The sequence below is a fragment of the Erythrolamprus reginae genome, chromosome 2, assembly GCF_031021105.1.
Source record: "Erythrolamprus reginae isolate rEryReg1 chromosome 2, rEryReg1.hap1, whole genome shotgun sequence".
Classification (NCBI taxonomy): Eukaryota; Metazoa; Chordata; class Lepidosauria; order Squamata; family Dipsadidae; genus Erythrolamprus; species Erythrolamprus reginae.
This window is the reverse complement of record NC_091951.1, coordinates 203,666,882-203,794,966: the sequence shown is the minus strand read 5'-3', so window position 1 is coordinate 203,794,966 and position 128,085 is coordinate 203,666,882. Positions and strand designations below refer to the sequence as shown.

General features: G+C 41.3%; 1 protein-coding gene across 1 annotated transcript; it reads left to right on the top strand.

Moving 5' to 3' along the window:
• The first annotated feature begins 43,016 nt into the window (after positions 1-43,016).
• Positions 43,017-119,428, top strand: BGN (biglycan). The gene is made up of 8 exons (XM_070741377.1): positions 43,017-43,338; positions 88,549-88,802; positions 98,496-98,608; positions 99,700-99,913; positions 105,334-105,444; positions 107,126-107,219; positions 114,937-115,075; positions 118,465-119,428. The coding sequence occupies exons 2-8, from the start codon at positions 88,565-88,567 to the stop codon at positions 118,660-118,662; spliced, it is 1,107 nt and encodes a 368-aa protein (XP_070597478.1). The 5' UTR covers positions 43,017-43,338; positions 88,549-88,564; the 3' UTR covers positions 118,663-119,428.
• Positions 119,429-128,085: the final 8,657 nt, after the last annotated feature.

The following is a 128,085-nucleotide window of genomic DNA, read 5'->3' as shown; positions in this document are numbered from 1 at the left end:
TTACTAAAGTCATATTTTTTACAGTCAAGTTTGGAGTGGTTAATATTAAGCTTGTATCTGTTGTGTGCTCTTGTGTTGTTGTGGTTGAAGCTGAAGTAGTCGTTGACAGGCAGGACGTTGCAGCATATGATCTTGTGGGCAATACTTAGATCATTTATAAGGCATCGTAGATGTATTTTAATTCAGCTTCATTCCATTAGCTTTCTGTGCAAGGGAATGGCAGTGCCAAACAGCCCTTTTAACTCCCTTTTGGAGAAGAATGGGAACTGATACCAGACCATTAAGTGAAGCTGCTTTTCCATCCCTGTAATGGTCTTATCACGTGCATCCAATTAACTCAATCCCACAGAATCCTTTGGGAAGAAGCCTGACCTTATCTACACAACCTGCAGCTCTCCTCGGTGCACTTCCACCCTAGGTTCACTTGTTGGGCATGAAGCTAGACTGCAATGGGGCCATGGAAACTGATACTTCTTGTTACTTGATTTATATTTCACTGTTTTTCTTTCTTTCTTTCTTTCTTTCTTTCTTTTTCTCTTTCTCTTTTTTCTTGATTCTGTCTCTCTGCATGTGCCACCCTGGGATATCCGCTTGCCATCCCAAAGTAGAGGCGTTTTTAGGTAGAGGTACCACTGTATGCTGACTTCTCCCCCAAATGTTGCTCTCCCATAGTGTACAACAAATGAAAGAACGTATATGTGGCAGAATGTGTATGGTAGAATGATGGGAAGTGTGGCCCATCCCTGTCCTTCAGCTCCACTGCACATGCACAAGCCTCCCGAAATGGCCAACCTGACCCTGGGTGAACCGGTTGTTAAATCCCTCATCAAAATGGATCCTTGGCACAGCACTGCAATGGAGAAATAGGCAACGGAGCAGCATGAATGAGGGAAGGAGGAAGAGCAGGGGGAAGAAAAAAGGAAAGTGGTCTTCCTCCCTCGTACTGGCTGCTCTGTTGCCCATTTGTTTCTCCACTGCAGCACAGTGCAGTGTCCGAGATCCATTTTGATGGAGGGTGGGGTGGGATGGAATAATATAACAACCGGTTCATATGAACCGGTGCGAACCGGCTGAATCCCACCACTGGCGTTCACTGGAAATTCAGGGAGTTATAATCCTATGGATCTGAAGGTCAGCGACCGATAAGAGCCCACAGAGTCAGCCTTCTCCGGGTCCTGTCAACTAAGCATTGTTGGTTGGTGGGGCTGTGGGGGAGGGCCTTCTCTGTGGCGGCACCAGCTCACTGGAACCATCTACCTCCTGAGATCCATACTGCTCCCACCCGACTGGTCTTCCAGAAAGCCTTAAAGACCTGGCTTTGCCGTTGATCAGTTGGTTTATATCCTGGATCTGGCCACCAAAGAGATGTATGGTTCTATTAAATTGGGGTTTAAATTGATTTTAAACTGTTTTTGATGTTGATTTCTGCTGTAAGCCACCCAGAGCCCCTCAGGAGTTGGATGGCATATAAATTTAATTTTAAAAGATAGAAAAATAGATAGATAGATAGATAGATAGATAGATAGATAGATAGATAGATAGATAGATAAAGTCTTAGCTGGGAATTTAGGTTACTGAAATGAATGCATGAAATTGCAGCTCAGTGCAAAAGTGCCTTGTTTGCTGGCATATGTCCCTCCTTCCACTGCTTTCTGCTTTCCAGTTAAGGCAAGAACTCCAATGACATGTCCCACTTATTTAAAAGGGAACATATTTGAAAGCCAAAGGAGGGGAAATCTCAACTCATTGCAGCTGTAAGCAAAGGAGCATATTACCCAACATTGCCCAAGGAATGCTTCTGTTCCTTATCAGGAAAGAGGGAATGTTATGCAACCATATGCGTTCAAAATATTTTAATATTTGAGAAGAATAACATTTGATCTGAGTTTCCAAAATATTTCCTTGGGACAAGTCAGGGTAAAACAGATGTTGTGTCTTAAGGTGGAGCTTTCACGCACGTACGAAAAAGTCCATAATCTTCTCCAACCTCCAAACGTGCTAGATTTTATCGCCCATACAGCCAGCTAAGTGGAGATCATGGAAGCTGAAATTTAAGACATTTGAAAAAGTGAGGAAGGTTAAGTGGCAATATTGGTGCAAGGCTTTTACAAAACCAAACCTCCCTTCTAGACTGGAGAAATGATTAAAATTCTGATTCCCATCCCAGTTTTATAGAATGCTGGCAACTATCAATGATAAAATTATTGTTATGTTATAAAGCGTTTAATAAGGGCCCACAGGACTGGCCTTCTCCAGGTACCATCCGCCAAACAATGTCGGCTGACGGGGCTGCGGAGAAGGGCCTTCTCTGTGGTGGCTCCAACCCTTTGGAATCAACTGCCTCTGGAGATCCATACTATCCCCACTCTACCAGTCTTCCAGAAAGCCGTTAAGACCTGGCTTTTCTGGCACGCCTGGGATTAAGAATGATTGACAGCATGTATGATTTTTAATGGGGTTATTAATGTATTTTATATGGTCATTTGCTGTTTTATTGTTATTGTATTTTATATTATTTTTAATTTATTGTGATTATTGTGAACAACCCAGAGTCCTATTGGAGTTGGGCGGCATATAAATGTCACAAACAAACAAACAAACAAACAAACAAACAAACAAACAAACAAACAAACAAACAAACAAATATTGGATTATTTCCTATCTCTTTCAATCCTCTTTCCCTCCATTTTGCCTATGAGATTCCCAGGAGGTCAGCATGGAAAACTGAAGTAGTGATGGGGTTTTAGCCTGATTTAGTCAAGTTTACTTTTAATTTTCTATCCATAGGATATCATGATTTACTCCATACAGAAGTCAAAATACCGTAAAGCCCTGTAGCAAAGAGGACCCAGAGACTAGAACTGTATAATGCCATCTGTAGATTTTGCTGTGTCTTCTTTCTTCCTGGCCATTGAGCATTATTTTAGGAGTGAATTTAAGCTACTTATGAACCTTTTCCCTCAAAAAGTGAGTGTATGAAACTCTACTTCCTGTTCTGGTTCCAAGCTAAGGAATGACAATCTTGTCTTTCAGAGATTGTTGACCTACAGCTCTCCTTCCCTTCCTCCTAGGACAAGAAGACTCCGATTCCTCCCCTTCAGCATCCTTTGGGTAACATAAATCATACAGTCATGCCTCAGCTGTTTTCTGCCTCAACACAGGCAACAACAACCCGCATACAGTATGTGTGTTCAGGTTCACAGAGCACACTAAGCCTTCTTTGCTTTAACCAGGACCAACTGGGTAGTTCCCTGCATCATGGTAAGCCATAAATCAGTCTTTCAAAATTGGATGCTCAAATGGATGGGTTTCAATCCCTCAAAATCCTCCACTAGAATAGCCATTGCGGAAAGACAGGAATTGACATTCATATTTATTTATTTATTTATTTATTATTTATTAATTTGACTTCTATGCCGCCCAATCCCAAAGGACTCAAGGCGGCTTACAACAATATAAAAAAGAAGACAGTAAAAAGAAGTCAAATATAAAAGTAAGTTATAAAACCATTAATCAAAACCCTAACAAACATAATAAACTAACCCAACATGCATACTAAACATTCATGCAATTTGGCCATTGTTGTTGTTGGTTCATGGCTCCCAGGCCTGTTGGCAAAGCCAGGTCTTCCTGGCCTTATGGAAGGCCAATAGGGCGGGAGCTGTATGGACATCAGGGTGGAGTTGATTCTATAGAGCCGGGGCGGCAACAAAGAAGGCCCTTCCCCGCAGTCCCGCCAGCCTGCATTGCTTGGCTGATGGGACCTAAAGGAGGAAAACTCTGTGTGCTCTTATTGGTCTCTGGGAGGTATGTGGCAAGAGACGGTCCCGTAGATAGTCTGGCCCTGAGCCATATAGGGCTTTATAGGTAATAACTAACCCCTTGAATTGTTCCCGAAGACTAACAGGAAGCCAGTGCAGCTCGTAGATTGCAGGTGTTTTATGGGTGTATCGAGGTACACCCATGATAGCTCGCACGGCTGCATTCTGGACAATTTGGAGTCTCCGAACACTCTTTAAGGGTAGCCCCATGTAGAGCGCATTGCAATAATCAAGGCGGGAAGTGATAAGGGCCTGAGCGACTGTGCGTAGAGCCTCCTGGTCCAAGTAGGGCTGCAACTGGTGAACCAGACAAACCTGGGCAAAGGTCCCCCTGGCCACAGCTGAGAGGTGGTGATCAAGGTTCAGCTGTGGATCCAGGAGGACACCCAAGTTGTGGACCTCATCTGAAGATGTCAATGTTTCTCCCCCCAGGACAGGTCGAATAGTCCTTAGGAGGAAATGCCCACAGCCACTTGGTCTTGTCTGAGTTGAGCCTGAGCCTGTTGGACCCTGTTTAGTTTTCCTGCCAGAGGGGCAGAACCAGAAATTGCAAGAAAGACACAGCTGCTGATCTGTGTCCTTTTCCCTCTCGGGAGGAGGGATATTTTGAATGGAAAATCTCAGGCGGGGGCAAAAGACGAATTGTTTTTCTGCATCTGCAATTTCTCCACTCTTCCTTGCTGCTGTGACAGCTGATGGAGGGGGGAGTTAAATTGAATTTAGTTTTTGAAAAGGTTAAGGGATTGTTGCATGCATGTAATTTGTAACATGTAATTTGTCTTGGAATCTCATAATTCAATTATATTTTATTGGTCTTTCAGTTTTTTACGTTTGAGTTTTGGACTGGGGAAGGGATAATAAAGTATACAAACTCCTAAAACTTTCTTTCTGAACAGCTGGAGGTACTGGCCACATGTCTATTTGTGTAAGAATTCTGAAAACAGCCACTTTAGGGCTGGGGGAAGCGAGTGTTTACAGTTTTTACAGTGTGTTTCTTATCAGAATGTACACACAAGTGCAGGCACACATACACACAGACACAAACCCCTATTCAGTTATCAAATAAACTTCCAACCATGAAAAATGAGAGAAAATAGGATCTGTTGAGGTAGACACATTGGAAGGACCCAAAATATTGGGGGTTTACCCAGTGATTAAAAAATCACAGCAGTCCACCTGTGTACCCTAATTGTGACATTTGATGAAGCTGAAAGGAGATCTTTATCTTTTGAATTTCAGAAAGTTTCATTATTCTAAAAAGCAGCTTCTGACCTGTTTAGTTTACACATTTGCTGGGTTTGCACAAATACACTAGGTTAGACTAAAACAATGTTAGAGAACTTGTGGTTCATCACTTTGTGGGAATCAAGCTATGGAGTTATGGAGCTATGATCTGTTTTAGGGCTGCAAAAAACATAGAGGCCACCCCATTCAGCTTACTGCTGTCAGAGATATCCACAGAAAGATAGTTTTTAAAAAAAGTCAAGAAAGGTGCTGTGACAGTATGATCAATGTTCCCCATTTTTCCATGCATAATGTGCTTTAATCATGGAATCATGGGTACCAGCGTGATATTTCTGACCCTAAATTTGTGGACATCCTTGAAGATAGTGTGAATTGCAGCTCAAATTTGTTGGACCATACTTTATAATGTAAACAAAGGGTTTTCAAAGTTTTGTATGCTTCTTGAACTCATTCATTAAATATGTGGCTATTTAAACCACTGCTATGTATCACCATTTCTTACTGAGATTTTTTTTAAAAAAAAGATGTTTCTCCAGGTGAGTACATAGATACTGTATTTTTTCTAAATATGAGAAATCTTGCTTCCGAACAAATAATCCCACAGTCAACCTCTCATAGACATGTGAAATGACCAGGGCAATTTAATCTGGATGATATCTATCAGCAATATTTTAACTGTTCCTTTTCTTTCACTTAAATTTGGCAGACCGTGTTTCTCCGAAAATAAGACCCCGTCTTATATTTTCTTGAATCCTGAAGTAAGCACTTGGCCTTATTGCCATGCACTCAAAAGCCCAATTGGGGTTATTACAGGGGTGGGTTTCTCCTGGTTTGGACCGGTTCACCCAAATTGGTAGCAACCTGCTGGTGACATAATGATGACATCACCTAACCGGATTGCTCTGTATTGGTCTGGGGCGCCACCATCTTAAAAAAAATAATTAAAAAAAAAGTTTCATTTTTTTTTCTTCCTTGCCTCACTCACTCCTCAATGCCTAATCTGCCTTCCTAGTTTTTATTTATTTTATTTTATCAAGAACGTATTGGTACTCTACATAGATATAACGCTGCTTTATTATCAGGAGATGTCTTATTAGGGAGAAAACAGGGAGAACTTTTGTTCTGTGGGCAGCAGATACTATTATTATTTATTATTTTTTTATTATTATTATTTATTAGATTTGTATGCCGCCCCTCTCCGGAGACTCGGAGCGGCTCACAACAACAAAACAGTACAAATCCAGTTGTTAAAACAATTTAAAACCCTTGATATAAAAAACAATCATACATCTCATACAAACCATACATAAAGCGGAAATGGCCCAGGGGAATCAATTTCCCCATGCCTGGCGACAGAGGTGGGTTTTAAGGAGTTTGCGAAAGGCAAGGAGGGTGGGGGCAATCTTAATCTCTGGGGTGAGTTGATTCCAGAGGGTCGGGGCTGCCACAGAGAAGGCTCTTCCCCTGGGTCCCGCCAAATGACATTGTTTAGTCGACGGGACCCGGAGAAGGCCGACTCTGTGGGACCTAACCGGTCGCTGGGATTTGTGCGGCAGAAGGCGGTCCCGGAGATATTCTGGTCCGATGCCATGAAGGGCTTTATAAGTCATAACCAACACTTTGAATTGTGACTGGAAACTGATTGGCAACCAATGCAGACTGCGGAGTGTTGGAGTAACATGGGCATACTTAGGGAAGCCCATGATTGCTCTCGCAGCCGCGTTCTGCACAATCTGAAGTTTCCGAACACTCTTCAAAGGTATACCCATGTAGAGAGCATTACATTAGTTGAACCTCGAGGTGATGAGGGCATGAGTGACTGTGAGCAGTGACTCCTGGTCCAGATAGGGTCGCAACTGGTGCACCAGGCGAACCTGGGCAAACGCCCTCCCTTGCCACAGCTGAAAGACGGTTCTCTAATGTAAGCTGTGGATCGAGGAGGACGCCCAAGTTGCAGACCCTATCTGAGGGGGTCAATGATCCCCCCCCAGGGTTATGGACAGATGGAATTGTCCTTGGGAGGCAGAACCCACAGCCACTCCATCTTATCAGGGTTGAGTTGGAGTCTGTTGACACCCATCCAGACCCTAACAGCCTCCAGGCACTGGCACATCACTTCCACTGCAAGAGCAACAAGGAATACATACAGAGTATTCAGTATCGGTGAGATACTTTAAACAATCTTCTATTTGGAAAGGAAAAGAAGAATGAGGCAAACTTGAGTGCCATCACTTAGAGTTTGTTTGTTTGTTTATGGTTTAAAGTAGATGAAATTAACTCAGTACTTCTGATGTTAAAGGGTTGTTATTTGTCCCAGATACAAAAAACAGTTATGTCATAGAAGTAAGGACGTTTGAGTAGGAAAGAAAACTGATCCTAAGACAAAATTGCAAACACTGTTGTTGTTGTTTTTCTTGTTCAATGTGAGTAGGCCACAAGGCTCCCACCCACCTTGTGTGCAAAATTGGAACCCTCGCCTTGCGTCTGCTGCTCTGGGTAATTTGAGAGATGGAGAAAAGCGGGGAAGGGGGAGGATTGGAAAGATAAATATTCTAATTAATTCAGACTTCCACCCAAAAGCACAGTGCCGTGAGAGCAAGATGCCAAAGATCATTCAATCATTCATTCGCTATGCCACCAGCCACCTCCAAATGAAACACGAAAGACATTCTTATGCATCCTCTAGAGCAGTGTTTCCCAATCTTGGCAACTTGAAGGTATCTGGACTCCAACTCCCAGAATTCCCCAGCCAGCAGCGGACAGCATGAAGCCAAATAAATTAAGGCGTCACTTAAACACATGACACCTCAATCACGCTGATAAGCCCCTTGAGTTTTTTCAATGAAAACATGTTATATATTGCAAACTTTCATCCCGGCAGAGAGTTGGGAGGGGGGGCATGAAATGATTACTTCTTACTGGGGGGGGGCATAACAGAAAATAATTGAGAAACACTGATATAACCCAATGTACCATAAACTGGAGTTTATAACCCACGATGTCTTCATCAAGTTCCACCAAAACCAAGCAAATTGCAAGATGTTTTAGAATAAAGGTTCTGAAACTGAGGAGCCCTGAGGAGGCCATGATAACTTCTGAAACAGCTCACTTAAAACAACAACAACAACAACAACAACAGGCAAAGGGAAAGGCCTGTGAAAATCTGCATTAGTGTTGCTCCTCATTTTACCCAGCCAGGCCTCACTGGGCAGTTGTAGTAGTGCCCCAAGTTAGAGACACCTTGCAATACAGAAATTAAATTTTACACTTATTTCCTGCTTAGCCCTCCCACAGCTATTAAATCCTTCATTGATTCCTGACGGGGGTGTTGGTGGTTGCCTTATAAATTCCTGTATCATTATAGGAGGTCATCTGTTACTTTGCAAAGTTGGAAAATCATTGGCTCGGGATATTATGTTGACCCCATTTTTAGGAAAGGGCTGTGCTATTATTTCTTACAGAATAAATCAGCCCTCCTTGGTCCACTGCCTTCAGATGGATCAGTTCTGGCTGGGAAACTGCAGTCTAGAGATATATGATTGACAGCAGGTTGGGGAAAACAGGAATAAGTTGTTCATGGCAGACAGCTAAGGAGTAACAGGTGGTTTCCTAGAGCAGTGTTTCCCAACCTTGGCAACTTGAAGATATCTGGACTTCAACTCCCAGAATTCCCCAGCCAGCATTCGCTGGCTGGGGAATTCTGGGAGTTGAAGTCCAGATATCTTCAAGTTGCCAAGGTTGGGAAACACTGTCCTAGAGAAGCAAATATGAAGTCTACCTGGAGAGCAACAATCTCTCAATTGACCCAGGTGGCTTGTAGGAACCAAGCTTGTCTGGATTTTTTTGGATCCCAGGTTGCCTCTCAAAACAGCCTTAGCTTTGCTGCTTGCTTGTTAGCACTAGGGGGGTGGGTGGGTGGGTGGGGAGGAAATGAAGTAATGCCATTTTAAAAGCATGTGTGAACTGCAGCTGTGAAAACAGTGATGCTGCATGCAAAGTGGCCTGGGAGAAGAGGTGCTGGAAGGCAGGACTTAGCCCAAATGACCTTTTCAAAGAGTCTGGGCCTCTGCCTAGCCATATTCCAATGATGGGATCTTACAGGTACGGTCAGGTATGCAGAACTGGTAGAAAAAAATTGAGGTTTTTTTCTTTATTTCCCTTCTGGGCTCTGGGTATGTTTTTCCTATTGCAGTAAATGAGATTGAATTTATATAATTTTAGAAGAACTGTGCATGCATGTGTGTGTGTGTGTACATACACACACAGTTTATATAGTAGATAATGTATATTTTTGTGTGCCTGTGTGTAATATATATGTACACATATGGCATATATACATAGAATTAAATACACTGCTCAAAAAAAATAAAGGGAACCCTTAAACAACACAATATAACTCCAAGTAAATGAAACTTCTGTGAAATCAAACTGTCCACTTGGGAAGCAACACTGATTGACAATCAATTTCACATGCTGTGGTGCACATTCAACTTTGTCGGGAACAAAGTATTCAATGAGAATATTTCATTCATTCAGATCTAGGATGTGCTATTGGAGTGTTCCCTCAAAACATCGCTACAGAGCACTGCACACCAAGACAACTAGACACAAGAACAGTTTTGTCCTGAACGCCATCACTCTACTAAACAAATAATTCCCTCAACTCTGTCAGACTTTTTGTAACTAAATCTGCACTTCTATTTCTACTAGTTTTTCTCATCATTCCTATTATCCTTTTCCTCCCACTTAGGACTGTATGACTGTAACTTGTTGCTTGTACCCTAAGATTTTTATTAATACTGATTGTTTCTTCATTGCTTATTTGACCCCTATGACAATCATTGTGTTGTACTATGGGATTCTTGACAAATGTATCTTTTTCTTTTATGTACGCTGACAGCATATGCACCAAGACAAATTCCTTGTGTGTCCAATCACACTTGGCCAATAAAATTCTATTCTATTCTATTTTTTGAGCACTATAGTATATTTTGGATGTTCAGTAATAGTAAATAGATAGGGAAATTGTATCTCTTTGAGGTGAAGGGAGGCCAGACAGCCTAACCCAAACCCTTGATATGAGTGACATCAAGTTGGCCACCTTTAAGCCAATGACATGACCTTTAAGCCACCAACCCCGGTCACATGACTGTCAAGCCATTCCCACTGTTCACATGGTTGGCAAGCTATGCCCACAAAATAAGCCACGGCCACAGTGTGGTAGTAAAAAATAATTGCAGCCCTTCACTGACATATTCCCTCAGAGAGCCAAAACTAAAGAGTGTCTCCATTATCTGTCTTGCACCCTCCTGGTCTCTTATAGGAGTGGCAATGCCTCCTTCCAGTTGTTCTACAGAAGGCTGAGGGTGTGGCATGCCATTACTGCTGATTCTCCATACCCTGGATGGAGAGTGTCACACATGTTGTGACCCAACACCATCAGCCTTGGCTGCTAGAAAAGGAAAATGGTGGTTAAGGCCAGGGAGTGCCAGATTCTAGTCCCAGCTCACGACACAAATGCCGCTTGGTGGTTTTGGTCAGTGACTGTCTCTCGTGGCCTAGCTACACTCAAAGGGTTGTTGTCAGGACAAACGGGAAGAAGCGGGGCCTTGAGCTCCTTTACTTATGGGATGTAAATCAATAGACAAGGTTGGGGAGGGAAAAGGACTGTGATGCATTCACCCCATAGGTGGATTGCTGCCGATTTGGACCAGGTTTTTTTAGAACCGGTAGCTCAGACTCCAAGCCCAGAGTGAACCGGTTCTCTGTATCTATGACTACTTCATAATAATGAATACTTCAGCTTCAACCACAACAATACACGAGCACATAATAGATAACGAGCTTAATGAAAACTGCTCCAAATGTGACTGCAGAAAATACAACTTCAGCAACACAGTGATCAATGCCTGGAATTCACTACGCGACTCTGTTGTTTCTTCCCCAAATCCCAAAAACTTTCATCTTAAACTGCTTACAGTCGACTTCACCCCATTCCTAAGAGGTCTGTAAGAGGCATGCATAAGCGCACCATCATGCCTATCTTCTCTGTCCTACTGTCCTATTGTCCTCATTTTTCTGTATTTATTTTGTTTATGTTTATACCCATACCTGCTATCTTGTACATGTTTGACAAACAAAACAAAACAAAATAAATAAATAAATCTGTGAAAGTGGGCCCGCCCGCCCACTGGGCTATACTGACCTTTATCTTTGCTTCTGAAGCCCAGTTGATCGGGTGGCAGATTGAATTATTTTATTTTATTTTATTTTATTTTATTTTATTTTATTTTATTTTATTTATTTTATTTTATTTTATTTTATTTTATTTTATTTTATTTTATTTTATTTTATTTTATTTTATTTTATTTTATTTTATTTTATTTTATTTTATTTTATTTTATTTTATTTTATTTTATTTTATTTTATTTTATTTTATTATTTTATTTTATTTTATTTGTTTTATTTGTTTTATTTTATATTTTATTTTATATCTTATTTTATATTTTATTTTATTATTTTATTTTATTTTATTTTATTTTATTTTATTTTATTACTTTACTTTACTTTACTTTACTTTACTTTACTTTACTTTACTTTACTTTACTTTATTTTATTTTATTTTATTTTATTTTATTTTATTTATAGGCCGTCCAACTCCTGATGGGCTCTGGGCAACGTACATAAGTAAAGCAACATACAACAATTAAAACCCCAACACAGAATTGCCTCTCAGCAGTTGTTTTCCATGCTCCTTGGCTAGTTTGCAACATGGAAGGGTTTTTTTTGGAAGCTCTGAGCATGCCCAGATGATAACTTCCTTGGAAGGGATGCGCATGAATGCATGAGCGAGGCGAGGGCATGCACGCAAAACATCGCAATGTGTACTGGTGGGGGAGGTAAGTGGAACCCATTCCCTAATTCACTCTGCCCAGGTTGACCTTAAAAGCAGCCCATGCAAGGGGAGCTGCCATTGTCTGGACTGGAGCAAATTAGGTGGGACTCATGAAACATGTTGCCTTTCATAATTTCAAACATAATTTGAAATAACCCAAAGGTAGGCAAAGTTGGGTCTTCTATGACTTGTGGACTTCAACTCCCAGAATTCCTGAGCCAATCATGCTAGCTCAGGAATTCTGGGAGTTGAAGTCCACATAGCTTAGAAGAGCCAACTTTGCCTATTTCTGACCTAACCCATTAATAAACACATTTGAAGGGAGATGGGTGGTTTAGAAATATGAAATAGAAATAAAAATGCATGCGGACACTGTATACTATAAATATATGGAATAGAAGGCCAAGACAAAATTTCCAAGTAAAGGCAATATAAGGCAACCTTTTGGCATGGAGAAGTCCTTGCCTACAATCCAAAGAGCCCTAATCTAGGATCTTGCTTACATCATCTCATCTGCCATTTGGCTGACATTTTATTCCGTTTCATGTTACTTTTTTAAAATCCCACCATCCTTTACAAAATGAGCTTGAAACAACTTAGAAAGCAGATTTTACATAATAGCAAACCACTTGGGGACATCCAAGCTGAGCATGAGCAAACTGGGCATGTAGCCTGTTTCACAATTAAGGACAGAGCTTTTTTCTACAGCTGAGATGATCCCTCGGAGATCCCTGGCAGTAAACTTGCTCTCCCTGATGCCAATCCTTACCCTATGTAGGTCGTCTCTGTTTCATGTTGCTAAAATCACCAGATTTCCCTCCAATGTACAGCTTTCTTATCTGACCTGCGAAGAACCACATGACCATTTGATGGCACAAAGAGGCAGACACTTTCTATCTCTTGGTTGCCACCTAGTTTAGATATGATAGCCTTGCCCTTCAAGACGAAGAGATTTAATATACCTTGAGGGCTGTCGTTGGGCGGTAACAGAATATTCAGGGGTGGGGGAGTGTGAGAGAGAAAAACACAAGTAAAACACAAGTTTAGTCAAGGATCTGTGTCACTCATGGCCTTAAGAAGTGAGATTAAATCAATGTCACCTGGTGCCAGTGTGGATTTAGTCTGGAATTCTATTTTGTCATGTCTCTTATAAATCAGGATCATTAATCAAGTCAAGTGTCATCTTCAAAAACCCAGTTTCTGTAGCAACAACAAAGAGCCTTAATTTGAACATTACAGCATGTTTTGTATCTCTGTTTAATTTAGTTATTCCTAATGACAAGAAAAACCAAGGGAGTTGTTGAGCCAAAATTTCCCTAGAATCCGGGTTCTGTCTGGCTATGGCTACTACTTCATCTGGCGAGGTTATAAAATCAGAAACAAGGACAGGGCCCCAAATAGTGTAGGTGCAGAAAGTAAGTGCAAGCCTACATTCCCAAGCTTCAGATATCTACCTCAAAGGGACTAAGTTCAGCAACATCACAAGCACCTATGAAGAATTCCAACACTGCTTTTCTTGACTGTTTTGTTTTGATTATTTCAATTTGTATGTCACCCAATTCCCTAGGGCAGTGATGGCAAACCTATGGCACGGGTGCCACAGGTGGCACGTGGAGCCATATCTGCTGGCACGCAAGCTGTTGCCCTAGCTCAGCTCCAATGTGCATGTGTGTGCCGGCCAGCTGATTTTTGGCTTGCACAGAGGCTCTGGGAGGGCGTTTTTGGCTTCCAGAGAGCCTCCAGGGGATTGGGGGAGGGCATTTTTACCCTGCCCCAGCTCCAGAAAAGCCTTTAGAGCCTGCTGAGGGTGAAACACAAGCCTACTGGACCCACTAGAAGTTGGTAAACAGGCTGTTTCCAGCCTCCAGAGAGCCTCTGGGGGGTGGGGGAAACTGTTTCCACCTTCCCCAGGCATTGAATTATGGGTGTGGGCACTCGCGCATGCTCTTTCAGCACCTGAGGGAAAAAAGGTTCGCCATCACTGCCCTAGGGACACTAAGCGGCTCAAGACCAAAAGTTTAAAACATACAGTATAATATTAGGACATCTAAAAAGGCAATTTAAAAAATAATAAGGTATATACTTGGTGGGTAAAAAGAAAAAGATATAAGTTTACCGTTATACAGTATTTCTTTAATAAATTTTGAATTTAATAGAAAAACTTTATTAGATTGTGATTAGTTGTAACATAAGTGTAATTTCCTTTTCTCTTATCTTCTTTATTTCTACTTGATTTAATTTACAAATTAAGAATTTTTATATATATATTTATAAACTTTTAGATGTGCTTTTATATAGTGTGTTATAATAGATATTTCTATATATTTCCTAGATGGTGTAAAATAGTAATAAGATCTTTCTTCCTTGTATGAAGACTTCTATTTTAAGAGGAGCAATTGTAGCTCCACTTTTTGTTATATGTCGTGTTTGTCATGTTTGTTTGTTAAAATTAATAAAAATATTTTTTTTAAAAATAAAAAATAATTTAAATCCGACAATAATGAAAAGCCATACATATCATCTATGGTCGGATCTTGATGGTACACAAGCAAGGAAGGCTCTAATCCTATTCCACACTGAGACTCTGGCAGCTCAATGAAGCAATGGGATCCAGAGACAGTGGAAAATAATTCTTGAGGGATGGGAAAGTGTATAATAGCACACTTATAGTTCCCTGTAAGGAGCAGCCAACGGCAAATAGGGAAATGATTCCAAATGAAGTCACAGCACACCTTTTGTTTCCCATTTTCTTTTCCCCAGTCTGCAGTTCCCACATTTTCCCCGGCGCCCAGTGGTTTTGGTTAAGTCGGTACTTCATGCTAAGAGACTTGTCTGGATTCGCTTAGCCCAGTGTTTTTCAACCAGTGTGCCGTGGCACACTAGTGTGCCGTGAGACATGGTCAGGTGTGCCACGAAGCTCAGAGAAAGAAAACAAGAGAGAGAGAAAGAAAGAAAGAGAAAGAAAATGAGAGAAAGCAAGCAAGAGAGAGAGAGAAAGAAAAAGAGAACAAGAGAGAAAGAAAGCAAGAGAGAGAACAAGAGAGAAAGAAAGCAAGAGAGAGAGCAAGAGAGAGAAAGAAAGCAAGAGAGAGAGAGAAAGAGAGGGAGGGAGGGAGGGAGAGAGAAAGAGAGCAAAAAAGAGGAAAGAAGGAAGAGAGAAAAAAGAGGAAGGGAGAGAAAGAGGGAGAGAGAAATAGAACAAAAGGGAGGAAGAGAGAGATAAATCCACACTAACTGAATTTAAACATGCCTGGGATAAACATATATCCATCCTAAGATAAAATACAGAAAATAGTATAAGGGCAGACTAGATGGACCATGAGGTCTTTTTCTGCCGTCAGACTTCTATGTTTCTATGTTTCTATGTTTCTATATTTTTTTAGCCACCCCCCCCCCCCCACTCAATGTGCCCCATGGTTTTGTAAATGTAAAAAATGTGCCACGGCTCAAAAAAGGTTGAAAATCACTGGCTTAGCCTACTTGATTGTTTATTTATTTACTCATTTATTTTGCTGCAATCACAAGACTGAGCAGTACAGTATACCACATAATTCAACACAAAACAATACAGAACAACCAGAGTGAAATGATAAAGGATCCATGGAGCAGCAATAAATAAGAAGAGCAGTGATAATTCATTTTCATAGTAAAACAACTGGAGCAATACACAAAAAACGATTATGTAATGACACCATCAGATTAATTGGAAGACCTCTATCTTTAATTTCCTTCCTTCTGGAAGGCAGGAATTTTGGGGGCAACACATACCTCTAAGGGAAAGAAGTTCCAAAACATGGGGGCCATGTTGGAGAAATGCTTGTTCCTGTTTTCCAGGAAGTGGTGCAGAGGTGGGTTTCCGGTAGAGGAAATTTTGAGTAGTTCAGAGAACCGGTAGTGGAAATTTTGAGTAATTTGGAGAACCGGTAAATACCACATCTATTCTCTGCCTCCCAAGTCCCAGCTGATCAGGAGGAAATGGGGATTTTGCAGTAACCTTCTCCTGGAGTGGGGAGGGAATGGAGATTTTATAGTATCCTTCCCCTGCCACGCCCACCAAGCCACACCCACTAAGCCATGCCACGCCCACAGAAACAATAATAAACAATTTTGAATCCCACCACTAAAGTTGTGGACTGCCAATCATTCTTCCCAGGATGTGCATGGCAGACAGGTTTGCTTGGACTGGAATAGATGATCTAACAGGATCTTTGATGCCAAGCCAGATAGAGATTTGACAAGGGATCCATTCCTATGTTAGATGAATTTCTTGGTCTGATTCAAAAGAACACAGGACAATTTTTTGAAGCAGAAGGCAAAACAATCCCTGAAATCGAAGGTGGCTGTGAGTTTCAATTTAAAAGCAGTTATTTTTATAGAGGAGTCTTTCTCTTATTTTTACAAAGCACAAAGAACTTGGTTGCGATTACTAGAAAGCAAACTGGTAGAGAGGAAGCGCTGCTTGGCTCATTGTGTGGTTTTGCAGTCTGTTACCTTTTGTGAATTGAGTTGGCGACTTTGGGGCGAAGGGTTTGCACAATGTGATCTCTTATTTCTCATCTCATCATGAGGAATTTGCAACACCTAGAGGGGATTTTCTTAATATTAATTTTGCCAATTCCGTCCAGGTGAAACCATGCTTTGCCAGTTTCATCCTAGGTGTACAAAATCCTTTGTTTTATTGTCCTAGAGTTCATTGGAAGGTCAGGTAAGAAACAGTCTTCAGAGGACAGAGGGAAATGTGGCTTTCTATACCCATGACCTATAGGGATATATGGTGTTTTAACCCAACATTTGTGCTTTAGTGCAATGTGAAAATCACAGCCAATATTGGCTACTTGAACAAGACATGGTTAAACAAAACACGGTTTAGCAAAGTTGGCCAATGTTGTGGTTAGCTCTTGCCCAGCTCCTGCCCCAAAGACTGTGGATGTGGGGGAGACATCCACATGCTGCAGGCCTGTTTTGCCCCTGGTGGAATCTGCTGATGAAGGCTCCTCTGACCAAGAAGACATGAGTGACAGGGAGGAGGAGAGTGTGGCAGACAGCTCAGAAGGAGATCAATTATCTAGCTCTTCCTTGGATTCAGAACAAGAGTTAATGATACAGCCACACATTTGGAGAGCGATGCATAGGCAACAACAACTGAGAGATTATTATCAAAGAAAATGAGGCCACCTGTGGTTGGGTGGGGCTGTGGTAATTAGTGAGGCTGCTATAAATAGCAGCCTGTGGGTTTGGCCATTGTGGAGGATTATGTGATCCTTGTGTTTCGTGACTGCTTTACTGACTTTGACCTTTGTGTGCTGATTTTTCCCGCTTTGAAACTAAACCAGAGCAAAGTGTGTTTCACTTTGTGAAAGAAGAAGGACTGTGAATTGCCTCACAGCTGCAAGATAAGTATCACAGAACTGATAAAGGACTTGTACAAATTACCAGTTTGTTTGGCGACAGTGCTCTTTGCTATATCAAAAGAGGGCTTAGTTTAAGTGAATTTTCATTATAAAGAACATTGTTTTAAATTTTCAAACGTGTGTGTGTCTGAAATTTGTACCTGTGAATTTTTGGGAGGAGTCTACCAGAGAGCCCGACAGAACAGCCAATATATGTACACATGGAAGGAGAGAGCCTATCCTACGTTCACTCAACTATATTGTCTCAATTGCTATATAGAAAGAGCCAGTTAAAGAAATCCACATTTTCTTCTTTCCTGAAATGTAAATTCCAATAGCAGCACTTTTTAAAAAAAAGATATGCGGGATGCACATTCACTGACCTCACAGGCAAATGAAGACACGTGTATGATGATGTCTTAAGGTAAATGCTATTGCTTGCATCGTCTTTATCCAAGCAAGCAATTTGCATGAAAACCAATACAGGTAGTCCTCAATTTACAACCAGAAGCCCATAATTTATGTTGCTAAATTAGAAATTTGTTAAGCGAGTTTTGCCCCATTTTACAAGTTTTACGACTATTTTTAACACTACTTGTCAAGCGAATCACTGCAGTTGTTAAATTAGTTGTTAAGTGAATTGGTTGTTAAGTGAATCTGGTGTCTTCCTGGACTTCATTTTGTCAGGTCGCAAAAGCGAATCACATGACTCTAGGATGCTGCAACCATCATAAATGTTGAGTCAGTGGTCCAAATGAAAATCCCTATGACCACGGGGATGCTGCAAGTGGTATAAGTGTGAAAAAAGGTCATGTCACTTTTTTCAGTGCCGTTGTAACTTCAAATGGTCACTAAGCGAACTGTTGTGAGTTCGGAACTACCTGCAATCATTTTGGCATTGTTCCAGCTTGGTCTAGGTCTGGGGTGGGCAATTGATTTTGCCATGGGGTCACATGAGAAATTGGGATGGTTTTAGAGGGCCGGACTAATATAATTAACTCAGTTCTACCAGTGTATATTATTGGGTAGAACTGAGTTAATTATATTATAATTATAAATTATAATTATATATTATATAATATTATTTAATATTTAACCACATCTTGTTCAATATAATATAATATGTATATTATATATATATAATATTATTATTATATTATAATTATAAATTAATTGCCTACCCCTTCCTTCCTTCTTCCCTCCATTTCTCCTTCCTTCCTTCTCCAGATGGAGAGAAGCTTCTGTCTCTCTGATTTTCTCTGCCTTTTATTTCTGCTTTTGGGCAGTTCTTTACTTCTCTTTCAAAATATTCCTTTCAGCTGCCTCTCTTCAACTGACCTACATTGTCAGTTGAAAAAACATAGTGGAAGCTTTGCCTGAAAGTAGCTTTGGATTCCTCTTCTTCTTCCTCCTCCTCCTCCCTTTTCCCCCCTGAGAGGTGGGGTGGGGTGGGGGGTTGCTTAAATTCCTTGGAAAGGTCAATGAAACCAACAAACAACTAAAAAATTAGCATTTATTGGACTTTTGCAAAAGGGCATGGAAAGAGAATTTCCCCTCCCTCCCTCCCTCCCTACATTTCTCCTTCCTTCCTTCCTTCCCTCCCTCCCTCCTTCCTTCCTTCCTTCCAACCTCCGTGGGCTGGTCACAGACAGCTGCGGGCCGCATTCGGCCCTTGGGCCGCCCTTGGGCCGCCCTTGGGCCGCCCTTTTCCTGGGTCTTGTCTAGGTGCTATTGGCCGGTTCAGCGAAGACAAAGAGGTTAATCCCTATCAGATGTACTTTGGCAAATTCTTCTTTGAGTCAAGTCCTACTCCTGATGGTTAAATAGACACCTTCATATTATTTCCCAGAAAACAGCACGGAAGTGATTTGCTGTTGCCATCTTTGGGGCTATTTCTTTCAGTTTTTTTCAATGTATGTGTTGTGGTTCCGTCTGAGGCCCCTCCGGGAACGCTGACCTTCTGTCGGTTTCCAGCTCAGAGGGAGAGGCTGAGGAACAGGAGGTGCAGACAGACGAGGAGGAGGAATCCCAGGCTGAAGAAGAGGGAGGACAGCCAGAGTCCCACCAGGGGGAGCTCTCCCCAGCAAGCAGCCTGGATTCCTTAGAGGAAAGTGCACAAGCTATAATTGATCTGCGACAACGAAGAGCTACTCAGAGACGGAATCAATTGGCTAAATACTTTCAGCATTAAAGTGGCAACAGCTGGGTTTGGGTGTGGTGCTCTTGGGAAAGGCTAAAAGGCAGACCCACCCTTCCTGGCTTGTGGAGTTTTATCTTTGAGAGTCGTGGGACCTGACTGTGAACTTTGGCGTCTTGGAATCCTGGTTTGTGCCTTTGACTATTGAAACCTTGGGGGGGGGGGGGGTGCCAGCAAGAAGCTTGCTGTATTGTCTGGACATCAGGACCCTGCTGTACCGTATTATATCCTGTCTGTTGGGAAGAACAGGTTTTCCTCTGTGTTTATTTTTTCCAGTTATAAAATACTTTTGGCTTTTACCAGAGTGTCTGGCTGTTTTTTCCAGTTGGTGTTGAGGTCTGGGGGAACCCAGACAGAACAGTATGCTATTTAGTCCATAGCTGTATTTGGCTCCTTGAGATCAGTCGGTGTTAACTAGGTATTGTTACTTGCAGTGACAAAATCTCTTTTTATCTTCGTGTGTGTGTGTGTGTGTATTTGGATATGTATAATTAAATTTATAATATATGGAAGATTTATAAATGAAGTTTACCAGCATGGCATGCTGTAAATGTAATCCAGCAGTCAGAGTGGAGGGGAAATTTTGTTTAAATCCTGATCATCTTGCACATCAAACAGTGGAATCTATTCCCAAAGTAATATTAAAGCATGCATTTGGCAACTCACATATTCAAAAAAACATATTTTGCAATCCAAATTAACTGCCATCTTACATAACTGTACTAGCTAAGAATATTTAATATTTAATGTTTTAGAATTATAATGATTTGTTTTCAGAGTTAACAAGAGGGAAAGGGGAAGGAGAGGCAGAAATGAAAATCTTGGGACAGAAACTTAAAAAAAAAGATTTCCAGTATATTATATTCCAGTATTAATGTTCCAATATATTAATGATTCAGACTAGGTGTTTTTCCTTAATAATGGGTAAAATATTATAGACAGAATACAAATCAGAAGAGTTGCTTATGGGAAATTCTGGGAACTGCTGTCCCGAGACATCTGGTGGTTACAAGATTGGGGATGAATGTTGGGGCATCTATTTGGTATCTAAGTTCAGCCCAATATGTAAAGTTAGCAGTGAGGACTGTTGATTGGCTCTTGAGATTCTGCTCATAGTCAGGATAGCAGACAGTAATGGGCTGGATGGGCAGTTAATCTGACATTGGTACAAGTTAATTGCATTTCCCTTCTTTATTTGTTGCAATCATGATCTTTATAAGAGGTTCCTCTATGTTGAGAATAATGGTTGACTTAATACAGAATTGAAAAATTCAAGAAACCATTCCTATCAAAAGTAAAGTGGAAAGAAATAAGACCAGAGCTGTATATCATTCAGAGATGCTGCAAGTAGACTCCTCTGAGAGGTCTACATTCTTGGGCTCACCAGAGACTTTAATCTCTGGAGCAATTATTACTGTTCTGTTGTTTTTATTTATTTATTTTTATTTATTTATTTTGTCCAATACACAATACGTATTGAAGAGAATAGACATGTTTTAATATATATAAAGAAAAGGATAGAAAAGAGATATAAATATAGAGGAGAAGATATATGAAAGGAAGAAAAGATATATGAGATATGAGATAAAGCAGTGTTTCCCAACCTTGGCAAATTGAAGATATTTGGACTTCAACTCCCAGAATTCCCTAGCCAGCGAATGCTGGCTGGGGAATTCTGTGAGTTGAAGTCCAGGTATCTTCAAGTTGCCAAGGTTGGGAAACACTGAGATAAAGGAGAGACAATTGGACAGGGGACGTTAGTTATGGAAATAATGACCTCATGATTTCATATCCATATGGCATTATTTTGGGGGAGAGCTCCAGGTCTCTATGAGCAGAATGGACAAGTGGGCCCCCAACCCTGTTGGGCAGGCTTACCACATCGCCATCTGAAGAGCATTTCCGGCAGACCTATTAAAGCTGAAGTCTAAAATTACCTAATTGCGCTTCTGCCCGAGGGGCTGAAATTCAGTGGGAGCTTTCAGAATCCCTTCAAAGCTTTGAAATCTAACTTTGATTGCTAAAATTATCATATCGAATTTAAAGAGGCTGATTTCCTAATGCTTGGAGTAAATAATCCCTTCCTATTTCAGTTTAGCTCTCCTCTAACTTATTCCCCCACCCCTCCAAGGTCCTTCGAGCCTCCTGTGTTGCTGTTCCTTGCAGTGAAAACAAAGGCCACCCATCATCACTATATCCAGGAAACACACCGCCTCTCACCAGATCAGCCATCATTTTAAGTCAATGGTATAGAGGTTCAGAGTCTACAGTGGAAATATCCCAGCCCGGTGATGAAATAAATGCACATCTGGATTTGATTACTAAAAATGCTGGATGGGGGGCAGCGCGAATGCTAGTGTCCCTTTTAATTCCTTCTACAGCTATTGTCCTCTTCCAAGATGAAGATCTTGATGATAAAATCTCCATCTTCTGGGCCAGCTACTTTTTTCTTCTGCAAACTATTCTTAAGATTTGTGGGATCTCTGTATCTTAATCCCAGGACTCTCTCAAGGAACTGCATTTTGGAGATAGAAGAAAGATTCCTCAGTTCCTTGTTCTTCCAAGCCCAAAGACTTTATGCTCCTCATTTCCTGAACTGGTGAGCCTGCTCATAAAAGGGATCCAGTCTGCTTCTGGCTCTCCCTTTTCTGGTATTGCTAAAAATGGAAGGACCAGGCTAGTATGTGGACTAGTCCTGTGGCTTGTATGACCTGCATTACCTGGTCATTTTATTTATTTATTACATTTATGTTTCCAATCTTATGTTGATGCAAGTATGGGTGGCTTAAGAATGATAAAAACATAATAAAGTGGTACCTCAACGTATGAATTGAGTTAGTTCTGTGACCAGGTTCTTAAGTAGAAAAGGTTGTCAGAAGAAGCAATTTTCCCCATAGGTATCAATGTAAAAGCAAATAATGCGGGCGATTGGGGAAACCACAGGGAGGGTGGAGGCCCTGTTTCCTCCCAGGAGATTCCTAGAGAGGCCCCACAGAGGCTTCTCCACGCCTTTTCCAGCCCTGTTTCCTCCCAGGAGATTCCTAGAGAGGCCCCACAGAGGCTTCTCCCTGCATTTTTTCGGCCCTGTTTCCTCCCAGGAGATTCCTAGAGAGGCCCCACAGAGGTTTCTCCACGCTTTTTCTGGCCCTGTTTCCTCCCAGGAGATTCCTAGAGAGGCCCCACAGAGGCTTCTCCCCACCTTTTCCAGCCCTGTTTCCTCCCAGGAGATTCCTAGAGAGGCCCCAATGAGGCTTCTCCCTGCCTTTTCCGATTACAGTTCCAAGGCTCGGGTTTGTAAGTGAAAAATGGTTCTTGAGAAGAGGCAAAAATATTTTGAACATCCGGTTCTTATCTAGAAAAGTTTGTAAGTAGAGGGGTTCATAGGTAGAGGTACCACTGTATATATATATATATAAATTAAATAGAAAGTAAAAACCAAGAGGATGGGTGGCATTATTTTTCCAGAATAGGGAAGAGACATCACCTGAAGTCTGGTTCAGGGCTAAAAGTAAGGCCTGGAAAATGAGGAAAAGATGTCTTAATTCATCTGCATGAGATTTTCCTACTAATCAAGAATAATTTCCAGTCTCCATCAATATTGTTTTCCAGACACAGCTATAAATGGAATAGTATATGTCTAAATTTAGCAAAGAAGAAAAAAGCCACGTACAATAATAGGGAATGGAGTTCAATTCCAAGGAGGTGGTTTTTAATCTCAAATTAAAAGGGAGATACAATTAAAAAGAGTGTGTGGGGCTCAGGTGGCAGAGGGACAGTAATATAGGTAAATAGGTTTATTTATTTATTAGATTTGTATGCTGCCCCTTTCCATAGACTCGGGGTGGCATACAAAGGTTGGCGGGACCATGGGGGAGGGCCTTCTCTGTGGCCGCCACAGCTCTATGGAGCCAACTACCACCCAATGTCTATAATGCTCCCACCCTACTGGCTTTCCGTAAGGTCACAAAGACCTGGCTTTGCCCGGAGGCCTGGAGGGCCATGAACTAACTTGATAGGGCCACACCGTATGAATGGTATGTATGTATGGGATTATGACTTTTTTATATTAATAGGTTTCTTTTAATACGAAGTTTTACATAGTTTAGATTATATTTGACTTTTTTTATTGCTCTGTATTTATTTGTATTGCTATTTATATTATTGCTGTAAATAAATAGACAGACAGACAGACTAACTAACTAAATAAATAAATAAATAAATAAATAAATAAATAGCAGTACAAGGAGTGGATGGTATGCTAATTAACACATGAGGATGCTAATTGACATAGGATGAGTATAAGGAAGCCATTCATAATCACTACATTCTGTAGCACAATCCTCTAGCTGAAGGGTTGGGATGCCACGGCTGGTTTATAGTTCAACTACTATATGGAGTGTAGTCAGAAATCCTGAAACAGTCCATCAGTGGTTTTGGTCCTCAGCCAGGAGTAATTTATATATCAAGGATCATCACAGCCTTTCCACTATGACGAAATAATCTGTAGTTGTTATTTCTACCTTTGCATCTTTGCAAATAAACATAACTATATTTCTTTTAGTGTCTTCCTTTTCTTTTATGTATGTGTAAGGGGATATTTAAGAAGTTGCCCGGTTTAGGAAATGAGGCTGTAGGAAAATAAGAATCAGAAACAAGCAATTACTCATTCCTAGCTTTTTTCTTCTTTAATTATAGATTCCTATGGCAAATCTCGTTAAATCTTCAGAATAAATTAAAATATGGCATCGAGGGAGTGAAAGAAGGGGTATTCTGATGCCCATTCATTCCAGAATAATAATAATAATAATAATAATAATAATAATAATAATAATAATAATAATAATAATAATAATTCATTAGATTTGTATGCCGCCCCTCGGGGCGGGGATATGCATGTCTTTAGCATATCCAAGCCAAAATAACTCCTTGGATAGCAATGAGGTTATAGACATAATGGAATGACAATTTAAGATGTAATGTTTTTGGCGTATTATTAAACAACACATCTGACAGTATCATTTTTGTTGTTTTTCAAGTCTCCTTCAAAAGTTTATATTAAAAGAATCCATCTAGCCCAAGGAAATTGCAATAAGTAGTCCAATCAAAATGCATGACCTTTTCTCTCCTGTCTCTTGAAATTTAATAGAAAATCCTCATCTTTGATGCTGCATACCAAAAGCACATTTTCATCATATTACTTTTCTGCTGTATAAAACTTCCTGCACTATAAAATCACAAAAAAAGAAGTCTACTGCAGTAAATTGATCGACCATTTTGTGGTTGTTAAAATTAGGGTATATTTCCACCTGCATTTTTGTAGCAAACTAAAGATTTGTAATAATCAGGTGATCACCAGTAGATAGCCAAGGTTTTAGCTTTGTTATTAGTGCTTCTAGTTCTGAACGAATTTTTCTTTTTTTAGTATTTTTAACAACTTTCTTCAGCATCCAATTCAGCATCCAATTTCTTTGGTCAGTTTTTCTTCACAACTGTATATTTGAACTGTATACAAACATGGGTTGACTTTGTTTTAGGTGAGATATCTTCACACACAATATTTTATCTGGTTTTTCCCCCCACAGTTTTTCCTCTAAAGAACCATATGTCTTTTATTTCAAGTTTACAGTCATTACCCGTGTGAACTTTTGAACCAAGGTAGATAAATCCTATTACTAGCTTCTTTTCTGCCTATTTGCATTTATAATTGCCTATTGACATTATCTATCTTAGAAGAAAAGTGGTTTTGTGCTCTCTTCTTCAACCTTCAGCAAGCGATCCTGACATGGAATTAACTTGACTTGACTCCACAATCTATTTATAGACTGTAATTCACACAAGAACTTCATGAAATTTGGGCTTTTTTCAATGTAGGATTTAAAATATTAGATTTTGTCTGATTTGTTATAATAAATATAGACTTTGTTAAACAGAAACTCCTATAGTTTATTCTGATTTACCATGTTGATTGCCTTTGCTAATTGTATTGATTTGATTTTAATAATAGTTAAATGTGATATGAAATCATCTTTAGTATTTAGCTGATTTTATTTTGGACATTCTTAAATTTTGTGCGTCTTATAAAACTCTTTTATTTTACTTTATTTTTATCTCTTCATCTCTTGTCATGTTTTTAAATATCTGTTCTGTTATTTTTTTTTAAAAAAAAATCACAGTAATTTATATTGTGAGAAAAAACAGCCTCCCAATTACTTCCAGCTATTTAAACAGGGTCATTGGCATATCTGACGCTGTTGTTATTTCTTCTAGGAATTTTAATTTTAATTCCAATTTCTATTTCACAGAATGTGTGAGATGAGTAAAGCAACAATAAACAATCTTGGTTCATTACGTTCCCATTTAGTTATCTCATGTTATAATTGTTTCTTGATGATCATACAATTTCTTCAGGAAATTATGTGGCTGAATATCTGTGTTTTAAGGACTTTCCACAATTTGATTTATTCTGCACAGTTGAAAGTCTTAGTACAAAAAAGAAAACAGAAATAGATATTGCCTTTACGGTTACTCGTTAAATAGTGCAATTTCATCTCAAGGTGGATCATTATAATTGATTGGCTTGTCTTTAATTCAAGCTGAAATAATCATGATTTCTGGTCCTCAGCAGTCAGGATTCAGGCCCGGCTACAGCACTGAAACTGCTTTGGTCACACTGATGGATGATCTCTGGCAGGCCCGGGATAGGGGTTTATCCTCTATCCTGGTGCTTCTTGACCTCTCAGCAGCTTTTGATACCATAGACCAGGGGTGGGCAATTAATTTTGCCATGGGGCCGCATGAGAAATTGGGATGGTTTTAGAGGGCTGAACTAATATAATTAATTCAGTTCTACCCGATACTAAGCAAACAGCTTTACCTTTGGCTTCAGTAAATAAATATTTAGAAGTCCATTCCTTGTTAAAAACTCTGCATTCTGCACTAATCTTACTTTTTTTAACATTAGCCTACATATTTAAGGGCTAAAAGCTAACCTTGGCTAATTCTTTCGACGGGAGTCCTGATTCTCTGCCCGAGTGTCAGAAGAACACAGCACTAGTAGCTGTTCTGTCGAGCTCTCTGGTAGAATCCTCCCGAAAATTCACAGGTACAAATTTCAGACACACACAAGTTTGAACATTCAAAACAATGTTCTTTATAATGAAAATTCACTTAAACCAAGCCCTCTTTTGGTATAGCAAAGAGCACTTGTCTCCAAACAAACTGGTAATTTGTACAAGTCCCTTATCAGTTCTGTGATACTTAGCTTGCAGCTGTGAGGCAATTCACAGTCCTTCTTTTTTCACAAAGTGAAACACACTTTGCTCTGGTTTAGTTTCAAAGCGGGGAAAAATCAGCACACAAATGTCAAAGTCAGCAAGGCAGGCACGAAACACAACGATCAGATAATCCTCCACAATGGCCAAACCCACAGGCTGCTATTTATAGCAGCCTCACTAATTACCACAGCCCCACCCAACCACAGGTGGCCTCATTTTCTTTGATAATAACCTCTCAGTTGTTGCTGCCTACGCATCACTCTCCGCATGCGTGGCTGTATCATTAACTCTTGTTCCGAATCCAAGGAGGAGCTAGATAATTGATCTCCTTCTGAGCTTTCTGCCACACTCTCCTCCTCCCTGTCACTCATGTCTTCTTGGTCAGAGGAGCCTTCATCATCAGATTTCTCCCCCACATCCACAGTCCTTGGGGCAGGAGCTGGGCCAGAGCTAACCACAACAATAGCTGCTACAGGGGACAGGGGAGGAAGCATGTGGTATCTGTGCACCACTCCTGTACTGCTCACAGTTAGGGGATTTTTCAGCGCTGACCAATCTAAAGATCCAGACTCTGGCCTGACCTAAGTATGCAGACCTACTCTACAGACCCCTAATTGTTTGCTTTACGGCAACACGGTGCACCACAGTCACTGCGCTGGAGTGTTTGCGGTGTTTCTGTGCATGGCCGCTCTCGGTAGGAGGTCGGGGTCCGCTCCAGTGCGAGGATGAAAGAGCTCAGTGGTCTTGAAATCAGGAACCGGAGGAATCCCAGCAGACGCAGTGAGCTCTTTCATCCTCGCACTGGAGCGGACCCTGACCTCCACAGACCCGTCACATATAGCGGGCTGGCCGATCACAGACAGCGGGCAGGCCAGATGCGGCCCATGGGCCGCCCCTTGCCCAAGTCTGCAATAGATCATGGTATTTCATAACATCTGGAAGATAATAGTTTCTTCACCTTTTTTTTCTGAGCTCTAACTCTTGCACTTGAAAATGACACACAGATATTTTAAAAGTTAATCCTCACTTTAGTTTCATCAACATATTTAAAATCATTTGTGATTCAAGCACTGTGGTTTGATGAGTCATATATAAAAGCTGTCTCAATATTCCAATCACTATATACATGTAGCTGCTTACTGGGAAAAATAATGAAGGGGACTTTGTAACCATTTGCATTTCCCAATGAATTATTCATAGGAAGTCTGAGTTGAGTTGAATGAGTTTCTTAATAGAATCATGGAGATGGGAAAGGAGTATGTTGAAGTTGGCTACAATTTCCAACCCCATTTTTATTTGTGCAAAAATTCTGAATGGCATTTAATCCACAAATTGAAAATGGGACTTTAAATGAAAATTAATCTTTTCTTTGAAAGGGAGAGCAACATAACATATCTCATGGAACAGTCCTGTTGTGGTTAGCTCTGGCCCAGCTCCTGCCCTAAGGACTGTGGATGTGGGGGAGACATCCACATGCTACAGGCCTGTTTTGTTCCTGGTGGAATCTGCTGATGAAGGCTCCCCTGACCAAGAAGACATGAGTGACAGGAAGGAGGAGAGTGTGGCAGACAGCTCAGAAGGAGATCAATTATCTAGCTCCTCCTTGGATTTGGAACAAGAGTTAATGATACAGCCACGCATGCGGAGAGCGATGCATAGGCAGCAACAACTGAGAGATTATTATCAAAGAAAATGAGGCCACCTGTGGTTGGGTGGGGCTGTGGTAATTAGTGAGGCTGCTATAAATAGCAGCCTGTGGGTTTGGCCATTGTGGAGGATCATCTGATCCTGGTGTTTCGTGCCTGCTTTGCTGACTTTGACCTTTGTGTGCTGATTTTTCCCGCTTTGAAACTAAACCAGAGCAAAGTGTGTTTCACTTTGTGACAGAAGAAGGACTGTGAATTGCCTCACAGCTGCAAGCTAAGTATCACAGAACTGATAAGGGACTTGTACAAATTACCAGTTTGTTTGGAGACGAGTGCTCTTTTCTATACAAAAAGAGTGCTTCATTTATTTGCTTTTTCAGTATAAAGAACATTGTTTTGAATTTTCAAACGTGTGTGTGTGTGAAATTGTATCTGTGCATTTTCGGGAGGATTCTACCAGAGAGCTCGACAGTACAAGTCCACGATTAATTGTAATATAGTACTATGTTCAGTTTACATTCCAGCATTTCTGGGGATGTATGACCACATCAGATCAGATCAGGTTCAGTTTCACTTAAAGATTTTCCCCAATGTTCTCCATAAACCCTATTTTTACTTGGCCTTTCAAATATACTGACAGAACTACCAGGAAATATGATGAATAATGTTTTTATTCTATATTGGAGAAAAATAAAATTTCTATTTGGAAAAAAAAGTAAGTTGAGGACTTCCTATATTGGGGGAAGTACAGTACCTGGTTGCAAGATTATTAATATGCTATACAGTAGTCCCTCACCTATCGCTGGTGTTACGTTCCAGACCTGGCCGCGATAGGTGAAATCCGCGATGGGGAATTTATCGACTGATAGTACTTATTTAAGTACTTATATTGTAATTGTTTGGTAAGTTTTCATTGTTTTAAGTGTTTATAAACCCTTCCCACACAGTATTTATTTTAGATACAGTATTTAAATACAGTATTTACAATTTTAGATTTTTTTTTTTTGTGTGAAAAACCTGCCGATCGAGTTCGGTGGGCTGTTTAAATCTGCTGATCGACTTCCTCAGAAACTCGCGATGAAGTGAAGCCGCAGTAGGTGAAGCGCGGTACAGCGAGGGACTACTGTACTTTCATTTTTACCATGCACAGGGGATTTTAATGCAACAGTGAATGAGTGGTGAAAACCTTGCTCCCCTAGCAATAATTCAGATGTTGTTGTAGTTTTTCTTTTGCAGTTCATCATATGAAGCCATATGTACTGAGGGAAGGACTCCTAGCCATTGATGTTATTCCCCTTTATACAAAGTGGGGCTGAGAGATTTTTCTTATTCTGGGACTGGGAGAAGTTCAGGAGGGAGGCAAGGCATTGATTGGTTAACAAGTTTTGCATTCTCTTGTTGGTCAGTTGGAGAGTTAGCAGTGATTGACTCATTGATTTCTTTGCCTAGTCTCTGTATTTCAAGACCAGCAGAAATGAAGAACATAAGAAGAGCCTTGCTAAATCAGGCCAAAGCCCATTGAGTCCAGCATTCTGTGTCACCCAGTGGCCCACCAATTGTCCATGGGGATCTTGAGCATAAAGAGAAGGCAAGACCCTCCTTTTCCCTTGACCCCCAACAAATGGTACCCAAGGGAATCCTGCCTGCCTCAACCAACATAGAGGCGGCACGTGGACATCCATTTCAATAACCACCAACACACTTGGCATCCATGAATCTGTCTAACCCTGACAGCTGTCACGACCTCTTCTGGAAGTGAATTCCATAAACCAATGGGTGAAGAAATATTTCCCTTTATTTGTCCTCACTTTCTTATCTATGATCTTTAGGGAGTGCCCCCTCGCCCTAGTGTTGTGTGATAGAGAAAAGAATTTTTCTCTATCCACCTTTTCTATCCCATGCATGATTTTATACACTTAGATCAAGTCACCCCTTAAACGGTGTCTTTCAAAGCTGAAGAGACCAAGGCGTTGCAACCTGGTTTCATAAGGGAGGTGCTCCATTTCCTTTATAATTCTTGTTGCCCTTTTTTGCACCTTTTCCAATTCCATTATATCCTTCTTGAAGTGCGGTGACTAGAACTGTACATAGTACTCCAGTCATAGACAGTCATAGGTCATTCTTAAACTGTTTTGTGAGAGATTGCAAAGCAGGAATGTGGTTGATGTCAGTTGGTCCTAAATTTTCCATAGAATAGTGCTTTACAGGTATGTTAGGACTACACAACATTGCCCACATATCTGCAGGTACAATATTGGAGAAAACTGCAGTGGTCTGAGCCTGGTGGTGCAGTGGTTAGAATGCAATATTGCAGGCTAATTCTGCACCTTACCAGCAGTTCGATCCTGAACAGCTCAAGGATGACTTAGCCTTCCAACCTTCTGAGATGGGTAAAATAAAGACCCAGATTGTTGGGGACAATATGCTGACTCTGTAAACTGCTTAGAGTGGGCTGTAAAGCACCGTGAAGTGGTGTATAAGTCCAAGTGCTATTTCTATTAATAAAAATATACAATGCAACAGGAATTCATAGATGCCATTTGTTTATTTTAATGCAATAAAATGGTATTGATTTTCATTCACATCACATTATTTATTTATTTATTTATTTATTTATTTATTTATTTATTTATTTATTACTTAGATTTGTATGCCGCCCCTCTCCGAAGACTCGGGGCGGCTCACAACATGTAGAAACAAATCATAAGTAAACAGACAAATTTAAAAATATTTAAATATTTAAAAAACCCCATATGCTAACAGACGCACACACAGACATACCATGCATAAATTAAACATGCCCAGGGGGAGATGTTTCAGTTCCCCCATGCCTGACGGCAGAGGTGGGTTTTAAGGAGTTTACGGAAGGCAGGAAGAGTAGGGGCAATCCTAATCTCCGGGGGGAGTTGGTTCCAGAGGGCCGGTGCCGCCACAGAGAAGGCTCTTGCCCTGGGGCCCGCCAACCGACATTGTTTAGTTGACTACTCTGTGGGACCTAATCGGTCGCTGGGATTCGTGCGGCAGGAGGCGGTCTCGGAGATATTCTGGTCCAATGCCATGAAGGGCTTTAAAGGTCATAACCAACACTTTGAATTGTGACCGGAAACTGATCGGCAGCCAATGCAGACTGCGGAGTGATGACGAAACATGGGCATACCTAGGTAAGCCCATGACTGCTCTCGCAGCTGCATTTTGCACGATCTGAAGTTTCCGAACACTTTTCAAAGGTAGCCCCATGTAGAGAGCATTACAGTAGTCGAACCTCGAGGTGATGAGGGCATGAGTGACTGTGAGCAATGAGTCCCGGTCCAGATAGGGCCGCAACTGGTGCACCAGGCGAACCTGGGCAAACGCCCCCCTCGCCACAGCTGAGAGATGTTGTTCTAATGTGAGCTGTGGATCGAGGAGGACGCCCAAATTGCGGACCCTCTCTGAGGGGGTCAATAATTCCCCCCCCAGGGTAATGGATGGACAGATGGAATTGTCCTTGGGAGGCAAAACCCACAGCCACTCCGTCTTATCCGGGTTGAGCTTGCCCCTGAACAGAGGATAATATAATGGTTTGACGTAATATCTGTGTGATTCCAAGTAATTTCTGAATAATTTACAGATGAAAAATTTATCAATGGGCAAATTTACAATGTGCTGTCCAAGGCTTTCTGACGTCCAGGATGTCTATAACCACTTGGACCACCACTACCAATTTATTTATTATGGCTGGTTGCCAGATGTTTAAACTGGATTTGGCTTTTTATCTACCTATGGAGCCTTTCCCAAGAATATGTATAAACAGATGTTGTTTGTTAGTGTTAAAAGGTATTATTATGCGATGTAAGCTTGCTATTGACTGATGGCAATTTTTTCAATACTGATGTGTTCAAGCGGTGCTCCAGTTGTTTTGGGATTGCATCCAAGGTGCCTAATTAATTTCATTTCATTTCATTTATTTGACTTCTATGTTGCCCATCCTGTAGGACTCGGGGTGGCTTACAACAATTAAAACAATACAAAAGTAAAATAATAAAAAAGAAGTCGAACAATAACAGTAAATAACATACCAAATTATGTTTGTGTGGTATGTATGTTTGTTAGATTGCTTTTGGGGGTTTATAATTGGTTGTTAGGGTCATGGGGTTTTCCATGACCCTAACAACCAATTATAATCCCCAAAAAGCAATCTAACAAACATACGTACCAAACAAATATAATTCGGGTATGTCTGATGTTAAACGTCACGGCCCCCAGGCCTGTCGACAAAGCCAGGTTTTAACAGCCTTTTGAAAGGTCAGTAGTGGGAGCAGTGCGAACATTGGGGGGGGAGTTGGTTCCATAGAACCGGGGCAGCTACAGAAAAGGCCCTCCCTGGTGGTCCCGCCAACCTACATTGTTTAGTCGACGGGACCTGGAGGAGGCCAATTCTGTGCAATCTAATAGGTCTCTGGGAGGTATACAGCAGGAGACCGTCCCGTAAATAGTCAGGTCTAAGCCATGTAGGGCTTTATAGGTGATAGCCAATTTATTTATTTATTTGTTTGTTTGTTTGTTTGTTTGTTTGTTTGTTTATTTATTTATTCATTCATTCATTCATTCATTTATTTTGTATGCTGCCCCTCTCCGCAGACTCGGGGCAGCTCACAGCAATAGTAAAAACAATGTAAAATATAAATCTAATATTTAAAAAAGCTAAAAACCCATAATTTAAAAAACATACACACAACATACCATACATAAACTATATAGGCCTGGGGAAGATGTCTCAGTTCCCCCATGCCTGATGGCAGAGGTGGATCTTAAGGAGTTTACGAAAGGCAAGGAGGGTGGAGGCAATCCTAATCTCTGGGGGGAGGTGCTTCCAGAGGGTCGGGGCCACCACAGAGAAGGCTCTTCCCCGGGGCCACCACAGAGAAGGCTCTTCCCCTGGGTCCCGCCAGTCGACATTGTTTAGTCGACGGGACACTATATGGACGTACTGAGGTACATCCCATAACAGCTCGTGTGGCTGCATTCTGGAATATCTGCAGTCTCCGAACACTCTTCAAGGGTAGCCCCACGTAGAGCGCTTTGCAATAATTGATATGGGAGGTAATGAGGGCCTGAGTGACTGTATGCAAGGCCTCCTGGTCCAAATTGGGCCGTACCTGGTACACCAGGCGAACCTGAGCAAAGGCCTATTATTTTTGATACTATTATTATTACTAGTACTGATACTAGATCTTCTAGCGGTGATGTGTTGAAATATCTAAACAGCTGCCACAAAGAAGAAAGGCTCAACCTCTTCTCTAAAGCACCTGAAAGCAGAAGCAATGGGTGGAAACTAATCAAGGAGAGAAGCAACCTAAAACTAAGGAGAAATTTTCTGACAGCCAGAACAATTAATGAGTGGAACACCTTGCCTCCAGAAGTTGTGGGTGCTCCAACACTGGAGGTTTTTAAGAAGAGATTAAACAACCATTTGTTGAGATGGCACAGTACAGGCTTTGCAGCCTGAGAAGGAAGACCTCACGAGCCCCCTTATAATTTTATGTACTAGATGAGATTTTTCAGGCTTGGTTTCATAAAATTAGCTCCTTCTCCTGCATCTGGGCTCCTCTTTCCAGTAGAAAGCCTGTGCTAGCCTGCTAGAATGCAACACATATCTCTGGATTAAATAAAACAGATAAATAAATCCAAAGGAATCTACTGAAGCTAATTACCAAGAAGGAAAAGGGGAAGGAGGGGAGGAGGAAATGGTTATGCACTCTTGGAATGCAAGGAATGTGGTGCTATGGCTGAGATCAGCTTGGAGCAAAACCACATGTGAAGGCTACTTAGCAGTGGTGGGTTCCTCCCGGTTCGGACAGGTTCACTGGAATCGGTAACAAACCGCTGGTGATGTCAAAATTATGTCACAGAACTGGATCAGTTGGTGCTGGTCGGTGGAGGCTGCCGTATTTTTTAAAAAATTTATTTTGGAATTTTCCCCATTTTTTTTCTTTCGCGCAAGTTTCCAGCACTACGGAGGCATCGCCATCTAGTTTTTGGCTTTTTTTGGGGGTGGGGGGATTTTTTCCTGATTTTTTCCTACTGTGTATGCACATGTGCATGAACCATGCACGCCCACGCGGCGTGGCCACGTGGTCCGGGAGGAAGTGAACCAGCAGCGAGGTAAGTTAGAACCCACCACTGCTACTTAGGGTTGCTACCCAACAAGAAATCTCAAATTGATTTCCTAGTCGCCAGCCTCCACGCTCATCTCTTGAATTGAGTCACAGCATCCTTACAAGTGAACAGCAGACATATGAGCCAAGGTGGCGCAGCAGGTAGAGTGCAGTACTGCAGGCCACCAAAGCTGACTGCTAGATCTGCAGGTCAGCGGTTCAAATCTCATCACCGGCTCAAGGTTGACTCAGTCTTCCCTCCTTCCGAGGTAGGTAAAATGAGGACCTGGATTGTGGGGGCAATAGCCTAGCTCTGTTAAAAATTGCTATTGCTAACATGTTGTAAGCCACCCTGAGTCTAAGGAGAAAGGCGGCATTAAAAAAATTGAATTAATAAAATAAATAAATATCTTCTTTCCAACCCAACTCAAAGGCTTCTTTAGTGCTACTAAGACTTTCAGAGACAATGACAATTTGAATGAGCTGAGAGATCCTCGCCAAACACAACATCTGAGAAAAAGGGAGATTTTATAATATAGCCATAAAAGGATTGTCATTGCCACATCTGGCTCCCTTACAGAACCCAAATGCTATTAGTGATCTACTGAAAATTTGCCATGGATTTATCGGCAAAGTTTAATGGCAAAGAGAGAATGAATGAGGGAAAATTCTAAGTTACTCCATAAAGGATTTAATATTCTCAAGGGACTCCAGCAAAAGCCCTTCCAGAGATTAAAAATGCACCAAAAGTTTGTCTTCCCAGATCGATGTTCCATCCAGGGGACATTCCTGCAGTTGCTGTCATGACCCAGCTAAGACCGGCTACTAAATGAACAAAAGAAACATGTATGAGCAAGAACCAGGAAATGTGCATTGACTAGAGACGTAGCTTTAATTTAAAAAGAGGGACGTTTTAACAGCGAACGGGTTTAGGCAGCTTGTGGTTGAAAATACCCTAGCCCTTTTTTTGCTCTGGTGCCAAAAGGACGCACATGTGTGTGATAATAATAATAATAATAATAATAATAATAATAATAATAATAATAACAACTCGACATCGCAATCCCAGAGGACAGCAGAATTGAGGAGAAGCAGCTAGAGAAATTAGTGAAATACGAAGATCTAAAAATCGAGCTGCAACGACTCTGGCATAAGCCAGTGAAAGTGGTCCCAGTGGTACTTGGCATGCTGGGCGCAGTGCCAAAGGATCTCAGCGGACATTTGAAAACCACTGGAATTGACAAAATCTCCATCTGTCAATTGCAAAAGGCCGCTTTACTGGGATCGGCGAACATAATTCGCCGCTACATCACGCAGCCCTAGGTGCTTGGGAAGCGCCTGGCTGGTGATGAAATACGAAATCCAGCATAGTGATCTCGTTTGCTGTGTTGTACTGACATAATAATAATACCCCTAAATACTTCTCTTCCATAACTACTGGTATGTATAGTGTTATGGATGGTCCTTTCACTGCAGTTAGCATTTTACCCTGTTAGCTTATACTCCAAAAAGGCAACATCTGGAAAGTGGAATTTGTAACATAAGAACAAATCTTGTGTAAAAAGTCCAGGTTTGGGGGGAGAGCGGGGTTTCCAGACAACTTCACTAACTCCAGACAACTTTATTATCTGCAATCATCAGTCAGCTAAGAAACTGATGTCCAACATACCTGAAAGACATGTTAAAGAAGGATGGTCTTGTGGACTTGTGGATTTCAACTGCCAGAATTCCTCAGCCAAGGAACTCTAGGAGTTAAAGTCCACAAGCCTCAAAGTTGCCAAGATTGGGGACCCCTGTTATAAACAGAAATTAGGTTTTGAGACGTATACTATACAATGCAAACATTTTGTATTCCAAATGTTCAAGCACTGTGAACAGATTTCTTTCCTGGGATCTGCTGTGTCCTAACTCACAATTCTGATGGATGTTTTTTAACAGCTGTGCATACCCATTTTGGATCCGGATCATCTACAAACCCAGCTTATTGGGAAAAGTGGTCCAATTTACTTTCAAAGCAGGTCATATGCACTAGATAAATTTTGCTGCAGTATTTGGGGACACATTTATCATATTATCAGATTATGGTTGTTGTATCCTTGTAAATAGTTTGGTTCTGTGTGGAAACGCTGTTTGAGCGAGAATCAGGAAGTCGCTCCTGATTGGCTCAGACGCGGCTGCTCTCTCCCTGGCGGGAACCGCAAATGTATAAAAGGAGCGGTTTCTCCCAGGTAGAGCCGACGGTATCCGCTGAAGTCACTTACCTTACTGAGCTGAAATAAAGGAACCGTTCTCACCTAACCCTGTCTCTGGGTCTACTTCAATGGTTACCAGATGTGTGCTACAAGAATGAGGACAGCCATTAGATGGCAGCATGGAATTAAGAGTTTTGTGTATTTTTCTGGTGCCCACTTTTGGTCATTGGATTTTTGTAGCCCAGTTTTGCAGCCCTGAGAAACCTCATTAAGTCACTCAGAGTTTATGATCTGTATGCATGGATGTGCAAATGTGGGCTTGTATATTCCGAGTCAGTGCCAGCTGTTTTGATGCTGAGGTGGCTTGCTCACGAGAAAAAGAATGATAATAAATTAAGTGACTGTGTTTGGCAGGCAAGATTTTGGCATCGGCAGCCCTTTGTTATGCAATGTTATCAATTTATCTTTCCAAAAATCTAGCCAGCCAGCCGTTACGATTCATCTTGAAGGGACAAAATCTTTATAATATTCTCTCAGGGATAATGTTGCCTATAGTCAAAATGATGTATATGCCAATCAATATTGGTTTGCTTAGCTCTGATCTAATATTTTGGGTGAACTCAGACATTGGGGTACACAAAAGATGGTTTATAGCTTAAGATGTTCCATGAAGCCAGCCAATTATGGTTTATCTAAGAAAGCACTGATAAACAATCCATTGGTCAATGTAATATGGAAACCCAGTCATACTTCCCCCCTCCCTTATGTTGCCTAGAGCAGGGGTAGGCAAAGTTGGCTCTTCTATGACATGTGGACTTCATGTCCCAGAATTCCTAAGTTAGCATGATTGACTCAGGAATTCTGGGAGTTGAAGTCCACAAGTCATAGAAGAGCCAACTTTGCCTACCCCTGGCCTATAGTGAAATGCAGCATCCATTGCACAAATAGAATCACTGACTGCTTGCTCTCCTTTAACAGAATTCAAATTAAGTCAGCATAGGGGATCTGTAGTAGTGAGAAGTGAAGTTGCTTATCCTCTTTATTGTGTTGGGTGGAAATGAGCTGCAATTAGTATTTCTGGAAGATACTAGGCTAGTAAAGGCTAGTAAAGAATAAAATGAGCCTGAATTGTATTTTTATTTATTTATTATTTATTCATTTATTTATTTGTCAAATATGTATAGGATAGTAGTTTGTATAAACATAACATAAATAAAAAGTAATGATAAAAACAAGGACAATAGGCCAGTAGGAATGGGACAGTAAGCACAATGGTGCACTTATGCATGCTTCTTACAAACCTCTTAGAAACAGGGAGAGGTCAACTGTAGACAATCTAAGGTTAATGTTTTTGGGGTTTGGGGAAGAAACCACAGAATCAGGTAGTGCATTTCGGGCATTGATCATTCTATTGCTGAAGTTGTATTTTCTGCAGTCAAGTTTGGAGTGGTTTACATTTAGTTTGAATCTATTATGTGTTTGTGTATTGCTGCGGTTGAAGGTGAAGTAGTCATTAACAGGAAGGACATTTTGATATATGAGTTTATGAACTACAGTTAGATCAGATCGGAGGCGATGTAACTTGTCTAATTGCAGTATTTCAAGTCTGGTGGAATAAGATATTCTGTTGAAAGTGGAGGAGTGAAGGACTCTACTTTTATCTATCTATCTATCTATCTATCTATCTATCTATCTATCTATCTATCTATCTATCTATCTATCTATCTATCTATCTATCTATCTATCTATCTAGTCCAATACATAATACACATTGAAGAGAATAGATATGTAATAATATAAATAAAGAAAAGAATAGAAGAAAAGATATAAAAGTATAGGTGAACAAATCTGAAAGGAAGAAAAGATAAATGAGATAAGGAGAGACAATTGGACAGGGAACGGAAGGCACACTGGTGCACTTACGCACGCCCTTACTGACCTCTAAGGAACCTGGAGAGGTCAATTGTGGATAGTCTAAGGGAAAAATGTTGGGGTTAGGGGTTGACACTACTGAGTCAGTTAATGAGTTCCACGCTCCGACAACTCGGTTGCTGAAGTCCTATTTTTTACAGTCAAGTTTGGAGCAGTTAATATTAAGTTTGAATCTGTTGCGTGCTCTTGTGTTGTTGCGATTGAAGCTGAAGTAGTCATTGACAGGTAGAACATTGCAGCATATGATCTTGTGGGCAATACTTAGATCGTGTTTTAGGTGACGTAGTTCTAAGCTTTCTAGACCTAGGATTGATAGTCTGCTTTCGTAGGGTATTCTGTTTCGAGTGGAGGAGTGAAGGGCTCTTCTGGTGAAGTATCTTTGGACATTTTCTAGGGTGTTGATGTCCGAGATGTGGTATGGGTTCCAGACAGATGAACTGTAATCAAGGATGGGTCTGGCAAAAGTTTTGTAGGCTCTGATGAGTAGTGTGAGATTGCCAGAGCAGAAGCTGCATAGGATCAGGTCAACAACTCTAGAAGCCTTTTTGGCGATATTGTTGCAGTGGGCTTTGGCACTTAGATCATTTGATATTAGTATTCCAAGGTCTTTTACTGAGTGAGGGTTGGCTGTGAGATTTTGTTTATTCAGTTTATATATGAGGTTTGGATTCTTTTTGCCGATGTGGAGGGTAGAACATTTGCTGGTTGATATTTGAAGTTGCCATGTGTTAGACCAGTGTGAGACAAAGTCGAGGTCTTTTTGGAGAGTAGATGTGTTGTCCGTGGTGTTGAAAAGTTTTACATCGTCAGCGAAAAGAACACAGTTGCTTGTGATATGATCGCAGAGGTCATTGATGTAGTGAATGAATAGAGTAGGTCCTAGTACGCTGCCTTGGGGAACGCCACTTTTAACTGGGACAGGGGTGGAAATGGCACTTCCAATTTTGACAACTTGTTGCCTATTTGACAGGAATGCAGTAATCCAGCTGTGGAGGAATCCTGAGATGCCATAGGATTTGAGTTTTAGAAGTAGTTTGTCATGGGCCACTGAATCGAAGGCTTTGCAAAAGTCAATATAAATTGCATCAATGGATTTTCCTTGATCTAGGTGAGTAGTCCATATGTTTTTGCAGTGAAGTAGTTGAAGGTTGCAGGATAATTTCTTTCTGAATCCAAATTGTTTGTTAGAGAGTAGGTTATTAGATTCTAAGTAAAGGGTGATTGATTGATTGATTTATAATCGATTCCATGACTTTACATGAGATGCAGCATAGCGAAATTGGTCTGTAGTTGTCAACGAGGGAAGGGTCTCCTTTTTTGAAGATGGGGATGACTACTGCTTTTGACCATAGCTTGGGAAGTGTGCTGGTCCTGAAGGAATTTTGAAAGAAGATGCTTAGTGGTTCAGCTAAAGCTGAAGAAAGTTTTTTTTAGGAAGTATGTGCAAAGACCATCTGGTCTGATTGATAGAGAAGGTTTAAGGTCTTGGATTGCTTTTTCAACACGGTCTATAGTGAAGTCTACTTGGGTTAGGTCGTTGAGAGAGTTTGAGGTGTGATTTGTGAAGATGGGGGATGAACCATTATTGTTAACGAAGACAGAGCCAAAGAAAGAGTTGGTCTAACAAATGTTTTACTTATTTACTTATTTGCCCAATGTCAGATCTCTATTGTCAGTCACCCAAATGAATTATTGCAGTATTCCTTTGAAGATTATCCAGAAGCAGTACAACATGCAGTGGCATAGGCAGTTATTGTGTGCTCCAAGATCTGCACACAATACACCTCTGCTGTGCAAGCTGCCTTGGTGGTCAGTTTGCTTCTGGGTTCAATTCAAAATGCCTTTAAAGCCTTACATGGCATGTGACTGGGACATTTGAGCGACTGCCTCTCCCCAGTCACATACATCAGATTTGGCAGGAAAGGTGTGTTGTGGGTCCCATTGGCTAGGGAATGTTGTTCCCTAGGAAGAAAGCCTTTTCTGCTTAGCCCTCGCCCTGTGGAACATCATTCCACTCATAACTCTCACTCAGGTTCACTGGGAACTGTTGTACGTACTCCTGATCAGTTGGAGGATGATGAAGATATTGAGGCCTCGGATTCAGATAGTGTTTATGAATTAGTGGGGGCCCCGGGGTTACAGGTAGTAGAACAGGTGGGAGGCCAGCCACAGGATGGGGCTATGAGTTCAGGATCTAGAGAGGGAGAATCAGACGCTCGCTGGGTTAACCCTAAATTCATAAGGGCCCAAAAACGTAGAGAGCAGAGGTCTGGAAGAAGATATTAAGGAGAGGAATGGGTTAAATATTGTAGTGATGTATTTGGCACGTCAGGGGGTCAGTGGAGAAGAAGGGTGGAGTTTCAACGCTGCCGAAAGGAAAAATGGATGTGTTTTTGCCACGCTAAAGTGAGCCAAAGTATTTTATATTGTTATCAGTCAGTGCTACTGCTTTTTCAAAGTTATGCTGTTAGGAAAATAAATCTTGTTTAAGTGAAGCAGAAGGAGGAATGTGAGAAATGCAGCTAAGAGAGAGATAACGGACCGAGTCTGTATGGAATGTGTTTGAATTACAGGAGAGCAGAGAAATAAATGGAGTTTATTTATTCATGAAATGATGCATTTAATAAGAGTTATTTGTAATTGCTAAATTTCTACCAGAAACCAGAGCAGGAACCATGAGATGGGCAGCAAATAAATTTAATAGCAAGAAATAATAATCATTCTCCCCCAAATAAGGTTGAACCTATGCCTATTGGCCATCAGGGAGACCCTTAAAACATGGCTTTTTCAGCTATACTTGGGTATCCCATAGTAAAGTGGAGCCTGTTTGATGGTTATATGGATTAACTGAATACACGCTCTCTCTATAATTTTCCTCCCACATTGTTTTTATCGTGTTTTAATTTTGTTTTAATTTCAATTTGTTGCTTTAAGAACTTTCTATGTGTGTTTTTATTGGTGAATTTGGCCATTTCATTCACCTATAAGATATAACCCACCAAAAATGGCTGCAAGTAAATCTCACTGACACCACACTAGAATATACAAGAGCACAAGTGGTACAAGATATCTTTAGACTAAGGAGGGAGCACGAAAATGGAAAAAGCATCTGATTCATGATCTAACCACTTGCAGTGATCCTTTCACACAACCACTTCCTACCATCTTGGAAGGGAAACTGTAAAAATGTCTGATCTCAGTAACAACTTTGTGCATTCAGGTGTGGCTTGTTTATGACAAAAAAAGGATGCCTATTGGTGGGATCAGAAACAACAACAATAAATCATTTTTTTTCCAAGCTGGCACCCTCCCAACTCCCATCATTCTCAGAGGACTCAGCTATAGATTTTGGGATTTGTAGTCCATTATAAATAAAAGTATAGAAAGCTAGATAAACGGATGCATAATTCAGCAGAGTTCTTATGTTTCTGACCGACTCCCAGGGAGATGGAGAAAAAGGGCCTTCTGGATATTGTTAATTACTATTCCTCTCATCCATGTCCAACAGCCATTAGTTACTCTGGGATGCTAGAAGCTTCACTCCAATGAATTACTATACCTCACCCTAAGCCAGTGTTTCCCAAACTTGGCAACTTGAAGATATTTGGACTGCAACTCCCAGAATTCCCCAGCCAGTGTTTGCTGGCTAGGGGATTCTGGGAGTTGAAGTCCAAATATCTTCAAGTTGCCAAGGTTGGGAAACACTGCCCTAAGTCTCTCCATCTTTATTTCATATAAATCATGCTATACAACCAACAATTCATCTCTTCCCCATCCCCACCCCTCCTCATACTATGTTTCTTATTTCTCTCATTTCCCAGGACTTCCCCTCCCCCCTCCCTCTATCGTTTATCTCCTTCCACTTATTGTTTCTTCAAAGCACAACAAGATGGCTTCCTTTCTTCTATGTTTATCACAAGCCGGGCTCTCCCAGTCAGGGAAGACAAATATTTTGCATGGCCTTAAACCAACACAAAAGCCATCCTTTCTGGCGCCACTAAGTCAGAGAGGGTGGGGGTGGGGGTGTTTGTGTGTGTTGTCTCCCTGCCCCCTCCCCCCAACAGTTTTGGGGGGACCGGTTTTGTCTCCTTGCTGTCCTCCCAACCCACTAACTCTTGTGACTACTTTGAAAAGAACAAGCAAAAAAAAAAGTCTTGTCATTTTGGAGTGGAGGAAAAGAAGTGCCTGAAAACTTCCATCCTTGAGGTGGAGCGGTTTTTTACTCTCTTTTAATTTCTTCCCCCCGTTTTTGGCAGGTGGTTGATGGAAACCACATGATGGTTCAGCCCCTTAAGTCATTTGTGTGTGTGTTTGTGCGAGCGTGTGTGAGCTCTGTACCTCATTGAAACCAGCTTGCTTACAAGGAAGTCAACCCCTCTCAATCCCCTCTAGTACAGTGCAGCCTCCCTCCAGTCCTGCGCAGGGCTTGACACACTCAGCTCCAGTCTGCTGGCAAAAAAAAAAGGGGGGAGAAAAAACATACCAAAAACAAGCGGAGGAACAGAAGAAAGACGGACTTTTAACAAGGCAGCCGAGGAGAAGGCGCTTGGGTGGAGAAGAAAGATCTGCTCCAGGTGTGATTCTGAAGACCAACTTTGATCATCTGAAGGTACTTTTTCTTTTTCTCCCTTTTTCTTCTCTCAACTAATTTTCCAAAGTTTGGTGAGGGGTTTTTTTTTTGTTCTCTCTCTTGGAAAACTTTTGGAGCAAATGGATTACATGCAATGGACCACACAGGAATTTCAGCCGCAGGATCAGCAGAAACTGGGGTTTTGGAATTTTAGGTCCTTTACTCTTGCCCTCAACTTTAAGAGACGGTGTTCTTGTACTTTAACCCCATTAGAATGTCCCCCTTCCTAATTTTTGTTTTAAATCCACTTATTGTCCCATCACTCTGCCTCTCCCACTCACCCACCCCCCTCTAACTATTAGAGATTGCTCCTTTTACACTCTTATCTACTTCTCGCCCATCCTTTCTCCAGCCACATACATTTCATGTGTACATAAGGGGTGGAATTGTTTTCTCCAGTTGTCTTTCCCTACATTTTGCTCCCTCTCCCTGTAAACTGATGAGAATCCCACTGTTAACAGCTTGCTCTTAGCCTCCCTTATTCTCAGGTTTCCTTTCATCTTCTTGGCAGCTGCCTAACCTTGTCAGACTTATTTGATGGTTTCATTCTCGCTCCCTGGAAGAGCTTTTAGGGAACCCCTGCGTTGTAGCTGGAAAAGAACTACCGGTAGGTGTTCAACACAAGGAACCCAGGCTGGTCTCAGCAGCTAGCCACACTTTATTCGGGCTCCCTTGTGGGGCATCCCCAACTTTTCTGTAGGATGCCTCTCAAACCCCACTAAGAAGGGAATTTGGGACTGACATCTCAAACACTGTGTTTGGTCTACACTTATGTGGGGATGAGTAGGAAATAGGACGGCTCTGAATGCACAAGGTCTAATTCACTGGGGAGTTCAGCCTTGAGGAAGTGAGGAGAAATTCTGGGATGGAAGTTGTACACGTCCGTCTATGTTTTTGTCTTACATCCCAATATTTGCAGGAACAGAGATCCCTGAATATGGATCTTTCTGATTTCTAGGTACAGATTTTCGGCAACTGAGTAAATGTATAAACTGGCTGGGATGATCCTCAACAATTCCCATAATTAACCGAGCTGGAAGTATGGAATTGTTAGCTGGAGCTGTATTTGTGCTTATCTAGCTAATATACTGCTCAAAAATAAAAATAAAAAACAGATAAAGGGGACATTCAACACATCCTACATCTGAATGAATGAAATATTCTCATTGAACACTTGGAGTTATATTCTGGGACTTTCTCTAAAGCAGAGCTTTCCAAGGAATTTGGTTTTGAAAACACCGCTCTTTTATCCCTTTCTCTTGTGGTGTTTTTCCATCTCAGCAACCTCTGCAAACTCGTAAGTTAAAATTAAAACAAAGGGTGAATTTTTGGGGAAAGGCAGCTCCAATGGTTTTCCCCCCCTGAGTTCCCGTGAAAAGGGAGCCTAAGTCGCTATGATCTGCTCATTGACTCTAGCGCCCTCTAGCTCCACTTGCAACTATGCAAGATTGCCCATCCAAGGAGCGCCTTTTGGTCCAGGTTGGATTGTATCCCAGGAGCAGTTAGAGAACTCTGAAAAACTTACCAGAAGGGCACAAACTGCCTTTCCCTGGTGGTTTCCCCCCCCCCCCCCTTCAGTCTCTCATATTCAGAACTGTACTGCCTCTGGTCATGGTGATTTTAACTAGCTTCGGAGTCACTGCCTTCCCCATCTAAGCCCTTTATGGAGTCATCCAGCCTCCCATTCCATCTTGCGGGAGCAACTTCCCCAAGTGAAGCCCGGGACTTGCAAACTATAAAAGAGCACTTTTATTTCCCCCTCTCTGTTTTATTCCTGTTCTTTGATTTGGCACCCACCTGGATTTTGTCTTTCTTAACCAATCAGCACAAGATCTTTCTAATAGTTGGAGAAGATATCTGTTGTTAAATTTATTTGCCCCCTCTCTTGCCAAGGGGCTAACACTGAGGCCCCTATCTTTTTGCTAAGGGTATACAGAGAAGCCCTGTGTTCTCCCCCATAGTTTCTCAATTTAGCATAGCATTTTTAAAAAAATCCTTTCTTAAATCCAAGCTGTCTTGGATTTGTCCAATGTGAGTCGAAACATGAGCAGAGCAGGCTGGAAGAGGTTTTTCATACATAGCCAGCATAAATGTTTGCAAACCGGGGCTGCAAAGCCAGCCGTGTCTCCAGGAGCTTCCTATTCCCACCCTTGGAAGCAATTATACAAGGAGGCCCCCAGGGGGGATAGGAAACTCACAATGTCTGCCAATTTAAGCAAAGCCTCCTTTATCCTTTTTAGCGGATCAGGCACTGGGGACGCTGGGAAGATGGTTATAGATTTAGAAAGGGAGGACGAGAGGGAGAAAATTAAGGGAGGCTGAGCTGGATCCAAGGTTAACACAGGAGGGGCATCCAGCTAAAATGGGAGACGGGGAAGAGTTGGTGGCTTTTGCTAAGGAGGCAAGAAGGGAGTGGCAGATGTGCTCAGGCCAACAGATGTGGGAAGCACACACACAGCTCCTCGCTGCTGCCTCCATCTTTGGGAGAGCAGATCCAGCCAGCTTCTGGGGGAAAGGCTGCCTGGGAGAGGGGAAAAAAAGCCATCTACGTCTGCTTGCCAAGTCTGCATCCTTGCGCCAACTCTGCCTTCCTTGGCCGTGCAATTTCCTTGGCAGCATTCTGCTTGCTGAGCTGGCAGGCCTGACCCACTGCCTTCCATGAGAATCCTCAAGCAGGCTCCATACAGCCACAGATGTCGAAGCCACACGGGCTCCTCTAACCCACAGCACGTGGCATTCCCCCACCATCTCCCACCCCCGCAGGCTTCTTATTTTTAATTCCATTGTTCCAGAGCTGTGATGGTCAGTCAATCCTGTACAGTGGTACCTCTACTTAGGAACTTAATTTGTTCCATGACCAGGTTCTTAAGTAGAAAGTAAGAAGAAACATTTTTTTCCCATAGGAATCAATGCAAAAGTAAATAATGCGTGTGATTGGGAAAACCAGAGGGAGGGCGGAGGCCCTGTTTCCTCCCAGGAGATTCCTAGAGAGGCCCCATGGAGGCTTCTCCCTGCTTTTTCCGGCCCTGTTTCCTCCCAGGAGATTCCTAGAGAGGCCCCATGGAGGCTTCTCCCTGCCTTTTCCAGCCCTGTTTCCTCCCAGGAGATTCCTAGAGAGACCCCACGGAGGCTTCTCCCTGCCTTTTCCGGTTACAGTTTCAGAGGCTCGGGTTTGTAAATAGAAAATGGTTCTTGAGAAGAGGCAAAAAAACCTTGAATACCCGGTTCTTATGTAGAAAAGTTCGTAAGTAGAGGCGTTCTTAGGTAGAGGTACCACTGTACTTGGTTTTTCTAGTCCCCATCTTTTCCCCTTCTCCCATGATTGTACCAGAGGCCACATTGTCTTCGTTGGAATCAGGACACCTGGATGGATTCCAGCATTCCATGGTTCAATGAGGAGCTTCGGGAGTTCAAATGCCAGAAGAGACGTCTAGAGAAGCGATGGAGGAAGAGTAAATCCGAATCCAATCGAACACTTGTAAGAGCTCATATTAGGACTTACAAAGTGGCGCTCAAGGCGGCAAGATGCGCGTATCATGCCGGCTTGATTGCATCGGCGGAATCCCACCTGGCCGCTCTCTTTAGGGTGACCCGCTCCCTTCTTAACCAGAGGAGAGTTGGGGAGCCCTTACAGAGTAGTGCCGAGGATTTTAACACATTTTTCACAGGTAAAATTGCTCGGATCCGGGCGGACCTCGATTCCAATTGGATAACAGAGTCGACTGACAATGAGTCAGTCGAGGTGTCTGGGGCCCATACTTGTCATCTGCCTGGGAAGAGTTTGATCTGGTGACACCTGATGAAGTGGACAAGGAGCTGGGTCCAGGAGATTGTCAACACTTCTTTGGGGAGGGGGTCCTTTCTGGATCCCTACAAGGAGGCACTTGTGCGTCCCCTTCTCTAGAAGCCTTCACTGGACCCAGCCATTCTTAACAACTACCGGCCAGTCTCCAACCTTCCCTTTATGGAGAAGGTTGTTGAGAATGTGGTGGCACTCCAGCTCCAGTGGTCCTTGGAAGAAGCCGATTATCTAGGTCCTCAGCAGTCAGGATTCAGGCCCGGCTACAGCACAGAAACTGCTTTGGTCACGTTGATGGATAATCTCTGGCGGGCCCGGGACAGGGGTTTATCCTCTGTCCTGGTGCTTCTCGACTTTTCAGCAGCTTTCGATACCATTGACCATGGTATCCTTCTGCGCCAGCTGGAGGGGTTGGGAGTAGGAGGCACTGTCCTTCAGTGGTTCTCCTCCTACCTCTCCGGTCGTTCGCAGTCGGTGTTAGTGGGGGGGTCAGAGGTCGACCTCTAGGCTTCTCCCTTGTGGAGTGCCTCAGGGGTCGGTCCTCTCCCCCCTGCTATTTAATATCTACATGAAACCACTGGGCGAGATCATCCAAGGGCATGGGGTGAGGTATCATCAGTACGCGGATGATACCCAGTTGTACATATCCATCCCATGTCCAGTCAACGAAGCAGTGGATGTGATGTGCCGGTGCCTGGAGGCTGTTGGGGTCTGGATGGGTGTCAACAGACTCAAACTCAACCCTGATAAGATGGAGTTGCTGTGGGTTTTGCCTCCCAGGGACAATTCCATCTGTCCGTCCATCACCCTGGGGGGGGGAATCATTGACCCCCTCAGAGTGGGTCCGCATCTTGGGCGTCCTCCTTGATCCATAGCTTACATTAGAGAAATATCTTTCAGCTGTGGTGAGGGGGGCGTTTGCCCAGGTTCGCCTGGTGCACCAGTTGCGGCCCTATCTGGACCAGGAGTCACTGCTCACAGTCACTCATGCCCTCATCACCTCGAGGCTCGACTACTGTAATGCTCTCTACATGGGGCTACATTTGAAAAGTGTTTGGAAACTTCAGATCGTGCAGAATGCAGCTGCGAGAGCAATCATGGGCTTCCCTAAATATGCCCATGTTACACCAACACTCCGCAGTCTGCATTGGTTGCCAATCAGTTTCCAGTCACAATTCAAAGTGTTGGTTATGACCTATAAAGCCCTTCATGGCATCGGACCAGAATATCTCTGGGACCGCCTTCTGCCGCACGAATCCCAGTGACCAGTTAGGTCCCACAGAGTTGCCTTCTCCGGGTCCCGTCAACTAAACAATATTGTTTGGCGGGACCCAGGGGAAGAGCCTTCTCTGTGGCAGCCCCGGCCCTCTGGAACCAGCTCCCCCCAGAGGTCAGAATTGCCCCCACCCTCCTCGCCGTTCTTAAGCTCCTTAAAACCCACCTCTGTCATCAGGCATGGGGGAATTGAGATATACAATTTATGCATGGTATGTTTGTGTGTATGTTTGGTTTTTAATAAGGGTTTTTAGTTATTTTAAATATTAGATTTGCCATATGCTGTTTTATTATTGTTGTTAGCCGCCCCGAGTCTACGGAGAAGGGCGGCATACAAATCTAATAAATAAATAAATAAATAAATAAATAAATTCACCTCTCTAAGCTGACCATGACACTTGAATTCTGCCTCCATCTTTCCAGTCTTCTTACGTCATAGGGGAGAAACCAATTTGTCAGGCCTTGTATACATAATATCTCCGTCCTTTGTTCTTCCCTACTCTTCTAGGATTTTTTTTTTTAAGGCAAACAATGTCTCTAAGGCGCTGTGTTTTGTTTGGAGCCATTTAAAACATCCCTGCAACCCGGCAAAACATCCTTACAGGTTCAGAGGATTGGTTTGGTGGGAATAAATTTGAGAGGCAGGAGTGCTTTGAGGGCCGCCTTGATCGACTGACCTCGTAGGAAAGTGGGTTATAAAGCTAACTGGAGGAATGAGTAAGTAATATGTTGCTTTGACGCAATGACTAACAATGAGGGAAGTGACATTGGAACCCAAGTGTCCCAGATTTTATGGCTCTAAGTTGCAATTAATTTGAAATTAAAATTCTCCTTTCTCCTCAAGTGGCTTCCAGCCTCATTCAAGCATGATGACTTGTAAATACAACAGTGACAAAGGCAGGCTTTGTAAACAGCACAGGGATGATGGCTCTGTTAAAAAGTGCTATGGCTAACATGTTGTAAGCCGCCCTGAGTCTAAGGAGAAGGGCGGCATAAAATAAATCAATCAATCAAACAAACAAATAAAGGCTACCACTATAGGGCATTGCAAATCATTAGGGAGGAAAAAGCCAGGGACACTGAATCTACAAATTGAATGCTCTAATTGTATACTTTCCTTTGCAGTAGGCTGACAGAGTTGATCTAGATTTGTCAACTCAAACAAAGCCCAGTTAACAGGGGTGGGTTCCTCCTGTTTTGGACCAGTTTGCCTGAACTGGTAGTGACCTGCTGGTGACGTCACAATGACATCACCGAACTGGATTGGTCGATGCTGGTCCATGGGCACCACCATCTTTTAAAAAAAATATATTTTATTTTATTTTATTTTATTTTATTTTATTTTATTTCATTTCATTTCATTTATTTCATTTCATTTCATTTCATTTCATTTCATTTCATTTCATTTCATTATTTCATTTCATTCATTCATTCATTCATTCCCCTTCTGACCATGAGCAAAAGCCAATTTCTGGCATCTGTGTGTTGGCTTTGGGTTTTTTGCCCTGTGGCACAGGAGGACATGAACCTGCAGCGAGGTAAGTTCGAACCCACCCCTGCCTGTTAAATATAAACATAGGCCAGTATGCCTAGAATTTTGGACTGAACATCCTACAGATGAAGGAAATGTATCGAGTATTACGGTTGTAGTATTTGTTCAGAATGGAGGGAGTCATTAAACAGCAAGAAATGTAGCAAGGGTGACTAATTTTTTTTATCCAGTATGAGCATAGTGTAATTATGCACATCGTTCTTATGATATGTCAAATTTCAAGCTGATTTATTTATCACACGTATATATTCCACCTTTCCTCCAAGAGCTTGTGGGGAGGCGTTATTCCTTCTGTCTTCATAACAATCTCTGAGTTGCTTAGGCTTAGGGAGTGATACAAACATGCACACAATTCACACGAAACATTGGATAAGCATCATGCCTTGATGAGCAATATAACTAAACAACACATCCTAACAAGGAATAATCCAAGTAACAAGTAAACAACTCAAGGAATGTTGCCAGTTGTAGGGGTTTTTTTCCACTCAAAAAGCAAAAGGAGTATAGTTTGAAAACAAGGATTTTTTTCTGATTATTAGTCCATTCCTATAGTTGCTACAAGGCCACCTAGTTGAACATTTTAAATTAGAGATACTAGAAATTGGAAAGCAAATGCACCACCACCTGCTCCTGCACACCCACCCACACCAAAATTGTCTCTTGAAACTCAAAGATATGCTTCCATATTCTCCTTCTGTGGTTCCTCCACAGGTTCCTCCACAAGGGAGTCATGAAATTCTTTGTCCCAGTTGTACTTAACCATGATGCAAACGTAATTAGAATTGCAAATACTGGTAATATCTAATCAAGATGAAAAGTATCTTGTTTTTGTTGCCTCTCCATGAAATCCTCCTCATTTTGTTCCCAATCTTTAATATCAAGTTGTGTTGAGACATCCTAAGCCAGTGATGGTGAACCTTTTTTCCCTTGTGTGCCGAAAGAGGCATGCACAAGTGCCCACACCCATAATTCAGTGCCTGGGGAGGGCGAAAACAGTTTTTCCTGTCCCTTGAGGGCCCTCTAGAGGCCAGAAACTGCCTGTTTCCCAAATTCTGATGGGCCCAATAGGCTCGTATTTCGCCCTCCTCAAGCTCCAAGGGATTCCATGGAGCTGGGAGAGGGTAAAAAATGTCTCCCTCATCCCCCCCAGAGGCTCTCTGGAAGCTAAAAACGCCCTCCCAGAGCCTCTGTGCAAGCCAAAATTCAGCTGGCCGGCACACACATGTACGTTGGAGTTGAGCTAGGGCAACGGCTCACGTGCCAGCAGATATGGCTCTGCATGCCACTCATGGCACCCGTACCATAGGTTCACTGTCCTAAGCTGCACCTGGGTTAGTGGATCTGCCCTCCCCTTTACATACAGGTAGCCTTTGACTTACAATGGTTTGTTTAATGACAGTTCAAAGGTGACTTTTGACCATTTGACAAGAGCCAGGGTGGTGCAGTGGTTACAGTGCAGCAGTGCAGGCTATTTCAGCTAACTGCTGGCTGTAGTTCAGCAGTTCAAATCTCACCACCGGCTCAAGGTTGGCTCAGCCTCCCATCCTTCCGAGGTGGGTAAAATGAGGACCCAGGTTGTTGGGGGCGATAGGCTGATTCTGTAAACCGCTTAGAGAGGGCTGTAAAAGCACTGTGAAGAGGTATATAAGTCTACATGCTGTTTTTCATACTGATGATTGTTGTGGCATCCTCATGGGCACATGATCAAAATCCAGATGCTTGGCAACTGACTCATACATCCTGGGCTCATGTGATTCCCTTTGGTGATGTTCTGTCAAGCAAAATCAAGGGGGAAGCCAGACATTGGGCTCAATTGTGACCGCTTAAGTTGAGGATTACCTGTATATCCTGTCACTACCTTAAGGGCAGCTTCAATATGTGGGAGGCTTTCTTATTCTTGCCTTGGTAGCAGGGAAATCAGGGGACTGCAGTGATTCTGAAATAGCCCCAGCAGAGAGAGGCAGGATGAGAATCAGTGGGGATACTCCATGTCAGAGTTTCCAACCTTGGCTACTTGAAGATATTTGGACTGCAACTCCCAGAATTCCCCAGGCAGCGTTCGCTGGCTGGGGAATTCTGGGAGTTGAAGTCCAGATATCTTCAAGTGGCCAAGGTTGGGAAACACTGCTCCATGTTATGCTGGTGTGTAATTTCTTGCCTTCAATATGGATGCAGAATGTTGCATCATAGCAGAAAAGGAAGGTCCAAAGGAAGCTTCATGTAAAACAACAAAATAGTTCTGCATTTATTTTTTTAATAATGATCTTGCTTAGGGCCAGATTACTTACAGGAGCATCTTCTGCCTCACACTTCTCAGAGACTGGTTAGAGCCCACAGAGTTGGCCTCCTCCAGGTCCTGTTGTCCAAACAATGTCACCTGTTGGGACCACGTGGGAGGGCCTTCTCTGTGGTGGCTCTGGTTCTCTGGAACCAGCTACCTCTGGAGATCTGCACTGCTCTCACCCTCCTGGCTTTCTGGAAAGCCTTAAAAACCTGACTCTGCTGGCAAGCCTGGGGCCCTTGAGCAATAACACCTAGCTCTGGCCCAGAAATATGAATGTTTTTATTAATGGAGTTTTAACTGTTGTATATTGGAGTTTTTTTACCTATTGTACACTACCCAGAGTCCAAAAGGAATATGGGCAGCTCACAAATCTAATAAATTAAACTAAACTAAACTAAACTAAACTAAACTAAGCTAAGCTAAGCTAAGCTAAGCTAAGCTAAGCTAAAGTAAACTAAAGTAAACTAAACTAAACTAAACTAAACTAAACTAAACTAAATTAAATTAAATTAATAAATTAATATCCTTTCAACCAACCCAAGCAACTTAGCCTCCCTTTTCAACATCTCCCCACTCTCCACCACCATTATTGCAATCTAGAATATTCCGTCATCTTGGCCAGCTGCACGCCTATGTTGCCATTGTCTTCCAACTGGCACTGTTGTTAAAAATAAAGTCCAGACCCTAAATGAGCATTTTGTAGGGACAAGGAGCCAAATTATTTGAAAGGCAAGCTCCAATTTTGACACTTGACGTTGGAAATGGGGAGGTTTGCTGAGCTGCAGTGCGGATGAGAGCAGGGACCAAAACTCTTCGCCTCTGTTCATGAAAAGCAGAATCTGGCTCTGGCACAGTGGCAGCCGCAGTGGGAAACGCCTGTAATTGACAGCTTCATGTAGAGCACTGCATGATGTTTGGGGAAAGCTTGCAAGGTTCAGGGCCAAGATGTGAACATGTTCAAGGCTGGTCCAAGATCATTGGTTGCAGGAAATCCACCCCTACACGCTCTAATTAACAATCATGGAGAGCACATTCCACTCCGAAAGGCTGCTGAGACAGTGTCATTGAAATAAATAACCATTGCAAAATAGCTCTGCAATGGGGCACCAAGAGTGCAGGGGAGAACTCCCAATTAGCCCGGGAGTCTGTGCTTTGGCTAAGGTTGAATTAAAAGTCACTCTGGGGTTCTCCACTTTGCACAATCTTCCTTTCCTACTCAGAACAGACCAATAAACAGACGCCTAAAACACGATTTAAGTATTGCCCACAAGATCATATGCTGCAACATCCTACCTGTCAATGACTACTTCAGCTTCAACCGCAACAACACAAGAGCACGCAACAGATTCAAACTTAATATTAACCGCTACAAACTTGACTGTAAAAAATATGACTTTAACAATCAAGTTGTCGAAGCGTGGAACTCATTACCAGACTCAGTAGTGTCAACCCCTAACCCCCAACATTTCTCCCCTAGACTATCCACAATTGACCTCTCCAGGTTCCTAAGAGGTCAGTAAGGGGCGTACATAAGTGCACCAGTGTGCCTTTCATCCCTTGTCCAATTGTCTTTCCTTTATCTCATATATCATATATATTTTCTTCCTTCATATATCTTCTCCTCTATTTTATATTTTTCTTTATATATATTACCTCATGCCTATTCTCTTCTATGTATTGTGTATTGGACAAAATAAATAAATAAAAATAAATAAATAAATAAAAAATAACTAATAAAATAAATAAAATAAAATAAATAAAATAAATAAAATAAATAAAATAAATAAAATAAATAAAATAAATAAAATAAATAAAATAAATAAAATAAATAAAATAAATAAAATAAATAAAATAAATAAAATAAATAAAATAAAATAAATAAAATAAAATAAATTAAATAAAATAAATAAAATAAATAAAATAAATAATTAAAAAAAAATATTTCCTCCTGGTTTCAAATCTGCTAAAGTGATAAAGATGGAATAGCTAGCCATTGGCTTTTCTCTAAATGTCCTCCATTTCAATTCTCTCAAAGGAGCTTCCTCACATAATAACTGTCTCGTTTTGTGAACCTTGAAAGTTATAATGCCACTGAAAAAATAACGGTATGACTGGTCATTTTTCTGCTCGGCCTACTTGGTTCACAACAAAGGGGAAACCCATGCGCTGAGATTTCAAAACAAACACTTTTATACGAAAAGTAGAATTTATACAAGCACGTTCAGGCTTTTTAGTCCATGTTGACAGCTTTCCCGGTTAAATTAGCTAAGAGATAAAGACCAGGGCTGCAGCTGAGAATCAAAACTAATTAAAACATTCCTCAGTGAGATAATGTCCTTCACTCACAGATCTCCAGGTTTTCCTCAGACGGTTGCATCTGTGTTTAATGGATTTTAAAGTATAATAGCAGTTTACCAGCGAAGCATTTCTAGAACTGTGAATCTAGGACTTCCACCATTACAAACGCTGGAACACCACACCTTTTTTTACCCATGATTCCTCACTATATACTGTCTGGGTGTGTCAACTGTTTCCTAGAGCTATAATTGTCTAGACCAGGGGTTGGCAAAGTTGGCACTTCTATGACATGTGAACTTCAACTCCCAGAATTCCTGAGCTTGCATGCTTGGCTCAGGAATTCTGAGAGTTGAAGTCCTCAAGTCACAGAAGAGCCAACTTTGCCTATCCCTGGTCTAGACTTTCTTTCATAGAGATATTGCCTTCTAGAACTTTTCCCATAAAGATTTTCTGTCTGCTTCTTGATCTTCTGACCTGGGCACCTAATAAGGGCTCCTGATCCCTTATGTCTTCCTCATCCTCTGACTCAGACATTACCATCATTGGTGTTTCTACAGTCTCTGGAGGTTGCTCAGGTTTCCCAGGTTTCCATTCTCCCTCACTCTCACTCTCTGACTCAATGGTCAAGAACACTGGCCTAGAATACCAAGATGGACCTGGTTCATCCTCCTCAGAATCTGTGACTAACTGAGCCAGTCAAAAAAATACGATGTGCCTAATCCATGTTTCCATCCATAGAAAATCTTTTTGTTGTTGTTGTCAGAATTTAAAAAGGCCAACAAAGCAGTGGGGAAACCCAGGCGTATTCCAAAGGCGGAGGGTAATGTCTACGCACACATCTGTGTATGCACACACTCACTGGAGAGTAGTATTCCAAGAAACAGGGCAAACACACAATAAAGCCCTTGTTTGGAAAGCTCCTACGTTTACATTTCTTTATATTGCATTCCTTTATAACATTCTTCCCTATTACTGTCAAAGTGTGTTAAAAGTTAAACAAACAAGAAAGAAAAGAGAATTTGGTATGGCCAGTTCTCCAGGCTGATGAGAAAGTTCAGATCTTATTAGTTCTTGCTTTGACATGCACAGCGTGGGGCTGGTTGCCCAAACAGCTCTGTTTTTCCTTTCCGGGCCCTTTCTCCTGCCATTCCCTACCCGCCCCCAGTTGGAATAAAATCATGCCCTCTTATTTGTTTGTTTGTTTGTTTGTTTTTATTTTTTATTTTTTATTTTTTATTTTTTGTTCGTTCGTTCGTTCGTTCGTTCATTCATTCATTCATTCATTTATTTATTCATTAGATTTGTATGCCGCCCCTCTCCGTAGACTCGGGGCGGCTCACAGCAACAATAAAACAATGTACGACAAATCTAATAATTTAAAAACACTAAAAACTCCATTATTAAAAGCAAACATACACACAAACATACCAGGCATAAACTCTTAACTCTTAACATTGGCTGTTTGCCTCCCCAGTTCCTATCCTACATCAATTCCAGCTGCGTTCACACTCTTTCCAGGCTAGTCATGTGTTTCACTAACCTTTATTACCAGTTCGGAGATGTGCATTGTGTGCGTTGTTTCTGCGCATGTGCAGATCGTCTGTGATGATGTGCGGGTGGGTGGGCAGAGCCTCCCACTGCTGCTACTGGTTTGCTCAAACCAGGGCGAACTGGTAGCAACCCACCACTGTTCCAGATCCTCAAGCTTTGCAAGCCACTGGCAAGCAAGCAAGCACCAAACCAGGGGGCTGCATCGTGAATAGGGTGGGCCCAGGGTGGGCAGCAGGCAGGACGGGGTGGAACGCAGTTCCACCAGTGGAAATGAAGATGCATGCGCAACTCCAGCTGATCGGTGGCTGTTACTTCCTGGATTACTGGTCTCGGCTTGGCTCTCCTTTTCCCCCCTGCTGCTGCTGCAGCATCTGCGCTCCTTGCTTTTTTCCTCTTTCCTCCTTCCTGGGCTCGGACGAGCTTCCCTCTCTTCTGCCTGGCTCCCCTCCAGCCTCACGCGACCACCTCCTGCCTGAACTACAAGCAGAAGGTGTGGGTGGAAGCGGCGCTGGTTTCCCAGCCTGAGGTGGTGGTGGCGACCCAGGAAGGAGAGTGCAGGAAACGTGAAGCAAATGGTCACGCCAGCAAGCAACACTGGTAAAGTTGTAAGTTGAGGACTTAACAGTTCACTTGAACGATGATGATCGTTCAAGCCACTCCCACGTGGTCACATGGCCAGCAAGCCACTCCTACTTAGTCACATGACCATTAAGCCGCACCCACAGTGTGGCAGTAAAATTTTTGGCTGCCTATTACTGGGTGGGCCCAATATCCTTGAATTGCAAGTCTCTGCTTTGGCCTTCCCAAAGCAGAGTCTACTTCTCTTCTGACATCCTATCAGGGCATTGCATACTTTATGATATGAAAGAAATAAAAACATACAGGAACTCAAGTCCCAATCATAACAATGTGTCTACCATTTTTTGTACTATTACTTTTTAGCGAAGAGATTTTTTTTAACAGAGTAAAAATAATACAAATTTAAAGAACCAAAAAGTATGATAAGTGAATAAGCAAGAAATAAAAGAAAACAGGGAGAAAGGAAAGAAGAAAAAAGAGATATAAAAAGCAGCTTCTGATCTTCTTTACAGCAGTTACAGTAAATATATTTATATTCCATCCTCTCTTAGTTATATTGTGGATTTCTTTTTTTCCTTATTGTACCTTTGCTATTCTCAAACCCATAAATCACAAATTTGGGATTTTTTCTAGTTTTAGCAAAAAGTACATAAATGGTTCCCAGTCAGAAAATGTCTATAATTTTTTTTAATTAACTGAGCAAGATAAAACAGATTACAATTTGAAGGAAAAAGCAGAGCAGCCAGTTCAGAGGGCTAATGACCAGATGGAAGAACACTGTACTGTCTAATGCAGTGTTTGCCAACCTTGGCAACTTGAAGATATTTGGACTTCAACTCCCAGAATTCCCCAGCCAGCATTTGCTGGCTGGGGAATTCTGGGACCTTGGCAACTTGAAGATATTTGGACTTCAACTCCCAGAATTCCCCAGCCAGCATTTGCTGGCTGGGGAATTCTGGGACTTGAAGTCCAAATATCTTCAAGTTGCCAAGGTTGGCAAACACTGGTCTAATGCACATCTGGTGATACCTATATTTTGGTAACTTTGCCTTTGTAATCATGGGTGGGTGTTAACAACCTGTGGCTCCAGAGCTGCATGTGGCTCTTTGACCCTTCTCCTGCGTCTCCCTGACGGCCCAGTCACATGACCTGCTCTCCACCCTGAGACACTGGACCAGCCAGTTAACATGAGGGCTGGCAGGGTGGGAATGGGATCCGGGAGGAGGGTATGACGGAAAGGGGGACAGGCCTGTAGCTGAGGAGTGAGCATGAGCTATGGCGGCTGTTTTCCCGAAGGCAACCCTCTTCTTCCTCCTCCTCCTCATGTGACTCCCTGGCAGGCTGTTGCAGGGCCAGGCGTGTATGAGCAGGGATACCCTCCTCAAACGAATGGCCCAGCTTGGCCAAAGTGCAGCAAAGGCGCGTGGAGTGAGCAGATTGACCGACTGATGGGCGAGTGTCTTTGGCAAGCATTGCAGCTTTCCCTGAGCCTGATCCCTAGGCGTGCGAGATTGTAATGGAAAAGTTGGGTAGGGAAGATAGGGCCCAGTGAGTGGCACTTGCACAATTAATCCTTTTAAAATAGAAACATGCAGGAATGGGGTCCTTGAGTCTAGGGTGATCTTCGCTATTAACTGTGAAGAAACAAATCATTCACAAACAGGCTCCTCATTTTCCAGATTTTCTCTGGTTTTAATAATAAATCAGCATGTATTTTATTATTGTGAGACTCCTTGTCCTTGGAGAGGGGCAACATACAAATCTAATAAATTATTATTATTATTATTGTTATTGTTATTGTTATCGTTATCGTTATCATTAGTATTAGTGTTGTGATTCAGTCTGAGGCTCCTCAGGGAACGGCTGGAATTCTGCCGGCTCCATGCTCAGAGGGGGAGGACGAGGAACAGGAGGAGGAGGAGGACCAGGCAGACGGGGAAGAGGAATGTCAGGATGAGGAGGAGGGAGAACAGCCTGAGACCCCCGGGGGGGAGCTCTCCCCAGCGAGTAGCCTGGAGTCATTAGATGAGAACGCACAAGCCATCATAGATATGAGGCAGAGAAGGGCAGCACAAAGAAGGGGACAATTAGCCAGGTATTTCCATCCCTAATAGGCAACAGCTGGGTTTGGGTGTGGTTCTCCTCAGAAAGGTTGAAAAGGCAGGCCCACCCTTCCTGTATTGTGGAGAGTTATCTTTTGGGAGTCCTGTGACCTTGCTTCGATCCTTGGCGTCTCTGATTCTGACTTGTGGCCTCGAAGGCTGAAAACTTGGGGGAGGTGTGGGTTTTATTATCTACAGTGGTGTGTGTGCCAGCAAGAAGCCTGTTGTATTGTCTGGCCGTCGTGACTCTTCTGTGAAGCTTCATAGCATTCCAGTTTGTAAGAACAGTTTTTGTTATCTGTGTTTGTTTTCAAAGATATAAAATGACTTTGCTTTTTACCAGCGTGTCTGGCTACTCTTTTTAGCTGGTGTTGACGTCTGGGGGAACCCAGACAGAACAATTAGTAGTCAATCAAGGTTGTGCAGTATTGGGGAATTCTGGGAGTTGAAGTCCAAATATCTTCAAGTTGCCAAGGTTGGGAAACACTGATCTAGGGATATCAGATTGTCAGCTCTTTCTATGATCCAATCTATCAACAGGGCACCAGGTTGAGGCCAACGCACAAAGACCGAATCCAACATTTCTGAGGCAATTAAGCTGTCGCAGAGCTGCTCTGAAGCCCCACATTGGTCTCTTTAGAACTTAATTTGTTTATGTGCACTTGAAGCCTATCCTTTTGGTATGGAATAGGATGAGTAACCAAAACTTATCTCCCAACAATGAAACATAATAAAAATCATATCATAGGACAACCAAACACGTCTTATCCGCCATCTGCCAGCCAAACTCTGAATTCCAAAATTTTACTGGTTCCCCCCCCTCCAAAAGTGCTTAATCTTGGACTCCGGCCAGACTCTGAATATGCATAATCCTGTACAAATTATGCATATCTGCAAATGCTTTCTAATATTGCATTAATTAAAGCCCTGCTCCCCCTTCATTTCAGAGAGGTTTGAGAGGGAAACCTTCCAAGGCATCACATTTCATATTATTTAGGGGCTGGAGCCCAGCACGGCTGGGGTCATCTGGCTTTTATGTGATTGAACTGGGTTGGTCAAGCAACACGTCCTCTTCTTCCTTCCCCAGCATCAGGGGTGGGTGCTGCTTACCTTTGTCACCATTTTGCATTGTGATGTTTCACATGCGAGGGCACTCAACTCTTGCATGTGTGCGCATCCCCTTGTGCAATTGCTCTTCATGTGCATGTTCAGTAGTGGGAATCAGGCCAAAAACACTGTGCTTTGGGCGAAGAAATAAAGGTCAGTCTTAACCCAGGGGCAGGCAGGAGGGCCCTTTTTCAAGCAGTGGAAGAGGAGAAGCCATCCAAACAGGGGGGGGAAATTGCAATTTTTTTAAAAAAAAAGATGCCAGCACCCATGGACCAGCACCAACTGAATCGGATCTGTGACATCACAAGTGGGTTGCTACTGGTTCAGGCGATCTGGTCTGAACTGGGAAGAACCCACCCCTGCCCAGCATATCTAAGCAATCCTTTCCCCCTAGGCCTCTACAATTTATGCACGGTATGTTTGTATGTATGTTTGGTTTTATAAATAAGGGTTTTTTAGTTGTTTTAGTATTGGATTGTTACATGCTGTTTTTATCACTGTTGTTAGCCGCCCCGAGTCCACGGAGAGGGGCGGCATACAAATCCAATAAATAAATGAATAAATGAATAAATGAATAAATGAATAAATGAATAAACGAATAAATGAATAAACGAATTAACGAATTAACGAATTAATGAATTAATGAATGAATGAATAAATGAATAAATAAATAAATAAACAAACAAACAAACAAACAAACAAACAAACAAACAAATCCCATTATAGCCCATGCTTCAATGGCTTGTCTCAGGTCCAGTGTCTGTGTACAGGTAGTTCTCGACTTACAAATGTTTGTTTAGTGACCATTCTAAGTTACAAGGGCACTGCAAGAATGACTTCTGACCACTTTTATAGCTTTAACATTTATAGCGTTTAGACTTATATACCACTTCATAGCACTTTACAGCCCTCTCTAAGTGGCTTACAGAGGGTAAACATATTGCCCCCAGCAATCTGGGTTCTCATTTTACTGACCTTGGAAGGATGGAAGGCTGAGTCCACTTTGAGCCTACTGAGATTTGATCGCCAAACTGCTGGCAGCCGGGGATCAGCAGAAATAGCTTGCAGTACTGCACTCTAACCACTGCACCACCGAGGCTCTTTTCACAGTGGCGACATTTTTCGCACAGTCATACGTGTGAAAAATGGTCAGAGGTTGGTTGTTTTGTTGATTTGATCAAAGTTCCAGATGCTTGGCAATTGACTCATGTTGATGAGGTTGCAGTGTCCCAAGGTCACCTGCCAACAGAAGCCAATGGGGAGGCCATATTCACGTTACTAACTGAGTAACTGCAATACATCACAAGTGTAGCAAAACACGTCCTAAAAATGGGGCAAAATCCACTTAATGCTGTTCTGTTTAAGAAAAGTAACAAATCTTCTGTTCCCGGGTCACCCTGACCCGGACCGAAAACTCTTCATTTGCAGTGCTTATGTTTGGTCTTTTTGAAAGCTTTTTTCACTTGGAAAGTAGTCTGAACATTTCTGCACACAATGATATGAAAATTGAAATGAGAAAAGTAAATCTTATTGGTTTATTTTGCGGATATAATGCACGCCCCCCCTGTTTTTGTGAAATTTTTTTCAATTTATGGATAGTTTTGCTTGCAAAATGCATTCTATTTTACTAAAGTTGGTATGGGATTGGTAGCTTGAACATTTCTGAACATAATGATATGAAAATTGAACTGGAAAAATTGATGCATATTGGTTTATTTTGTTGATGAAATGCACGCCCCCCCCCGTTTTTTTTAAATAGTCTTCACTTTATGGATAGTTTTGCTAGCAAAATACATTCTATTTTACTAAAGTTGGTGTGGGATTGGTAGCTTGAACATTTCTGAACATAATGATATGAAAATTGAACTGGAAAAATTGATGCATATTGGTTTATTTTGCACATAAAGTATGCCTCAATTATTTCAATTTATATAAAAATTATGCTGTTAATTTCAAACTTACATACTTTTTTTTAGTAAAATGGATATGTTTCATAAAATTAGTTCTCTGGCTACAATGTGGTTGATTTTCAAAAGGATATTCCAAATATTTCTAGACAAATATGTATAAACAGTGACAATAATGGCACACAGCAAGGCCGAGGGGGGGTGGCCCTTTTGTGGCAAAAATAAACCAATAAGAACCATTTTTTTCAGTTCATTTATATTTTTCTTATATTCAGAAATGTTCAATTTAGTATATCAAACCTTTTGGGGGGAAATTCCTTAGGGATTTGTAGCCTTAAAAAATAGAAATTGACACGAAATTAAAAAAGGATGGGGGGAGGGGCTTTTTGATCAAAATAAAAATATAAGTCTCAATTTTTCCAGTTCAATTTTCATATCATTATGTTCATAAATGTTCAAACTAGTTTTCCAGTTGAAAAAGTTTTCAAAAAGATCAAATTCAAATACCTAAAAAAAATATTTTTGGTCCGGTCACATATGAACAGAAACAGATTCAAAGTTATGATTTTTTTTTGCCCAGAAAACAATTAGCCACCACCCCAAAAATATTTTTTGATGATCAGCATTGTTAAATTGAGTAAATGAATGCCTAAGATTTTAAAGAATATTTCGGATTTGGAGCATAAAAAAATAAAAAGTGAAAATGGTTGCAAGCAGCCAAGGGGGGGGGCCTTATTTCTGATGTTAAAAAACCAATAAGAATCATTTTTTTCAGTTCCTTTATATTTTTCTTATATTCAGAAATGTTCAAGCTACCAATCCCACACCAACTTTAGTAAAATAGAATGCATTTTGCAAGCAAAACTATCCATAAATTGAAAATTTTTTCACAAAAACGGGGGGGGGGGCGTGCATTATATCCGCAAAATAAACCAATACGATTTACTTTTTTCATTTCAATTTTCATATCATTGTGTGCAGAAATGTTCAGAATACTTTCCAAGTGAAAAAAGCTTTCAAAAAGACCAAACATAAGCACTGCAAATGAAGAGTTTTCGGTCCGGGTCAGGGTGACCCAGGAACATAAGATTTGTAACTTTTTTTGCCCAGCAAAAACTAAGCCCCCCACCCCCCCCCAAAAAATTCTCATAGAGAGAACCCCTGAAATGATGAATAGTCATGAAATTTCAAGTTTCAGATATGCAGGGAAAATTTTTTACAGGGACTCAAACTTGGCTTCGGGTCACATACGACCCGAACAGAACAGCAGGGTTTTCAACTGTCTCGGTTAGGAATGGAAATATTGGGTCCAATTGGTCGTACAAAAATGGTGGAAGGTCTTAAGCATAAAACTTATCAGGAAAGACTTAATGAACTCAATCTGTATAGTCTGGAGGACAGAAGGGAAAGGGGGGACATGATTGAAACATTTAAATATGTTAAAGGGTTAAATGAGGTTCAGGAGGGAAGTGTTTTTAATAGGAAAGTGAACAAAAAACAAGGGGGCACAATTAGGGGAAAGATCAGAAGCAATGTGAGAAAATATTATTTTAGTAGATGCTTGGAACAAAGTTCCAGCAGACGTGGTTGGTAAATCCACAGTCACTGAATGTAAACATGCCTGGGATAAAATACAAGAAATAGTATACGGGCAGACTAGATGGACCAGGAGGTCTTTTTCTGCCGTCATTCTATGTTTCTATGTAAGCTGAGGACTACCTGCACAGCCAGGGAGAGCTGCTAAAGGAGAGACAGATTTTCACCAGCCTGGCGTCAGCTCCAAAATTGGAATAGAAAACTGGGTGTGACTCCACCTATAATCGCAACCATTTTGGACCTGGGATATAAAGGCTGCTATTGTGGGCTTTGGAGCACGTTGTGGGTTTGGAAGGGACACAGGAGATGCTCGATGGTTGTAATTGTTGGCTGCAGCCTGGGTGGAAAGCAGTTTTTACTGGAAGTAGCTTTTCCAGGAACATAATCATTCGTATTTTGGGCTGTCCCACTAAAGACAATCTGCTTGATAGAGTTGCCACCTTTCTCCCTGGCTTTGTTCCTGTGCCATCAGCAGTCGTCTGACAAGGAAAAATCAGTCAATCACTGGAAGCCGTCTCCAGCATAGAGATTAAAGGACAGGGAAAAAATTCCAGAGCTTATTTTCTCCCTGGCAGACTGTTGTTAAAAATATAAGAGCACAGATATTGGGAACAGATAAAAAGAAGGAAGGAAACCTCAAGTCTGGAATAACAACAACCCACGAGCACACAACAGATACAAACTTAATGTAAACCGCTCCAAACTCGACTGCAGGAAATATAACTTTAGTAACCGAGTAGTTGATGCATGGAACTCACTACCGGACTCTATAGTATCATCCCCTAACCCACAAAACTTTACCCTTAGACTATCCATTGTTGACCTCTCCCAATTCCTAAGAGGTCAGTAAGGGGTGTGCATAAGTGCACCAGTGTGCCTTCCCTCCCCTGTCCTAATGTTCCTTTTCTTTTTTACTAGTATCAGGTATGTGAATATTATTATATCTTTACATAAGTCCAATATGTACTTGACAAAACAAACAAACAAATAAATGAATGAATATGTTTGGAACACAATAAATCCTTAGAGTCACTATTAAACATAACTAGTTTAACTGGATGATCATACAATATTATCCTGGCATTCTGATATTTAGCTTACTCAAGTGACAGCCTATTCCCCATCCTATTCTTCTCCTTTTCTTTCTCCTTTTATATTCTGTTCTCCCTTTTTATAAAGGTTTCTGTTGAATATGCTTTCCCTACATAATTCAATTGCATGCATTCTTTTCAAGACATAACTCATTAAGTCTTCTTAAGTGGGAATGTATTTAAAAATATAGGACCTATTTGACATAATTTTACTTTATCTCTTCCTTCCCATTCTGGCAGACAAGAAATCCCTGATTGTTTTTAATCTCCAAGACTGTATTTTTCTGTGATCTACACAAATTGGGCAGCTTGGAATAATAAGAACATTTTTATTTGTTTTAAAGCCTGCACATTTGTACCAGATGTAGGCATCTATGGGTGTATAGCTGCCATGCTAAAAAACCAAAAGAACAAAAGACATGCACACCCCAACATGGCTCTGTAGCATGATTGGAACATAGAAGAAACTAAAATTATGGTCTGAACTGGAGGTTTGCAAAACACAAAATTATGCTTCGGAATACGTGCTCACATGTAAATAACATGTCAATTAAAACTCTAAGGAGGGGTGTGTGGAACCAGGTTGAATAGCAAAAGCAATGGAAAAATATACTGCGTTATTAATAAATTAGCATTCATTAACATACACCCCCCAAACAACAACTGCAATTTCTTGCAAAATTGCAAAATAAAGCCAACATCTTGATATCAAGATGTCAAGGTATTGTGAATGTCACCATCTTAGTTCTGGTCGAATCTTGTTTCTATTGGTACGTGTGAGGGAATGATTGTATTGATTAGGCTTGGGGTTTTATTGTTTTGATAATTGAAATATGGTTTAGTTTTAAAGGATTTTATTGCTATTAAAATTTGACTTTAACTGTTATTGTATTGTTTTGTTGTTGTAAGCCACCCTGAGACCTGAGGGATTGGGCGGCATATAAACCAATCTATCTATCTATCTATCTATCTATCTATCTATCTATCTATCTATCTATCTATCTATCTATCTATCTATCATCTATCTATCAATCTATCAATCTATCAATCTATCAATCTATCTATCTATCTATCTATCTATCTATCTATCTATCTATCTAACTAACTAACTAACTAACTAACTAACAAACAAACAAACAAACAAACAAACAAACAAACAAACAAACAACATCAATCCTCCAAAACAGAAAGTGTTCCAATGTAGAATCTTGCTGCCGGTTACAGCAACTCAGGCCGCCAAGTTACTACCTATTTTATAGAACTGATCTGAACTGGTAGGAATCCACCTCTGACATGGGTGAATCAGAAAAGCCCAGAATAGGGGCCAATTTCTAGAAGAGACACGTGCTATGACAACATCCCTCCCTCCCACTACGTTTTACACTTCCTACATTTAGATCAGGGGTGGGTTCTAACTTACCTTGCTGCTGGTTTGCTTCTTACCTCTCCCCCAAGAAATCCAAAAATAAAAGGGTGATGCATGCATAATGCTGGAAACTCAGCTTCTGCACATCTCGGAAGAAATTTTTTAAAAAAATAAAAAATATTTTAAAAAATCAATAAAAAGGTGGCGGCAACCACGTATTGGCACTGCTTGAACTGATTTGGTGGTGTCCTCATGACATCACCAGCAGATCACTACTGGTTCAGGTGAACTGGTGCAAACTGGGAAGAACCCACCTCTGTAGTGATGGGCGAACCAAACCCGCACAATTCGGGTCTGTACCGAATATTGCAGTGTTCAGTATGCCGAACACGAACCCAAATTTTTTTGAAACTTCGGGCAAAGTTCGGGGTTGCGTTCGGCGTTTGGAGCTTTGACATCACCGGCAGGAAGTGATCACCTTCGCTTCCTTAGCAACCTGCCGGTATACGTGACGTCAAAGCTCCGCCCCCATAATCTCTTGGTGTGATTCCCCATTTGGGTTCGGGAAATTGAAAACTCAGTATTTTTTGACTGATCATATTAGGTGTCTTTTATCTGGATGCCTGTAACCTTTATTAGTTGATTTAAAGATTCACTGTAGTTGCTGCTCACTTTTTCTCCTCCTTTCTTTTTTCTAATAAATGGATCAGATAAATATCTCATTGAGCCTTTGTTGCTGATGACTACTGTATATAAATATGGCCATATACTTTTCTTGGCCACGGACTATTGGGCTAATCACAATCCCCTCTCTCATCATTATTTTTCAAGGCATGAATGGAAAAGAGAAGATGAAACTGACACTATGGGCTTATCAAAAATAGGACCAAGAGGAAAAATATTCTAAAATTCTATTTTGCTTTTATCAAGAGTGGTCTTTTTCCTAGCTCTTGAAAAGATCCCTGAAAACAAACTAAAGCCGATTTTCCATACTTAGGACAAATCTCTACTTTCCCCATTATTATTTTTTTGGGGGGGGAATTCATTATGAAGCCTTCCATTTAGAGGACAGTGAAACAATGCGCTAAATACCAAATGTCCCACTTACAGTCAGCATTTCCTTTGGGGTTATTAAGGAATGTTTTGAAATATTCCATTCAAAACAATGGAAGGCATTCAAGACAGTAATAGAAATCTCAGGAGGATATAAACTTTCCTCAAAGGAAATTTGTTTAAGCATACGATAATATTTTCTCAGGCAAAGGTGATACTAACATTGTACTGTGCAAGAGAACAATCAAAACTGAAACCATTAGATGCTGAACTGTACTGAAGGAAGAGCTGATTCCTTTAAAGCAGGGATGTTCAATACCTTTGGCAACTTTTAGGAGTTGTGGACATCAATTCCCAGCATTCCCCAGGCTCCAGCCAGCTAAGCCTGGACACCCCTGCATTAGGGTGTTCAGCAAAATAACTTTTGCCCCTCTAGTTATATTTAAGCCTCATATTCTGAAGAGTCCAAAAAAGCAAAACTCAGAATTGTCAGGGCTGCGTATGGGAAATTCAGTTCCTTGCTAAAGAAATTTTGTTGCATAAAGAAAAGCAGAGGGTGACACCAGGGGTGAAATCCAACAGGTTCTGGAGAATAGGTAGCAGAAAATTTGAGTAGTTCAGAGAACCAGCAAATACAACCCTTGGCTGGCCCCAGAGTGGGGAGGGAATGAGGATTTTGCAGTATCCTTCCCTGCCATGTCCACAAAGCCACGGCCACCAAGTCACACCATACAGAACAAATCACTTCCAAAGAACCGGTAGTAAAAAAATATTGCATTTCACGCAGGGGGTGGGTTACTGCCCGGACCGGGGGGGGGCACAGTGCGGTAGCGAAAATGGAGCTCCACCCCAGAGTACCCAATTTGCACTGAAAAATGTTGAAAGAAAATGCAGGGCGTCCTGCATAAGCCACGCCCACAGTGTGGTAGTAAAAATGTTGGTAGCCCTTCACTGATTTCATGTCATTAAGTGACACCTATCTCTGCTACAGCCACTGTTAAAAATCAGTTCCTGCCTCCATCTCTCCCAAATCCTGCTTTCTGAAATAACCTTCTCCCTCCTGCTGTCTGGTAAGGCCAGGTCTGAATTTGCTTAGGTAGAAAACAGATTGGATAGTCTCCTATGTTTGCACAGACACAAATTTCTGAGCCAGAAATTAAGAAGGAACAATTGGGCTTTTATTTCTAGAATGTTATTTCTATCATGTTTCAACACTCAGTTGTAAGGGGGTGTGGGAGAAGCAAATTGGTAACAGTACATTATACTGGAAACAATTCCTTAATTATTTGTGTCTACTCATACAAGTTTAAATTCTGTCTAGAAGTTAAGAATACAATCTTGATTCAAAATATTTTTTATTTTGTCGGGCTGCCCTCCCACCTTTTGAAACTCTTGTGAATAATACTCATTACCGGACTCCATAGTGTCATCCCCAAACCCCCAACACTTTACCCTTAGATTATCTACGGTTGACCTATCCAGATTCCTAAGAGGTCAGTAAGGGGCGAGTACAAGTGCACTAGAGTGCCTTCCGTCCCCTGTCCTATTGCTCTCCTATATCTCCTATTCCTTTCTTCTATTCCTATATCTCTTCTTCTATTCTTTCATTGATATGTTCTATTACTATACCTTCTTTTCTATTATTTCTTAGATACATTTTACTATGAGTACTTCCTCTATAACCTTCATCTACGAGTCTATGGAAAGGGGCGGCATACAAATCCAATAAATTATTATTAATTATTAAATTATTATTATCATGTATTTTACTATGTGTATATAGATATATACCCACTAAAACCCTCATTGTGTATTGGACAAAATAACTAACTAACTAACTAACTAACTAACTAACTAACTAACTAACTAAATAAATAAATAAATAAATAAATAAATAAATAAATAAATAAATAAATAAATAAAATTTATTATCACAAAATGGCAAGTCTTTCAAGGTAGACTAAGGCAAAAAAAACCCCAAACCCCAGATAAAGCAGTAATTTCAGGAATGGCCTTTATGTCCACAACTGAACCCAAAATTTCCATTGCCAAACAAAACAGTTGTTAAATGAGTTTTACCCCATTTTTACAACCTTTCTTGCCACAGTTGTTAAGGGAATGACTGGAGTTATTAAGTTAATAACACCGTTGTTAAATGAACCTGGCTTCCCCATTGACTTTGCTTGTCAGAAGGTCTCAAAAAATGACCACATGATTCCAGGAGAGTGCAACCATTATAAATGCATGCCGGTTGCCAAACATCCAGATGTTGATCCTGTGATTTGGGGGATCCTGCAAAGGTTGTAAGTGTTTTTAAAAAATGTCAAAGCTCACAAGGTTCAGTGCCATTGTAATGCAGTCACTAAACCAATAGTTGAAAGTCAGGGATTCTGCAATATGGTTGAAGAGTCTAGACCAGTGTTTCCCAACCTTGGCAACTTGAAGAGATTTGGACTTCAATTCCCAGAATTCTCCAGCCAGCTAATGCTGGCTGGGGAATTCTGGGAGTTGAAGTCCAAATCTCTTCAAGTTGCCAAGGTTGGGAAACACTGGTCTAGAATGAGATTCTGTCAATTCTATACTAAACAAAAGGCAGGATTATTTTGAGTAACTTTCTCACCCTTCCCCTTACTCAATGGATAGTAATCTTTCCTCAAGTCCCACTCCAATGGTCTATTCTTTTCTTCCCTACGCTCAAAGTCAAGTCTACCTTCTTTTACAAAGGCACAGTGGTGGATAGTTGCTTGAGAGGCTTTGAAAGGAAGTTGAATAAATTCAAGGTGAGTGGGTCTCTCAAGGCTATATTAGTCAGTGCTTCCTCTGGATTGGGGCCTGTATACTTTTAAACATCACTTTCTATGGGAGACTGATAGGAATATCTTATACTGTATCTTATATCTCTGTCTAACCAGAGGTGTGTCTGGTTGGCCACTGTAAGAAAAACGCTATGCAGAACTAAGAGGCAAAAGAGCTATTCCCAACGTCTTATCTTCTTACTGTAATCTTGGGGTAGAAAGTAAACTGTTTTTATTAATTGGGATGTACAGTATATGTTGTATAGAATGGAATAGAATAGAATAGAATAGAATAGAATAGAATAGAATAGAATAGAGCGCTGGTGAGACCCCATTTGGAATACTGTGTTCAGTTCTGGAGACCTCACCTACAAAAAGATATTGACAAAATTGAACGGGTCCAAAGACGGGCTACAAGGATGGTGGAAGGTCTTAAGCATAAAACGTATCAGGAAAGACTTAATGAACTCAATCTGTATAGTCTGGAGGACAGAAGGAAAAGGGGAGACATGATCGAAACATTTAAATAAGTTAAAGGGTTAAATAAGGTCCAGGAGGGAAGTGTTTTTAATAGGAAAGTGAACATAAGAACAAGGGGACACAATCTGAAGTTAGTTGGGGGAAAGATCAAAATCAACATGAGAAAATATTATTTTACTGAAAGAGTAGTAGATGCTTGGAACAAACTTCCAGCAGACGTGGTTGATAAATCCACAGTAACTGAATTTAAACATGCCTGGGATAAACATATATCCATCCTAAGATAAAATACAGGAAATAGTATAAGGGCAGACTAGATGGACCATGAGGTCTTTTTCTGCCATCAGTCTTCTATGTTTCTAGTAAAGAAAATAGAAAATAATAGAATAGAATAGATAATAATAATAATAATAATAATTTATTAGATTTGTATGCCGCCCCTCTCCGAAGACTTGGAATAGAAAATAGAATAGAATGGAATGGAATGGAATAGAAAATAGAATAGAATGGAATGGAATGGAATGGAATAGAAAATAGAATAGAAAAGAAGAAAATAACAGAAGAGAATAGAACAGTGATGGTGAACCTATGGCATGGGTGCCACAGGGGGCATGCAGAGCCATATCTGCTGGCATGTGAGCCATTGACCTAGCTCAGCTCCAGCATGCATGTGTTTGCCAGCCAGCTGATTTTTGGCTGACACAGAGGCTCTGGGAGGGTGTTTTTGGCTTCCAGAGAGCCTCTGGGGCGATTGGGGAAGGTGTTTTTACCCTGCCCTGGCTCCACGGAAGCCTTTGGAGCCTGCAGAGTGTCAGGTCTGCTTCGCTCAGATTTTAGGAAAGTAAAACTCCATTTTGAACTTCAAAGGTCATCTTTACTAAATCAGAAGTGAATGCATCAAAAAAAGAGCACAGTCTGAGGAAAAAGGCAGGAGAGATGCCTATTACAAAGTAACCCAAATACCCCACCTTGTCAATTCACCCAATCCCCATTATCCATCTTCGTCAGGTGGGTGCATCTTTGCCGGCGATCGCGTCACACTTTTGGAATGTATGGCCATTAGCCTTGCCTTGATGATAAGCGGCTCTGCTCTGCGTAACTGTGCCAGCTTGCAGCTGCGCCCCCCTTCTTCACCCCTTTTTATGAGAAACGAAACTTCCCTGGGCTCCTCCAGCAGATTTCTCCCTTCGCCCAAATCCCAAACACCTCCCTCCACACACACACACACACCCCTTTCTTATGACAGCTGAAGCACAGTTGAAGACAGGAAGAAGCTCAGAGAGGCTGACAGAGAGGGTGAAACACGAACCTACTGGGCCCACCAGAAGTTAGGAAACAGGCCATTTCTGGCCTTCATTTCAGAGCCTCTGGGGGGGAAAACTATTTTTGCCCCCCCCCCCCCAGGCATTGAATTATGGGTGTGGGCACACACTTTCAGTACCTGAGGGAAAAAAAGGTTTTCCATCACTGGAATAGAGAATAAAGAATACAGGACAGGACAGAATGGGACTTTTGTAGGTATATTCTTCTTCATCATGTTCCAATGACATTTCCCCTTCATGGCTCCCCAGTACTAATTTTAACTTGAAGGGACGATTCTTTTTAACAGGGTAAAGCAGAGGAAAATCCCCTTTTCCAGAAGCAGCACCACCATCCTGTTCGGCGATGACAACGTCCTCCCATTCGCTGCTATTGATAGTAACACAGCAGGGACAGCCTCAGTTCAAGTGACAGGTTTAACATCATGTGCAACTCCGTCCTTTAATACAGATTTACCACCTCAGTGACAAGCCTCTGTGGTAACAAATTACATCCTTTCACCTGACTTTCTGCAACCTAAGTATTGAAACATGTCATATCCAAGTCCCAAATTGCAACTTACTAAAGTGCAGGAGTCGCCCGCTGCTTCTGACGCTTCCTGGTAACATGAAAAGAAAGTACCAATGTGGTATTGTTGCATCATCACTTAGAATAGCTTGATGCTCTCCAGATGTGGCTAGGAATTATGGAACTGCATTGAGGCATATCTGGAGGGCACACAAAAAAGAGCTATTTCAATTTATTTATTTATCTATTTTTATTTATATATTTGTCATACAAGTATAGAATTATAGTTTGTATTAACATAATAAAGTATAAAGAGGTGATAAAAAGGAAAATAGGACTGAAGGACAGGAACGGTAGGCACAATAGGGCGCTTATGCATGCCCCTTACTGACCTTTTAGAAAAGGGGAGAGGTCAACAGTAGATAATTTAAGGTTGAAGATCTTTGGGTTAGGGGAAGAAACAACAGAGTCAGGTAGTGAGTTCCAGGCATTGTTGCTGAAGTCATCTTTTCTGCAATCAAATTTGGAGCGATTTACATTTAGTTTGTATCTATTACGTGCTCTTGTGTTGTTGCTGAAGTAGTCACTAACAGGAAGGACGTTATGGTGTATGATCTTATGAACAACTGTTAAATCATTTTGGACACGACATAGTTGTAAATTGTCTAACTGCAGTATTTGAAGTTTGGAGGAATACAGTAGTTTGTTTCGAGAGGAGGAGTGAAGGACTCTTCTTGTGAAGTATTTCTGGACTCTCGCAATTGTGTCAATGTCAGTTATGCAGTGTGGGTTCCATACAGGTGAGCTGTATTTGTATTGGTCTGCCAAATGTTTTCTAAGCTTTGGTTAATAGATCAGTGTTTCTGGAGGAGAAGTTACGTAAGATTAGGTTTGTAACTCAGTGCTTTTTTAGCAATGTTGTTACAGTGAGCTCTGGCACTTAGGTCATTGGATATGAGTACTCCAAGTTCTTTGACAGGGTGTGAGGGTTAGCTATGAGTTTGTTACTTCCAAGTATGTATTTAGTATTCTGATACTTTTTACCAACGTGTAAGACAGAGCAATTGCTGGTGCATCATGGCTGCATCCCTTTTTCTGCAATACGTTAATGGAAAGTTGTAGGGGATGTGTAAATTGGCAATGGTTATTGTATTTTTATAGCTTGGTTGCAATTCTCTTTTCCATGTGTGAATCGGTCATAAATCTGTCCCAGAAGCATTCTGGCTTCTGATCTTTTACAGACTTGAAGCAGCTAAACTGGAACAGCTAAACAGCTAAACAGCTAAACTGGAACAATTTTAATCATAGCTAAACCTGAACTGAAATGAAGGATGTCAAATGGTTTGATTCTTTCTGGTCAAGTTTAAAAAAGGTTAAAATTAAGATAAAGTAAAGAAGGGCGCTTTAGTGGACCAGCTGCCAAGGAGAATTTGAAAAGACTGTTACAGCATGCTGTAGAACCAAGATCCTTGGAAAGTCATGATGAATAAGGAGAAAAATGCCTCTATTGAACATCTGTTATCTTAATTATCAGATATGCAGGAGTTTTAGTATCCCATGCAAGTGAATATCCTCAGTGTTTGATATTCTATCTGAGTTAATGGGTTCAAGACTGAAGACCCTGCTAGAGCAATGCATAAAAGAATACTGAGCCATCACACAATGTATAATAATCACACAATTAAACACTTCAAGCTTTAGACACATCGTTTCCAGGAAATGCTGAAATCTGGCGTGCATTTCTTAGAGTAACCATCTGTCACAGGCTGCAATTAAAGCCTAATGTGATGTTTGGAACATTTGAACATTCATAGCTGTGCATAAAAGAAATAAAGGGAAGAAAAATGATGCTGCAGAAGACGTTCAATGGCAGAGCACAAGTAGCTCAGGAACAGCCGTTTGCTCAATATTTCTGTCATTCTCAGGGTTGCACTTTCTGCCCATTATATATTTGGTTATAAAGTACAGTGGTACCTCTACCTAAGAACACTTCTACTTACAAACTTTTCTAGATAAGAACCGGGAGTTCAAGATTTTTTTGCCTCTTCTCAAGAACCATTTTCCACTTACAAACCCGAGCCTCCAAAACTGTAACTGGAAAAAGCAGGGAGAAGCCTCCATGGGGCCTCTCTAGGAATCTCCTGGGAGGAAACAGGGCCTCCACCCCCCCTGTGGTTTCCCCAATCGCACACATTATTTGCTTTTACATTGATTCCTATGGGAAAAATTGCTTCTTCTTACAAACTTTTCTAGTTAATAAACCTGGTCATGGAACGAATTCAGTTTGTAAGTAGAGGTACCACTGTATAGTACTGTGGTTATTTCTCACTATTTGATACTTATTCCAGCCTTTAGAAAAACTGGCTTTCTCCATGTACATATCCAGAATTTTGGATTTTGGTCGACCTTAATTTATTATTATTATTATTATTATTATTATTATTATTATTATTATTATTATTATTTATTAGATTTGTATGCTGCCCCTCTCCGTAGACTCCACTTTGACACCACTCCTTTCACTAATACAAATTAGGGGGTGTATATGGGGTGGGGGCAGTTCAAGAATTAAAGATAATGCTTACCTACTGCATTCCTCTGAAATTTTCCTGTTTTCCTCCACACAGAGCATTTCTAACTATGTTACGAGATATGTCCAAGCAGTTGCTTGTTTATTTATTATTGCCTGAAACATTCCAGGGATGTAGGTGGTTGGCATCCCAAGGACAGGGTTTTTTTTGCTCCAGTTCAGCCTTTCCCATCCATCTTCTTTTAAAAAACCAGAGAATGTTCACCTCCACTGTGTTATCAGCCTGTCTTGACTGGTTGCAAAGATAAAGGTGTTTTTATGCAAATGATATTTTAATGGTTTCCTCAAATGCTATGCAATTTATTCAGCTTCTAGACCTTGGAAGTGCCTGGGAGATGGAGATGGGGCGACCTGGGGGAAAGGAATATAATTCAGCTGTGCATTTTGCTTGACTTCATTATACCTTTACCTTCATACCCTCAATCTTTTATTGGCACAGAGAGTATTCCTAAATTATTCTTCATTGATTCCAGTGGTGAAATCCATTTTTTTAAACTACCGGTTCTGTGGATGTGGCTTGGTGGGTGTGGTGGGGATATTTCAAAATCCCCATTCCCTCTCTACTCCTGGAGGAAGGATATTGCAAAATCTCCATTCCCACCCCATTCTGGGGCCAGTCAGAGGTGATATTTACTGGTTCTCCAAACTACTCAAAATTTCTATTACTGTTTCTCCTGAACCTGTCAGAACCTGTTGGATTTCACCCCTGATTGATTCTCAGCATTAGCCAATATTACCCTCTGCCCTCATGATGTTGCTTACTTGCATTGTGTGTGTGTGTATGTATGTGTGTAACATATTTTTGCTGATAATGAAAAGGGAGGGAGACTACTATAGATCTATTTCAGGCTTATTTTCCTTCATCAGGTAGCCACACCTTACTGGGATTTGAACCTGGGGCTCTGCCTTGTAAGGCAGAGGCCTTAGCCTATAGGCTACAGACTCATATCCTGTATCAGCTTGTACCAGGGAAGGTTTATGTGTATGATTTTATTTTTTGTTCAGTCACCCTGGTATGACATGGTATCACAACTTCCTTTTTGCCTCTCAGCCCCACTAGGGGCCACATTCTAGGGCAGATAAGGTTTTTTTATAGCAGAAACTATAATCTATAAGTGTAACTAACACACACACACACACACACACACACACACACATCAGTTCTTTCTCTCATTAATGTGAGCTCTGCTAAGAATATTGAGAAAACTTTCAAAGGGCTACTGTTGCATTTGTTGGGCAATGCTTTTGCTTAATGGTCAGTTATTTAAAGGAGGTGCCGAGCTAGTCATTTGGGCTTGGTTGCATTGTAAAAGCTTGTGCTGAGACTGACAAAAGAAAAAGAGGAGTAAGCAAAAAACGATTTAAAAAATGAGGGAAACTCCCATTACTGACTAATAAACAGTCCTTTTGTCATGGATACATTTTGGGAAAAAGTGACTCAGAGATTTCAGAAAGATCCTGCCTTAATGGATGCGCCAGCAATGCATGGCTCCTCAGCATCTTATAATTCTGTATAAAGGTAAAAGTTCCCCCTGTCTGGTCATATCCAAGGCTAGGAGGCAGTGGTAATCTCTGTTTCCTAGCCAAGGGAGCCAGCATTGTCTGAAGGCCCTTTCCATGGTCACGTGGCCAGCATGACTATATACGCCGAGGTGCATGGAGCTCTGTTTCCTCCCCACGAAAGTACCTATTTATCTACTTGCAATTGCATGCTGTCAGATTGCTAGGTTGGTAGGAACTGGGCAGTGGTGTCTTCTAAAACCTTTTACTACCAGTTTGTGCACATCAGTGAAGGGCCGCACTTACCTTTCCCTACCGGATCGTTCTGGCGCAGGTGATGTGCGCAAACTCTCCTACATGAGTTTTTCCTCCTGTGCATGCACGGAAGCAAAGAAATCAGTGAAAATCACCGAAATCTCACTCAAGGACGTTCGGACGTGCGAGATTTCGGCAATTTTCTCTGATTTCTTTGCTTCTTTGAAGCTAAGGAAGGCCAAAAGCCTCTGAAATCTTGCGCATGTGAGCATCCTCATGCAAGATTTTGACAATTTTTGCCATGCATGCATGCACGAGTGTGCGTGGGGGCGCAGCAGGGACATGAAGGTGCGCACGCATCGCCATTTCCACTACCAGATCGGCATCCCAGGTGTACCGGCACAGCCCTGAAATGAAGCAGACCACACAGGAATTCTCAAAGACGGTTCCGTTTATTCAGCTCTCTTGCAAGTGCTTCTCCCATTCCTGCAGCTTCGAGGAAAATCTCGAATTTTGCCATGTAGGCGTCCCATGATGACTTTTCGGGGTCGAAGTAGTCGGGAGCCCGGCCGATCTGGAGGTTATTCATGCTTGACACGTGGATTCGTCGTTCTCTCGTCGCCAGTGAAATGAAGCAGACCACACAGGAATTCTCAAAGACGGTTCCGTTTATTCAGCTCTCTTGCAAGTGACTTCAGCAAGGAACACGTCTGGCTGTCAGTGTCAAAACAGCCCTATTTATACTTTAAAGGCTCGCGCCTAAAAGAAACGGCCGCGCGTCTTAACCAATCAGACGCGACCTTGATTTATTCACATTTTAAATTGACAGAGACAGTATTTTTACAGAATTTCTTTTTACAGACTTAACAAGCCCAATACTGGTGCACCCACTTGTACACGTGACAGTGGGCAGAGCATCCTGCCGCCGGCGCTACCAGTTTTAAGAACTAGGCCGAATTTGGAGCAACCCACAGCTGGAGCATGAATGGGAGCTTACTCCCCCATGCTTGCCCTGATGGCATGACGAAAGGGCCCTGAACACACTCAAACCATAACCTGACCTGTGCTCTCAAGAGCCCCACAGGCAAAACAGAGGTGTGGACCTCTATACAAAAGGTAGACAATGATCTCAACTCTCCTGGCATTTCCTCTGGGAAGCCATTTTCTCATTGTCGTTGTCTACATCTAAAGGCCTGGGCACAAGCAAGGAGTGGGGAGTGGAGAAAGAGGAAAGGCCAGTGTGGATTCGTTTCCCTGTCTTTCCTGTCCAAGGCTTTCTTTTCAGTCCAAAGTAGCCCCCAAGGCAGCTCTGGGGATCAAGGGATCTGTCTGTTTCTGAACACCACAGGCCTACAGGCAGGCTAAAATAACGGCCAAATTACAGCCTTTCCTTTATGCAATTACAGGACATCTGCTGACTGCAAAAATCCAGGGAAAGCTACCATATTTTCCCCCAAGTATTTATAAACAGTTATAAACATATGCTGATTTGCTTGCAATCTGAAATCCTAGCATAGATAAGTCTGGGGGAGGGACTGGCCTCTCATTTAGCTGGCTGTGCCTGCGTTTTCGATCTGAGATTCCCCCTGAGATTCTCAACCTTTGGACAGTCCCCTGTAGCAAACAAATCAACCTTTGACAATTTAAATTAGGAATATATGATTAGATAGATCAACAAAATGAAATTTGGAAAGAGAATTGAACAAATGATAGAGACTGTACATTCTACCCAAAAAACAAACATAATTATTAATTGGAGACATCACAAGACCATTTGAAATAACAAAAGGAGTCCACCAGGGATGCCCTTTATCCCCTCTGCTATTTATTTTTACACTAGGATTTTTATTAAGGAAGATTAGAGCAAATAAAGAAATTAAAGGAACTAGGATTAAGAAGGAAGAGTACAAAATTCAAGCATTTGCAGATGACCTAGTATCAGAGAGACAGGACAAATTTTATTAAGGGAAATAGAGAAATATGGAGAAATAGCCGGCCTTAAAATTAATAAATCCAAAACCAAAATGATAGTGGAAAATATGACTCTAAAACAGGAAAGAGAATTTGAGGGAAAACTGGGACTAAAATGTACAAAGAAAATTAAATACTTGGGTATTTGGCTAACAGCGAGATGCTCTTCAATCAAAGAAGATAATTACGGGAAATTAATACAAGAAATAAAAATGGATTTGGAAAGATGGGGAACATTACAATTATTCATACTAGGTCATATTGCAACAATTAAAATGAACATTCTACCAAAATTCTACTTCATTCAAACCATACCTATAAAATTAGATAAAAATTATTTACAGAATTAAATAAAATTACAATAACATTTATTTGGGCAGGGAAAAAGACAAGAATAAAATTAATGGATCTTCAGGATGAGAGAAGCAGAGGTGGGATGGGGCTTGCAGACTGGCAACTGTACTATAAAGCAGCAACTTTGGTATGAGTCAAAGAGTGGATCAATTTAAGAAATAAACGATTCTTAACATTAGAGGGACATGACCTATCAAAAGGGTGGCATGTCTTCCTATGGGATAAAGAAAATAAATAACATAAACAACATGGGATAAAGAAAATAAACAACACCCCAAAAGAGGGTGGTTAGTAATAACTATAAATATCTGCATGAGCAGAAGCAAAAAATACCTAAATCTCTCATGCGCATGTGCCCCCCTTGCGAGATTTTGCTTCCTGTGCATGTACAGATGCAAAATCTTGCTGAGATGCATGCCAGAGACCCAAAGTTGAGCACGCAGCTCCAGTTTTACTACCAGTGTGGCGTCCTCATCTGTACTGGTAGGAACACAATACTGGGCGCAACATTTTCTAATATGGCGGAAAACTTATCACCAACACTCTAACTCGTTTTAAAATTAATTTCTTAGCAGTGTTTTTGGAAATGGTTGGCTTCTGCCTTTATCCCTAAGCTCAGAGAGAATGATGAGCTCAGACACACACAAATGACTTCATGCCTAAAAATCTCTTATCTTCCACCAGTTTCTAGCCCCGAGCCTCGAACCACTGCATCAAACCCAGTTGTTTTCTTTCTTTTTGTTCGTTTGTTTTGAGGGGTGTTGCTGTTGTTTTAACAATAGTAGTTTGGAGCTAGATGTCGCATGTATGCAATTTATGTACTTTTTGTGGATGTCCTTACAATAACTAGAAATTTACATTTAAATTCCATTTTGCTTTGGTTCACTGTCCTCCTTTACCACCTGAATTCGACTGCAAAATTTCCAGCAAGCTTTGTCTGGAAAAACTGGAGGATTTATTGACTGTAAATACAGGAATGAAAATGCAAATTGTGCATTCCCAACTAAAGTTTTATAGGCGAAGAGCTCTGTGTGATTGGTAAAAATGGCATATCTGTAGGGCGAGGGACAAAGTCAGCTCAAATTGGATAGAGAATGAGATTTAAAAAAACATGTATTTTAAATGCCATCTGCTTTTTGGTAGCCATCTACCTTTTCCTGTTTTATTCAGTCTTAAAATCATAAACTTTGGGAGAGGGGACTTACACCTTTCTTTAAAACTGGCAGCAGCTGCTAGAAAGGCTGCATAAAAATCTTGAATGGCAGGCTGGGAGCTGCAGCTTCTGTACCCATGCTGTATGTTCTTTTCCTGATCCTAACGATGCAAAAATGACATACAGTCAGTGTAGGCATTTGCAGCTGGCAGGTCAGTCTCCTGGCACAGAAAAAAAAAGTGAACAAAAAATGGGAAATGGTATGCTAAAAATAAGCAGGAAGTATGTTCCTTTGACCCTCTTTTCTTTGATGTTGCTCCTTGATCGCTCACTTTTTGTGAAATATTCAAGGAACCTCATATCATCGCAATCCTGTTTTTTTATTTCTTCTCCTGACTTTCCTTTTTTATAGAAATTTAGGGAATGGGGATGGCTTGTAATACAATGCAATGGCAAAAGCCATTCTGTTAGTGAAATGGACATAAACTACTATACTAGTTGTAGTGTCTTTAATTAAAGAGTACAGTACTTGTTTCAGGATTCAGAGTTCTTTTGCCATGCACAAAAAAACAACCCTTTTAAAAAAAATACTACGAGTCCTTTATTCTGAATAGCAGTTGCCTGTAAGTACTTTTTCTCGGAGAATCTTTTTAGGAGAATTGACATTTGCTTTCACCTAAATGCAGAACATCCAGCCCATAGTAATGCTGAAGGATATGAAAATAACTGCAATTAGGATAACATGGAGGAGAATTTGAATTTAAAATTATAATTGCAATTACAATTCTTAGGCTTGTAGAGTCATAGAACTGTAGACTTGGAAGGGAACAAAAGATGGGAAATGGTAGGATAAATATAAGCAGGAAGTATGTTCCTTTGACCCTCTTTTCTTTGATATTGCTCCTTGATCGCTCCGAGTCTCCGGAGAGGGGCAGCATAAAAATCTAATTAATAATAATAATAATAATAATAATAATAATAATAATAATAATCCCACCTCTCACCACCCAGTCCATATCTGCTGGCACACAAGCTGTTGTTCTAGCTCAGCTCCAACGTGCATGTGTGTGCCGGCCAGCTGATTTTTGGCTCACACAGAAGCTCTGGGAGGGCATTTTTTGCTACCAGAGAGCCTCCTGGGAGTTGGGGGGAGGGCACTTTTAACCTCCCATGGCCTTTGGAGCCTGGGCAGGGCAAAACACAAGCCTACTGGGCTCACCAGAAATTGGGAAACAGGCCATTTCTGACTTCCAGAGGACCTCCAGGAGGTAGGGGAAGCTGTTTTCATCCTCCCTATGCATTGAATTATGGTTATGGACAGTGAAGGGTCACAAAATATTTTACTACCACACTGTGGGCATGGCTTATTTTGTGGGTGTGACTTGATGATCATGTGACTGGGTGGGAGTGGCTTGATGGTCATGTGACCGGGGGTGGCTTAAAGGTCATATGACTGGCTTAAAAGTGGCCAACTTGACGTCACTCACTTCAAGGGTTTGGGTTAGGGTGCCTGGCCTCTCCTCGCCTCAAAGAGATACAAAATATTTACTATTACTGAACATCCAAAATATACTATTTAATCTATTATTTATTTATTTACTTACTTACTTACTTACTTACTTACTTACTTACTTACTTACTTACTTACTTACTTACTTATTAGATTTGTATGCCATCCCTCTCCGAAGACTCGGGGCGGCTCACAACAACAATAATACAATATACAGAGTACAAATCCAATATAAATTAAAAATGAAATTTTAAACCCATAGACATTAAAAACAATCATTACTGCACAATCATACCATTCTCATGTATTACAGTACATACATATTATACGCAAGCACTCGAAAATATACATTATCTACTATATGTATGCTCCATTTTTGCTACCCCCCACTGCGTTCCGCCCCGTGTGGGGAGCAGCCCATGACCGGGTGTGGGCACTCGTGCGTGCGCGATAGCACCCACGCACACTCTTTCGGCACCCAAGGAAAAAAAGGTTCGCCATCACTGCTCTAGGGCATTGCACACAAGAACAAGGACCGTCCCCATCTACCCCCCCCGTTGCCACCATTCTCCTAAACAACTAATTCCCACATCACTGTCAAACTATTTAGTAAGGATGTGTATTACTATTCTTCTTCTGATTTTCCTATTACCTATCTCCTTTTCTACTTATGACTATAACTTTGTTCCTTGTATCCTTATGATTTATATTGTTTTATTTAGTTTCCTAGCATGATTTAGGTTGATTGCTTATTTAGTATCCCTAAGTGTTGTATCTTATGATTTATAATGAATGTATTTTTATGATGACTATGATCATGATTTATCACTTACAGCTTCTATGTACACTGAGAGCTTATGCACCGAAGACAAATTCCTTGTGTGTCCAATCACACTTGGCCAATAAAGAATTCTGTTCTATTCTATTCACAAGAAGGGGCTGATATCCTATCTCCCCTCAATCTTCTCTCCCCCCCCCCGGGCTGAACAATCCCAAGGTCCTGCCACCTATCCTCATAGTCCTTATATTAACTTGGTTGGTGTCTTCCAAAACCTTTCTAATCTGTCAATATCCTTTTGGAAGTGTAAATGGTAAAAAAGTAACCGAAGTGTGCTTTCTCTGGTGCAAAGTGTAAAGGAATAAAAACTTCACTTGTCATTCCAGCAGCACTTCTACAATGGAGCCCAGAATTGCTTTCACCATCCTAGCAATTGTCTCACACTATTCATCCATTTTTAGTTTATGAACAATGACCACACCTGGATCCCTTTACAATCTAGTGCTTTCAAGGCATCAATCCTATGTCTCCTCTATGTTCTCTATATTTTCCTCTCTCTCAGTGGAATGCTTCATGTTTCTTTCTGTTTGAAGAGCATCTTAGTCCAGTCTTCCAATCTATCCAGACTAGATTACAATCCCATTCTGTTATCATGATCAGGAAAGACTTAATGAACTCGATCTGTATAGTCTGGAGGACAGAAGGAAAAGGGGGGACATGATCGAAACATTTAAATATGCTAAAGGGTTAAATAAGGTTCAGAAGGGAAGTGGGTTTTTAAAAAAATATTTTTATTGATTTTTAATAGGAAAGTGAACACAAGGATAAGGGGACACAATCTGAAGTTAGTTGGGGGAAAGATCAAAAGCAACGTGAGAAAATATTATTTTACTGAAAGAGTAATAGATGCTTGGAACAAACTTCCAGCGGACGTGGTAACTTCGAACAAACAGTAACTGAATGTTAACATGCCTGGGATAAACATATATCCACCCTAAGATCAAATATGGGAAATAGTATAAGGGCAGACTAGATGGACCATGAGGTCTTTTTCTGCCGTCAATCGTCTATGTTTTTATGTTTCTATGTTTCTATCATGGGCATTTCTCAGGCTTCCTGCACATAATAACTAGGTTATTAATAAAAAGGTTGAATAATATTCAACTCTAAGACGGTTTCCTGCAAGATTGCTGTTTTCCAGTTTGCTGTAGTCGTTAGGGTATGAGGCTACAGAGCAAGAGGCAATGAAGCCAGCTGGGTGATTTTTGGACCAGTTTCATTTTTTTTAGTCCTGAGAAGCAAGCAAGGGCAACCCACTTCTGAAAATATTGCCCAGAAAACTGAAAGGTTTAGGCAATCACCAGAAGGCAAAACTAGCGTAAAGGCACCAATGCACAAAATTTTGATGGTGTTGTTCTGAATGAGACAAATTTTCACCTTCTGCTATATGCTCATTCTATTTTGAATTTTTTCCCCAAAAGACACATTGCTCTGTCATTGATCTTTAAATTTTTATTTATGTGTTTTGCTTTTGTTCCATTTGTGTACTGCCTGAGTCCCAAAAAATCTGCACTGTAAAAATCTAGCTTCTATTTCACTCTTGTTAGATGTTATAAAGAAAATTCCTAACCTATTTGTAGGCTGTGTATAACACTTTTCTCAATGATGCCCCCCAAATGTTTGGCACCACAATTCCCAATATTTCCAGGAAGCCTGGCTGTTGACTGCAGTTGCTGAACTTGATGAACTTTTTTGCTTGATCATATTTCTAAAGTTGCCTAACTCAACCAACTCTGGGTGGTTTACAGTAAAAGCAACCAATAATAACTGCCTATCTCCCCCAGGAGAGTCAAACCAGCTAAAAAACCCAACATAATTTTTAAAGAAAAGAACAAGACCTAGTCATCCATATCATTCAACAAACAAACTTCTCAGGTCCTGGGAGGTGGGGAACTTTATTTTGAATGTTCACTTAGAGCAGGGGTCTCCAAACGTGCCAATTTTAAGACCTGTGAATTTCAAATCCCAGAATTCTCCAGTCAGCTATAATTCTGGGAGCTGAAGTCCACAAGTCTTAAAGTTGCCAAGTTTGAAGACCTCCGACAAGATCAAGGCAATGCAAACTTCAGGAGGGAGGTTGGGGCTAGTATTCCAGAGGGCAGGTATCAGGGGTGGGCTACTGCCCTCACAGGGGGGGGACGCAGTGGGGTAGCAAAAATGGAGTTCCACCCCAGAGCACCCAATTTGCATTGAAAGATGTTGAAAGAAAATGCAGGGCGTCTTGCATAAGCCACGCCCACAGTGTGGTAGTAAAAATTTTGGTAGCCCTTCATTGGCAGGTATCATGGTAAGGAAGGCACGCTCAGGTGCACTGCTTCAAAGATGGGACCTGCAGCATGCCAATTCTGCTGAATCTTACCAGGGTGGTAGGCAAAAAACATGTGAGAAAAAGTCCATTCTTTAGTCCAGTGTTTCCCAACCTTGGCAACTTGAAGATATTTGGACTTCAACTCCCAGAATTCCCCAGCCAGCGGATGCTGTCTGGGGAATTCTGGGAATTGAAGTCCAAATATCTTCAAGTTGCCAAGGTTGGGAAACACTGCTTTAGTCAGCCAGACCATATGCCATGGATAAGTCATCACCAATACTTTAAATCAGAGATGGGTTTCAGCAAGTTCTGACCAGTTCTGGAGAACTGGTAGCGTAAATTTTGAGTAGTTTGGAGAACTGGTAAATACCACCATGCCACCATCTATTACCTGCCTCCTGAGTCCCAGCTGATTGGGTGGAAATGGAGATTTTACAGTATCCTTCCCCTGCCACGCCCACCAAGCCACACCCACAGAACCAATAGTAAAAAAATTTTTTGAAACCCACCACTGCTTCAAATTGAACCTAAAGATCATCGGATGCAATACAGATGTTACTGTGGTAGGCAGCAAACAGGGACAGCTGCCTCTGCTGTGATAGAAATGTTCTAAAGGCAAGGAGAGGAAAGATACGATAGCAGGGGTAGGTAAAGTTGGCTCTTCTATGACTTGTGGACTTCAACTCCCAGAATTCCTGAGCCAATCATGCTAGCTCAGGAATTCTGGGAGTTGAAGTCCACATGTCATAGAAGAGCCAACTTTGCCTATCCCAGCGATAGAGAAAAGCAGGTTCCATCATGAAGACTAGCAGAGTTAGAAGGATGAATGGCAAAAGTTCTGAGGAGGATTAAAAGGAGAAATAACTGGCTGCACTGAAAAATCTGTGGGCTATTCCTTTTGTATCCTGTACTGCCTAGAGAAGGGAGTCCCAGCAGGATAGCTGAGAGGACCACCAAGGCAGATAATAGAGATGTTGCAGGCCAGATGTGAGGTTAACTCAGATCTGAAGGGCATTGAGGACAAAATGGCTTAATGGTTGCTTCGGCAGGGGAGGAGAAATGAGGGAAAGATTGACTGCTGTCTAGATTGTAAGGTACCTCATGTAACAGAAAAAGGGGGAACAAATTTAACTCGGTCGACTGCCCTGCCAGAAACTGCTTTAGTTCAGTTACATAAACAAAAGTAAGCCGGCCTTTCATTAAAAGACAGTGCTTACAACTGCAAAGCCCAAGTCAAAAAACCAGAGCACGAAGCAACGAGAGGCTCCAAATGTAAAGAGGAGCAACTAGCAGCGTGGAGGAATTGTGCGCCAGGAGCTAAGAGGCACTCTTTGTTCCCATCTCCCAAAACACGAGGATAAGAGAATACCCCAAATTAATTAGAAAAAGTTGGATTGGGAGGATGGAGGATCTGGGGGATGGCCAGAGAACATATTGGCTTTGATTGAAGCACGGTGTGGTTAATAATGGAAATAAGAAAGCCCAGAGGGCTTTAGTAACAAAGAGGTTCCCCTTGCTCTGCCTGGTTTCTTTTTCACCCATTTCCTTTGCAAACAAGAAAAAGCAAAATCTTCCACCAGCGCTTTCAAACGAGTCTTTCTTGGCAGATGGAGTTGGCACCCTCAGAGAAGCAGCGTTACAGCTGTTTGCAGGGCCTGGACTGAATGAAACTAAGCTATATGTTGCCAAGTCAGCCCAGCTTTGGGGGAATAGGCCATTGGCAAGGATCCAGGTGGTTACTCCGGCAATTCTGGGCTGAATTTTGAAATATATTCATTGCACAATCAACACCGGAGTGAGTATATTCACTCTCTCCCACATTTTCTGAGGTTCCTGACTCATCACCCATCCCTCCTGGTTCCTAAGGGCTTTTGTCTCTTCTCCTTCGTATAATGAAATAATTAACTGTACAAAGTCTCAACTAGGAAGGGATTGATCCAAACCTGGATTCCATTATAGAGTCACTAGGTTGCCACATCCAGTGTCAGTGTTGCATTAATTAAAGTTCCCGATTTAAACTAAACTAAATCAAATTAATAGAGGGTTACTGTAAATCACAGAAATAAATAAAAATTACAGTTACTGTAATTTGCAACCTCCCTTACCCTGGGGCTGCCCAGAAGTATTGGCTGTAACGACTCTGTCGTCCTACTAGATTGGTTTGGTAAGACTCAGTTCAAACTGGTTTCTTAGCACTTAGCACCAGAGGACAAGAATTGAAAGTTATATCCTCTTGAACTTCCTGGAGAAAAAGTGGGTCCATTGAATTTCCTTCCTTCCTTCCTTCCTTCCTTCCTTCCTTCCTTCCTTCCTTCCTTCCTTCCTTCCTTCCTCCCTTCCCCTTTCCTCTTACTTTCCCTTGGATATATCCATGGCAGCAAGATCTTTCTGGCACCACAGTTTCATACAAAAGGACAAAAAGGGACATTTCCATTTTATCACATGATCATCTGGGGATGAGAAGAATGGGAGGGCACAGCAACTCCAGATCTCATAGAGAGGGGAAAAAGAGGGGTGGGTGGAGTGGATAGTTGTGAAACAGGAACTGTGGGAAATTGTAGAATGGGCTTGAGCAAGGTTTGCCCCAGGGCTGAAATCCAACATTTCTAGAGAACCTGTAGCAGAAATTTTGAGTAGTTCAGAGAACCGGCAAATACCACCTCTGGCTGGCTCCAGAGTGAGGTGGGAATGGGGATTTTGCAGTATCCTTCCCCTGGCACATTCACCAAGCTATACCCCCAGAACCAGGGCGTACATAAGTGCACCAGAGTGCCTACCGTCCCTTGTCCTATTGTCTCTCCTATATCTCCTATATCTTCTCTTCTGTACCTATAGTACCTTCTGTACTCAGAGTCTGCGGAGAGAGGTGGCATACAAATCTAGGGGCGGCATACAAATCTAAATAATACTAATAATAATAATACTAATACTAATACTAATAATAATAATAATAATAATGATAATGATATATCTTTTCCTGCTATTCTCTCATAGTTATATTTTACTCCTTTATTTTCTCTTCTATTCCCCCTTTAATACATTCTACCTGATTATATCCTCTATAACCCTCATTGTGTATTATTGTGTATAAAATAATTATAAAATAAGATAAGATAAAATGAAATGAAATGAAATAATAAAATAAAATAAAATAAAATAAAATAAGATAAGATAAGATAATAAAATAAAATAAAATAAAATAAAATAAAATAAAATAAAATAATAATAATAAAATAAAAAATAAAACAATAAAATAAAAAATAAAAATAAATTAAAATAAATACATAAATAAAATAAAATAATAAAATAAAACAATAAAATAATAAAATATAATATATAATATAAAATAAAATAAAATAAGAAATGAAATAAAATAAAATAAAATAAAATAAAATAAAATAAAATAAAATAAAATAAAATAAAATAAAATAAAATAAAATAAAATAAAATAAAATAAAATAAAATAAAATAAAATAAAATAAAATAAAATAAAATAAAATAAAATAAAATAAAATAAAATAAAATAAAATAAAATAAAATAAAATAAAATAAAATAAAATAAAATAAAATAAAATAAAATAAAATAAAATAAAATAAAATAAAATAAAATAAAATAAAATAAAATAAAATAAAATAAAATAAAATAAAATAAAATAAAATAAAATAAAATAAAATAAAATAAAATAAAATAAAATAAAATAAAATAAAATAAAATAAAATAAAATAAAATAAAATAAAATAAAATAAAATAAAATAAAATAAAATAAAATAAAATAAAATAAAATAAAATAAAATAAAATAAAATAAAAAACCCGTAGGGAAAAACAATTGAATTTCACCCCTGGTTTGTCCCACTGTTATAATGTCAGTGAAGAGCAACAAGATTGGCTCTAGTCCTCTTACCAGAGCATTGGGCTATGGTAGGTGCCCAATGATACCACACTTGGAGTTATTGTCAAAGAAGAAAGAAACTCTGATTCGGAGGACCTTGAGAATCTCAGCTCCACGCACTCTCTGATCTCTGTCCATCTTTTCCATTCCTTAGCCTGGGACCTCCCACTATGGAGCACTTCCTTCTTCTGCTACTCCTCCTGGGCCTGGTGAGCAGTGAGCTACCATTTGTACAAAGAGGATTCTGGGACTTCTCCATGGACGATCCCTCAGTCCAAGAAGAGGAAGAGGCGTCTGGAATCTTCCCGACTTCGAGTGGAGTTGAGCCAGACGAAATTCCTTTCTACCCAGGGCTCTGTCCCTTTGGCTGTCATTGCCACCTGAGGGTGGTCCAGTGCTCTGACCTAGGTGAGTCTCTTTCTTCAGGGTGGCGTGGGGGAGGGGGAGGAGATTTACAGCAATTGGGCAAGACCCTGATCTGGCATTCATTCTGGAGATCCTGGTGCTATGAATAGAGGTAAACATCTATTGTTGGAAAATTTAAACTTAGGAAACAAGAGAGTTTAAAATATAAAACAGTTGTTCCAAAAGCTATTAGAACATCGAATAACAGGCTTGGGAAGGGTCTTGATGGTCTTTTATTTGTTTGTTTGTTTGTTTGTTTGTTTATCTGGACTTATATGCCACCCAACTCCCAAAGGACTCTGTACAACCCTCTGCACTAGCAGGAGATCTATTACTAGTGATAACAAACCTTTTTGTGTTCGGGTGCCAAAAGCACCTATGTGTGTGCAATGGCTTGTGTGTGCCCATACCCACACCCATAATGCAATGTCATTCCCCCATGCATGCATGCAGAAGTCCCCTCCCCCTCCCGGTGCTTCCCTCCCCCACGCATGCAAGCAGAACTCACTGAAGCCTCAAACTTTCATTTTGGCCATTTGGCTATTTTTCACCCTCCCCAGGCTTCAGGAAAGCCTGCTGAAGCTTAGGGAGGCAAAAAATGGCCCAATGGCCCAACCGGAAGTTTATTTCAAACTTCCTGTAGGCCCATTGGGTCCAATTTTTGCCATCCACAAGCTCCGGAGGTTTTCCTGAATCCTGGGTAGGGAGAGAACGGCCTCCCCCGCCATCTGGAATGCTGAAAATCAGCTGACCAGTGTGCACATGTGTGCTGGAACTGACATAGGGCAATGCCTCACATGCCCTCATATATGGCTCCGTGTGCCACCTGTGGCCTGTATGCCATTGGTTCACCATCACAGATCTACACCGTTCCAGCCCAATGGCTGTCAAATGTGAGAAATCAGGGAAACCAGGCAGTTCAAATGAATATAGTGGTTTATTGCAAGCTTCAACTTTTCTACAAGAACTTGAACTACTAAAAGCGAAAGCAAATTGGCAGTAGATAAAGAGTCAATGGAATTCAAGGTGGGCTGGACTCAGATCTCATTAGGGCATAAAGGGATGCAAGAGTGATGACATATTTGACCTTTCCCTCTGGCTTAGCCTGGTCATCTCCTGCACCAATCTTTTCTTTAAAACAGGTGATGGAGCATTCACAAGTTCAGGAGGTAAGCCAGAGGTCTTCAAACTTGGCAACTTTAAGACTTGTGGACCAACTCATGGCATAGCTGGCTGGAGAATTCTGGGAGCTGAAGTCCACAAGTCTTAACATTGTCAAGTTTGAAGACCTCTGAGGTAAGCCATTCCACTGGTTAATTGTTTTCACAATCATGACATTTCTCCTTAGTTCTAGATATGTTGTTGGCAGATGGATGAATGGGTGGGTGGGTGGGTGGGTGGAAGGGAGGAAGGGAGGGAGGGAGGGAAGGAAGGAAGGAAGGAAGGAAGGAAGGAAAGAAGGAAACACAGATAAGAGCAACCACCTGGAATCTTTAGATCTCTCCATCAGACACAGTATTAATAAATACAGGAAGGTGACATGCTGCTGAAGTCTGCAGAGCCTCTCGTGAACCTTGCTAGAACTTCCCATAACAACTATCTGGCTCCCTTTTCCTTGCCCCCATTCTGTCAGTCAAACAGGCTTCTGAGAGTAAACAAAGAGCTCTTTGGCAAATTCTAGATGCAGCTGAGTAAGAGAAGAGTAACCTGGCTATGTGGTTTATCCATTGTGCTAAGCCACATTGTAAATTACAGTTGATTGAGTTCACACACCAAAGTAGAATGTGATTAGCTACTTTTTTTTTTAACTAGATGAGTTATATGAACAAAACAAGCCATACTAAGAGATGTTTACAAATTGTGGTCAGTGCATATCTTTCTTAAGAATCAGCATTTTCTAGACTGCAAAGTAGGACATGCTATAAAGCATCCTTTTATTATTGAAATGGATGTCCATGTGCCGCCTCTATGTTGGTTGAGGCAGGCAGGATTCCCTTGAGGGAAAGGGAGGGTCTTGCCTTCTCTTTCTGCTCAAGATCCCCATGTACAATTGGTGGGCCACTGTGTGACACAGAATGCTGGACTCGATGGACTTTGGCCTGATTCAGCATGGCTCTTATGTTCTTATGTTTTTATCCTTGTTACTTATTTCACAGTTGTTATTATTATTATTAGCATTTGTGATAAATAATATTTTTAATATATGAGATGTATGGCAAAGGGAAATAAAGTTCTTTTTCAGGGCTTTCTTCAAAATTCTTCCCAACCTGGAAATATAATAGTGCATCTACACAAATAAAACCACTCTCACACTAAGAAAAAACACTACAACAAAATCAGAATCAAGTTGGAAGATTGATTCAAACATTAAGCAGTGATATATTTAGGAATAATTTATAGTCTTGAAATTAAATTAAAATAAAACATTAACCGGCTAAGGCCTAGTTAACTAGCTGCCTCTTTGCCAACTGCCTAAAAGTGAAAATTGTTCTTTGCTGAAATGAAGGGGATAGTGTTACAAGAATTCTAAAGTATTTTAAAACTAATATATCGTTGGATTTGTTAGGGTGGAGATTTTGGGGCTCTGTTGAAAACAAGCCTTGTAGTTGATTGTTTACATTACAGTCTCCAGAATTGTCTTTACTGATTGGAAACTCTTTCTCCTACTTAAACTTTGAAGAACATGAATTTAAGATCAATTTATTGATATACTGTAGTTCCAAATGGAAGAAGGGGGCACTTGAACTTCACTTCTTTGCACTTACTCAAAGTCACATTTCAGCCTTCAAAGACATTTCTATGAAATATATGGCAGTTCAGTGAAGTATAAATTATTTGTCCCACTTATTTCACTTCACGGTGAGTTCCCTCACAAGTAACTCCTAGGAAATCCAGATCTTGGCTTGACAACATAAAAAGTTTGGCATGAGGGTGGGACCCGATGCTGTCCTGTTGCTCTTTACTTTCCCAATGTGTTTCTCAACGGAATGGTGTTTTACAGGTGTAAAAAGTACAGGACTGCATTAATCATAGCTGAGAGTTGAGGTAAGGGTACCATCCGGAGGATAGTAGGTTAAAACAGGATTGCTAGGTCATTGAAACACTAGTAAAACAGAGTGTCTGATTTAAAACAAAAATAACTTTATTCAATTTTTTTTAAAATTAAAGAGACAGAAACTAACAAAAACTGATAATTAAGGCAGAAAGTCCTGCAAGACTGATTGTGCTGTCACCCCTTTGCCTTTCTCACACTAAATCATGTTATATGATCTCTTATTCACATAATAAATCAGGGAGCATCTTCCTGAGCCGCTTTCCAATATTATCTCATTTTTTTGGACTCGTAAAAGGTTTCAGCCCCTTCCCACGGTTAGAACAATGTACATGTGTATGTATTTCCTTTATCAAAGATAGGCAAATTTCAGGATTATGTGATTTTCAGTTTCAGTTTAAAGCTCCCCAACCCCAACAACAAAACCCTTAACTAGAGTCTTAGTTGAAATATATAAACTTAAAAGCAACTAATTTGGAGTCCATAAATTTTCATGAACAGAACTTATCTATCTATCTATCTATCTATCTATCTATCTATCTATCTATCTATCTATCTATCTATCTATCTATCTTCTATCACATTTATATGCCACTCACTCTGAAACGGACTCTGAGTGGCTAACAACAGTTATAAATACAATACAAGTAAAAAACAGTAAAAATATCACTAATATCACATATATAATAAAAAACCATACATGCTAACAATCAATCTTAATTCCAGGCCTGCCGGGAAAGCCAGGTTTTAATGCAAATCTCTGGGGGCAGTTGATTCCGTAGGGTCGGAGCCACCACAGAGAAGGCTCTTCCCCGAGGTACCGCCAATCAACATTGTTTGGCAGATGAGACCTGGATAAGGCCAACTCTGTGGGCCCTTACTGGCTGCAGCGAGATAACTTAATGGAGCTGATAGTTCTTCTGTCTCATAATTCCAGCCTAGTGATTTTGTTGCTGCTGTGGTCAAACAGTGAGGAATCCTTATTGCAGCTCCCTCAGAGATTTACCAATTCAGAAATTCAGATTCATTTTATCTATGCTCTTCAGATTCTACAAAAGGACACACTGATTCCAAAGCATTTACATGTACTCTTTGATTTCCAACCTTAATTAAGCCTAGAATTACAGTCGTACAGTGGGTATCATTAAGGCAATCATTAAGTGGGTCACTATGTGACTGTGACTGAATTTACAACCTTTTGGTCATTAAGCCAACAAAAGCCTGGATGGCTAAAATGAACCCATTTTCTTCAATTTGCAATTTTTTGCCAGAAACTGGAAATAGATGCCAGAAAGAGGCAAAGAACACTAAAAAAAGCAGTAATGTGACTGTGGGATAGCTGTTGTCAAGCATCCAAAATGTGATCATGTGATCACAGGGGTGTGTGGACATCAGAACTACAGAAGTGGGATGCAAACAGCTGTAAGGACGTCTATCGTAACTCCGAATGGTTGCTAAGTGAGGACTCTCTGTATAATCCAATAGAAATTACAAAGGTGGCTGTCTGAGAAGGACCATACCAGGGATGGGCAAGTCACCAGACTCTGAATATTTGGGTACTTAAACAAGGTTCCCCAAAGAATAAGTATGAAGGAAGATCTTTATTTTAATGTTAACCTTTCAATGATTTGTGTCTGTAACGTGCAGCTGTACGGTTCCAACTTCTGTATTAAAAGAAGAAAGTGCCTAGGAATGAAACATAGAAACATAGAAGATTGACGTCAGAAAAAGACCTCATGATCCATCTAGTCTGCCCTTATACTATTTCCTGTATTTTATCTTACAGTGGATTTATGTTTATCCCAGGCATGTTTAAATTCAGTTACTGTGGATTTACCAACCACGTCTGCTGGACGTTTGTTTCAATCATCTACTATTCTTTCAGTAAAATAATATTTTCTCACGTTGCTTTTGATCTTTCCCCCAACTAACTTCAGATTGTGTCCCCTTGTTCTTGTGTTCACTTTCCTATTAAAAACAGTTCCCTCCTGAACCTTACTTAACCCTGAAATTCTGATTGCCAGATTATCTGTGTATTTGTATAAGGCTTCAGAGCAAGCGATTTTCTCTTTCAAAAACCTCTATTTTGCTTTTTATTTTTTGAAACAGTCATTTACAGTAGTTTATTCATTCTTCATTGGCTGAAACTAGGGGTGAAATGCTACCGGCTCAGACCAGTAGCGGTGACCATCAGTGATTTGGAGAACTGATAGTGGTGGCGTTGCGAGGCTCCTCCCACCCACAGGCCGCCATTTTCTTTTTTTAACCCTCTGCGTGTACGCAAAGCTTTCTGTGCATGTACAGAGGGTGAAAAAGCACCCACTTCCGAACCGGTAGGGAAAGTAAGTAGATTTCACAGTTGGCCGAGCTTATTAATGGCCTTGTTTGAAGTGGTCAAGGTAAAATACAATTCACTACTGACAATTCTGTTTCTTAATCACCATAAATGAATATTTAGGACTTAGACAATAAATCAGAATCAGACAAGCAGATGTGGAACAGACAGATATTCAACAGATGCAGTTTTTGCAAAAAAACTAATGTTCATGCCAGACAAGGCATCGCCAACACAATTTATAAAGAAAACACAAGACCTCCATCCAGTGAAGGGCTACCAAAAGTTTTACGACCGCACTGTGGGCATGGCTTATGCATTTTCTTTCAACATCTTTCAGTGCAAATTGGGTGCTCTGGGGTGGAGCTCCATTTTCGCTACACCATTGTGTTCCCCCCCACATCTGGGCAGTAGCCTACCCCTGCGTCCACCACAAATTTTTAATGCAGCAGCAACAACCCTGTGAATATTTTTCAGGCTTGTGCGTACACAGTGTGTATCCCTCATCCCTCCTGCAGCCTTGAATAGCGCTTGCTTCTAGTGCATTGATCACGCATGAGCCACATCAGATTTACCAAGCGTGACTTAGCATCATGTGATTGTAAACAAGGCAAATAGATGAAGGCAAATAGGTGGAGTCACAGCGAATCCACGCGAGGATACTGTAACTGTAATAGTGAACCCAAAATACAGCATGGTTTATTGTGATCCAGGACTCAGGTCAGAATCAGACTGTAGTGCCAGGCCTCAGGCCTGTACTTTACTGAGCTAATGAAAGAGTAACCTCTGCTGCCAAAATGGTTCCACCCATTTGGGAGAGGAATTCCTTGGAAAGCTGACATCTTTTTGTTTCAAACATTAATCTGAGGCCAAGCACAGCTTGTCAGTCCAGATTGTAAGATTTTTCTTTTGGGGGGAGGGGGGGAGGGAGGAAGGACAGCTGGGTATGGAATAGCTCATGGTATATTTGTACATGTGGAGCTCTAGGTCTAGGTCATGATGTATGTTGGGAAGATAATCAAAGGACGCTTCTGCCTGGATTCATTTCCCTTCTCCGACCGCTGCAAATATTTCAACGCTGGCCATGCAAACATCTTCGCTCTGGCTCAAAATGCTGAGATCGGAGCTCTCACCAGCTGAGCAACGCAAGAGAGCCAGACCTGGCGTTTCGCCAGTGGCCCATTTTCTGAGCACAATAGCTCCTGAAGCAACACACCTTTTTTTTTTTTGCTCTGTTCTAGACAGAAAGAGGACAATCACATTGCCGAAGGCACTTCTGTTTTATCCAAACCAGTTCCGGCTGGTGGTGGCCGTGTGCCCCTCCACACTCTCAATTGGAGCTCTTCCCCACCTTCTGTCCCATCAGTTTCTTCCATGTGATCCATTTTTTTGACAGCAGAGAGCAAGGAAAGAACATGATGCATACAAGGCATTCGGCCTCTGCCCTTGAGCTATACATCATCCTTAAATATGCAGTTCCCCTGTACTAGGACATGAAGCAGCTTCTCAAGACAATTCAGGGGAGCCCAGCTCTTGAAAGTCAGCAGGCCACCACAGTTCGTGAGGAAACAGCGAGTCTTATAAAGGTGGCTTATGGCTTCCTATAGTGGCTTAGGTACAACAGCATCAGCCAGGTACAGTGGTATCTCTACCTACAAATGCCTCTACTTACGAACTTTTCTAGATAAGAACAGGGTGTTCAAGATTTTTTTGTCTCTTCTCAAGAACCATTTTCCAATTTACAAACCCGAGCCTCCAAAACTGTAACCGGAAAAGGCAGGGAGAAGCCTCCGTGGGGACTCTAGGAATCTCCTGGGAGGAAACAGGGCCGGAAAAGGCAGGGAGAAGTCTCCATGGGGCCTCTCTAGGAATCTCCTGGGAGGAAACGGGGCCTCTGCCCTCCCTCTGGTTTCCCCAATCACACACATTATTTGCTTTTACATTGACTCCTATGGGAAAAATTGCTTCTTCTTACAAACTTTTCTACTTAAGAACCAGGTCACAGAACGAATTAAGTTCATAAGTAGAGGTACCACTTTATAACTGAACAACAGTGCTTGGTGGATCATATGCCCTCCACATATTGATCCAGAACTAACTGTCAGGCAGTGCGATACTCTAAAGTCAGAGCTATCCCATTTTTGTGTTCTTTTTCTTGTGGACATTTGCAACTTTCATGTTGTGAATGCACTCCTGCTGTGCTGAACTGTCTCAAGTCATTGGCTCACAGGTGTGTGGAAAAGCCCCACACTGCTGCTTTATGTTGTCAATCCTAGGTGATATTCCATTATATTACCATATACGGTAAAAGAAGGGTGTAAGCATGTTGAATGCTGAGTCATAGGGTGTAAACTGCAATCTGATTGGGCCAGAGCATTATAAAATGCAAAGCAACTCTACAATGATTCTATCTATGTCTGTTGTTGCTGGTAATATTGTTAGTTGGCTGGCTGGAGCAACTTGAGCATGAGTTAAGATATTGAGTTAGAGCTATAGTGTTGATACAGAGAAACCTGGATTGGTTTAGTGTAAGTAAGTTTTATTGCATTTAGATAGAGTAAAGTTTGTTCCTGTAAAGTAACTAAGACTAAAACAGAAGATATTTTGCTTGCACTGAAGAGTAAAATTATATACTACTGTTTTTCTACAAAAGCGTTTTCGTTATTTTTCTGCACTGGTTCCTAAATTGCCACGCTATAAATTCTTGTTTCTTGGCAAGTCCTATTGCAATGATGGCAAACCTATGGCATGGATGCCACAGATGGCACACAGAGCCATATCTGCTGGCATGCGAGCTGTTGCCCTCGCTCAGCTCCAATGTGCATGTGTATTATTATTATTATTATTATTATTATTATTATTATTATTGGATTTGTATGCAAACCAGCTGGTTTTTAGCTTGCACAGAGACTCTGGGAGGGCGTTTTTGGCTTCCAGAGAGCCTCCGGGGCTCCAGGGAGGATGTTTTTACCCTCCCCTGGCTCCAGGGAAGCCTTTGGAGCCTGAGGAGGACAAAACACGAGCCTACTGGGCCTACCAGAAGTTGGGAAACAAGCCATTTTGGGCCTCCAGAGGGCCCCCCAGGGGGCGGGGGAAGCTGTTTTTGCCCCTCACAGGCAATGAATTATGGGTATGGGCACTCGCACATGTGTGAAAGCGCACACTTCTGCTCTTTTGGCACCCGAGGAAAAAACAGGTTCACCATCGGTGTCCTACTGCGTCCCAAAGCAGTAGTGGGTTCTAAATGCTGTTGTGCATGCGCACAATACTTCTGTGCATGCGCAGAAGCATCCCAGGTGGGTGGCCAGAGCCTCCCGCCGCTGCTACTATTGGTTCACAGAACTGGGCCGAACTGGGAGCAACCCACCGCTGGAGCAAAGAAACTGGAAAGCATCCTGGCTTACAAGGGCTGCCCCCTTTTTCAGTTCTCCTGGTCATCCATGATGCTCTCTACCTCAATCAGCCACCCAACCCAATCAGTGATTTTAATTAAAAAAAAAAAATTAGATTGGTATGTTGCCCCTCTCCAAGGATTTTATTTATTTTATTAGTTTAATTACACTTCATGCTACTTAGGAAAAGGGGGAGGAGTGGTGGAATACTTATTGCTAATATATTTATAGGATTTGCAAGGGTTTTTTTTAAAAAAAAAATTCACTGACAAATTGTAAAACAAGAAGAACTTGAATACTGTATTTCCCCCCATTGCTAGGGTAGATAGTCTTATCAACATAGGATGTAGCTAAGAACAGTTTCCCCCGGAACTGTACTAAACAAATAATTCCCTCAACACTGTCAGACTTTTTACTAAGTCTGCAATTTTATTTCTACTAGTTTTTTCTCATCATTCCTATTATCCCTTTCCTCCCACTTAGGATTGTATGGCTGTAATTTGTTGCTTGTATCCTAAGACTTTTATTAATATTGATTGTTTCTTCACTGCTTAGTTGACCCCTATGACAATCATTAAGTGTTGTACCACATGATTCTTGACAAATGTATCTTTTTCTTTTATATACACTGAGAGCATATGCACCAAGATAAATTCCTTGTGTGTCCAATCACCCTTGGCCAATAAAATTCTATTCTATTCTAATGTGTGGGGCTGAGTAGCCAAGTACAAAAGAAGCCAGGGCTCCAGAGTCTTAATTTCAGCAGGGCTAAATTCATTCTCTTCTCTGTGATTCACAGTACAGGGCCCCGTCCATTTTGGCTTTCCAGTATTGTGTAGCTGATCCCATTTTAACCCGGCCAGGTAGCCAATTCTGACTTTCTGACCCACCTGTTTTTGTTCCCCCCCCCCCCCCAGGTCTCAAGCAAGTGCCTAAGGAAATCTCGCGAGACACCACATTACTAGATCTGCAAAACAACCACATTACGGAGCTGCGCAAAGATGACTTTAAAGGGCTCTCTCGCCTTTATGTATGTACCTCCCCACTTCTGATGGATACAAGCAGGACAGAAAAACCTAGCTGGGTCCACTCTGAATACTCAGTATAGTAGCTTCACTTAGATGTAGCCAGTGAAGGGCTACCAAATTTTTTACTACCACACTGTGGGTGCGGCTTGTACATGATGGCTTGCATTTTCTTTCAATGTCTTTCAGTGCAAATTGGGTGCTCTGGGGTGGAGCTCTATTTTTGCTACCCCATTGAGTTGTTGTCCCCCCAATCCGGGCAGTAGCCCACCCTTGGGTGTAGCACTAAAATCTATTCGTTCTGCCAGGTCTGGAACCTGGAATGCTGAACTTCTGAACACGAATGGCCTTCAATATTTGCAACTTCCAGTTTTCTCAAACACCTGGGATTAAAGCACAGCTTCCTGGAAATCCTGAGCCACTGGCTATATTCTTTCTCATGATACTTTGCTAAAAGATTTCTGGAAATCTAATTCCCTTCCTTAAATTGTATTTTTAAGTGCAAACAATTGCATGTATCTTCTCTATAATATTGCTTCTTTCTTTATATGTTACCTTCTGCAAGCGGACTTGGGAAGTGTGCAAATTTATTTATTTATTGATTTGATTTGATTTTTTATGCCGCCCTTCTCCTTAGACTCAGGGCGGCTTACAACATGTTAGCAATAGCACTTTTTAACAGAGCTAGGCTATTGCCCCCACAATCTGGGTCCTCATTTTACCCACCTCGGGAGGATAGAAGGCTGAGTCAACCTTGAGCCGGTGATGAGATTTGAACCGCTGCCCTTCAGATCTAGTCAACTTCAGTGGCCTGCAGTACAGCACTCTACCTGCTGCGCCACCCCAGCAAATACCTTATTTGAACCAGTAGGAGGCTGGTATCTAATTTCTCTGCCAGACTTCCTCACAAATTTCTCTAGCTGCAATAATTAGTCACCAGGATAATAATAATTATTATTTATTAGATTTGCATGCCGCCCCTCTCGGGAGACTCAGAGACTCCGGACTCTATAATGGACTCTACCTTCTTACATCTGTGTCAGCACATGCTTAAATGCTGCTCACATGTCACCTCTTTCTGTGACTCTATCCACAGGCCTTGGTATTGGTGAACAACAAGATCTCCAAAATCCATCCAAAGGCTTTTAGCCCTCTGAATAAGCTGCAGAAACTCTACATCTCCAAGAACAACTTGGTGGAGATTCCTCCTAACCTGCCCAAATCCTTGGTGGAACTCCGGATCCATGAGAACAAAATCAAGAAGGTCCCTAAGGATGTGTTCAATGGGCTCCACAACATGAATTGCATTGGTGAGGCATCAAGCCACTTCCAACTTTTCTTTCCCAAAGCCATGCTTTGTGTTTGCTCCTTTTCTTTAGGAACATTAGAATGCAGAATGTAGTTCTTTAGAATGCAGAAAACTGCACTCAATATTGTATGGCATGTTGGTTGGTCCTTTAAAAAAGAGGTTACTATCAAGCAAGACTAGACCAAAAGGCCACTGCAACTCTGTGTTCCCAATGTTACCTAATGTTTCGGAAAAGCAATTATACACTAACAATTTATTCAGTAGTTAAGTAAGTCAATTTATATTCTGACTTTATTTGCCTTCCTGGCATTCATTTTCATAACCATCTTTCTCTGCATAAATACTTAGCAAGGGGGGGGGGGAGATAGGAAGAGAGAGAAAGAGAGAGAAAAAAGAGAGAGAGAATAGAATAAACACTAAAAAATCAATTGGCTAAATTTACACAGAGGTCCTTTTTCCATTGTTCATGTGAACAAATAAAAAAAAAAATCAAGAACAGAGAGTTCACAAATTTTTTCTCCATCTTTCCAAAGAACTCTAAATTTGCAAGCCAGCAATTTGGGAGGAATAAATTAGGGTTTGGGTTCAGATGAAGTTTGAGGGTGTTCATTTCTGGTTTATTTAGTTACTTGGGAACAAAGCATGAGTGGGAATCTGCATATATATTTTTTCTTTTTAACTGTGCTCATTAAGTAAGCTTAAGAATTGATTAAAGCACAAACCACAAAAAGTTGAGCATTTCTGTTAGAAAGTCAAATATAAGTCAAACTCAATCCTTGAGTCCTTTGGGATTGGGCGGCATAGAAGTCAAATAAATAAATAAATATTCACAAAATTATTCTACTGCTCCTGAAAGGACTTTTATATGCTTGGATCAGCTTTGGAAAACTTCTAAGCTTTTAGAGTACTTTAAACTGAGGAGTTCTCTCCCCTCCCCCCAAATCCGACTCATTCAAAATATGATGCCATAATAAACAATATCCATTATCTCTTTCAAAATCCCATCAGGATTTTTAGGGCCTTTCCCCGCCATGACTGAGTTTATTTGCTAATTAGACACCCTTAACTTGGCAGAAAACTGCACCACCAGTAAATTTATGTTCCCACCTCCTTGTTCTAATCCCTGTCCTGCTTCTATTGCATCGACTCAAAATCTGCTCCAAAGGATATTGCCCTAAATACACAACTGTAGTTTGTGATTGATCAAGGGATTGATCAAACCCTTCAGCGCTCTTGTTAACTGTAGGGAAAACATCTGTCAGTCTCAGCACAGCAGCAGGAACAAGATGGGTGTGACGTCATTAGGGGTCTTTGGGGCATTGCTGGGCTACTTTGTGTACCCCTTCCCCCATATCCCTTTCAGGTGCACCTCAAGCTGAATTACAGTTTTTTTAAAAAACACAATAAGAAACACAAAGGGAAGTGAGTCACTTTCAGCATTTCCTGGGAGAGTGGACCATCATTGCAGCCTTGCATGAATTCAGCAAGGCTACAGTACAACAACAGAGAGACACCAAACTCAAGGCCAGCAGGATTGCTCTGGAAATAGCAAAGAACGAGCCCGTGTTGCCTCTGCCAGTGAAAGCAGAGCTCATTTTTGCTGGCAGAGGGCTGCAGGAAGCTGTCGTGGCTGAAAATGGAGGGCCCCTGGGCTCCATTTCTACCGCAGTATTGGGTTGCTAGCTGGTATGAGCCACAAAAAATAGAGCTGTAGAGGCTTGCAATGCTGGTGTGCAATGCGCAGGAAGCAAAATCTCACAAGAGGAGGCGTCAGAGAGATTTCAGCAATTTTTTGCTTTTGCACATGCGTGGAAGCAAAAAAAAAAAATCACCCAAATCTCATGCACGTGCACATCCACTTGTGAGATTCTGCTTCCTGAGCATGTGCAGAAGCAAATCTCGCTGGGGCCCATGTGCGTGCATGCCGGTGATGCGTAGCTGTCCGCACATCGTTCTGGTGGTGGCAGTATGTAGCAACCCCTTTGGACACATAGCCAAATGGTGGCAGAACAAGGAGACTGGCGACTTGAAAAGAGGAGGAAATCCATCATGAACCTGAAAGCCAGCATATTGCCCCCACAATCCAGGTCCTCATTGTGATCCTGCTGTATAGATCACTGGTGAGACCACATTTGGAATACTGTGTTCAGTTCTGGAGACCTCACCTACAAAAAGATATTGACAAAATTGAACGGGTCCAAAGACAGGCTACAAGAATGGTGGAAGGTCTTAAGCATAAAATGTATCAGGAAAGACTTCATGAACTCAATCTGTATAGTCTGGAAGACAGAAGGAAAAGGGGGGACATGATCGAAACATTTAAATATGTTAAAGGGTTAAATAAGGTTCAGGAGGGAAGTGTTTTTAATAGGAAAGTGAACACAAGAACAAGGGGGCACAATCTGAAGTTAGTTGGGGGAAAGATCAGAAGCAACAGGAGAAAATATTATTTTACTGAAAGAGTAGTAGATGCTTGGAACAAACTTCCAGTAGACGTGGTTGGTAAATCCACAGTAACTGAATTTAAACATGCCTGGGATAAACATATATCCATCCTAAGATAAAATACAGGAAATAGTATAAGGGCAGACTAGATGGACCATGAGGTCTTTTTCTGCCATCAATCTATGTTTCCATGTTTCTATGAAAGTACCCAAACTAGCATTTCTGTGCTCATTCCCATTACTAGCAACCTGACTTAGATCTCCTGTGCTAGGAGTAGTGAATTGCAATGGATGATATACATCGAGTCTGTAGTTGGATAGAATTAGAATAACAGGGGAAACACTATTTTAACATCAATTCTGCTAAGGACAGTTTAAGACTGCCCTGCCTCATTCATGGGCCGGGGTGCAAAAATGATGGCAATATCAGTAGGACGAGGGAGAAAATTGCATTTATTATATATGAAGGGATTGGATACTGCAGCCTAGAGGTTAATTCTCTGCCTTACAAGGCGAAGGTTGCAGGTTCAAGTCCCAGTGAGGGTATGGCTAGCTGATGAGGCCAAAATAAGGCCGAAATAGATCTATCCTAATCTCCCTTAATTTTCAAATTCAGCAAAAAAAACATGTAACATATATATATATGACGGTCTTGGCATATATGGGTTTCTTCCCGTGTAGGATTTAGAGATTTCTGGCAACGTTTCGACGAGGTCCCACTCGTCATCTTCAGGCTGGTGCTTCTGTCCTTGTTCTAGGGCGACCACAGTGAAGACAGGAAGAATATATATATATATATTGTATCATAGTTAAATGCATCTGAGGACCCTGCCGCTACTACTACCTACAAGACTACTTGGAGAAAAACACCCCAATTGCTCCACCCGTAAATTTGTTTAAAAATGCAAATGATCCGATTGATTTAAAGCGTGAAATTAAATATGCATATCTTATTCTGTTAACATCGCCATTGCATTTAACGAACGCTTAATTGCTTTTCCATAAGCTTTGAGGGTGGAACTGCGTGTTTCAGGCAAGCAATTACAATTTGATTTTTCCCAAGAAGAAAAAAAAAAGGGAGGGGGTTTCAAGAAAGGGTAATTTCGAACTGAGTTGGAAGAGGGTGGGAGGAGATGGGCCTTACTAATCCATAATCAAATAGAAACAGATTGTACTTTTGGCTCCTAAAGATTGATCACGATGTGCAGTATCTGTCTCACCATGTTTGTAACCCTTTGCATTCATTCTTCCTTTACATGGTTATCTTAAAGAGAGAAGGAAAAGGACACCTAAATACCATATTTTTCAGAGTATAAGATACACCGGAATATAAGATGCACCTTAGTTTTGGGGGATGAAAATAGGAGGAAAATCTGCCTACCAGTATTCATCTGGCTAGCATCCTTAGTCTGGTCAGCTTCAGCACATTATTTTATCCCCTGATTAGGGTTTTAAAAAAACTTATTTGGAGCAAGTAGCAATGAAAAAAAGCCTGCAAAGACTTAGGGCTGGAAAAATATTTTTTGCAGAGGGTAACAGTGAAAAAGCTAGCAAGCCAGTAAGAACTGGGAAGATGGTTAGCACTTTGTTAGGGCTGGGGGAAAAAACCTTCGAAAAAGCTACATTCCGAGTATAAGATGCACCCAAATTTTCAGCCGCTTTTACCGAGGGAAAAGGTGTGTCTTATACTCCAAAAATAAATTGAGTTATTTAAGATATGCCATAATAATAATAATAATAATAATAATAATAATAATAATAATAATAATAATTTATTAGATTTGTATGCCGCCACTCTCCGAAGACACGGGGCGGCTCACAACAATAACAAAAAACAATATTACAGTATAGCGAAACAAATCTAATATTAAAAAAGAAGCATATAAAACCCTATCATATTTAAAAATCAAACAACACATACATACCAAACATAAAATGTAAAGAGCCTGGGGGAAAGGTGTCTCAACTCCCCCATGCCTGGTGTTATAGGTGGGTCTTGAGTAATTTACGAAAGACAAGGAGGGTGGGGGCAGTTCTACTCTCCAGGGGGAGTTGATTCCAGAGGGCCGGGGCCGCCACAGAGAAGGCTCTTCCCCTGGGGCCCGCCAAACAACATTGTTTAGTCGACGGGACCCAGAGAAGGCCAACTCTGTGGGACCTTATTAGTCGCTGGGATTCGTGCGGTAGCAGGTGGTTCCGGAGATATTCTGGTCCAATGCCATGTAGGGCTTTAAAGGTCATAACCAACACTTTGAATTGTGACTGGAAACTGATCGGCAGCCAATGCAGGCCATGGAAGATAAGTTGCAGAAGAGGTCTTAGTTGATTTTTAAAAAAATATATTTATTTATTGATTGATTGATTGTATGGCAAACATGGAGTTATAGTAGTTCAACTGTTAATATCCAGTCCACCCAGCCATTCAAGAACAAGGTGGTCTATGTTGAAAAAAATCAAGACATTAGGCCAGTATAAGCTCTTGATGGGCATTGAACACAATGTGGTTGATATTTAGTCGAGAGGCACCACAGTCACCCTGAGAGGTGGAGACAAGACCCCACTAAAACAATGAGTCCTGGCAGACACCATGTTGGGTACGGATCCTGTTCGGAGTTGACCAATGCTGGCGAGGAAGATCAAAACCAGCTCTTTTTGTGTAGAGTCGTCTATGTATCTGCCTGTACCTGAGCTTTCAACAGCATGTTTGGCCTTCCACAGTGTGTTGACGTTAAAGTTGTTAGGCAGCTGTCGAGCGAGTACCAAAGAGAGGCTTCCTGGACTTAAGCCTGCCAATTGATAGATGAGCAAGATCAGCACAGGAAGAAGTGGATTTCTAATAATTTTGTTGTATTCCTTCTGCCATGTATATATAAATTAGCCAGGAGTTCTACAAAGATGTCAGACAGCTCGGTTGAACCTGGATCTGATAAAGCCAAACGCTGTTGTTCTAATATGTCATCCTTACTTCTTTTTGCAGAGATGGGTGGAAACCCTCTGGAGAACAGTGGGTTTGAACCTAGCGCCTTTGACGGCCTAAAATTGAACTACCTGAGGATCTCAGAAGCAAAGCTCACTGGCGTTCCCAAAGGTGATATATTCTCCATCTTGTCTCTTCTCCATATCTACCTCTTAATAAAATTCAGGGCTACAGCTTCTCTCAGCTTTTAATCCTGGAAGTAATGCGGATGTCAGGGTTGCAAGTAACAGTCAAAAGCTCTGAGGCCTGGAGTTCCCTCAAAGAAAGATTTTATTAGGAATGCCACCTTGGCACAATTGGTGAAAACCCGACACTGAAGGACTCAAGGTCCCCCCCATCAAAAGTTCATGCCCTCCAGGTCACACGTCCATCACATGGCCCAATCAGGTCCCGGTGCTCCTTCTGGCTGTCTTTGGTCCACACCTTCCAAGCACCTGGTGGGGACGTCCTTGGCTCCCACAGGAAAGAATGTTATTTTGGCTACACTTCCCCCCACCCAACTATCTCTTTAAATTCCCACAGCTACAACTGGCATTTCTGTGGCAGCCCTGGAGATTTCCAAAAATGGTCTCAGGACTGACAGCTGAACTATTTTGCTTTTTTCAAAGAATACTGAATTCAGCTGAATCCAGGAACACAACAGTGACTCAAGAAGGAGACCATAGTTTAAAAAAAAAAAAAAAAAAGACACAGAGTTCTTTATTTTCCCATATCCTTCCCTGGTCTCTTCACCCCAAAACCCATCTTTCCTTTCCCTGCAAGGATTCTTTTTTGAATTCTCTAATTTCAAATCATGTGTGATGGTTAATATTTAATGTTAGACCCTGAGAGGCAAAACTCCTTGCAATTTCCAGGAAATCACACACAACTCAACTATGAGGTATTGATTAGCCATCTATTCCTAAGTTTGGTGACACATTGAATGGCATAGTACCAATATCCTGTTGAAGCTTTACGGGTTGTTCCATCTCCTTCCAAATTCTGTTTCTTTCCACTGGGATCAGAACTTTTTCATAAATACTAAATAGAAATGGAATTCTTCTCCTGTTAAGGAAAATTTCTCCTTTTCTGTAGACCAGCCCAAATGTTCTGGTCTCAGAACATTTCAAAATGCATTAGTCCTCGACTTATGACTACAATTGAGTCCAAAATTTCTGTTGTTAAAGTGAGACATTTGTTAAGCGAATTTTTACAATCTTTCTTGCCACAGTTGTTAAACGAATCGGTGCAGTTGATAATTTAACAACACGGTTGTTAAATGAAACCAACTTCCCCATTGATTTTGCTTGTCAAAAGGTCACAAAAGGGGATCATATCACCCTGGGACACTGCAACGGTCATAAGTATGAATCAGGTGGCAAGCATCTGAATATTGATCCCATGATCACGGGGATGCTGCAAAGGTTGTAACTCTGAAAAATGGTCATAAGTCACTTTTTTCGATGCTGTTGTAACTTTGAGCAGTCACTAAATGGACTGTTATAAGTCCAGGACTACTTGTTTTGCTACATCCCATTTTATTTCATTTGCAGCATCAATCTCAGCTCAAACCATTCGTGGCAGGGTTCATTCAACAAAACAAACTTATTTGGTTAATGATGATTCAATGCTATATGTGAACTCAGGCCCTTGAGTTAAACCAGGTAACTGTAAAAGTCAGCTAACCATTTTTAGTGCATTATATAAATAGAGTTTTTCTCTTTTTATTGTTGGTTTACCTGTTTTGAAGCACTGTAAGAATGCTGTGGATTTTACAAAGGCTAATGTTAGCCTACTCTTCTCCTCCAACCAGATCTCCCTGAAACCTTAACCGAGCTACATCTGGACCACAACAAGATCCAAGCAATTGAATTAGAGGATCTGATCCGCTACTCCAAAATCTACAGGTAGTGTGAATAGGAGAGTCATTCTTGAAGAGCTTGCCAGGATTATGCAGAAGAATTTGGGGCAAAAGTAGGAAAGTTACTAATCTCCAGAGGTTACAGAACAACTTATCTCACTATTGGCTAAGCTATCTGCAGCTTTTATGAGTCACAACATCTGGGAAACCCCCAATTAGTGAATGACTGTGATATAAGGCAGTTGATTTCAGACTATACAACATAAAGAGCAGAAATAAAAATAAGCTTATTTATTTTAAAAAAGGGAATTATCCACTATAATGCCACTATAATACCACTATATAATGCATTGGTAAGGCCACACTGGGAATACTGTATTGTTTTGGTCACCATGATGTAAAAAGGATGTCGAGACTCTAGAAAGAGTACAGAGAAGAACAACAAAGATGATTAGGGGACTGGAGGCTCAAACATATGTTGGGCAGAGTTTCAGGGCAAACAAGATTTATCATATGAACATTTATTTTATTTATTTATTTATTTATTAGATTTGTATGACGCCCCTCTCCGGAGACTCGGGGCGGCTAACAGCAATAATAAGACAGCGTACAATAATAATCCAATAATAAAAACGATTAAAAACCCATTAATATAAAAACCAAACATACAGACAGACAGACATACCATGCATAAAATTGTAAAGGCCTAGGGGGAAAGAGTATCTCAATTCCCCCATGCCTGGCGGCAGAGGTGGGTTTTAAGTAGCTTACGAAAGGCAAGGAGGGTGGGGGCAATTCTAATCTCTGGGGGGAGTTGGTTCCAGAGGGCTGGGGCCGCCACAGAGAAGGCTCTTTCCCTGGGTCCCGCCAAGCGGCATTGTTTAGTTGACGGGACCCGGAGAAGACCCACTCTGTGGGACCTAACTGGTCACTGGGATTCGTGCAGCAGAAGGCGGTCCCTGGGATAATCTGGTCCGGTGCCATGAAGAACAGTTGCAGGAACTGGGTATGTCTAGTTTAATGAAAAGAAGGACCAGGGGAGACCTGATTGCAGTGTTCCACTATCTCAGGGGTTGCCACAAAGAAGAGGGAGTCAGCCTATTCTCCAAAGCAGCTGAAGGTAGGACAAAAAGCAATGGGTGGACACTAATCAAGGAGAGAAGCAACTTTGAACTAAGCAGGAAATCCCTGACAGTTAGAACTATTGATCAGTGGAACGGCTAGCCTCCAGAAGTTGTGAATGCTGGAAGTTTTTAAGAAGATGTGGATAACCATCTGTTGGAAGTAGTGTAATATCTCCTGCCTAAGCAGGGGGCTGGACTAGAAGACCACCAAGGTCCTTTCCAACTCTGCTGCTATTATTATTATTATTATTATTATTATTATTATTATTATTATTATTCTACTTCAAGTCTGTCCACAGCTCCTCATTGTGCACTCTAAGCAAGGAATCCGAAGCAGTTCCCTTCTTCAAAGTGAGTTGCACAGAAGAAGGAAAAAAAGCAAAAGCAGGGAATACAATAGTGGGAGGCAAATCTGTATTTTATCAAGTTGACAAAAATGTGTTGAGAAAATAGGGAACGTGTTCAGAGTGAAATTACAGTAAAGGTTATTTTTTTTAAAAAAAAATTGAAGGGCTGTTCCTCTTTTGCTGGTCATCCTCATAAAATACAGTATATCAAGTACAGTATATATTGATACAGCTATTAGTTTCCTAGAAATGCGATTCTCAGCACCATGTAACAAAAACACTTTGTCTCTGGCATTGAACCTTCTTTATTTTTATTTATTTATTTGTTTGTTTGTTTGTTTGTTTGTCAAACAAGTATAGTATTATAGTACATATTAACATAACATAAGTAGAGCGTAGTAATAGAAAGGATAATAAGACAGTAGGACAGGGACATTAGGCACAAAAGTGCACTTATGCATACCCCTTACAGACTTCTTAGAAAAGGGGAGAGGTCAATTGTAAATAATGTAAGGTTGAAGATTTTGGGGTTGGGGGAAGCAACAACAGAGTCAGGTAATGAGTTCCAGGCAGTGACCACTCTATTGCTGAAATCGTATTTTCTGCAATCAAGTTTGGAGCGATTTACATTCAGTTTGTATCTATTATGTGCTCTTCTGTTGTTGTTGTTAAAGGTGAAGTAGTCACTGACTGGGAGTACATTATGATGTGTGATTTTATAAACAACAGTTAAATCAGTTTGGAGACAATGTAGTTGTAAATTTTCTAGATTTAGTATTTGAAGTCTGGAGGAGTAGGGGAATTTGTTACATGAGGAGGAGTGAAGGACTCTTCTTGTGAAGTATTTCTAGACTCCTTCAATTGTATTAATATCTGATATGCAGTGTGGATTCCACACAGGTGAGCTATATTATTCTATATTCTATATTCTATATTCTATATTCTATATTCTATATTCTATATTCTATATTCTATATTCTATATTCTATATTCTATATTCTATATTCTATATTCTATATTCTATATTCTATATTCTATATTCTATATTCTATATTCTATATTCTATATTCTATATTCTATATTCTGTTTCCTTTTCCTCTGACTTTATAATCCCAAGGTCTTTGCCTGGGATAACTTCATGTTGACCACAAAGTCACAAAAATGCCATATATGGAGTTAGAAGGACCGAGGGAGGAGGTTCATTGAGTTTTAACCTTTGTGCACATATAAACAAAGCTGCACAATTTCTCCCATAACTTGGTAGCTGGCAGAGTGATTCTATCTTGGAGGTTTCTGCCTAGAAGACCCCTTTGTCTGCTGAGGGCAATCTGCCCAGGTGCCAAGCATGGGACAGAAGTCAACTTCTATCCTCCTAATCAAAACCTTCTGCAAATTATAGCTAAAACTGAGGAGTTTAGATCTTCGAGAAACGTGTATTTGAAGCACAGGTATCCAGAGGTGGGCTGCTAAGGTGGAATGGCGATGTGTGCTCGCCCCTGCGTGTCCAAACGTGATTTTGCTACCTGCCCAGGTGCAGTGGCGTAATTACGTTGGACTCTGCTAGCACTCAGAGCCTTGGGGGCGAGCACACATCACCATTCCACCTTAGCAGCCCACCTCTGCAGATATCTATGAAGTAGCAAAACAGTAACTGCAAAGAGAAAACAATTCAAAACACAAAAGTAGAGCCTTTTGACCAGCCGGTGCCCCAAAGATACAACCAACCATTCATCCCCTTGTTCCTATCTTGCAATCCCTCTACAATCGGGCAATAAATTCTGGTTTGGTATTTAAGAGGTACATTTCTTTAAAAAGTTTTACCAAATAAAAAAAGGAGAAGAAATGGAAGGGAAAGGAGAGAGGAGCTCTGTTAAAACCAAGGAGAACCCTCTGAGTACGCGAAGACTCGTTCCACTTCTCTGTTTCTATACCTACAACATCAATCTTCTCCTACCAGTGTCACTTCGTGGGAGATCTGGAGTGCCACCCTCTCATTTTTCCTTTTTTTGGGGTGTGTTGTGTGCCACAAAAGCACTCCTTCGGAATCTTTAACGGACTAAAACGTTAAAAATGTCTGAGGGTTTAAAATATCCACCCAGCTCAGCTGTGGTCTCCCTAGCAACAAGCTCCTGAGAAATTTCTACTGCCACCCTCCACCCCTGCCCCCAGGCTGTAGGTGAAAGCATTTTCATCCACGCTCGGTGATTAGTCGAGCTGCGGTTCGTGACCCTGCTCCTCCAAGCTGGAGAAGAGCTGCGACTGTATGAGGTCATCGCAAGTAATCTTCCATGGTTCAGACTAGCAGAAGGTATTCCAAGCATGAAAGGCAGACGTAGACCCTACTAGCACAGCGTGCTCAGTATGGTGTATTATTAAGGGTGACCATGTGCAATTGTGCCAGATGGTTCCTTTCTTTCCCCCCACTCCCTATCATGAATGACTTAAAACATCCACCGCCAAGGCGTTCAAGTTATCGAGTGATCTCTACATCACTGACTAACCAAAGAAACGCATCTAAAGCAATCAACCAACAAAAGATGATGGCTGGGTGGATGTGATAAACAAATTGGACGCACAATTTCAATATATACTTCAGCCACTAGAGGGGGCAAAAGGTATATTTTTCAGCCATGGGTGTTCTGGTTCCTTTCCTTGAAGCATTTTGATCTGAAGAAGCAAACTTAATCAGGAAAAGCCTTTTATAAGAATTTGCTTTCCCTGCCTCTCAAGGGGCCTTTCCTTTCATCACTTCTGTTGCATAAAAATCAGACAAAGCCCAAAAGGATTTAAGGTCCTCAATTCAGGATTGAATCTCTCCACTTTTGATTTTTATACGTTGGTTTTGGGCTGATTGGGATGCAATAAAAGGAGAGGAAAAAATATTTGGAGGTGGTTTTTGTTTTAATGTTAGTAGCAGCTCAGCAGCTTGCCTGCAGTGCTAGAAAAAGGATTTAATTTTTCCCTTTGGGTTGCTCCCCATATTGAATCAGCACCCAAAGTTGTTACTGTCCCATACGATCAAACCTAGTGCCCATTGGAGGCCCACATATTTAACTGCATGGGGCAGTCCTAGCCTTGGAAGAGACACCGTTTGGAGAACAACCACAGCAGGGACATGATTTATCCTCTGCTTTTGTCACACTGCACTCCCTTGGGGACCAGCTCCAATATTTTGGAGGAAGAAATTCAAGTTGAAGCCATACCCAGGAAGCTTGGCAGTTTTTCCATGCAGGGAAATCACTTATCTTAAAACTGGCCTTATTTCACACAAAGTTGCATATAGAGCACTAATACCTTTGGAGTGCAGCTTTCGGACACACAAACTTTCCCAACTCCCATGTGTATTCTGACGTGGTACAGCACTGTTTTTCAACTCATCCACTTTAAGATCTGGGGACGTCAATTCCCAGAATTCCCAGCTTGCAATCCCTAGCCACCAAAAACACTGGGGCACAATTTTTTGGTTGTTGTTTTTTTTTAAAGGAAGGTTCTGTTGCGTTCCCTTCTGTTTAAATAGGCTCCAAAATTGCATCGCCAGCCACAGTGGCAATGTAGATTTTCATATCTTACATTAAACAGCAGCCCAAATCCTTCTGCATCTCCTTCTCACCTTTTCCTTTACTGGCCCACTTATCCAATCCTTAGCTGCAGTTGCTTTGGTGCACCGAGACGTCTGCTTGCTGCATGAAGGAATGAGGTAGCTAACTAGAGAGAATCAGACAGAAGATGGCAGCGTAATCATACATTTGCTCTTCGTCTTCATTTGGACGTTGAAACGCCTGTACCCGGATGCCCTAGGGCCTAGGCCCAGACTGATTGGTCTTTGTTTTCTCATTCATCACCCTCTTCATCTGGCATCTGTAATGTTTCAATATAGATTAGATTTAGATCAGATTTATTGGATTTATATGCCGCCCCTCTCCGCAAACTCGGGGCGGCCCACAACAATAATAAAAAACAGCACAGTACATAATACCAAATCCAATGCCCACCAATCTAATTACAATTTAAAATTAGTAATCTCATAAAAACAGTATATATAAAAACAGGCACACAGTCAATCAATCATCAACATGATTGCCTGAGCTTCGATATGGAGTCTGTAATAAAAGCTTAGAACTAGGGCGCCTAAAACACGATTTGAGTATTGCCCACAAGATCATATGCTGCAACCTCCTACCGGTCAATGACTACTTCAGCTTCAACTGCAACAACACAAGAGCACGCAACAGATTCAAACTTAATTTTAACCGCTCCAAACTTGACTGTAAAAAATATGACTTTAACAATCGAGTTGTCGAAGCTTGGAACTCATTACCGGACTCAATAGTGTCAACCCCTAACCTCCAACATTTCTCCCTTAGACTATCCACGATTGACCTCTCCAGGTTCCTAAGAGGTCAATAAGGGGTGTACATAAGTGCACTAGTGTGCCTTTCATCCCCTGTCCAATTGTCTTTCCTTTATCTCATATATCATATATATTTTCTTCCTTTCATATATCTTCTCCTCTATTTTTACATATTATCTTTATATATATATTACTTCACGTCTATTCTCTTCCATATGTATTGTGTATTGGACAAATGAATAAATAAATAAAAAATAAAATATAGACAGATACATCTTTGATGGATAAGCTGCAAAAAAAGTAATCAGGACAAAAAAGAAGTCTGGTTTTCATATTTTTTCCTTTCCCTCGGCTCAGAGAGAGAGCCAAATGGGATTTGCTCCTGTCTACATACTGTACACTGTTCATAAAGTGGAAATTGACTAAGTTCACACATAACCCTAAACAAGTAAGAGCCAAAGTGATGAAGTGGTGAAGATCAGTGATGGGAGGAACGGGACGCAGTGGGGGTAGTTAGTTTATGCACTATTTATTGAATACTTAATAGTTTTTTAATTGTCCTTCCTTCTATAGTACCTTAGTATGATCCTTAAGTACTTTTAAAATAGGAAATAATTAAATATCATGTTTTTACCCCTAAGCGCTTTAATCCTTTTAATCATTATCTAGAACTGAACTTTTATAGCAATTAAAGAAAATTGAGCTATTTGCCTAATCTGTTATCATACTAAACCTTGTGGGTTCAGTACAAAACTTTAAAATGTTACTGTGCTCCTCAACAAATAATGCTGTCCATCATTTGTCCTTTTTGCGGCTATTCAAATAATGTGACTTAATCAACTGAAAAAGAGTCCAAGCACCTATTTGAAAACTTATCTTGGTCAGTAAGCCACTCCTACCCAGTCACATGACCTTTAAACCACCCTAGTCACATGATTGTCAAGCCATTCCCACTTGGTCACTTGGCTGTCAAGCCACTCCTACCTGGTCACATGACCATCAGGCCACACCCACAAAATAAGCCACGCCCATAGTGTAGCAGTAAAAATTGTGGTAGCCCCTCACTGGTGAAGATGCTAGACTCAGGCCAGGAAGCCTCTGTTTCAACATTAACTCAGTTACAGAAACTACTTCAGTGATTTTGGGTCTGTCTATTAGCACTCCCCAACGTTTATGAGGGGGGAAATTAGAATGTTGTATACAAGTTTTTCTCAACTTACAACAATTCATTTAGTGACCATTCAAAGTTACAACAGCACTGAAGAAAAGTGACCCATCACAAGTTTTCATACTTACAAACATTGCAACATCCCTCTGGTCATGTGATCAAAATTCCGATGCTTGGCAGCTGGCATGTATTTATGGCTGTTGCACTATCCTGGGTCATGTGATTACTCTTTGTAACCTTCCCATCACCAGAATTCCATGCACATTTTTGCAATCAAGGCAGACCAACTCCGACAAAGATTTCACAGCTGAAGGAAACATAGAAGATTGATGGCAGAAAAAGACCTCATAGTCCATCTAGTCTGCCCTTATACTATTTCCTGTATATTTTATCTTAGGATGGATATATGTTTATCCCAGGCATGTTTACATTCAGTTACTGTGGATTTACCAACCACGTCTGCTGGAAGTTTGTTCCAAGCATCTGCTACTCTTTCAGTAAAATAATATTTTATCACGTTGCTTCTGACCTTTCCCCCAACTAACCTCAGATTGTGTCCCCTTGGAAGGAAAAGTTAGAAAAGTCTTTATTCTTCCATTTCATGGATCTTCCCCACCTCTGAATTTCAAGACTTCCAGTAATTTGAGAAACAACTTTGGGACAGAGTGGTGGCGTAGGAGGAGGAAAAACACCTCACTGGCAGAGTGAGAGAGTGAAGTGATCTTCTGCACAAGTTGGCATCACGCTAAATCTCCATTTTCTCTCTTTCATAGATTGGGCCTCGGACACAACAATATCCGCATGATTGAGAACGGGAGTCTTGCTTTCTTGCCCATCCTACGTGAGTTGCACCTGGATAACAACAAGCTCTCAAGAGTCCCCCCAGGATTGCCTGATCTCAAGTTTCTGCAGGTATCTGATAAGAAGCAGTTCTGTTGTGGTGAAAAAAGAAAGGCCTTGCACTTAGGCAGGGGGAAAAAAGACACACCAAATGCACAGGTACAAAACACAGTGCCTGGCTCAACACCTGTGAGAGGGATCTGGGTGCTCCACTTAAATATGAGCCAGCAGTGTGCTGCAGCAGCCAAAAAAGTCAATGCAGTCGCAGATGGCATCAACACAAGACTCGTGTCAAGATAATGAGAAGTGATAGTGCCTCTCTATGTAGCACTAGTGAGGCCATGCTTGGAATACTACATCTGCTTCTGGCCACCATCATACAAAAAAGATACTGAGATCCTAGACAGAGTCAGACAGAAGAGCAACAAACATGACAATGGGTCTAGAAGTTGGACTATACAATGAATGCCTAAGGCAGTGGTTCTCAATCTGGGAGTCAATTTGGGGGGTCAAATGACCATTTCACAGAGGTCGCCTAAGACCACAGGAAAAGACAAGTGTTAGGAACTAAAGCTTCTATTCTGGCACCTTGGAACATATTTTTACAATCCCACCAATCAGGCGTTTACACTGGGCGTGTCCCTCTGACCTTCCTGCCAATCAGTTTAAAGGTCTGTTGGGAGAATTAGTGCTAGACTTATGGTTGGGGGTCCCCACAACATGAGGAACTGTATTAAGGGGTCAGGGCATTAGAATGGTTGAGAACCACTGGCCTAAGGGAACTAGGTATGTCCTTTACCAATCCATATATTGCCTTTACAGTTCCAAACTGTCTTTCGTATCCTTCCTTTTCCATACTGAATATGGTTCTGTTGCACTGCAGGTCCAGAACTATGATTCTGCAGCCCAGCGAACTGATTTTGCAAATTCTCTGTGGTGCATTAAAAACAATGTACCATAATTGTCTATATTCTCTACAGTTTCACGAGCAATAATAATGGCTATTTGCTTGGAGTTTTAAAATGTACTAGACAACCCATGACCCTTTCGGTTATCTTTTCAAATATCCTTACCAGATCCTTCAATACTTACAATAATGGCAGAGCTTTTAATGTAATTTCTTAGGCTTCAGAGATTTCATCAAGTGTTTCTCATGGGCCACCGAGTGTATCTAAATGTGAAACTTGAACACTAGATCCAGTTTTAGCATACAGATAGGTCTCTATGAGATTCTCAATCATCCATGTCAACACATTCACATTCTTCAGTCAACACAACATACATTCACACTTTATACCCCAAAATACACCAAGGCAAAAGGCTTGTCCACCCCAAGGATAAAACACCCCCAACACAGGTGTAGGGAAAGTTGGCTCTTCTATGACTTGTGGACTTCAACTCCCAGAATTCTTGAGCCAGTCAGGCCAGCACAGGAATTCTGGGAGTTGAAGTCCACATGTCATAAAAGAGCCAACTTTGCCCATCCCTGACCCAACATTGGGGCAACAAAACAGTCACTTCATAAACACATGGCACAACATGGGAGAACAAACCCATCAGGACAAGGTCCACCTGCATTTAAAAGACAAAGACCACTCCACATTTTGGACAGAGAGGACCGCTGATTCAAAAGAGGGCTCATAGAGGCCATTGACCAACCTTCTCTTAACAGAGAGGCAGGGATGTAGCATCATCCATCTCCAGTCTACAACACAGTCCTTTCAATAGTTTCAAGAAGGCTCCACACCCATTTGCACTACTCGGGTGACCCTAAGGCAATGCTTCTCAATTATTTTTTGTTACCCCCCCCCCAAGAAGAAATAAACATTTTGCGTCCCGCTCACTCTCCGGCGGGATGATTGTTTGCAATATTCAGCATGTTTTCGCTGAAAAAACTCAAGCAGCTTATCAGCATGATTGGAATGTACTGTATTTAGGTGACACCTTAATTTATTTGGCTTCATGCTGTCCGCTGCCAACATTTTTAGACACAGTAAACATTCTGGTCTTTCCTCTTCTCCCACCATAGTCTCAGTGGAGCCAAATGCTACATAGGCTTCGCCATATTTCCTCATCTTAGCTTCTGGGAGACTTACATTTGTCTCATTATCTCCGTCTCTCTCCTCCTTTCTTTTCATCCCTGTTAAATATTTTTCCATGGTGTCTCTTAAGGGTTTGTTATCTGCACTTCATATCTCCTGCTCTGGGCTGTGTGCTATTGTTTGGTGCAAAAACACCCTACTCCCTGCAAGGCAAAAAAAGCACATTCCCTGGGGCCACATGCCCCCCCCCCGCATTGCTCCATGCCCCCCCAGGGGGCCCTGACCCATTATTTGAAAAACACTGAAAGGACAAAGATAAACCTCCGTTGGCCTCAACATCTCTAAAAAAACACCAATGACCAGCTGTCTGCAAGGAGTATAAATCCTTCCATTCCCCACCATCTGGTCAGAGCTGAAGAAGCTTCTTGGAGGAGCAGTGAAACATCTTCAAAGAAAAACAAGGAAGTCCAGTTGCCTCTTGAAAAAGCACCTATGCAGATGAATCTTTCCATTGACAAGTGTTAAGATCTGAACTGATGTACAGGTAGCCCTCAACTTACAACCATTCATTTAGCGACTGTTCAAAGTTTCAATGGCACTGAAAAGAATGACGGATGACTGGTCCTCACATTTGTGACTGTTGCAGCATCCGCATGGTCATGCAATCAAAATTAAGAGTCCTTGGATGTATGATGGTTGCAGTGTCCGGCAGTCATGTGATTGCCATTTGTGACTGTTCTGCCGATCTCTCTGGTAGGAGCCTCCCGAAAATTCAAGGATACAAATTTCAGACACACACACGTTTGAAAATTCAAAACAATGTTCTTTATCACAAAATTCAAAATAAACTAAGCACTCTTTTTGTATTGCAAAGAGCACTCTTCCCAAAACAATCAGGTAGTCTGTACAATTTCCCTTAAGCAGTCATTAAGTACTTAGCTAGCAGCTGTGAAGAAACTTCACACCCCTTCTTCTTCCAAGGAAGTGACACACACACACGTTGCTCTGCTTTGGTTTCAAAGGCGTGAAAAATCAACAAAGTCCAGAAAACAGCAACACACGATTCCTGAAGAACTTAGACTTATATACCGCTTCACAGTTTTTTACAGCCCCCCTCTGAGCAGTTTACAGAGTCAGCCTATTGCCTCCAATTGTCCTCATTTTACCCACCTCCGAAGGACGGAAGGCTTGAGCCTACTGAGATTCGATCTGCCCAATTGCAGTCAGCCGGCAGTCAGCAGAAGTAGCCTGCAGTACTGCGCTCTAACCACTGCAGTCACCAGGGCCCTTAGAAGTCCTGGCGCCCCAATTGTGTCTGTCAATTGAAGACTCCTTTTGTTTAAGATAAATGTCGCCATTGACGAAGGTAAGCCCAGTTGACCCTCCGCTTCTAACCAATCCTTCTGTCTTCTTCCACAGGTGGTGTACTTGCATTCCAACAACATTACTCATGTCGGTGTTAACGATTTTTGCCCTGTGGGCTTTGGGGTAAAGCGTGCCTCCTACCATGGAATCAGCCTTTTTGGCAACCCTGTGCCTTATTGGGAAGTCCAACCAGCCACCTTCCGCTGCGCCACTGACCGCCTGGCTATCCAGTTTGGCAACTACAAAAAATAAAAATGAAAAGATCAAGAATAAACGAGGGAGGGAGGGTTGGGTAGAGGGGCAAGGTAAACCCAATGGGGGAAAAGAGGGGTGGGAGTAGGGAGGGGGATGTGAATCAGGCAATGGTGAAATGAGGCCGGTTCTGGAGAAGTGGGAGTCACCAGTAAGGTCATGCTAATAAAAAATAAACAAAGCCAAGAATTGTTGACTTCTATGAGCCCAGCCAATGTCCGGGATAGATCAAGGGATGGGAAGGAAGTCCACAAAGCAAAAGGAAGAGAAATAGATGAAGATCTTACAATATGGTCCATTTAACTAGCCTACATTAGTTCTGCATTTGAAATCAGCTCATTATGATCTGCAAACAAGTACTTGTCTTTCTAGTTTCTAGTTCCAACAGATTTGATGCTACTGCTGGCTTCTCTGGGGCAAAATAGGGGGTGGAAGGGTGGGAATCGAAGGGGTTTGGGGCTATAGTTTTGTTTGCATGAGAGTCCGCTCTATCAGACTTGCTACACTGGTATATTGTTGATTTGTGATTGACTTATGTGCCCCTTGAATTTAGCAGCTTGCAGTATGGATGTCATTTTCTGACCGCAACCATCATATGTTATAGAATGTGTTGGGTGATCCAATGAATTCTGTTTCTGCATTTATTTAACTTGCAAAATCAGCCTCTGTATTATCTTTTATAAAAAAAAAACACAAGAGGAAGATACCTCTATATAATGTACATCAATCTTATACCAATTAAACTATCATGGCTCCTGCCAAAGTATCCTAGGAATAGTTTGGTGACCTCAACAAATTCCAAGATTCCTTGGGAAAAGAAAATGATTAAACAGACTGAAACCTATACTGTGGCTTCTCTATACCTAAGCCTCCACCATCCAATCTCTGGCAATCTGGCTTCTAAACCAGGGTGGCTGGAGAAGCACCCATTATTCTAGTCTTCGTTACTTTAGAAAAATAGACCTTGTGAATTATCCTATACAATGTATAAGTGGCCTGTCTTGATATCTGGAAATGCTGGTTGGTTGAGAAGATGAAGATGAGTGAGCCACTGTGAGGTGGGATTTTGGGCTCATCCATCAGCAGTAACAATGACCACAGCATCAACAATCGTGTGCAGATTCTGCTACCACCGAAGTCCCTGGCTTCAGTACAAATCAAAGTTTAAGGCCCTTTGTTCAACTCGGGTTGAACATTTCAGCAAGGGTAGACAGATGATGGAAGAAACACCACCCCCTTTGGGTGGGGTTTTTTTCTTTCTCTCAAGTAAGAGAGGACCATCATGTCTCCTGTTAGCCATGCCTTACACCGAAGAAGACAATGAAAGTAACTTGTGGGTGCACCCAAGATCCAGAAAAGTTTTCTCAATTCACTGTCCCCATTCTTCTCTACCCCTCCTTCTTCTGCCTTCGTTTCCTCCAGAAAAGTGAAGTGGAGACTTGGTCCCTGCGGCCACATCCCCCTCAAAGTGTTTTGAATATCATTAGATGTATGTCACCACCAACATCCTGGTTGCTTGGTTTCCTGAGGCCCAAATGCTAAGACGCATTTAGAAGAGGTATTCATTGCTATATGCAGAGAATATAATGAGGGGTCCAGCAATGCTGCCCTACATTGGAAACTGACCTGTCTTTTCCAATTTAGTTTTCTGTCTTACAAGAACATTCAGAAGAAGGAAAAAAATGCTATAGAGGTAAATAATGGAATAACTTCAGGAGATCCTTTAGTTGGTAACTCCGAGAAGCATTTTGTCCAAAAGTCTTAGAGGCTGAGGGTTAATGGACATGTATCAGTTGGGGTTGGCTCTTCAGCTCCAATCTGATTCACTGATCTGAAGATTTGAATGGTTAATTTGATTAGCTTGGATCTGATTCAAAGAATTGAGTCTGCCTGATTTTCTGAATTGATGGGGGGGAAGGTTTTTGCTCATGCTCAAAAGCCATTCTGTGCATAGGCAAATCAAGTTTTCCGGCATCCTGACCTTTTGATCCAAATTGTCAATCTGATTTGGAAGTTAATTTGATTCAGCGGTCCAGTCCAACGATTACATAACTGAATCACCAATGTGAAGCTTTTGCACAACCCTATTATACAGTAGATGGGAAGTGGGCAGGGACTAGATAGCAGTGGGATTTGTCAAAATAGGAAAGGGTAAAAATAGGGCATTTGGGACGCAGATATACCTAATGGATCTAGAGTGATTTTAAAAAACACCTAGCTCTGCCCAGTGGCACAGAAATGGAACCTGGAGGACATGGATAATGAAACCAGAAGAAGCAGGCCCCAAACCCTACACTTCTATTCTTCCCTCAGGTGCAGGCTTTACTTTCTGGGTGGTGGTGAGTGATCCAGCACATTGAGAATCATCAAAGAAGTAGATACAGTGGTACCTCTACTTAATAACTTAATTTGTTCCGTGACCAGGTTCTTAAGTAGAAATGTTTGTAAGAAGAAGCCATTTTTCCCATAGGAATAAATGTAAAAGCAAATAACCTGTGCGATTGGGGAAACCACAGGGAGGGTGAAGGCCCTGTTTCCTCCCAGGAGATTCCTAGAGAGGCCCCACGAAGGCTTCTCCCTGCCTTTTCTGGCCCTATTTCCTCCCAGGAGATTCCTAGAGAGGCCCCACAGAGGCTTCTCCCTGCCTTTTCTGGCCCTGTTTCCTCCCAGGAGATTCCTAGAGAGGCCCCACGGAGGCTTCTCCCCGCCTTTTCCAGCCATGTTTCCACCCAGAAGATTCCTAGAGAGGCCCCACAGAGGCTTCTCCGTGCCTTTTTCATTTACAGTTTTGGAGGCTCGGGTTTGTAAGTGGCAAATGGTTCTTGAGAAGAGGCAAAAAAATCTTGAACACCCGGTTCTTATCTAGAAAAGTTTGTAAATAGAGGTGTTCTTAGGTAGACGTACCACTGTATATTGAAGATGGCTGGTGGCAGGATGGTGGGGGGGGGAGAGAACTGGGAATTGAGGAGGTAGGATATCACTTTTCAATTACCTGAAGAACGTAAAAGGTTTTTAAAAAATACTATTTCAGAAAAGGGCAGTGACAATCCATTTATATAACCCTACACCTTAACTGTGACCCAAAGATGACTTTATCATTTCACTAGTGATGGGTGAACCGAACCTGTACAATTCAGGTGCGTACCAAATTTTGTGGTGTTCGGTATGCCGAACCCGAAATTTTTTGAAACTTCGGGCAAAGTTCGGGGTTGCGTTCAGCGTTCAGAGCTTTGACGTCACCGGCAGGTTGCTAAGGATGCCAAGGTGATCACTTCCTGGATTCATGGAATCCAGGAAGTGATCACCTTGGTGTCCTTAGCAACTTGCCTGTATACATGACGTCAAAGCTCCGCCCCCGGAATCTCTTGGTGGGATTCCCCGTTCGGGTTCGGGTTTGGTTTGGATTCGGCCGAATTTTGCGTAAAGTTCGTCCGAACTTGCCGAACTCGAACACCGTTGTAGCCCATCACTACATTTCACAGCTGTGGACTGATTCCTCTTTTTTTTTTTTTTGCTCAATCCACCCTATATTATTAAGTAGCAGATCTTCAGCCCTGAAAAGGAACTTTAAACCCAGAAGCTTCAGCCCAGCTCTCAGCTATGACAATCCCAACCTTAATTCAGAACATACATCTCCCTATCTTTAATCTTTAAGTATGTGTGTGTGTGTGGGGGGGGGGGGTATTTCTCTCTCGATCAGAGGCGGGGAAGAAAATGAATAAATATAAGAAACCTCTAGAGAGGTTAAGAATAGCTGAGAAAATTGTTTACCCACAAGCTTTGCGTAAAACAATTTTCATTTCCAAGTAGATATCAGAAGAGATACTGTATTCTTAGAAGCAGTGCTGGATTTAGGCAGAATCTAAACAAGGAACTGTTTCAGACCCCCAACAAAATATCAGAATGTCAGTTTTCTGATTTTGCAAACAATTCCATCATTAGTGATATTTTTAAAAAGTAATTTTGTTAGCATTTTTTATGTACATTAATGTATCTTAAAATTACTTTAAAAATTACATTTAATGATTATTTCCAGGGTATATTGTATTATTATCTATGAGCCAGGCAAGTGATAAATCACTAAATGGACTCATTTGGAAATGCTTTCCCCGCTACTTTAAATACTATTAAATAATTTAAAGGCTTATATATACATACATAAACACACAGAGACACATGTTTTCAATTTTCTTTTTTCTTTTTGGTGGCAACCCAAGATTTTATTTTGATATGGAGCTTAGCAAAAACCTTCTATAGTAGCCTTTTAAGAAGGATGTTCAGGGCCTCATCAAGTCTAAATCCTCAGTGCAAGAAGACGGAACCTATGAGAAACAGAATTTCATACATGCATGAACATATACCGGTAATGAGCCGGGATGGCGCAGCAGGTAGAGTGCTGTACTGCAGGCCACTGAAGCTGACTGTAGATCTGTAGGTCAGTGGTTCAAATCTCATCACCGGCTCAAGGTTGACTCAGCCTTCCATCCTTCCGAGGTGGGTAAAGTGAGGACCCAGATTGTGGGAGCAAAAGCCTAGCTCTGTTAAAAAGTGCTGTTGCTAACATGTTGTAAGCCGCCCCGAGTCGAAGGAGAAGGGCGGCATAAAAATTGAATGAATGAATGAATAAATAAATAAATTTACATTTTTTAATTGAAAGTTTTAACAATAGTAACAGCTAATGCAAACTAGAATTGAATGAAAAAGAAAGAAAAAGAGAAAAATAAAAGTTAAAAGTGCTAAAAGAAAGAACTAGAGAAAAAGAAAAAAGATATAAAGAAATATTAAAAGATAGAAAGATAAACAGATAGGTTTTCAATCTTTGCCACAGTTACAGCTACAATTATATTTTAATTTCTCTCTCTCTCTCTCTAAAGTTACCTCATGACTCTCTTCTTTCTGTAATCTATCCTGTCTCATCATCAAAACTATAAATCACAAGTTCATTTTTACACAAAAAATCCATAACGGGTTTCCATTCGTCAATAAATGTACGCATTTCCATCTGCGTGCCTGGATGCATACGCTGTAGGCCCCAACAGTGAAGGATCCTATATTCCTACATCATCGCTAAGGTTTTGGCCCGTCCTTAAGATTTTTTTTTATATATAAACAGGCAAGCTATACGTGTGTCAGAGGTAGGAAACTATGCTCCATTTAAGACTTGTGACTGACTCAGGAATTCTGGGAGTTGAAGTCCACAAGTTATATAAGGCAGTGTTTCCCAACCTTGGCAACTTGAAAATATTTGGACTTCAACTCCCAGAATTCCCTAGCCAGTGAATGCTGGCTGGGGGATTCTGGGAGTTGAAGTCCAGATATCTTCAAGTTGCCAAGGTTGGGAAACACTGATATAAGGGCCATAGTTCCCCGTCTATGGATACAAACAATGCTAAGATGAGGGGGTAAAGAAATGATTTGAGGAAAGGAAATTTCCTTTTGTTCACCTCCTGCCTCTGGTCTTTTTTATAGTCCAGAAATGCACAACGGAATAAAGGGAACCCTTCCCCCCACCCCCCAGCCTATTTGCTGCTTCTGCATCCTGTAGTGCCATGGACACTTCATCACCAACGACATCGCACAGGCGATCTCTGGGACTTCATCTTTACTGCATTAATGTTAACTGAGCAGCTCTGCAGTGTCTTGAATTGCATTACCATATTTTTAAACTGTCACCAGGTGGAACAAGGGCAACAATTAACCACTCAATACAAAAACATCTAGTTTAAAGGAAAGGGAACAACTACATGCTGTTTTGTATTACTGTTGTTAGCCGCCCCGAGTCTACGGAGAGGGGCGGCATACAAATCCAATTAATAATAATAATAATATAGGGAGGAGGGAAAATAAGAGCAATTTGCCCAGGTATGAATTCTTGATCTTACAGATTTTTCACATTCTCTTGGTGAATGTTTTAGAAAAAAAAAGGAACTCATTTTTCACAATGATGTCCAGCTCCTGCAGAGTCATACAGCTAAAATCTCTCTAGCTGTGAATCGAATAACTAAGCCTTTGTCTTCCTGTCGGGTAGCAGGAAACATCTTCATCCTGTTAGAAAAAAGTAGTAGAAAAGTAGTACTATGGGATTTTTATATTAAAAAATACCTTGTGGAAGTGTCCGATAAAGTTAGCAGTGGGGTTGGTGAATACGACATCTTTTCAATTTAGAAACCTAAGCAGTCACAGGCAGGAAGACCAAAAGCAACTTTATGCATTATTTTCTTTAGATGTCTAATGCAGTGTTTCCCAACCTTGGCAACTTGAAGATATTTGGACTTCGACTCCCAGAATTCCCCAGCCAGCAAATGCTGGCTGGGGAATTCTGGGAGTTGAAGTCCAGATATCTTCAAGTGGCCAAGGTTGGGAAAAACTGGTCTAATGTATGCTTAGGATTTTTTAAAGTGTCCACCTAAAAATATAAAGTATGTTCTGTAACTTGCAAAAGAATGTAACCTGCTGTTGAATATTGTATGTGATATGGCCATCTACTTTACTACATGCAAATATATCTCTGTCTGAAATAAATTTTTGGCATTCAGCATATGGCTCCCATCCTTGAAATAGCCGCAAACATCTATTTTACCACATATATGCTGAAGAGAGATTTACAGCTAAGTTGAGCTTCTTACTGGTGTTTGGAAAAAACTCCCTGCATCAAATCTATCACTGTACTATTAAGGGACAGCAGTTGTATAAAACGTGAAGAAAAAAAACATAAATCAGTGTATCTTCTGATATAGTTTCATTGATAATTGTAAAGATTAGCTGGTTATACTTAACTGAGGAGCTTTTATGACAATAGCTTGCTACTGGAAACATGTCAATTGCTGCTAAAGCTTTTAGAGTTATTATTATTTATTATTATTATTATTCTTTATTAGATTTGTATGCCACCCCTCTCCGAAGACTTGGGGCGGCTAACAACAATATAAAAAGACAATGTAAACAAATCTAATATTAAAAACAATCTAAAAAACCCCAATTTAAAAAACCACTCATACATACAAGCATACCATGTATAAATTCTATAAGCCTAGGGAGAAGAGAGATTTCAATTCCCCCATGCCTGACGACAGAGGTGGGTTTTAAGGAACTTGCGAAAGGCAAGGAGGGTGGGGGCAACTCTGATATCTGGGGGAGCTGGTTCCAGAGGGTCGGGGCCACCACAGAGAAGGCTCTTCTCCTGGGTCCCGCCAAACGACATTGCTTAGTCGACAGGACCCGGAGAAGGCCAACTCTGTGGGACCTAACCGGTCGCTGGGCTTCGTGCGGCAGAAGGTGGTCCCGGAGATATTCTGGTCCGATGCCATGAAGGGCTTTATAGGTCATAACCAACACTTTGAATTGTGACCGGAAATTGATCGGCAACCAATGCAGACTGCGGAGTGTTGGTGTAACATGGGCATACCTTGGGAAGCCCATGATTGCTCTCGCAGATGCATTCTGCACGATCTGAAGTTTCTGAACACTTTTCAAAGGTAGCCCCATGTAGAGAGCATTACAGTAGTCGAACCTCGAGGTGATGAGGGCATGAGTGACTGTGAGCAATGAGTCCTGGTCCAGATAGGGCCACAACTGGTGCACCAGGCGAACCTGGGCAAACGCCCCCCTCGCCACAGCTGAAAGATGTTTCTCTAATGTAAGCTTTGGATTGAGGAGGATGCCCAAGATGCGGACCCTCTCCGAGGGGGTCAATGACCCCCCCCCCCAGGGTTATGGACGGGCAGATGGAATTGTCCTTGGGAGGCAGAACCCACAGCCACTCCGTCTTATCTGGGTTGAGTTTGAGTCTGTTGAAACCCATCCAGACCCCAACAGCCTCCAGGCACCGGCACATCACTTCCACTGCTTCATTGACTGGACAATTAAGAAGTTGCAATGGCTTTAGTAGTCACACAACGCTCTGTACCAAAACTGGCTGATGCTCCTGGAAATTAAAATTCCAACAAGGATGGAAGGCATCAGGCTGAGGAAAGCTTTAGCATTCTAAGGGATTTCATTGGTTTATAGTTAATGGCAGGTGTGTCCTCAAGACTGGTGAAAAAAGTCAAAATGTAAATGAAGATGCTTGAAAGATAAGGGAAAAAAGACTTATGGTCATTGGTGAAATCTGTCAAAAACAGATCATGCCAGACTAATCTTATTGCATTCTTTGACAAAGTGACAAAATTAGTCGACCAGGGCAATGCTGTCAGTGTGGTTTACTTGGCCTTCAGTAAGGCATTTGACAAAATAGACCATAAACTACTTCTAGATAAAGTAGAAAAATGTGGGATGGACAGCAACACTACCAGATGGATTCAAAACTGGCTAACCACCCTCACACAATTCACTCACACACAATGGAACAGCACACAAAATGGCCCCTGCAACAACAAACAGAAAGCTCACAGAGCCCCAAAGAGCTCAAAAACCAACTATTGCACGTCACATACAAACGGCACAAAAACTACACAACTGACTCCTACACAATGCAGAAGCCCCTGGACTTCACACAAAATGGCCCCTGGAACAAGCAGGAACCTCATAGAGTCACAGTTCGGGCGAATAGGTAGTAAAAAATGCTTTCAAAATGCAAAAAAAAAAAAAAAAAAAAGATTAAAAAGCTGTGACAATCAGCTCTGCCACCAAATCGTGGGAACTTTAAAAAAAAACTTTTAAAAAGCATTTTTAAATTACCTCTTCTGAGAACCGGAAGCATTTGTTGCTACCGGTTAAGACGAACAGGGCCGGACCAAGTAGCCTTTCACCCCGGCTTATGGTGCTAGAAGAAGTTCAGGAACATCTCCATGCGATCTGGTCTTTGACTTGGCTGAATTGCCAACTTAAACTCAAGGTGTCTAGGCATATTGATTTACGGTGCAGGAATTGTTGGCAAAACTATTGTCATCTAACCCAGTAGTTATCATAATGAAAACCCCACAAAGTATTGTTGCCCTTCAGCTCCTCATGTTCAGGTGAAATCACACCTAGTACTGGCTATCTATACAAATATCTACTCCAGTAGAAAGCCACACAGGTAAGTATTGGACTTTGTCTTATGAGTCTGAAATGTTTCAAGCTGGCAATGATTTGCCAACTCAGTCTTCTATGATAACTTTCATCTGCAAAGCCTATCTCAGTACCAGTCTCTTTTTCCTTGATTTTCAGTATCTATTTAAACTTGCTGGTACCATTTGGTTCGAAGCATCCCCTGTCCTATTGCTCTCCAATATCTCCTATACCTTTCTTCTATTCCTATATCTCTTCTTCTATTCTTTCATTGATATGAGCCGGGGTGGCGCAGCAGGTAGAGTGCTGTACTGCAGGCCACTGAAGCTGACTGTAGATCTGAAGGTCAGCAGTTCAAATCTCATCACCTGCTCAAGGTTGACTTAGCCTTCCACCCTTCCGAGGTGGGTAAAATGAGGACCCGGATTGTGGGGG

Excerpts from the sequence above, each read along its gene's own strand:
- BGN (XM_070741377.1), top strand. The coding sequence starts at position 88,565 with ATGGAGCACTTCCTTCTTCTGCTACTCCTCCTGGGCCTGGTGAGCAGT. Across the intron at positions 105,445-107,125 it reads GCTCACTGGCGTTCCCAAAG|ATCTCCCTGAAACCTTAACC; the intron begins GTGATATATTCT and ends TCCTCCAACCAG. Across the intron at positions 115,076-118,464 it reads CTGATCTCAAGTTTCTGCAG|GTGGTGTACTTGCATTCCAA; the intron begins GTATCTGATAAG and ends CTTCTTCCACAG.